Raw genomic sequence first — 129,917 nt, 5'->3', positions numbered from 1 at the left:
TATAGAGAGAGATATATATATATATATATATATATATATAGAGATATATATATATATATATATATATATATATATATATATATAGAGATATATATATATATATATATATATATATATAGAGATATATATATATATATATATATATAGAGATATATATATATATATATATATATATATAGATAGATATATATATATATATATATATATATATATATATATATAGATATATATATATATATATATATATATATATATATATATAGAGATATATATATATATATAGAGATATATATATATATATAGAGATATATATATATAGAGATATATATATATATATATAGAGATATATATATATAGAGATATATATATATATAGAGATATATATATATATATATATATATATATATATATATATATATATATATAGAAAAAACACATGGAACGATGCTTGATGCCAAAAAGTGTCCTTTTACTGAAAAGTTAATCCATTAATTGTTTCAAAATACAAGCAAGCCACTGTACAGTTCCGAGCACAACTCGCTCTTCGTCAGGCTTTTCAGGCTGTGTGTGAAAGGCTAAACCACACTGTGTTCCTTTATCCACACCCAGTCTGATACACACCTGTGTCACATAATTAATTATCCTATACAAAACACCTAAAACCATTCCAAATTTAACCCTATTAAATAAACTTACTACCCTAAAACCATCCTAAATTCCCCAATAGGGGATAATCTACAAGATAGGTTCATCATATTACATCTCAAATATCCTCATCATATCACTTATGAACCAATTATATTATCTCATTTAATTATCTCGGTGTTTGTAAATATTTCTCATGAATATACATATATTGCTATTTCTATACATGTCTCAAGTTTCTTCATGGATTCCAGTTGATATTCTGCTATCTAGTATTTCCAACGGGAGCCTTTTGTGATCAATCTAAAGAAAATATAACATATTCAAAAATAGTCATACCTCTAATCAATCTTATACTATAAATTTTTAAACAAACAGAAACAAATCATAGTCCCTGTTCATACCATCAGGGTACAGGGACTGTAATTTGTTGATCCACCAAACTTCACGTCTTTTTAGTTTCAAAATCCTATCACCCCCTCTTTTGTCATGGGGAATCTCTTCTAAAACCATAAAGCGTAGATCTGTGTCTTTATGGCCCATTTCTGAGAAGTGACGCGATACAGGTAAACTTGATTGAGGATGTCTAATTGTACTACGGTGTTGTGCGATACGGTCCTTTAATTTTTTGGGTGGTTTCCCCCACGTAAAGGAGATTACAGGGGCATGTGAGAATGTAAATTACATATGATGACTGACAGGTGTAAAAACCATTAATGATTATTTTCTTATTAGTCCTAGGATGAGAAAAGTTATTCCCTTTGATAACTAAATTGCATTGAATGCAATTGAGACAGGGGTAACAGCCTTTTCTTTTACTGCCAAGAAAGGTCATCTTTTTCTCATCCTGCCTCTCTGGTTTAAATTCGGATCGCACTAAAAAGTCACGCAAGGTTTTATTGCGCCGGTATGCCTTCATCGGAGTTAACTGAAACTCCTCTATATGAGGATAGGATCGTTTCAATATCGTCCAATGTTTTCTTAATACATTAAAGATCCTCTCGCTATAACTGTTAAACTGGAAGACAAATGGAATTCGAGGTTTGTCAACTGAGTATCTTTTCCTATTGGGAATTTCAATAGGATTCAAAATCTTATTTAATTCGTGTCGGATTATGTTTTCTGGGTAGCCCCGCTCCTTAAATTTGCAGCACATTTCATCTAATCTTTCATTTTTAACTGTAGTATCACTCACTATTCGCGTCACTCTGAGAAGCTGGCTTCTGATAATAGAACTAAAGACATGAGGGGGATGATAGCTGTCATATCTCAATAGCTGATTCCTATCTGTAGGTTTCGTGTATATGTCAGTTTCAATCCGTCCCTGTTTTATATATACCCGTATATCTAGAAAGGGGACCGAATCTCCACCAATATGAATCTTGAACTGGATCTCTGGTGAAATACTATTGATCATCTCATCAAACATTTTGAGTGATTCAATGTTGCCCCGCCATATGACAAAAATGTCATCTATATAACGCCACCAGGTGGCGCAATATTCCCGAAACAGATCATTCACAAAAATATGTTTTTGCTCAAAATCATGCATAAATGAACAAGCATATGGCGGGGGCAACATTAGAACCCATGGCTACCCCCGTCAATTGCACATAGTACCGGTCCCTTAAAGAGAAAATAGTTATTATACAAAATCAATTTAAACAATTTCTCAAAAAAAAATTATTTGAGCTTCTGAGTACTCCTGACATTTCCTAATCAGGCTTAGCGCTGCCTCAATGCCAGCCACATGAGGAATCGACGTATATAGACTTGTTACATCCCAAGTGACAAGGATATATTCATTCTGGATTTGTGGTAAGTCCCTGATTTTGGTCAGAAAGTCACCAGAGTCCTTGATGTAAGATGGGGTGGCCTTAACCAAGGGTGATAGTACTTTATCCAGTAACTTAGCCGTGGGTACAAAAATCGAATCCCTCCCCGATACAATCGGGCGTCCCGGTGGGGAATGTTTGTCCTTATGGATCTTGGGGAGTATGTACAAGACCGGAATGCGAGTATGTGTTGGTAACAAAAATTCGCATAAATCGTGTGAAATTAATCCTTCTTTAAATGCCGGTTTCACAATACTCTCCAAGATCTTTCTAATACTCCATGTGGGATCTGATTGTAGAGGTTTGTATACTGTGTCGTCATCCAATTGTCGCCTGATCTCATTCTCATAAGCCTGGGGGTCCATAATGACTACCGAACCCCCTTTATCAGCAGGTTTGCAAATAATATCATTCCGTTTGGTTAATTCCCGTAATGTCACTCTTTCATGAGGGGACAGATTGTTAGGTACATGATCTTTAAAGTCCACTTGTTTCAACAAACGTTTCACATCTCGGGTAACCTCCTGTACAAACATCTCAACAGGGACATAAGTGGTAGGGGGGACGGATTTAGATTTCATTACCAGTCCTAGATTTTTACTGCTTAGTCTCCCTTCAGGTATGTCATTATGAACAAATGGTTTGTGAAGAAAATGGACCTTCCATCTAATATTGCGAAATAGGCGATACAGATCTTGATCTAACTGAAATGGATCTAGGTGACTTTTAGGACAGTAAGATAAACCACGGTTAAAAAGTCCTACCTCATCCGGTGAAAGGACCCGCCTGGAGATATTATGAACTAGGTCTCCCTTGGTCGGCCGCGGTTGCCTCGTGTATTGCGATATCTGTCGTGGCTTTCTTCTCTGTTGTAGCGGGACCTGGTTTGCATCCGAGTGGTAGACCGTTCTCTGCGATCTGCTTGTAAAAAATTGGATGAGGAATCGGTATCTGTATTGGCTGAAGAGTTGTCAGATATCTCTCTCCTATGGCTTCCATAGTCGCTGCGACCTCGTCGGTTGTATGGACGTGGCCATCGGTACACCTGGTTCCTCTCATAATCCTCAATATCCCGATCAAATTTACTGCGTTTTCTGGTCTCCAATTCACAACGATACTTGTTAATACTTTCATCGGCCATCTCTTTACATTTATTGAACTCTTCCAGAGACATCGCAGTACGCAATTCTGATTCAATCTTGGTGAGTTGTTCCGACAATGAAGCCAATTCCTTATGTATGAATGAGATGGTCAAAGTCATTAAATCAAATGAACATTTGTTGAGAATTTGCATAAATGTACTCTTGAACTCATCATTATCGCTGAATAGGGTCGGGGCCAAACGTACCCTCAGACCTCTGGGGATTCGTTGTACTCGATGGTATTCGGCCAAGGTTAGCCCGTGCAATTCCAGAGAAGTATGTTTCCTTCTTAATTTCTCCCATGTACGAGAGTTGTAGACCGGGGTATTGCCCGTTAGAAAATTTCTGGATCCTGAGATCTGAGACATGATCTGTGTGGTCTCTTCTTGGGTGTATGAAAATGTAGCTCCATTAGTATCCATCACAACTGAAGGTAACTTACTCACTGGGAGTGTAATAAATGAACATCAGGTGGGTTACCCTCTTATCTTGAAGTCCTTGTTCAATCAAAGCACCGTCAAGGTGGACTCCCAAAACTCCACCATAAATGATAGAAAAAACACATGGAACGATGCTTGATGCCAAAAAGTGTCCTTTTACTGAAAAGTTAATCCATTAATTGTTTCAAAATACAAGCAAGCCACTGTACAGTTCCGAGCACAACTCGCTCTTCGTCAGGCTTTTCAGGCTGTGTGTGAAAGGCTAAACCACACTGTGTTCCTTTATCCACACCCAGTCTGATACACACCTGTGTCACATAATTAATTATCCTATACAAAACACCTAAAACCATTCCAAATTTAACCCTATTAAATAAACTTACTACCCTAAAACCATCCTAAATTCCCCAATAGGGGATAATCTACAAGATAGGTTCATCATATTACATCTCAAATATCCTCATCATATCACTTATGAACCAATTATATTATCTCATTTAATTATCTCGGTGTTTTGTAAATATTTCTCATGAATATACATATATTGCTATTTCTATACATGTCTCAAGTTTCTTCATGGATTCCAGTTGATATTCTGCTATCTAGTATTTCCAACGGGAGCCTTTTGTGATCAATCTAAAGAAAATATAACATATTCAAAAATAGTCATACCTCTAATCAATCTTATACTATAAATTTTTAAACAAACAGAAACAAATCATAGTCCCTGTTCATACCATCAGGGTACAGGGACTGTAATTTGTTGATCCACCAAACTTCACGTCTTTTTAGTTTCAAAATCCTATCACCCCCTCTTTTGTCATGGGGAATCTCTTCTAAAACCATAAAGCGTAGATCTGTGTCTTTATGGCCCATTTCTGAGAAGTGACGCGATACAGGTAAACTTGATTGAGGATGTCTAATTGTACTACGGTGTTGTGCGATACGGTCTTTAATTTTTTGGGTGGTTTCCCCCACGTAAAGGAGATTACAGGGCATGTGAGAATGTAAATTACATATGATGACTGACAGGTGTAAAAACCATTAATGATTATTTTCTTATTAGTCCTAGGATGAGAAAAGTTATTCCCTTTGATAACTAAATTGCATTGAATGCAATTGAGACAGGGGTAACAGCCTTTTCTTTTACTGCCAAGAAAGGTCATCTTTTTCTCATCCTGCCTCTCTGGTTTAAATTCGGATCGCACTAAAAAGTCGCGCAAGGTTTTATTGCGCCGGTATGCCTTCATCGGAGTTAACTGAAACTCCTCTATATGAGGATAGGATCGTTTCAATATCATCCAATGTTTTCTTAATACATTAAAGATCCTCTCGCTATAACTGTTAAACTGGAAGACAAATGGAATTCGAGGTTTGTCAACTGAGTATCTTTTCCTATTGGGAATTTCAATAGGATTTCAAAATCTTATTTAATTCGTGTCGGATTATGTTTTCTGGGTAGCCCCGCTCCTTAAATTTGCAGCACATTTCATCTAATCTTTCATTTTTAACTGTAGTATCACTCACTATTCGCGTCACTCTGAGAAGCTGGCTTCTGATAATAGAACTAAAGACATGAGGGGGATGATAGCTGTCATATCTCAATAGCTGATTCCTATCTGTAGGTTTCGTGTATATGTCAGTTTCAATCCGTCCCTGTTTTATATATACCCGTATATCTAGAAAGGGGACCGAATCTCCACCAATATGAATCTTGAACTGGATCTCTGGTGAAATACTATTGATCATCTCATCAAACATTTTGAGTGATTCAATGTTGCCCCGCCATATGACAAAAATGTCATCTATATAACGCCACCAGGTGGCGCAATATTCCCGAAACAGATCATTCACAAAAATATGTTTTTGCTCAAAATCATGCATAAATGAACAAGCATATGGCGGGGCAACATTAGAACCCATGGCTACCCCCGTCAATTGCACATAGTACCGGTCCTTAAAGAGAAAATAGTTATTATACAAAATCAATTTAAACAATTTCTCAAAAAAAATTATTTGAGCTTCTGAGTACTCCTGACATTTCCTAATCAGGCTTAGCGCTGCCTCAATGCCAGCCACATGAGGAATCGACGTATATACGTATAAAGGGGGGTTCGGTAGTCATTATGGACCCCCAGGCTTATGAGAATGAGATCAGGCGACAATTGGATGACGACACAGTATACAAACCTCTACAATCAGATCCCACATGGAGTATTAGAAAGATCTTGGAGAGTATTGTGAAACCGGCATTTAAAGAAGGATTAATTTCACACGATTTATGCGAATTTTTGTTACCAACACATACTCGCATTCCGGTCTTGTACATACTCCCCAAGATCCATAAGGACAAACATTCCCCACCGGGACGCCCGATTGTATCGGGGAGGGATTCGATTTTTGTACCCACGGCTAAGTTACTGGATAAAGTACTATCACCCTTGGTTAAGGCCACCCCATCTTACATCAAGGACTCTGGTGACTTTCTGACCAAAATCAGGGACTTACCACAAATCCAGAATGAATATATCCTTGTCACTTGGGATGTAACAAGTCTATATACGTCGATTCCTCATGTGGCTGGCATTGAGGCAGCGCTAAGCCTGATTAGGAAATGTCAGGAGTACTCAGAAGCTCAAATAATTTTTTTTGAGAAATTGTTTAAATTGATTTTGTATAATAACTATTTTCTCTTTAAGGACCGGTACTATGTGCAATTGACGGGGGTAGCCATGGGTTCTAATGTTGCCCCGCCATATGCTTGTTCATTTATGCATGATTTTGAGCAAAAACATATTTTTGTGAATGATCTGTTTCGGGAATATTGCGCCACCTGGTGGCGTTATATAGATGACATTTTTGTCATATGGCGGGGCAACATTGAATCACTCAAAATGTTTGATGAGATGATCAATAGTATTTCACCAGAGATCCAGTTCAAGATTCATATTGGTGGAGATTCGGTCCCCTTTCTAGATATACGGGTATATATAAAACAGGGACGGATTGAAACTGACATATACACGAAACCTACAGATAGGAATCAGCTATTGAGATATGACAGCTATCATCCCCCTCATGTCTTTAGTTCTATTATCAGAAGCCAGCTTCTCAGAGTGACGCGAATAGTGAGTGATACTACAGTTAAAAATGAAAGATTAGATGAAATGTGCTGCAAATTTAAGGAGCGGGGCTACCCAGAAAACATAATCCGACACGAATTAAATAAGATTTTGAATCCTATTGAAATTCCCAATAGGAAAAGATACTCAGTTGACAAACCTCGAATTCCATTTGTCTTCCAGTTTAACAGTTATAGCGAGAGGATCTTTAATGTATTAAGAAAACATTGGACGATATTGAAACGATCCTATCCTCATATAGAGGAGTTTCAGTTAACTCCGATGAAGGCATACCGGCGCAATAAAACCTTGCGCGACTTTTTAGTGCGATCCGAATTTAAACCAGAGAGGCAGGATGAGAAAAAGATGACCTTTCTTGGCAGTAAAAGAAAAGGCTGTTACCCCTGTCTCAATTGCATTCAATGCAATTTAGTTATCAAAGGGAATAACTTTTCTCATCCTAGGACTAATAAGAAAATAATCATTAATGGTTTTTACACCTGTCAGTCATCATATGTAATTTACATTCTCACATGCCCCTGTAATCTCCTTTACGTGGGGGAAACCACCCAAAAAATTAAAGACCGTATCGCACAACACCGTAGTACAATTAGACATCCTCAATCAAGTTTACCTGTATCGCGTCACTTCTCAGAAATGGGCCATAAAGACACAGATCTACGCTTTATGGTTTTAGAAGAGATTCCCCATGACAAAAGAGGGGGTGATAGGATTTTGAAACTAAAAAGACGTGAAGTTTGGTGGATCAACAAATTACAGTCCCTGTACCCTGATGGTATGAACAGGGACTATGATTTGTTTCTGTTTGTTTAAAAATTTATAGTATAAGATTGATTAGAGGTATGACTATTTTTGAATATGTTATATTTTCTTTAGATTGATCACAAAAGGCTCCCGTTGGAAATACTAGATAGCAGAATATCAACTGGAATCCATGAAGAAACTTGAGACATGTATAGAAATAGCAATATATGTATATTCATGAGAAATATTTACAAAACACCGAGATAATTAAATGAGATAATATAATTGGTTCATAAGTGATATGATGAGGATATTTGAGATGTAATATGATGAACCTATCTTGTAGATTATCCCCTATTGGGGAATTTAGGATGGTTTTAGGGTAGTAAGTTTATTTAATAGGGTTAAATTTGGAATGGTTTTAGGTGTTTTGTATAGGATAATTAATTATGTGACACAGGTGTGTATCAGACTGGGTGTGGATAAAGGAACACAGTGTGGTTTAGCCTTTCACACACAGCCTGAAAAGCCTGACGAAAAGCGAGTTGTGCTCGGAACTGTACAGTGGCTTGCTTGTATTTTGAAACAATTAATGGATTAACTTTTCAGTAAAAGGACACTTTTTGGCATCAAGCATCGTTCCATGTGTTTTTTCTATCATTTATGGTGGAGTTTTGGGAGTCCACCTTGACGGTGCTTTGATTGAACAAGGACTTCAAGATAAGAGGGTAACCCACCTGATGTTCATATATATATATATATATATATATATATATATATATATAGAGAGAGAGAGAGAGAGAGAGAGAGAGAGAGAGAGAGAGAGAGAGAGAGAGAGAGAGAGAGAGAGAGAGAGAGAGAGAGAGAGAGAGAGAGAGAGAGAGAGAGAGAGAGAGAGAGAGAGAGAGAGAGAGAGAGAGAGAGAGAGAGAGAGAGAGAGAGAGAGAGAGAGATATAGAGATATATATCTATATAGATATATATCCCCCCTCACCTTCCAGGACAGCTACTTGAGAGATGATTGGATCCGCCCTCTACAGGAAACACAAATCAGATACAATTTAAAAGGCCCCTCCCTTTCCTCTGACCCTCAGTTTTGTGTTCCCAGACCCTCCAGGAGCACCAACACGTTTTTTGTTTTCATAAGGTCTGGTAACTGTGGTTGGCGAACCCCCCTTCTCTGGTTTCATCCAGGACTAGTTGTGGCCGAAGTCCTGGACGATAGTCTGTACCAGAAGGGTTCCCTATTTCTAAGGGTTACTTGCCTAACTGGTGATGTGAGTAGTGGCAACTCCTTTCCATTTTTTCCCCCAGCTTTGCTGTGTGGAACTGTGTCCTCCTAAATGCTTCATTTTGGTGTACCAAGATGGCGTCAGGAGGACTTCCGGTGACGTGGCAAGATGGCGCCGGAACCGGAAGTCACATGACGCACTTCCAGACACCGATTTTTTTGTAAAGAAGCATGTCGTGGAGACACTGAGGACATGCTGCAGGGGAATAGTCTGCTAAAAACGCCAATCTGAGTGCAGTTTTTCAGTACAGCAGCAGTCTTCTCTACGGCCGATCTCCGCTTGCTGCATGGAGCTTGAGGACAGCTCGTATTGAACCAGCGGCAGCATCCGGGTCCCATACTGCCCCCAAGGTAAGCCCTTGTCTGTGGATAGCTCTACAACAAGGGACCTTTTTTGTATGGAACCTTTTTATTTATGGTCCTTGTTTCTGCTTTTTTCTAGGCCAAACCAGTGAAGAAGAAATGTGGGAACTGTAGGGCCAGGCTTTCTGATAGTTATAAGAAACTATTTTGTGAGGATTGTATTCCACCCAGAGCTAGTTCAGAGTCTTCCTCTTTTAAAGAGTTAATGACTTCTATGAAGGAGGTAGTAGACTCCTTTCGGTCACTTAATGACAGGGTTACTAGTCTAGGCTCTTCCTCATCTAGACCCATAGCTCATGACCCTTCAACCTCTGCCAGGTCCCTTCCCTTGTTAGTATCTGAGACTATTAGTTCAAGCGATACCTCTGATCTGGAAGAAGGTGAGAATCCAGTTTCTTCATCTGATGAAAAGTCTGCATCAGAGGAGGATGCAGGTAGCTCATCTAAGTATCTTTTTCCAGTTGAGGATATTGATGAACTACTAAAAGCAATATATACTTTAGAGCAGATTGAGATGCCACAACAAGCACAATCTGTACAGAATAAAATGTATAGGGGCCTACAGGGACGGAAATCAAAAACTTTTCTGGTACATCAGTCACTTAGAGACATGATTCTGTCTGAATGGAGAGAACCTGAAAAAAGGTTGTTCCAATCCAGGGAACACAAAAGAAGATTTTCTTTTCAGTCTGAATTTGAGGAGGTTTCTTTAAGTGTCCTAGATTGATTATATGCCCCTATGTCGCAGGTGTCCAAAAGATCAGATCTTTCTTTTGAAGATTCTGGGGTCCTTAAAGATCAAATGGATAGAAAGGCCGACTCATTGCTACGTAAGGCCTGGGATGCTTCAGCTTTTTCTTTAGGCCCGGCGGTAGCATCCACCTGTGTGGCTAGAAATTTAGATGTATGGGTTCAGCGTCTGGATGATCTTCTTGCATCTGACACCCTCAAAGAAGAGATTAGGGAGTCCCTCCCACTCATTGCCAAGTCAGTCGCCTTCTTAGCTGATGCAGCAGCAGATTCAGTGAAATCCGCAGCCAGAGCTTCTGCTCTCATTAATTCAGCTTGGCGAGCTATCTGGCTTAAAACTTGGGAAGGTGACCTTACATCCAAGAATAAGCTCTGTGACATTCCCTTCGAAGGCAAACTCTTGTTCGGTTCCTCCTTAGAAGAGGTCTTAGCTCGTTCCTCTGAGAAGAGTAAACGATTCCCTTCTTCCCAAAGGAATAAGCCCCAGAATAAGAAGCCTTTTCGTGGCTTCCAAAACAAGGCTAATTTTAAAGCCAACAGACTAAAACTAAATGGCCCTTTAACAAAGACAAACAAAAAGGGGGGGCTTCCTTTGCTCCTTCAGCCCTTTCCAGAAATACCCAGTGACGCCAGGTTAGGGGTAGGGGGAAGATTGTGCCATTTCATCAAGGAATGAGCAGAGATTTCCAACAATTCCTTTATCCTTCGAACATTGGAAAAGGGTTACAGGTTGGAATTCAAAAATCTTCCTCCCCAGACGTTTTTTCTTACCCACCTACCAAGAGACCAAGAGAGACGGCAAGCCATGATACATTTGATTTCTGTATGGGAAACAGAGGGAGTTATTTCTCCTGTCCCAGAAATTCAGAAGTTCCGGGGATTTTATTCTCACGTCTTTCTGGTCAAGAAAGCTTCTGGCGGCTTTCGTATGATCATAAATTTAAGCGTCCTGAACAAATACATAGTTTACAGACGTTTCCGAATGGAAAACATTTATTTGGTAAGTAATCTGTTATTGCTAAAGGTCTTCATGGTGACCCTGGACCTTCGGGACGCTTATCTTCATGTACCAATCTGCCAGAGCCACCGAAGGTTTGCAGTTCTCGTGGGAAACGAGCCATCTCACTGGCAGTTCAATGCCCTTCCTTTTAGTCTCTCGGCAGCACCGAAGATTTTTACAAAAATCATGGCTGAAGTCATGGCTTTTTTTCAGATTCAAAGTGTATTGATCGTCCCATATCTAGAAGATTTTTTGATTATTGCTCGGGACAAGGAGTCCCTTGTTCAAGACCTGCAGTTGGTTTTGCGGACCTTTCAAAAATTAGGGTGGAAGGTCAACCAGCAGAAGTCTTGCCTTGTACCCTCACAGAGCATACTTTTCCTGGGTTATCTAACAGACTCTGTTGCCCTAAAGATTTTTCTTCCTGAAGAGAAGATTTTGAAAATTCTTCTCTCTGTGCAGGCCTTCAAGCTGCTCCCTCAGACCTCCCTTCGGCGGATCATGCAGTTGCAGGGTCTGATGACTGCGGCCATTCCAGGGGTGCCTTGGGCCCAATTGCACTCCAGACCCCTTCAGGCTTTTCTTTTACTCCATTGGGATCACAGGAAGGATTCCTGTAAAACTACCAGAAGGGAATTTTCTCGATCTCGCCTGGTGGGAGCAGCGAGAACATCTGCAGGGCGGGAAGGATTGGACACAACATTCCCCGTCAAAATTACCACAGACGCCAGTCTGTGTGGTTGGGGTGCTCCCTCACAGGACTGGCAAGCACAGGGAGCCTGGTTGCCAGAGGAAATTTCAGAGAACTTCTGGCTGTGAGGAAAGCACTTATATCTCTTAAGAGAGGGTCTATTCAAAAGACCTATTAATTTTTTCAGACAATGCCACAACAGTGGCGTACCTGAACAAGCAAGGGGGCACTCGCTCAGAATCACTTCTGTCATTAACACAGCAAATTCTGTCCTGGGCGGAGATCTATGTCACTTCAGTAAGGTCAGTCCACATCAAGGGGTCAGAAAATGTGCTGGAGGACTATTTGAGCAGGGTGACCATCAGTTCCAACGGTTGTGAACTACATCAAGGCACATTCCAGGAGGTGGTGCTAAGATGGGGTCTCCCCACAGTGGATCTTTTTGCCTCCAGTCTCAACAGGAAACTGCCGGCATTCTCTCTGGAGAGAGAGACATAGTCCTTGGGGAAGGATGCTCTGTCCTTCCCGTGGGACTTCACTCTTATGCCTTCCCTCCTTTTCCCCTCTTACCCCTAGTGGTTTGGAAAATTATTCAGGACCGGGCAGAGGTTGTTCTGATTACCACCTGGTGGCCCAGGAGGAGTTGGTTCTCCTCTCTGAAGGCCCTATCTGTGTATCCTCCCTGGCCCCTACCAGTTTGGAAGGATCTGCTCCATCAGGGATCGGTGTTACACCCAAACCCTCAGACCTTCCATTTGACGGCCTGGAGGCTGAGCAGCGCATCCTACAGTTAAAGGGGTGTTCAGAGAGGGTTATTCAAACTATCCTGGACAGCCGTAAGTTGGTCAAGAGAAGAATCTATGGGAAAGTTTGGAAAACTTTTATTTCCTGGCAAAGGAAAGCTGGTTTAGATTCTTTTTCCACTCCCTGCATATTGGATTTTTTGCAGGGGGGAGTGGAAAAGGGGCTCTCTGTCAGCACCCTTAGGGTTCAGATTGCTGCCCTATCTTTGTTTACAGAGAGAAGATTAGCAGAAGATCCCCTAGTCAAGAGGTTCCTTTCAGCCAGATCTAGACATGCTCCCAGGGTTATCAAACATGTTCCTCCCTGGGATCTGTCGTTGGTATTAAATGCACTAACAAGGGCTCCTTTTGAGCCTTTGCATGAGGCTTCCCTGAAAATTATTTCTTTGAAGTTATCCTTGGCTATTACGTCAGGGAGAAGGATTTCTGGTCTCGAGTCTCTTTCCTGTAAAGATCCCTTCCTGAGGATTCTAGAGGACATGGTAGTGATTAGACCTGATCCTTTCTATTTACCCAAGGTTTCTTCCAACTTTCATAGGTCCCAGGAGATAGGCCTTCCTAGTTTCTGCACCTCTCCCAAAAATGCAGAAGAGGAAAGGTTTGGTCTTTTAGACGTAAGGAGATGTCTTCTGCTTTATCTAGAAAAGACCAGTGGTTTTAGGAGTTCCTCACAACTGTTGGTTTTGTTCAGTGGCCCCAAGAAAGGGTCCAAAGCATCTAAAAGTTCTATTGCTACGTGGATTAGGGGAGCTATCTGTGAGGCATATAAAGCGTCAGGTCGCACCCCTCCTGCTGGAATTAGGGCCCATTCAACGAGATCCATTGCCACATCATGGGCAGAAAGAGCGGGGGCTTCATGGGAAGAAATCTCTAAAGCTGCCGTCTGGTCCTCCTCTCATGCATTTGTCAAGCATTATAGAGTTCAGATGCTTTCCAGCCAGGATCTTTCCTTTGGTAGGAAAGTGCTTCAGGCTGTCGTCCCTCCCTAAGGTATAGAATCTTGCTTATCCTCTCAAGTAGCTGTCCTGGAAGGTGAGGGGGGAAAACCCCCGTTAGACTTACCGGCAACGGTATTTCCAGGAACCTTCCAGGACAGCGTCTATATTCCCACCCTATTCTATTTTTTCACTGGTCGACCATGTTTACCTGGTGGTGGTGTGTTTTATGGTTTCTGTTTTTTTCCTCTGCCGAGTGCACTTTTGGTGGAGATCTTCTAAACAACTGAGGGTCAGAGGAGAGGGAGGGGCCTTTTAAATTGTATCTGATTTCCTGTAGAGGGCAGAGCCAATCATCTCTCAAGTAGCTGTCCTGGAAGGTTCCTGGAAATACCATTACCGGTAAGTCTAACAGGGGTTTTATATATATATATATATATATATATATATATATATATATATATATATATATATATATGTGTGATTCTAGACTTTTGATTGCAGTGGGCGTGTGCGCACCCCCGATGGGCCGCTTCTGCTGTGATCATTTACAGCAGAAGCCAATCTGCGTGTGCCAGGCTCTCTATGTCGGCAATACACAGAGACCTGAAATATGTAAACAAGGCATATCTCAGTTGACAGGGGGAGGGGGTGGATCTTGTGTTCCTGCAAAGCAGGGACTAGAATCAATCTCTTCCTTTAGTAAAACAGTACTCTGTGTACACAAAAACACAGGCTAGGCACACAGTTAACCCATTAATCACCCTAGATATTAAACCCTTCCCAGCCAGTGTCTTTAGTAGAGTGACAGTGACATATTGTTAGCACTGATCACTGTATTAGTGTCAATGGTTCCCGCAAAATGTGTCAGATTGTCCGCCGCAATAACACAGGCCTGCTATAAGTTGCTGATTGCCCTCATTACGAGTATAAAAAAAAACAACATTTGCGTAAACCAATTAACATACCTGTATTGGGATTTTTTTGGTTTACCAAAAACATGTAGCAGAATATATATTGGTCTAAATTTATGAAGAAATTTGATTTTTTACTGGATGTGTTTTATAGCAGAAAGTAAAAAATATTGAGAAGCTTATCTGCTACTTCTCCTTTCACTCTCCAGTGACAGGGTGGGAGGAGGGAGGAGACTTTTAATGATTAATGAACTGCAGTGCAGAAAACTCGAGTCCCCTGCCCTGTCAAACTTGGACTGTGCTGTGCAAATTTTAGGAATGGACAGAAATATAAATCCTTTGGCAGACCTTATATGTATTACATCTGTGTATGTAGGCTTTTGCCTTAAGTTGAGCTTTATAGTACAGAGTTTTGGAAATAGATTAAAAAAACACATTTGGCCTCTGCCAATCATGTCCAAAGAAAGCAGCAATTGGTACTAAATGCCCAGAAATCTATTTTAGTATGTTTATCCAAGAAACAGCCAACATATGAGGCTTGTATAAACATACCATAATAGCAGAAAAAGTAAAAATAGAATCTAAAGTCTCAAACACTTAAGACTTCATACATGTACACGGGACGTTTTTACATCCTCTCCTGAACGATTTAACTTGACAGGAAGTAACCCACGCTTAAAAGTCCATTTTGCCACGTTTGCGTTTAGAAGCCTGTAAATGAAATGCGGCTAAACGCGAGTTACCGCATTTAGAAGCGTTTGGCGCTTGAAATGCCTCTAAACTCAGTTTCTGAACCCATTTTTTTGCATTACAAATAAAGCCCCTAAACTCAACTGCCTAGAAATGACTATAAAACGACCCTGTGTACATGTACAGATAAGATAACAGAGGAGAATTCAGAAGCAGTTGAAAAAAATGCCCAACTTCTCCTAAACGTCCGTTTACCAGCAGCAGTGTACATGAGGCCTAACTGTTACATACAATAAATACAAACACTGTATAAGGGTTACAACACAATGGGGGGTTATTTACTAAAGGCAAATCCACTGTGCACTTCCAAGCGCACTTGGTAGTGCAGTCGCTGTAGATCTCTGGGGGACATGCAAGGAAAATAAAAAACAGCATTTTTGCTTGTACATGATTGGATGATAAAATCAGCAGACCTTCCCCTCATTTCAGATCTACAGCGACTGCAATTCCGAGTGCATTTGTAGTGCAAAGTGGATTTGCCTTTAATAAATCAACCCTAATGTGTGTAACTACAAATAATAAAATGTCCAAATAACTTCTATAAAATTACAGATTATCTGGTCGCATTTCCATGTGAGCCAAATGTCTAATGAAACCACTCTTCCTTCTTAGACAACACTCCCACAGAGCAAAGCTCTATGATAAATAGAATGTAAACAATGGAAAGAAGTCAGTCTAGGTCCAGCAAAGTAGTTTTTTAGGCATAAACAAATTTAACTATTAACACTACTCTGAAGCTATTAGCATCTCACAGTGAAACTTTGCAATGTTGCCTAATGCTTATTAACCTTCCCCCATCAATGGTATATATGCGGCCTCTCGGCAGGTGGGCTTTAACGCTGAGAGGTCGTATATATATATATGCGGCCCTATGTAAACACTTTTCTGTGCCGAGATCCCCCCCCATAAAGACTGGTAAACTAAAATATTACATTTTTGTTCTTGGGCCTAAATACTCTTCAAAGTCAGATGTCCCAAATGGACAGGCATTCTACTGCTTTAAAAATGTACGACAAGTGTGTGAAACTGACCAATTGTGAATTATTTTTATATCTGGTGTATTTAGTAGATCTAATAAAGAATCATAACCAATGGCGAGTGCAAGACATCCATCTTTTTCTCTGGATACTTCCTTATTTAGGGTAAAGTAGTTCCTAAAGCACTTTTTCAAGCTAGACCGATGTAAAATGTAAATCCCAGTGTAATTTCATCTAAAAGCGATAAGGTAGAACTGCAACATTTAGACACCTTGCTGCAGAACCCCACAGATTGCTAGTGGGATTCTGGTACTACTTATCTAGATGTTTTACAGTCCATAAATCAACAGAAGAGTAAACAGATGAGTATGCTTTCTACCAACACTTTTATTAATTACCTTAACTCTTAACTTGAGTTGACAAAGAATTATGATAAAACTATTATACTTTATGTGTTCTGAAGATATTTGCATCCAATGATTTATTTATTTTTTTTTATAAAAAAAACAATAAAAAAAGTTGTTAATTAAAGAGACACTGATACTTCACCAGTTCAGAGCAAAGAAACATCCCAGTGGCCCACCACTTCCTTCCCTACACTACTTTGCTGCCTACCTGCTCTGTTGGTCTAATAGTGCGTTCCGGTACAGGGGGAACATGTGATCTCCCATTTGGCTGTGCTTCAGCCTGAGAAGCCAAATGCTAGGCACAAACACTATCACGTGGGTGGGGCAGTTATGTCATCCACCTGGGAAAGCACTGACGCAAGAGCTTATACAGGGTGAACTCCTGCACCGGAGATGTGGCAAAGGAATATAGATTGATAAGCTTACCTTACTGTGGGAGGGATTGGCTATAAGGAGGTACTGTCACTCTGCCCTAAACAGAAAGGTAACAGGGTCTCTTTAAAAGGATCATTATGCATAAGCCCAATTGCCCCCCCACCCCCCATAGCCAGCATCAGATGACCTCATCCAAGGATCGGCCATAGCTTCCATCCTCTACTGAGAAAATGGGAGGCAGTTGGGCTCAAGTAACATATAAGTGTAGTCATGTTTAGTATAACCTTCTTAAAACCTATCTTTTTACAGCCAGAATTGCATCTAAGAAGTTGCCAGTGTTCTTAACATGTACACTATTAAACCCATGACTTTCTAGAAGTTCCTTGTATTCTGTGCCACTTCTCTGCTTTCCTTCACTCATACTCAAAGACTGTAATAGTGCTCTGGGCTCCCTCTTTTCTTCATCCACAACAATTTCGGCAATAAGCAGAGCACCGTTTCCTAAAGAGAAAAAAATAAAAAGAGAAACATGAATATACCACAAAATGGTTTAAAAAATAAAATATTTTCCTAGGTATTTAAATTTTACCTGGGCTACAAGCTTCTGACACCTTCCTCAAAAGATGGTGTAATTTGTCTTCAGGTAGATGATGCAAGACTCTTGAAAAGATGTACAGATCGGCCTTTGGAAGAGCATCATCTAGAAAGTTACCTATGAGCAAAAGACATAGGCATAACATGAACATGAATACTAGAAGCCAACAAAAAAATTTAGCCAGGTGTCATGGAGAGTTGGGGAGGGTCACCCAGTGGTGCACTTGCACCCAGACTATGGAAATTAACTATTTACACATTCTTGGAAAGCAGTAAAAGAGCTTTAAAACAAGGCCTTACACACATTGCCCTAGCTGCTTGTAATGTGACATATTTTTTTCTTAAAGGATAACTCATCTTTTTGCAAAAAATGAAAAGGTGAACTAATTGACAACACCCTCCCCACGATACTGGTACACCCTCCCCACAATACTGGTACCTTATGTGAACTCCATTTTCCGATATCCTCTCCAGCCGGTAAAATGGTGTGGAACTTTAAAACTGCGCTAAAAAGCAATATGCTGTTGTACAGCCTCCAGCATATTGCTCAGAATCACGATTGCTCAGTCAGTCAGCACTGACCACATAATCAGGCTAATCAACAAGAACGTCTTTTTTGTTCTGGGACGTCATCCTGGAAGAAAGGAGACTCAAAAGAATTCTCACTGGTCACTGTAGTCATGTGGACAGCGTTGATCAATGAGCACTCGTCACTGGTTGAGCGTCCAGGATGGTGTAGTGATGTTTTAAAGTGCTGTATCATTATACCAGCTGGAGAGGGTGGCAGAAGATGGAGATCACATAAGGTACGTGCACTGAGAACTGGAGGGGTAGGAGGGTGTTGTGAGCTAGCAAATATTTTATTTTTTTTTGTGAGATGGCAAACTAACTCTTTAGCTCCTCAAATATCACAGCAAAAACTCTAAAGATGGATTTTAGTCAGTTTCTTACAACTTAGAACAAACCTGCTGGTTGTTTACATTAGAGGGTTGGCAGCCTGACAAAATCCACGCACATAGACCCATTCCACATAGGGCAGGCTCCATTGGAGTCCGCCTGCTCAGCAGGGAATCTGTCCACTGATCCTCGATGAGCAGGTAGATGGCTGGTCCATGTCTGCTCCGCTTATGCACAGTGGACTCAGACACAGCTTGCTGTCCTCTATGGGCGGTCAGATGTAAACAGAAGGTAGTCCGCTTACACCCGGCTGCGATCAAATCCAATCCGCCAGACGGTTGGAGAATGGATCCCCATCTGTCTGTTTTTAGCAGACAGGATCAGATTAGATGTCAGAGGGTGTCAACGGATCTGCCGCTGCATAGAGGAGGCAGGATTGGTGGATCGGGTCCACTTGAACAACTGACAGGCGGACCCGATCTGTCAGCCCAAGATAAAGGGCCCTTAGTCTGCATTAACAATACAGTAGTGTGTGAATGCGTTTGATTTTGTGTGCATTCACAAAACATGCAAAAAACGAATTTCATGCTTGTGGTGCCATTCAATGCTAAAAGAATTATGGATTTTTTTAAAACAAACATACATTATACTCACCTAGGTGAATGCAGCATTGATCTGATGCTGCATCTGTCACCTCTGTCTCTACAGTGAAAACTGAGCGACTGAGCAGAGAGCCATGACTGTCAGTCAGTGGCTCTCTGCTCTCCACTCTAGTGCTCTCTGGAGCGCTAGGCTGTGGTGGGACGAGAGGGGCTGACTCAGGCTCTTGGTGGATTGCTGAGTGGTTGAGCCAGGTGCCGGTCCAGGGTTCCAGGTGCTGGTCCAGGCTCTGAAAAAATCCCAACCCTATGGTTGGGATTTTTTCAGAGCCTGGGCTGGCTCTGTGACAACAGCCAACAGAGGGTTTTAGCCTGCGGTCAGCTGAAAATGGGTTGCAGGAGTGCAGATCAAACTGCACTCCTGTGATCTATAGAAGAATAGCCAAAACAGCTTCAGCTATACTTCTGCTTTAATGGTACCCAAACATGGCAAGCAAACATGCAAAACTCAAAAAGATACTTGAACATCTGTGCCACATTTGTGACGTGTAGGGCAGCCCATTGAAATTAATGGACTGACCTATGCATAAAAGCACAACCCACTACATAGCATGAATGGGGACTTGCATTGCTTTGCCTCTATTGTGAACTTTTGAAAATAAATTTCGCCGCAACGTATATAGCTGCAGAGGTGAAAAATTACTTAAAGTGCTTTTACTGGTTGTTCAAACTGTAAATACTTTAGTGTGCACAGTCTAAACATAGGTTCACTTTAGTGTCAGCACACAAACAGAATTTCATGTGAATTTTTGGAGTTACTCTGATCCCAACTCATGCTGCACTCAACACCTGTAGTGCTGGGTTCTAAGCCACAATGCAGGATTAAAGTTTACCTCTAGCCAAAATGTATTTTGTACCTAATTTTGCTAAGTGCTGGGAAGCTGTTTGTACCCAAATTTTAGCTTTAGACAATAATAATTGTAGTTCCCTAGAATATAAGACTTAAAAGGAACTTGTCAGAAAGAAAAAGGCCCGAGAAGCCTTAGATGGAAGCTGTATTTCACAAACTTTCACTGACAAGTGATACAACTTGCAGTAAAGCTGTATCAGTCACTTTCATAGCATATGCATAGAAAGTCACAGAATGGAAACTTCAATTTGAGTCTTCTTGCACCAGGAGTACCATTTGACAACTTTCCTTTAGGTGATTTCAATTAAAATTAATATACAGTAATTCCACTCTCCAACTCTTACACACAGTACTTCTGTGAAAATACAACACAGATTAAAGGATGGTTATAATTAGTACGCTATACTTGAACAGACATACAGTATATTTAGAGTAGATCCCAGAAACAGAAGTCATTTTGAGGATATGGATTAACCAGCTATGGTAGAAAACATCCCATACAGCAGATACAAAATTTACGGTAACTGATCCACAGATATTAGTTATAGTCATTAGCTTAGAGACATCACAAGTCTCTTAAGAATGTCCACTTTTTTATCAGAATGTTTGCAAAGTATAGACGAGTTACTCAACTTCCCTTTTCCAAGTAACAGACAGTTCTCATTATTATTTGGAATACACAACGCACGTGCAATATGGTGTTTGGCTATTTTCTCTTAAACTCCCTGACATGTTTTGTAAGTTCTTACAGCACATCGGCAATGCTGGACACAATGTTTGCTACAAAGATAGGTAGGGAAAGTAGGAAATGCCCTTATGTTTTCAGTTATAAAATATTTAAAAGCAAAACTCTAGGCTAGCAGCTAAATGTACAGTTGAAGTATGTGTACAGTTTTGTAAATGATATTTTAAATAGAAATAGTGGTGCTATAAATCACATCAATACAATGATACCAAAAAATGTATAAAAAAAAAGGATAAAAATAAAATTAAAGAAGAAAGTGGATGAAATGAATCACCCACTAGTGCTAATAAACTCAAACAATGCATAAATATAGTGTCTGTGATAGTTCTAATACAGTTCCCCCTCCAATGATGAACGGGAAATCATTAAACTAATAAACATAAATAAATAAGAAAGTGAATAGGTGATAAAACAATGTTGAATAATAATATTGATGATGATGACAAGTCCGTGCAAACTTATATGGAAATATGATGAAAAAAGTTCATGCAAAGTACTGCGTGTCAAAAGAGTGAATAAAGAAATCTTCCAATACAATAAAACTGTCTTCCACCACACCGACTGATTGTGATCCACTCTTATGGAGCCGCACTCACCAAAAAATATTGCCTTGCACTCTCATGCTCAGCATATAGGCAGTAACACAGCCCCCCCGAGGCTAATCAAGATAAGAGGAACTGTGATCAAGGCGAGTGAAGTTCTTCAATTTACAGCAATACTCATCGTGAGGAGATGTATCCACATGAAAAGAGACAATGCTTCCAATAGTGTGATACCGTAGAAAAGATTTTATTAAGGGTCGTGGCTGTACGGCAACCTATCATCTGCTTGTGACATGTGACGTGTTACGCTGTGTACCGGTCGACTAAGATCACCTCGCGCTGCTTAGGATCCAATGAAGGGAAGGGTGAAGTTTAAATACTGCATCCCAGGTCCGTCGTGACCATAGTACACTGCCACAGCTTGTTACATGGAGCTTTTCTGTACACCCTAAATTATTAGAAGAGTGTGAGTACAATGATTGAAGACCTTGTGTGTGTATTTTAATTAAATCTTTTCTACGGTATCACAGTGCAAGGCAATATTTTTTGGTGAGTGCGGCTCCATAAGAGTGGATCACAATCACAGTCGGTGTGGTGGAAGACAGTTTTATTGTATTGGAAGATTTCTTTATTCACTCTTTTGACACACAGTACTTTGCATGGACTTTTTTCACCATATTTCCATATAAGTTTGCACGGACTGTTGTCATCATCATCAATATTATTATTCAACATTGTTTTATCACCTGTTCATTTTCTTATTTATTTATGTTTATTAGTTTAATGATTTCCCGTTCATCATTGGAGGGGGAACTGTATTAACTATCACGAACACTATATTTATGCATTGTTTGAGTTTACTAGCACTAGTGGGTGATTCATTTCATCAACTTTCTTCTTTAATTTTATTTTTATCCTTTTTTATTTCTACATTTTTTGGTATCATTGTATTGATGTGATTTATAGCGCCACTATTTCTATTTGAAATATCATTTACATACCATTTTATATAAGTTGGCAGCTTTAGTTCATTTTTGGTTTTACAGCGGAGCGCAGTGGTGGATTTTCAAGTCTTGTTGCGCGGTACTTGAACACCAATTTTTTATGTGTACCGTTTTACCTACCAAAGGATTTAAGATTCTGGTCAGCCAGTCTTGTTGCACACAATTTTAAGATTTCACATACAGACAGGTGAAACACAGTTAACAAGCTCACATCTCTGCTTCCTGCAAGCCCAGTGGATAGGAAATGATCACCTGTGTCTTGGGTACAAGGAACTGACCCAGAAAGCAGCTTTAAACCAGGAAGTAGAAGATTTACCTTTCTGAATAAGAGAAGTGTGGATATCACAAGAATGGCCATCCAAAAATCACTTGGTTTTACAGTAATACAATACAGTAATAGCTTGGATTATGAGCATAATTTGTTCCTAAAGCATGCATCTAATCCAAAGCACTTGTATATCAAGGAAAATTTTCCCATAAGTAGTAATGGAAACTCAGATGATTCGTTTAACAACCACTGCTGGTGTATGCAGTACTGTATGTGGCCAGAGATGCAGGGCGCTGGTGACGCTCTGAGACACTCGGGAACTGTTGACACTTTCGGGCGCTCCAATGCACGCTACACCCACCTCACCCAGCTGGGAGTGTCTTGGAGTGTCTGAGTTCTCCAGTGCCCCTGGACCTCTGGCCACATACGGTAATACATACACCAGCGGCTTGAGTCCTGCTTGTCTTGCGAGACAGCAAGTCAGGATTTTAAAAAAAATATAGCTCTTCTTGTGAAACGCTCGTATACCGCGTTACTCACAAACCAAGGTATCACTGTACTGTGTAAATATACAAGATCAAATAACGACGTGGCACTGGATCCAAGATGACACTGGACTTCACAAAGAGCTGAGACACATGGCATTACTGTTCATCAATTTTCGTACTACTCAGGTTTTTATAAGATCACATTTTTTGCTAAATTTGCAAGAGTATGACCTCATGCACCCAGAGAGGGGATTTACTAAAACTGGTGCACACAGAATCTGGTACAGCTGTGCATAGTAACCAATCAGCTTTTAACTTCAGCTTGTTCAATTAACCACTTAAGGACCAGCCTCGTTTTGAAATTTAGGTGTTTACATGTTTAAAACAGGTTTTTTTGCTAGGAAACTATAGAACCCCCAAACATTATATATTGTTTTTTCTAACACCCTAGAGAATAAAATGGCGGTCATTGCAATACTTTTTTCACACCATATTACCGCAGCGGTCTTACATGCGTGCTTTTTTTGGAAAAAATTCACTTTTTTGAATAAAAAAATAAGACACCAGTAAAGTTAGCCCAATTTTTTTTATATTGTGAAAGATAATGTTACACCGAGTAAATTGATACCCAACATGTCACGCTTCAAAATTGCGCCCGCTCGTGGAATGGCGTCAAACTTTTACCCTCAAAAATCTCCATAGGCGACGTTTTAAAAAAAAAAAAAGTGTCACTTTTATTCCTATTATAAGGAATGTAAACATCCCTTGTAAAAGAAAAAGCATGACAGGACCTCTTAAATATGAGATCTGGGGTCAAAAAGACCCGAGATCTCATATTTACACTAAAATGCAATAAGAAAAAAAAAAAAAGTCATTTAAAAAAAATGACATTGAAAAAAAATGTGCCTTTAAGACATTTGGGCGGAAGTGACGTTTTGACGTCGCTTCCGCCCTGCAGTGTCATGGAGACGAGTGGGCGCCATCTTAGCCTCACTCATCTCCAGGCACAGCAAGGAGACAGACGCGATCACCTCCGCCGCTACCGAAAGGCTCCGGTAAGCGGCGGGAAGCAAAAAGCCATTTATTGAACACGTTTATGCGCAGTTGTGTGTAAATGCGCTCTACTGACCAGAAATATCAATTTATTCTGCCTGTTGGGAATGCAAGAACACTCAAACAGTATACACATCTAGCGTTTATTTGCGATCAGGTGTTTTTCTGCTAAAACGCTTCTCTCAAGAATGCTTTGGTGTTTTTTTTTGTCTTTCCGGAGAAGTCTGGCCAGAAGTGGTCTTCATGGAAGAATTTCGGCCAAAAGCCATACCTCTGATGTGGAAACAAGGCTAAGTGACTCAACTATGCATGGAAACATAGGAGTGGTGTGCAAACAAATGTCAGCAGGTGCTCTAGACTGATGAGGTAAAATTTAAAATATCTGGCTGTACCAGGAGGCAGTTTGTTTGCTGAAGGGCTGGGAAGTGGTACAATAATGAGTGTCTACAGGCAACAGAGAAGCATGATAGAGGTTTCTTGCAAGTTTGGGGCTGCATTTCTACAAATGGAGTTGGAGATTTGGTTAGGATCAATGGTGTCCTCAATACGGAGAAATATAGGCAGATAGTTATACATCATGCCATACTACTTTAGTGTAAAGAAGAACAAGCAGTCCTGGAAGTGATGGTTTGGCCCCCACAGAGCCCTGATCTCTACATCAAGGCTTTCTGTCTGGGATTACATGAAGACAGAAGTATTTGAGGCAGCCTACATCCACAGAAGATCTGTGGTTAGTTTTCCAGGATGTTTGGAACAACCTACCTGTCAAGTTCCTTTAAAAACTGTGTGCAAGCGTACCTAGAAGAATTGATGCTGTTGGCGCACACCAAATATTGGTTTGATTTGGATTTTTCTTCTGTTCATTTACTTTCCATTTTGTTAATTGATAAAAAAATAAACTATTAACACTTCTATTTCTGAAAGCATTCCTAATTTCCAGCATTTTTTCCATGCCTGCCTAAAACTTTTGCACAGTAGTGTACTTCTCTTGCCCTGGCTACCAAACTGCAAGAGGTGACATCACCATCCTTTTCAGCAAATTCCCAGGCATTGCTGAGTCCCCCAAATCTCACAAGAAGATACACCAACACAGTGCAGTAGTATGTTCTTTTGAGATTTTGGGTACTCTGCAATTCTTGGTATATCGCCAATAAGGAGACAGTGACAACATCTTTGCCTAGTCGCTGTGAGTAACTAGCAATTAACTAACTCCCCATATAGTTTTTTTCCCATTTTCTTCTAGTGTTTTTTTCTTTGGCTTTGAAGGTGCTGTGAAATAAAAAAAAAAAAAAATAGGACTTTGCATTTTTGGTGCAAAATCCACTTTAAAGTGGTGTTCCACCCAAAAAAAAAAAAATGAATGTGCCTAAAAAAAAAATAAAAAAAAAACATTTGGAAATTTCTTTTTTCTTTACTCACCTCTAAATGGCTGTTGCTAGGGGGTCCCTCGTAGTCTGCCTCTTTCAGTGTCTGGGCTGGTGACATCACTTCCCCTTGGCACAGGAAGGGCTCAGCTCTGCTCCCTTCCTCATGTCAATCATCTGGGACCCATTACAGGTCCCAGATGACTGAGCGGCCAATCACGGCGCGCGGCGTCGCTCACGCATGCGCAGTGGGTGCCCGGCTGTAAAGCCACAGCCCGGTGCCCACAGTTGCAATGCTGGCGCCGCCGAACGGAGGGGGAGACGAGCGGGGCTTCGATCCCCCGCATCGCTGGACCCTGGGACAGGTAAGTGTCCAATTAAAAGTCAACAGCTGCAGTATTTGTAGCTGCTGACTTTTAATTTTTTTTTTTTTTTTTTTTAAATGGGAACTCCTTTTTAAGTACTTGAGAACCTGTAGCGTTATATAAACATCGAGGAGACTTTGTTAAGCCTTTAGAACATTTGGAAAAAAAAAAATCAGTCTTCCCTCCCTTTTGCTTTAGAGATCCTACATGAGTGCATTAAATGGTGTTGATTGAGATAGCAGACTGCACAGTAACAAAGCAGAAAGATCACCTTATAAAATGTTAAAGAAAAAATAGCTAATCAGTCATCGATAGCATTTTTTAGATAAAAACATCAAATACCATTGTGAAATTTTCAATGAATGTTTGGAGGCCATTTTTTCTAATGTTGGTTAAATCATAAAAACGTCAACCATTTTTTTTTTTTTATTTCAAAAGAGTTTTTTTTTTTTTTTTTTTAATTCTGGCAGGTTTTGATTTCAGTCCATGAGCCTACTTTCAAAAGTTAACCTCACTTCCCGTCCTTGTGACACCCTGACAAAAACTGGAGAATTTGGTTGTCACTGGAACAAGAAGACACAGGCAGAAATTTAAAACACTGTCATACGTTCTGATCTATACCTATTCCACTAAATATGTTTTTTTTGGTTTTATCTGTGTCCCTATGAACAGTATGCAGATAAAAGGGAGTTGAGGGACCAAGAAGGAATAATCAAGTTCTGCAAGATATGGTCTGCTGCAGGCTACAATACTACATTTAAAAAAATACCATTCCATAGGAGAAACATTTCCAATTATGGGTATTCGTGAAACACCGTAAGCCAGCAATATCAAATGCTCTTGCTTTCAGTCCTCAACACAACCATTGTGGATGAAAACAAAAAAATAAGTTGGACATATTTACTACATGACCTGTAGTGATATCTTCAAAAAAAAAAAAATTACCTGAGATGAATATTATACGACTGGAGTCCAATTTTTCAGGCTGGAATTGAGTAACATTTTTAATAACTTCAGGAAGGTCTAAAACTTTGACTTTCATCTCTGGGTACGTCGAAGTCAGTTCATGAGCAAGGGCACCAGTGCAACCTTTATAAAAGAACAATACACAACTGCAATTAAGCACATACGGTTTATTGCCAGACACTATCATTTTCTTAATAAACCTAAACAGTAATTAACAACAAAACATAGGTTGCGAAGTCCAATTATTTCCATAACATATTCAAGAAAGTTTAAAATAGGATTCACATTCCAATGCTGCATATCTGGAAAACACAGCCTTGGCCCTGTATAGCATCCTGCGGCTAACCACAACTGTTGCACCCAGTGCCAAGGTGAGTGCCCGAGTAGGATCCAGTCCCCGAAGCACATTGTAGGCTGTTCCCACAGTGTGGGGTCTGGTTACAGTTTTCAAGGTATTACCGAGGTTACACCAATCCAGATGCACTGCTTCTAGTGTTATAAAAGAAACCAGTGAAGAATTGATTGAAGAACCCAAAATAAGGGCAAAATAAAGAAACCAGGTGAAGCATAGAAGACTTTTTCAAAGGGGAGAAGAGGTCCATCACCTAAACACACTAGTAAATAGGACTCACGGAGCGGTGTAGAGTTATAGGAGTATGCACAGGGGGCTTGCACAGCAAAGCTTTTGTCAGTGTCCAATCACCTAAATGTAGTAACCTATAACCCGGGGCCTATGAATAGCCTGTATCCTGTACTGTACATTTAGGATACACAGGTTTTGTTGGGCATTACCGCAATGCCAAAACTGCGGTGCATCATGGTGTAGTTAATTCTGACTGGCCTTCTCGTACCACCACATACAGATGGGAACCATCTGTGAGTTGTGTTCTGCACTGAAAAGAAAGGTACAGTGTCAGTGAATACCTGCACTGCCCCGCACTGGCAGTCTATTAAAAAAAAATTATTTAAAAAAAAATCCCTCCGAGATCCATTTGTACCTTTTGTAGACGTCAATGTGAATCCATACTACTTGTATGGCAAAGACATGGCAGATGTATATCAGATGCCCTTAGGCATGCACAACTCAACTTTTATTCAGCGCTTCAGTAGATCACAGTAAGTGGCACCGACTCTTTCAAAAGCTAGCCTTATTACAAATGTCATACACAAAAATAGCAGTGTTTAAAGAGCCACAAAAACAAATAAGTATAAAGCGTTTCACTCTCACAAGTCTTGGCCATTCTGAACCAGCAAACCTCCTGCACACAATTTTTTTATGGAGCTAGCCTTGCCCTCCCACACATTCCTGTTGGCCAGTGAGCCAGCCCATTATAGCAATGCACCAATAGAAAGATAATGGGAAGAGCTCTGACACTACCTGCTCAGAACATCCCAGCATTCGGCATGCAAGAAGCAATTAGTATTGCTGTAGGTGTGTGCAACTCAGGGTGCACGTTATATCTGTAAGCAGCATTATTCATTTTCCTAAAGTGACAGATTCACTGTCGCCATAATCTTCTGGTAGGGGTTGACAGGAGGAGGAAGACTTCACCCAAACCAGCAGACAACAGCACAAGGGACACATCACACTGATGGTAAGTACAGTGCCTTGTGCTGATTTTTTTTTTTAAACTAAACTAAGGTTTTAACATTACGGCTGACCTGCTTAGCTCATACAGAGGGTACAATCTAAAATCAGCATTTAAAAAAAACAAAACAAAACAAAAAAAACCTTAAACTTTAGAGCTGAAAACACAAGGCCAGTACTATAAACTATATACTATTATTGCAGGGTTTACCTTATTCTTTTTTGCAGGCAAACTGGGATAATATCTACGTTATACTTGTTACATGTTCTCATTCACATAGCATAACTTAAAGCGGAACTAATCCCATAGATTGAACAGTTTCAAAAAACAGCTACATTCCTGGAATGCTGGGAATGCTAACTGTCACATTAGTTGTGCTCTCAACCAAACTGTCAAACCATCAAATGGCTGGTGTCATAACTGATCACATGTGCAGTTGCTCATCAAACAGAGGCTAAGATGGCAGCTTCCCATGGCTGAAAAGAATAGGTGGGTTTAGTATAGTTTTAAAGCAGTATAGTCTATAGTCACGGTATACACATTCATTTTATAAAATCAAAAATGCAACAATACAAAAAATGGTTACGGTTGACAAACCAATATAAGCTTACTTGAAAAAATCTATCATGTTGTGAGTGCGGTCTTTCTGTTGGCCCTCACTTTTCACAACTTCCTGGATTCTTTCAATGCTTTGCAGCTTCTCCTCTACTCTTTACATTTTCTACTCTTTTCCATTTCTAAAGACTACATATCCTATGGTACCTTGCTGGCTGCAACCAGAAATTCCTGTACTGACTCCGCCTCCTGAATCTCCTCTCAGCACCTCTGTAGGTCAGAAGGCAGACTCTGTAAAATGCGTTACACAGCTGTGCCTACTCGCAGGGCATAGTGACTACAGAGTTCAAGGAAGTAAATGTGTGGGGATCTTACAAACATCAAGATTGCTCAGAATAATGGGAGTAGGCTACACATAATTGAAAAGCAATGTGGAAATAAATATATGATTTTACATTTTGACCATCGTTATGCTTTAAAAAAATAAATAAATTGCTGCGTAGATAGTAAAACGGATGTAAAGTCCGCTATAATTTTAATTTTTTTTTAAGGCCCCCCCGGTGGGTTATGCCCTAATGTACTAGTATGCACAGCATATTAGTACATTATGGCAGACTTACCTGTCAAATGGTGTCCTCCAGTGCAGCGCTGGGACCGTTCCGGAGGGCCAGTGTCGCTTCCACTGTCGCCCGGTCTTCGGTCAATTGATAGGCCAGGCTGTGATGATGCCACTCCCACCATGACGATGGGTGCATGGGCCCACAGGAGTCACATCACTGCAGCACGGATTCGGGCCGTAAATGTTCGCTGAGCTTCGCATCTCAGTGAGCATGACAGCTGACAGGCAGAAGGATGCATTTATGGCAGAAGAGACCAATAGGGTCTCTTCTGTCATAAATACCCTGCCAGTCAGTCATTTGATTAAAATACAAGTTTACTTCCACTTTAATTGCTCTTTTCTGAAAACTCTAAAACTGAAGTGGGCAGATCTAAATTATCGTTTGCAAACTATATTTGAATATCATCTGTTCTAACAAGTGGATAAAGGACTTTGTATCTGGGTTTTTTCATTGCATGTTAATGGAGGGAAAACTCAGAGTGTTTCACTTTTTAGCCGGCCATACAGGGATCGAAATTTGGCCAGGCACTGGCCAACAGTCAATCCATTAATGGGCAGGCTGATTGTATCCAAGTTGATCCATTGATCGACTTGGGTACAACCAGCCTGTTGGATTTTTTACATGTGATTACTGCCGGTGGCTATATTCGCTAGCAGTAATCATTGTGTACTGTTGGCTGGGAAGGCTCCCTGCACCCGCAAAACACAATAGCGCTGTGTGAGGCATTCCCCAACAAAACTGACTGTGTTGATGGGGGAATCAAGCAATTTTCTTTCCTTCCACACGTGATGAAAAAAAAAAAAAAAAAATCTATATGCTTCTTTTGTCCATGAGGACAGATTGCGTCTCCTCTCATTTCAAATTGTGCAGAGTAGCCTTAGGCCTGCACCAAAATCTAGAAAGGCGAAAAAAAAATAAAAATGTAATATATATACACAATGGGGGACGGAAAGTATTCATACCCCCTTAAATTTTTCACTCTTTGTTATATTGCAGCCATTTGCTAAAATCATTTAAGTTAATTTTTTTCCTCATTAATGTACACACAGCACCCCATATTGACAGAAAAACACTGAATTATTGACATTTTTGCAGATTTATTAAAAAAGAAAAACTGAAATATCACATGGTCCTAAGTATTCAGACCCTTTGCTGTGACACTCATATATTTAACTCAGGTGCTGTCAATTTCTTCTGATTATTTTTTAGATGGTTCTACACCTTCATTTGAGTCCAGCTGTGTTTGATTATACTGATTGGACTTGATTAGGAAAGCCACACACCTATCTATATAAGACCTTACAGCTCACAGTGCATGTCAGAGCAAATGAGAATCATGAGGTCAAAGGAACTGCCTGAAGAGCTCAGAGACAGAACTGTGGCAAGGCACAGATTTGATATTTCAGTTTTTCTTTTTTAATAAATCTGCAAAAATGTCAATAATTCTGTGTTTTTCTGTCAATATGGGGTGCTGTGTGTACATTAATGAGGAAAAAAATTAACTTAAATGATTTTAGCAAATGGCTGCAATATAACAAAGGGTGAAAAAAGGGGGTATGAATACTTTCCGTCCCCATTGTGTATATATATATTACATTTTTATTTTTTTTCGCCTTTCTAGATTTTGGTGCAGGCCTAAGGCTACTCTACACAATTTGAAATGAGAGGAGACGCAATCTGTCCTCATGGACAAAAGAAGCATATAGATTTTTTTTTTTTTTTTTTCATCACGTGTGGAAGGAAAGAAAATTGCTTGATTCCCCCATCAACACAGTCAGTTTTGTTGGGGAATGCCTCACACAGCGCTATTGTGTTTTGCGGGTGCAGGGAGCCTTCCCAGCCAACAGTACACAATGATTACTGCTAGCGAATATAGCCACCGGCAGTAATCACATGTAAAAAATCCAACAGGCTGGTTGTACCCAAGTCGATCAATGGATCAACTTGGATACAATCAGCCTGCCCATTAATGGTTTGACTGTTGGCCAGTGCCTGGCCAAATTTCGATCCATGTATGGCCGGCTAAAAAGTGAAACACTCTGAGTTTTCCCTCCATTAACATGCAATGAAGAAACCCAGATACAAAGTCCTTTATCCACTTGTTAGAACAGATGATATTCAAATATAGTTTGCAAACGATAATTTAGATCTGCCCACTTCAGTTTTAGAGTTTTCAGAAAAGAGCAATTAAAGTTGAAGTAAACTTGTACAACTACTCTACTAAATACTGAGCAAAGGGTCTGAATACTTAGGACCATGTGATATTTCAGTTTTTCTTTTTTAATAAATCTGCAAAAATGTCAATAATTCTGTGTTTTTCTGTCAATATGGGGTGCTGTGTGTACATTAATGAGGAAAAAAAAATGAACTTAAATGATTTTAGCAAATGGCTGCAATATAACAAAGAGTTAAAAATTTAAGGGGGTCTGAATACTTTTCGTCCCCACTGTATATACATACACACACACACACACACACACACACACACACACACATACATACATACAATACATACATACAACATAGTGTGGTTGTCTCAAATTTGATTGCAAATGTAAAAATCCAATTCAAAGGCATATTTTATGTTATTTTTGCATTTCTACATGTCCGATCTTCCACATTTTTTGTTATGGTATTTATTACAGGGATGTGTAGATTAGCCACTAGAGGAATCTTTATATTTTCAGCTGGTTGGTCAACCTATTAGGACATATTTATAAAGCAGTTAATCTCTTTAAAGCAAGTTAATCTCCTAAATGTATATCTAAAAAATAAAGAAAGAAATAAAAAAGCCAATTCTCAAGCAGATGAGAAAAAGTGACCCAATATTTTGCCTTCTTTACAGTTAACAGTTACATTTTTTAGCACCAACAGGTTTAATAAAAGCATGACTGCAATCATGTATATTATATATAGCCTGCTACATGAAAAACCGGAATGGTACAGAGACAGAACATAAAACATACCTCCTAAATCACATGCAGTACTGTACTTGGAAAGGTCAAAAGCTGTTGCTATATCTCTTGCTGTTATTTTAAGCATGCAGTGCATGGCCCTCATAAAACGTTCCTGGAATTCAGGTCCCTGGTAATAAACAAATTTTTTTTTTAAAATGGCATTATATAAGCATTCTAGCAGACACTTGGAATTTTTATCATAACATTTGATCATTATATATGTTAACTTTTGCATCAATTCATCAGAAGAAGGGTCAACACAAAAGATTTTAGCAGATTTGAATTGATGCAGAATTCCCGAAACCTCTTAGATGGAGCAGGGAAAGTTTAGAAGCTCTACTAGGTTTTAATTGCTATCTGTGTCCCTGCTGGAGATAACCATCTTTACGTTTTTGTCCTGGTAGCCACCGCTACCAGAAAGAGAGGGGAAATCTAGGAGAGAAAAGGGGTTGATTTACTAAACCTCTAGAGTGCACACTCTGGAGCAGCTCTGCTTAGAAACCAATCAGCTTCCAGGTTTGTTTGTTTTTTTGTCAATTGAACAAGCTGAAGTTAGAAGCCGATTGACCACCATGCAAAGCTGCACCAGATTTTGCACTCTCCAGTCATCAACTCCAAAGTGTCTTCCAAGGTGCACACCTCTTCCAGCGTCACGTCTCTGGGTCTAAAAATGACAGGGAAATCTAATTTATGTGGACACGGACAACATTGCAAACCTGTGTATACAATACATGTACACCATTCAAACTTAAAAGAAAAATGTTTTAGTAGAGTACAGTTTTAGGGTTGGCCAACAACAATTACATTTTTAAAAGTAAAAAAATAGACTATAGATTAACCACTTGCCTACAGGGCACTTTCACCCCCTTCCTACCCAGGCCAATTTTCACATAGTTACACTGGTTCAGCTTGGACTAATGTAACTATGCACATACCATTCCTGGCTGATCTCCCTGAAAGTTGGAAATCACTGTGATAGGCACAGTTACTACAGTAATCTCCAATAGCTTCCAGATTGCATGCCGAGCAGCTGCCCTGCTGCTTACTGAACACAGAAGGTCACCTGCTCAGCAAGGGCACCATGCAGAGAGCTCTTTGCATTCTCTCAATGAATGCAAATCATTATCTGACTGGACGAGGTGGTGACATCACAGAGATTGCTTTGTATTAATTTAGAAAATGCAAAAAGTTTTCCGGTGCTCATGTCAACCGGTTGACCTCTGTTTTCAGTAAGCAGCAGGGCATAGGACCTGGATGCTAGTGAAGATCACCGTAGTAGCAGTGCCTATTACAGTCATTTCCAGCTTCCAGGAGGAAGGAGTCTGGACCTGTGGGAGTCACCAGAGAACATCAGGGAGAGTGGGAGAGGTCCCCCCAAAAATGACCTACAAGCCTAGTTGACTTTTCTTGCTTCTAGTAAGAGAGTTACCAACATCTGGTGAGTGCGGAGTGAACACAACATTGCACGTGGTGGACACACAGGGCATACCCTAGGAACAAGGCACAAAGCACTCAATATTGCACAAAAGGACTTAGTTTGCACTGCCCCTTTTTTCTTATGAAAACCATTATAGAAATATTGTTTGTCATCACCATTATGCATTCACTACAATAATTTTTTTATAAATAATACATTTATGGTTAAGCAAGCGCTGCCTGAAATGTATTCATATTTGTTAACCTAGTTGAATAGTATGGACAGCAGCTGCTCATATCACCATCATTAATACTTTTTGGTTGTTCACCTTGGTGCAGGTGTCTTATTATTTTTAAAGCAGAAACTACTCCCCAAACAGCAGTAAACGTCTGACAGAGGTTCTAACCCCTGCCCAATCTATCCAAAAATTGAAACAATAAACATAAAGCCTTTTAAAATTGTATTCTTAGATATACACATATTAGCTTACAATAAATAATCTTATCAATGTGCACTGAGGTTATGTATAGTTTGTAAATAGAAACAATTGCTCATTACATACGAGTGCTTTAGGTAGTGCTTTGCAGAGTCATGCAGTAATTGAACCTTACTGCTCAATGTTTTCAAACCAAGATTTTAAACGCATTTGACTCAATAAAAACAATGTGTTGTCAGGAAGCATAAATCTCTGTAGTTGAGAGTCTAGGAGACCACAAAGACCTTTCTATAATGGCTAATCTCCAAATCTGTATATTTAAACACAATATTAGAAATACCGCAAAGCATGCATAGGATAAAATACAAGGAGGCACATCATAAAATTATTTAAACACTAAAAAAGAAACTACATTTTCTCAGTAAACATTAAGAGCCCCTTCATACCTGCCCATTTAGTTGTGATGAGTTAATGTATACTGTCTTAAACGATGATGGGTGTAGCATTAAGGCAGCCCTATCTATTAGACGCCTTTCACACAGGGGTGCTTTGCAGGCGCTACAGCGCTAAAAATAGTGCCTGCAAAGCGCTCTGCGCTGGCAGGACGCTAAAAAAAGTCCTGCAAGCAGCATCTTTTGGAGCGGTGAAGGAGCGGTGTGCATACCGCTCCTGCCCATTGAAATCAATGGGCAGCGCGGCTAAGCAGCGCTTAGTGGGTGGTTTTAACCCTTTCTCGGCTGCTAGCGGGGGGGGGGGGGGTCGAGTGCCCCGCTAGCGGCCGAATAGCACAGCGAAATTGACGGTAAAACGCCGCTAAAAAATAGCGCCGCTTTACCGCCGACGCACCCACCGCCCCAGTGTGAAAGGGGCCTTAGAATGGGCTTGCTAACACACAGCAATAGAACAAATCCCAGATTTGAACAATTTTTTTTTTAACCCAGTATATCAAAACGCAGGACAAGTGTGTGTGGTGCACTTCATAAATAAATGGCACCGCAAAAAAAACTGCACACAGAATGGTGCGTTATTGTACAGTGCCATGCAAAAGTATTCATCCCCCTTGGCATTTTTCGTGTTTTGTTGCCTCAAAACCTGGAATTAACATGGATTGTTTGAGGATTTGCATCATTTAATTTAAAGAACATGCCCACAACTTTAAAGATTTTTTTTTTCAATTGTGAGGCAAACAACAAATAGGACAAAATAACAGAAAAAGTCAATTTGTATAACTATTCACCCTCCTAAAGGCAATACTTTGTAGAGCCACCTTTTGCGGCTATCACAGCTCCAAGTGGCTTTGGATAAGTCTCTATGAGCTTGCCAGATCTTACCACTGGGATTTTTGCCCATTTCTCCTTGCAAAACTTCTCCAGCTCCTTCAAGTTGGATGGTTTGCACTTGTGAACAGCAATCTTTAAGTCTGACCACAGATTTTCTATTGGATTGAGGTCTGGGCTTTGACTAGGCCATTCCAACACATTTACAGGTTTCCCCTTAAACCACTCAAGTGTTGCTTTAGCGCTGTGTTTGGGGTCATTGTCCTGCTGGAAAGTGAACCTCCGTCCTAGCCTCATATCACACACAGAGTGGTACAGGTTTTGCTCAAGAATATCCCTGTATTTAGCACCATCCATCTTTCCCACAACTCTGACCATTTTCCCAGTCCCGACTGCTGAAAAACATCCCCGCAGCATGCTGCCACCACCATGTTTCACTGTGGGGATGGTGTTCTTTGGGTGATGTGATGTGTTGGGTTTGCGCCAGACATAGCTTTTTCTTTGATGGCCAAAAAGTTACATTTTAGTCTCATCAGACCAGAGCACCTTCCTCCATACATTTTGGGAGTCTCCCACATGCCATTTTGTTTTTTTCTGAAAGCAATGGCTTTCTTTTGGCCACTCTGCCATAAAGTCCAACTCTATGGAGCATACGGCTTATTGTCGTCCTATGTACAGATACTCCAGTCTCTCCTGTGGAACTCTGCAGCTCCTCCAGGGTTACCTTAGGTCTCTGTGCTGCCTCTCTGATTAATGCCCTCCTTGCCCGGTCCATGAGTTTTGGTAAGCAGCCGTCTCTTGGCAGGTTTGCTGTTGTGCCATGTTCTTTCCATTTGGTTATGATAGATTTGATGGTGCTCTAATGCCCCATACACACGATGAGATTATTGTGTGTATTATTGTATAGTGTATATAGTGTGTAGCATTATTGCATGCTAATCTCAGATCGATTGATCTGATGAGTTTACTAAAGTCACAAAAATCCCCGCACGACAGAAAAAAAAATTGGAAATGTCATGTATTGTATTGCATTTTCGAACTATAGCTGTACTGATTAAACAAAAATCGTACGATCTGGCATCGTACGAAAAATGTTTTCATGCATGTCCGCTAGAATAAAATCAGATGAACTGTCCTGATCGGCTCTCGAAAGCTCTGTACTAATGATCCGATCTTCGTACGATCGCTTCGAAAGCGTTATTTTCTATACGATTTTCTGATCGTGTGTACGGGGCTTTAGGGATCATCAAAAGATTTGGATATTTTTTTTATAACCCAACCCTGACTTGTACTTCTCAACAACATTGTCCCTTACTTGTTTGGAGAGTTCCTTGGTCTTCATGGCAGTGTTTGGTTAGTGGGGCCTCTTGTTTATGAGTTGCAACCTCTGGGGCCTTTCAAAAAGGTGTGTATATGTAATGACAGTTCATGTGACACTTAGATTGCACACAGGTGGACATCATTTCACTAATTATGTGACTTCTGAAGGCAATTGGTTGCACCAGAGCTTTTTATTGGCTTCATAACAAAGGGGGTGAATACATACGCACATGACAATTATCAGTTTTTTTATTTATGAAAAATAGTTTTATGTATATATTTTTCTAATTTTACTTCACCAAGACTATTGTGTTCTGATCCATCACATATAATTCAGATTAAAAAAAAAACATTGAACTAAAGGCTGTAATGTAACAAAACAGGTAAAAAGCCAAGGGGGTGAATACTTTTGCATGGCACTGTAATGAATAAAAGTCTCAAAAGGGACTAAACATTTCAAGGAAACAGGCACCCAAAAGGTACATACCTATATTTAAAGTGTTACTAAATTCAGGACCCTGCATTCACTATATGTGGTCTCAACATAGAAATGCAGCTACAGTATTTTAGTAAATATAAACTGCTAAATGCCTTTTCTAATCAGCAGTATATAGCAGTCTTGTATCAGTGTGTGGTTAAAGATTGCAGGAGGGGTTTTCATTCTCCCCCGATTGTCATAAGACTACAGGACCCCTGACCCTCTGTCTGGACAGTACTGATTGGCCCTGTGCTGATCACATGCATTCTTACAAAAAAAAACTCTCTAGCAATTCACACTAAACTGAACATCCCAACATAACATAAGAAATCTTTACAACTTGGATTTTCTTGCCCAATTTCTTTATTACATCACATATAAAAATTCACACAGATGTTAAACCGGTTAAGCAGTCTTGAATAATCCGGCCACATCAGAAAGGTTTTAAAAGAGTTACTAAAGCCAGGACCCTGCATTCACTATATCTGGTCTCCCACAGTACACAGAACATGGAAATGAAATTATTTTAGTAAATGCAAACTGCTAAATAATTTCTCATCAGCAGTATATAGCAGTCTTGTAACTTCTATCTGTGTCCGGCTCAGCACTAGTTAAAGCTTGTAGAAGGAGTTTTCCTTCTCCTCTGACTGTCCTATGAGGCTGTAAGACCCCTGACCCTCTGCCTGGACAGTGCCGATTGGCCCTGTGCTGATCACATGCACCCTCCCCCAAAAAAAAAAAAATAAAACTCTCTAGCAATACACGCCAAACTGAGCATGTGCAGAGTGGATCCTAGGGCAGCAGATGGATTGGGCACAGTAAAAGAAGGGATGGATCAGGGAAGAGAAGACGAGGTCAAACAGGACAGTGCAGAGGATTAACCCCTCAGGTTCCACAGCAAGTATAACAAGCATGCTTTACTGCATATACACATTGATTTTACTGTTGTGGGTCTAGTAAAACTTTAAGTGACAGATCTATTGTTCATTTAAATAACTGCCTTCGCATGTCCCCAACCCCCCCCCCCAAAAAACAAAACAAAACAAAAAAAAAAAAACACAAAACCTTGTGGGTCAGATGAACATATAGCCTTTAAGGCTAATGGTATCAACCTTTGATTGCTAATGGTATCATCACTTTGAAAACATTTAATGTATAAAGTAAGTTTTCAGAACTCAAAGTGAACTGTACAAAATCATTAGCAACACCCCTGAATGATGCAGCTCATTCCTGTAAATCAATGCCCAATTTAAATCAATTTGATATTTAAATACAGTGAGGGAAAAAAAGTATTTGATCCCCTGCTGATTTTGTACATTTGCCCACTCACAAAGAAATGATCAGTCTATAATTTTAATGGTAGGTTTATTTTAACAGTGAGAGACACAATAACAACAAAAATCCAGAAAAACACATTTCAAAAAAGTTATAAATTGATTAGCATTTAATGAGTGACATAAGTATTTGACCCCTTTGCAAAACATGACTTAGTACTTGGTGGCAAAACCCTTGTTGGCAATCACAGAGGTCAGACGTTTCTTGTAGTTGGCCACCAGATTTGCACACATCTCAGGAGGGATTTTTGGATCCCTCTTTTTTGGTTGGTACTGACAATTCAGCAAGCAAAAAAGGGTAGAGGGAAGGGTCCCGAGTCCTTTACTCCAAGAAACAGATTTTACAGGCAAGTCAAAACTAATTTTTTTATGATCGTACCTTACAAGAAACAGGCATAGATGAAGACAACTGGGATGCCCAAAAGAAATACATAAAATGAGGGGAGTGGGCAACAGAGCAAACAAATGCCCACAAAAATAAAACAAGAGACCAAGACCATAACTAGACAACTGCTTGAAACACCATAAAGTCAAAGCCGGCATCAGGTGAGGCTTGAACATTCACCTGGTAACATTTGCAAACATGAACAGGGAACCAGGTGGCAGCCTTAAAAATCTGTGAAATTCATGTTTGATTCTGAAAAACCCAAGAAACTCCCATAGCTCTATAATGAGGGAGGTAAAAAAATATGTGATCCCCTACTGATTTTGTACGTTTGCCCAATGACAAAGAAAGGATCAGTCTATAATTTTAATGGAAGGTTTATTTTAACAATGAGAGACAGAATAACATCAAAATCCAGAAAAACACACTTCAAAAAAGTTATAAATTGATTTGCATTTTAATGAGTGAAATAAGTATTTGATCCCTGGCTCCAAAGTGACTTCTATACAGCTAATGAGTTGAGATTAGGAGCACTCTCTAAAGGGAGTACTCCTAATCTCAGCTTGTTACCTGTTTAAAAGACACCTGTCCACAGAAGCAATGATCATTTGTCAGTGGGCAAATGTACAAAATCAGCAGGGGATCAAATACTTTTTCCCTCACTGTAGTAGAGTGCACATTAAGATGAAAGGGAGGAAATGGGATAAAATTATGACTTCTTAATTCCACCTAGAAATTGTAGATTTTGAAAGCAGGATGCCCTCTGCTAGACTCATCATAAAGAGCAATCAGAACTTGTAAGTCTAAAGGAGACGGTAGCAGACAGGTAAACACATACAGTATGAACCGCATCCAAACAGTGAAGAGAGATGTCCCTTGGAAACTTAGGAGCTGGACAGACAGAAGGTCTGCCTCCTTCTGGGCTGCGCAACTTCCTGTGCCTACTCAATGGTTGGTGTAAGCCATGGCTATGTGGCTGTGGCAGTCTGAGTGAACTGAACCTGCATTGGGAGCCCCTGAAGCGGAGATGCCCAGTTCTGAAGGAAGAGTCGAAAAGCCCCGAGTTCCAGAATATTTATGGGAAGTTTGGATTCCTCCTTTGACCAGATTCTCTGAACAGTTCTTATCCCAAGGACACCCCCCAGTCCAACAGACTGGCATCCAGTGTAAGAGTTTCAAATGGTAATGGAAAAACATTCCAACGCTCGATTGAAAATACACTGATTAAGCAGGAGGCTGACTGTGGGAAATATATGCAAGAGAAAGTGCAGCCACAAAGTCTGTTTGTCCTATGCAGATTAAATGCCGAGTTGCAGCAGTCTGAGGAGGAACTGTGCATAAGGTACTGGCTCAAATGAGGCTACTATCAGCATCAGTACTCTCATGCAAAAGTGCACCCAGGAACGATGTCTGGATAGCAGGATCCATGCTTGGGAGTGAAGAGACCTGATCTTTTCAGAGGAAAGACAGACTGCCTGGTTTGTGTCCAGGACCCACTCCTAATATTCCAGATGGTGAGAAGGGTCAAATGGCCACATGAGGATTGAATTTCCTCCCAAAGTTCAGCGTCTGCACAGTTTGCTGGCATTTATTTTTTTTTTTCCCAAAATAATTTATTGTATTTTTTAGCATTCTCGTTACAGTGAGCAAGATAAACACTGAACAGCCAAGCGAATTTCTTGAAGATCAGATTTTTTACATACTTGTTCTTTAACCCCTTTCTTGCCACCCTTTTTTTGAAAGATGGGAGGTGGTGTTCCTGATCATATGACCACCAATTGGCTGGTGCAGTGGTCACATGATCATGAGCCCTGCCCACCAGCTCCCACTTCGTGACAGGGAGATGTTGGCAACCGCTTGGTCACTGTGCTGACAGCATGCTCTGTATAGAACACTGGAGCATACAGCCAGCATTAATTAAGGTCCATCCACTGAGTGGATGCATTTGCTCATTACAGGGCTAAAGATAACATGTTGAAATTTACTGTAGGCTTTGTCTTGACATACTTTAGAGTTTTGTGCTGACTAACTGAAAGTGAACTGAGGAATATTTGTACTAGGAGGATTCTTCATGTTCGTTTAAGATTGAGATGACTACAACAGAAATACTCCAGTTTATCATCCATTTTCTTATTCGCCTGGAAAGACACCAAAGTGGGTCCCTTATCTGAACCAGGTAGAGGAACGAAGAGTCGAATGTGGATATAAGTGTCCACCTTGAAAAAGTAATTTGGTCCGGCAGCTTGAGTACTGACAAGGACTGCCTTAAATATCCCAGGGTTTGTCCCAGACAGCTTTGCATACTGTTCCTTCACCTCATCAAGGATGTCTTGGTCTTCTTCAGTAGGTACCCTGGGGAAAAACCTCTCCTCACTCATCTTTGCAAAGTTCCTAACAGATCGTTTGCTGGCATTTAAAGCCTAGATAGAGCGATCTTTCAACAGCAAATTGTCCAGGTAGCCCACAATGTGGACCCCCTGAGAACTAAGTACAGCCAGAACAGGGGCCAATATTTTGCAGCATTTTATGTAGACCTGAGGCGTAGTGGATAGGACAAATGGCTGAGCCAAAAAAAAATTAAAGTGACAGTCGCCCACCACAACATGGAAAATGTGCTGATGGGGAGGGAAAATGAGAATGTATAAGTAAGCATTCTGAACGTGATCCAATGCCGGATAACCCCGGTTAAAGAAAAGCAATGGCCCACCTGGCTGATTCCATTCAAAAGTTTTGAATTTCAAGGAATACATTTAGACACTTAAGGATCAGGATAAGATAACTGCCACCCTTGGGATCATAAACAGGTTGGAATAAACACTAATAAAACCTGTCCCCTGTAAGAACAGACTCATGAGGTGAGCAATTGCTGAAGAGTAGCATGCAGATTCTCCAACCTTTGTGAAGAAGGCGGCACCCTAGAAAGGACATTCCAGACCCAGAGGTCAAGAATGTTGAAAACCTAAATGGCCAAGGCGGCCTTCAGATGTCCCGTAACTTGAAGAAGTAGGGCACCACATTACCGCTAGGGGACTTTGGGCTGGACCTAGCTGGCTGGGGAGTCCAGGGCTTGCAACCAAATAAGAGTCCTGGGATTAGATTTGAAGAAAAAGGCCTGGGAGCGGCAAAAGGAACTTATTCTAAACCCAGAAGATGAGTATTTACTGTACTTAAGAACATTATTCGTCTTTTTTGCTAGGTTAAAGCATGCCTTTATCACAAGTGACTTCCTTAATTTAGTACAGGTGTTTGCCAAAGAGATGTCACCTGGCAAACGACATACATTCCAGGTGATTTTACAAGCCAGTTCAGCAGACCATTATTTACACCAGAGATTTTGAAACATTTCATTAGACAGAAGGCCTAACTTGGACATCTGCTGAAGAGAATCTCCAAGACCCTCAACACAATACCTCAAGGCAGTCAGAAAACGTTCCAAACTCTGGAGGACAGAAAGGTCCATGAGAATAACTCTAGGGTTAGGGCCATATTTTTTGATCATACCGCAAGGATCTCACACATTTCCATGGATTCATCTTCCATCTTTTTGTCAGAGTCCAAGTATAATCCCAGTGGTGTGGCTAGGGTACTGATCTGGATTTTGCAATTAGCCAGAAAGACTGGTGCTTAGCCGAGTTTGAGCAGGAATCCAGAAAGAAGAAACTTCCAGAAGAACCAGTAATCCCCCTCAATATAGAAAGACAACCAACACCTACACACTAGAAAAAAAAAAAAACTGAGGATTGCTGTGAAAGGGAGGGGGGTTCATGGCCTTTTTGTTCACCAATGTACAGTTACCTGGAGGCAGAAGCATACAACCCAGGTGTCTTCAACTATACTTGTGTCCTGTACTATCCGATCAAAAAAAAAAAAAAAAAGAAATCGTTTCAGCTGTCAACTTTGCGCATTTTGACTGATGAAGGTTTGCTACTACCTAACAATATGACAAATCGATCACAGCCCAGCTTTTTTACATGTGAACTACTGTCTTCTTTGTGGCAGGTTATGTTCCATCTGTAAAAATATACAATGGGTTCTGGGAGCAGTTTAACCTTGTTCTTGCTAGGTAACAAGTTGCTACCAACTTTTAATGCTTTGGTTTCAGTTAACCACTTTTTAACATTTTAAAAAGTAGTGCTGCAATCTTCCAGGCTCTGTGCGAGCCACTGCCCCTCTGCATACTGACCACAGGGGGATGCCAGCTTGGCATGTCCACCATTTATAGAACGCCATCCATTGAAAAATACAAGCCACTCTACGAATGGCAAAGAGGCTGATTGAGCAACCCCCTGTGGTCAATGGGCAGAGCGGAAGCTGCTCGCACAGGACCGGGAACATTGCGGTTCTCTCCGTTTGTAGCATGGACTACTACAGTGATTTACAGCATCCCCAGGGGCCCTTCAGATAACAGATATGCATACTTACATGAAGTCAGGCAATTTATAAATTCCTAGAGTTAAACTAAGAAAAGTATAATCATTATACAGGATAAAACACCCAACTTTTCTTTTAATTCCTGTGAACCTAAACGTAGCTAATATGATTCTCAAGATCATCCTCTGCTGCACTCTAGTGGTACAAGACATACTGTAATTCATTAATCCTCTCATTTATCACAATGCGTAGGCGAAAGAAAAACATATACAGAATGAAAGACCCATTTCAAAATGTTAGGGCAGTAGTTGTAAAATAATTGTTATTTTCTTTGTTGTGTGTGCAAAACCTGAATCATTCACAAGCACTACATAACTGAACCCCAGTAAGCTAGGTCTTTTTTTTTGTGTCACTGACAGAGAAAAATAGATATGGAATACAAAAGAGGATTATGAAAAAGGAGACACACTGGGAAAGATTATAAAATAGGCAACTACAGGTATATACTTACATGCACATGTTCAGCTGTGTGTCCATGGTCTTTATGGTGATAGTTTATTCCTTTTACTACTGCAGACTCCAGGTGGTTATAATGGGGCCACAAATAGTCATTAGAGTAAATGATATAACTATGAACTGAAAATTCCGCATCAGATACCAAGAAGGTATTAGCTAACTCCGTATTATTATATGCTAATATTAAGAAGAAAAAAAAGAAACAGGTTATATCTGTACAGCACCATCAAAGTCCTGGTTTTAGAAAATATTTTTGTTGTTTGACAGCAGCAGAAATGACATGTCAAATAATATACAAATATAAAGAGTAGGATTTACAGTATCTCACAAAAGTGAGTACACCCCTCAAATTTTTGTAACTATTTTATTATATCTTTTCATGTGACAACACTGAAAACATGATACTTTGCTACAATGTAAAGTAGTGAGTGTATAGCTTGTATAATTTGTTGTTCCCTCAAAATAACACAACACACAGTCTAGACCGCTGGCAACAATAGTGAGTACACGCATAAGTGAAAATGTCCATATTGGGCCCAATAAGCCATTTTCCCTCCCCAGTGTCATGTGAGCCATTAGTGTTACAAGGTCTCAGGTGTGAATGGGTAGCAGATGTATTAAATTTGGTGTTATCGTTCTCTCATACTGGTCACTGGAAGTTCAACATGCCACCTCATGGCAAAGAACTCTCTGAAAATCTGAAAAAAATAATTGTTGCTCTACATAAAGATGGCCTAGGCTATAAGAAGATTGTCAAGATCCTGAAACTGAGCTGCAGCATGGTGGCTAAGACCATACAGTGGTTTAACAGGACAGGTTCCACTCACAACAGGCCATGTCATGTTCGACCAAAGAGGTTGCTCAGCATCATATCCAGAGGTTGTCTTTGGGAAATAGACATATGAGTGCTGCCAGCATTGCTGCAGAGGTTGAAGGGGAGGGGGTCAGCCTGTCAGTGCACAGACTATACGTCACACACTGCCTCAAATTGGTCTGCATGTCTGTCGTCCCTGAAGGAAGCCTCTTCTAAAGATGACGCACAAGAAAGCCCGCAAACAGTTTGCTGAAGACAAGCAGACTAAGGACTGATGCAACCAAGATACACTTATTTGGTTCAGGTGGTGTCAAGCGTGTGTGGCGGCAACCAGGTGAGGAGTACAAAGACAAGTGTGTCTTGCCTACAGTCAAGCATGGTGGTAGGAGTGTCATGGTCTGGGGCTGCATGAGTGCTATTAGCACTGGGGAGTTCATTGAGGGAACCATGAATACCAACATGTACTGTGACATACTGAAGCAGGGCATGATTCCCTCCCTTTGGAGAGTGGGCCGCAGGGCAGAATTCCAACATGATAACAACCCCAAACACACCACCAAGACGACTACTGCCTTGCTAAAGAAGCTGAGGGTAAAGGTGATGGACTGGCCAAGCATGTCTCCAGACCTAAACCCTATTGTGCATCTGTGGGGCATCCTCAAACAGAAAGTGGAGGAGTGCAAGGTTTCTAACATCCACCAGCTCGGTGATGTCGTCATGGAGGAGTGGAAGAGGACTTCAGTGGAAACCTGTGAAGCTCTGGTGGACTCCATGCCCAAGAGGGTTAAGGCAGTGCTGGAAAATAATGGTGGCCACACAAAATAGTGACACTTTTGGCCCAATTTGTCCATTTTTCACTTAGGGGTGTGCTCACTTTTGTTGCCAACGGTTTAGACATTAATGGCTGTGTGTTGAATTATTTTGAGGGGACAGCAAATTTACACTGTTATACAAGCTGTACACTCACTACTTTACATTGTAGCAAAGTATCATTCTTTCAGTGTTGTCACATGAAAAGATATAATAAAATAGTTACAAAAATTTGAGGGGTGTACTCACTTTTGTGAGATACTGTACACAGATATCTGATAAGAAAAGTCACTATATAAGGCTAGGTTCACTCTGTGTGCGGCCGCAGGGCACAGCAGGGGGTCCAGTGCGGACCTGAAATGGAGCTAAAGACACACAGGACTCTTCTGCTGTGTGCTCCGCCGCTGCCCCGGAGATATGTGAACTGGCTCCATTGAGAGCCGGCCACACTCTCCTGTCATGCGAATTGGATGCAGAGAAACACGCATCCAATTCGCATCAGTGTGAACTCAGCCTAAAAGACAAAGACTGATTAGGTTACCTGCTATTAATACTAATTACATATTATCAGCTGCAATGACAAACTCCTAAACACCTAGGAAACCTGACATAGGTATAGTGTACACATTCTTTAGACTGTTTGGGTATAAGCAATAGCCATGTACAAACATTAAATAGTACTAATGATGCTTTTTCAGATACTGAGTCTATGTACTAGAAACATAGTACCAAAGATAATCGAACATCCAACATACAATTGTTACTAAGGCTCCATTCACACTTGTGCAACCTGCCATGATGATTTGGACATCAAAGTTGCATGACAATTCGTACCCCATGTTTTCCAATGATAACCATTTATATATGTGCGACTTAAAGTTGCAGCAACTTCAAAGTAATTCATGCACTACTTTGGTCCGCAAATTGAGGGCCATAAACTTCAATGTTAACCCTTAAAAGTTGCATGAAAGTTGTACCTGAATGTTATACAATGCAACAGTTTTCGATTATCAGTGGTCAAAACCAAAGTCATATCCAAGTCTTACCGATCCAAAATTGCAATAAAGTTGTGTCAAAGTTGCACTCCAAAATCGGCGCAACTTTGGAGTCACACAAATGCGAATGGAGCCTAATTGCTAGACATTTATAAGAGATGACACCCAGGCTTTCTAACTTGATGAGTCTAAGTCTAGATATAGTGTTTAACCACTTGACTTCTCGAAGATTTACCCCCCTTCATGACCAGGTCATTTTTTTGCTTTTCTGGCACTGCATTACTTTAACTGACAATTGTGCGGTCATGCAACACTGTAACCAAAAGAAATTTATATAATTTTTTCAAACAAATAGAGCTTTCTTTTGGTGGTATTTGATCACCACTGGGTTTTTTTATTCTTTGCACTACAAACAAAAAAAGACCAAATAAATCTGCTGCCGTACTCCTATGTGAGGCGGTTGGGCAAGCATAAGCCCTTACATTTACCCAGTGAAATGGCTGGCCTCGGGTGATACACAAAGATGAAAGAAATCCTCCTACATAAGTCGTATTCATTTATCTGCAGCCCTTTCTTTTCTACATCCGTTAAAAGTCCAGAATTATAAAGAATTCAGAAAAATGGGGGCAGAGAGCTGAATGCACACTAGGGAGAGCTCAGTGAGGAGAACACTGAAAGCTGATTGAAGGGAAGAGTCACACCCCCCTCCACACAGCAACAGAGCTGAGGCTGTCAATCAGCTGGAGGTCCCTCCCCTGTCACTATTTTTTTCTTGGTGTCAGGAAAACCTGTCAGAACTGATTCATGCTGATAGCAGAGGAACAACGCAGTAGACAAAAGTGACACTTAGTGCTTGTATTTGAGCCAAGTACACATTATAGAGGGATATGCTTCGTTCACATTTCTTGTCTGTGGTTTACAACCACTTAAATAAAGCTGAACTCCAGTATTAGATAAAGTTGACAGCATATAATTCGTCTGCAGCTTGCTGGACATGTAAGGCACCATTCACATTTGGTGTTTTGGGATCTTGAGCAGATTCACACAGCTCAGTGGGGGGGAGATCGCGGAACTAACATCGCATGGTTAGTACAGCGGCTCCCGACCGGACCTACTTTGCCGGGAGTCAGCCAATGACAGCTGATCATGTAATGTAAACAGAGCCGATATTTGGCTATTTTTTCTCCTCGCGCTGTTAGCGTGAGAAAAAAAAAAAAAAAAGCTGATCACCGGCGGGGGACGTCGGTCATAGCTCATCTATGCCACCTGCCAGTGCACAACAGTGCCGCCTACCAGTGCCCACCAGTGCCACCTACCAGTGCCCACAGTGCCACCCATCAGTGTCACCAATTAGTGCCTCATCAACAGTGCTGCCCATCAGTGTCACCTACTAGTGCCCATCAGTGTCACCTACCGGTGCCACCTACCAGGCCCATCAGTGCCACCCATCAGTGCCATCTTATCAGTGGCCATCAGTGCCACCTTATCTGTGCCCATCAGTACCGTCTTATCTGTCCCTATCAGTGCCGCCTTATCTGTGCCTATTAGTGCAGCCTATCAGTGCCCACCAGTGCTGCCTCATCAGCGCATATCAATGAAGGAGAAAAATTACCTGTTCGCAAAATGTTATAACAAACTATGAAACATGATTTTTTTTTTTTTTTTTCAAAATTTTCCATCTTTTTTGTTTAGCAAAAAATAAAAACCTCACTTGTGATTAAATACCACCAAAAGAAAGCTCTATTTGTGTGAAAATGATACAAATTTAATTTGGGTACAGTGTTGTATGACGGCGCAATTGTCAAAGTGCGTCAGCACTGAAAGCTGAAAACTGGTCTGGACAGGATAGGGGTTTAAGTGCCCAGTCAGCAAGTGGTTAATACACTGGCCAACAGTTGCAGCTATCGTTCAATTGAAAATATTCCTTCGACAAAAGTCAGTTGTACAGTTAACTTCTGTCCAGCTGGGGAACATACACACAGATCAAAATTTGTCCGATCCCTGCTAGTCCGGCGGAATTTTAATCAGTGCGTATGGCCAGCATAAGTATACAACTTATTCTTTTACAGGGTTAGCTATTAGAGATTTTTTTAATACTAGCTACGTGGTCGCTTTAATCAGTAAGTACTTAATTTTCCTTGTGTCCTTAATCTTCAAATTGGCAGGCTGCCGCCTAATATTTTTTTATTCCCTGAAACTTAGCAATTGCTATTTCACTTGTGGAAATCATCTGTACAAAGAAAAGCTACCACATTTCGATAGAATTTTTGCTCTCATTTTAAAGTTTTCAAGACTAAAACATTACACAGAAATAAATTACCACTAAGATTCACCTTGATGAGTTTTCTCTAGCAGGCCAAGGGCGACACAGGCATCAAGAAGCCTTTCAGTTCCATGTACAGAAGCATTAATCTTATCCGCAATATCCATGGCCTTCAGCGCACCTTTATCTTTCAACTTATCAAAGACCTTCAGTTTAGATGCTGCAAACAATGTCTGTAAACAGAAAGACAAACAGAGGAAATCGCAGTGCTGGACATTTATCTACATTGTGCACATGGACAAGGACTAGTCTGGGCTATACAGATTATACATGGAACAAATACTTTTTGTTAGAAAATTGTGTTTGCTTCCTTCTGTGTAAAGTCCCTCTATGAGCATCTTACTCTCAAAGCTGGTTATAAATTGGGGCAATTCCATTTAGAAAAAAAATACACATATTTGTGAATTATGCAAAACAAATTGTTACTAAAATAATTCTTTATGACACGTCGGTGAAAAAAAAAAGTATGCATAGTCAAAAATAAAAAATGACATATGTAATAGAGTACTCGCACAGAGTATGCTCAATGATTTATATGTGCTATGAATATAAAATAGATCAGTTAATTCTTCCAGTAACCCTGTCTAGATGTCACCTTGACTAGGGGAAATATGTCATTATTACACCAGTGATCTTTATTATAAAGTTCATATTTTTATGGGAGACATCACACCACAGTGCAAAATTTCAGGGCCCTTTAGGACCTTTTCGCCAGGCTGCACTTTCAGGTCCATTGCCACGGTGGCAGACAGGACTTCATTTGTTCACAGATCTCTGTGAATGAATGACATAGCCATGCTGGCAGAGTCCTGAACAGATGTGTCAAGTTCAAAAGTGACAGCTTCTGTGGTGGTGAAAGAACCTTAACGCCCCTTGCACATGGGGTGAGCTTTGTTTAGATCAGCAGGGGATGTGTCCGCTTACCCTTTGCTGATCAGAGCAGTTTATGTAGAGCGGACCCAGACCAAGCCTGCTCTGCTCTTTTGGCGGCCGGGTGTAAATTGACTCCGCTGTTCATTTACGCAGGACTGCCCTCCGATCCAAGCTTCCTAGATGAAGGAGGACTGATCCCCTTCAGGATTGGAGGTAGGTGGGTGTAAATGGACACAAGTCAAATTTACACCGCAGGTTCATAGGGGTAAATGGAGAATCTGATCAGATCCACCTGAAAAACTGACAGGCAGACCTGATCTGACACTTTGGGGTAGATCTACTAAAACTGGTGCACACAGAATCTGGAGCAGCTGTGCATGGTAGCCAATCTGCTTCTAACTTTAGCCTGTTCAATTAACCACATTCCGCCGCCCTATAGCAAAACAATGGCCGGGGAGGTGGCTCTCCTCTTCTGACTGGACGTCGTATGACATCCTTCTGAACAAGGCGCGCAGCGCGGCAGTCAGTAGTGCAGTGTGACGCTCCGACTCACCGCATCTCCAATCACGGTAAAGAGCCTATAACGTAGGCTCTTTACCATGTGATCAACTGTGTCCAATCACAGCTGACCACACAGTAACTAGGAAGTGCCGGTTATCGACATTCCTCTATTCACGCTGACAGGGTGTGAGTAGAGGAGAGCCAATAAGTATCTCTCCTGACAGGGGGTGATCTGCACTGATAAACAGTGGAGTGATTATCAGTGCAAACCCATCAGCGATGCCCCCTAGTGCCCTCAAGTGATGCCTTTCAGTGCCCATCAGTGATGCCTTTTAGTGCTCATCAGTGCCCATCATTGCCACCCATCAGTGACATCTATCAGTGCACATCAGAGCCGCATATCAGTGCACATCAGTGCCGCATATCAGTGCCCATAATGGCTGCCTATCAGTGTCACCTATCAGTGTCACCTATCAGTGCCCATCAGTGCTGTATATGTGCTGCATATCAGTGCCCATCAGTGAAGAAAAAACATTTCTTTTATAAAATTTTATAACAAAGAACTTTTTTTTTTCAAAATTTTCAGTCTTTTTTCATTTGTTTAGCAAAAAAAACACAGTGGTGATTAAATATTACCAAAAAAAAGCTCTGTCTCAAAAAACAAAAAAAACAAAAACAATAAAACCTGGACACCGATTGGTTTCCATGCAGAGCTGCACAATAACCCCTATTTGTAGTCAGAATCTTTAAGTGTGAAATGCGATTCTCCTAATAACCAAGGCCTGAGGTGTGCCTTGGCCTGACTGGTCAGTATACCTGAAAAGAGGGCAAAATACACCAAATTTAGGTAAAGAAGGGAAGGTAACAATCCATCAAGTGGAGTAGCATGCGCCCGGGTGGCAATGTGTGTATTCGGTAAGTATGCACTATGACAGGAGAAACCCACCGACTCCTGTCTAGGTGTTGAGAAGGAACCCCCATGGAACCTGCAAAGCTACCCAGAACCAAAGTAAACGTCCCGTGAAAGACTGGATGAGCCTGATGCCGAGACAACCCAGACATGAGAATGAACTGCTTGTGAATGAGAGGATATGCGGAGGAAAGGGAGCAAGGGCTGGCCCGAGGAGCCCCTGCAAAATGATGGCAGCGAAGAACGAAATACTTTACACGGACACCAGTGAAGTAGCTCAGTGAAATGCCCCCAACCCCTGGCCTACCCATACTTGGTATAGGGATGTGAGAGGGTGAGTGCAAAGAACAACTGGCAGGAGTTCAAATGCTGGATAAGTGATGGAGTAGGCAGATAAGGCCCAAGCGCTATGGCAATAAGCATCGTCAACATGGAGAAACCATGCCAGGCCCAGAACACTGGTCCCATCTGATTCAATTGGGTCATGCTTCCGCCTGTGACCTGACGACCGGGTCTGAATCCTGGACCGAGGAAGGAGGGCCAGACTCCATCCTGGGGAAATAAGTCCCATGGCATGATACAGTCATACCCAAAGTGATTGAAGCCCCCCTACCTGGAACAGGCTGGGGATTGGAAAAGATGACTGGACTGATGTCCCCGAGCAGTTCTCCCGGCAACATCCTAGACAAGAGATCAGAGCAGAGAGTGGAATCCAGAACCATGACGACGTTTGCCCAATCCTATCATTTAAGAACCGTCAAGGGGACGTGGCTCAGCACACACCCTGAGAGAGACTATAAATTCCTGGGCGGTAACCAGGGCCTCTATGCAACAGGACGTCAACTGAAAGAAAAATTGACTGCTTCCGACCCAAGGGTGCACCCAGTGGTGAAACGACATCTGCACCAAACAACTAGCCCTAACATTGGGCAGGACTGACGGAAGTGAGTGCAAGCATGGTTGATATCGGTATGGATGTCAATACAGCCCAACCTGAGAACACAAACTAGAGAAATGACAGACAAGACATGAGAACAACAAACCCCCTCTGTGCCTACCTGAGTATGAGAACATGAGCAGAAATGCGAAGATGACTGCGTGTAAATGAACCTGATGACGGACCCCCACCATCCTTGTGTGGTGAATGACATGCATCGTATGACGTATGGTATACAGGCGAGAAGGTTGTGGTCAACAATCATTAACAAAGGAAACCTCAGCCCGTATGGATCTGTAGACGTGACAGATCCCGACATGTGAGCCCTAGCTAACTGACCCAGGTTAAACATGAACAAAGATACGATGATACATGACAAACAACGAAGATGAAAACAGCTACCGGGGTATATGCCGTGACTGAACACCAATGACCCTCTGAGAAACGCTGAGGCTGAAACGCTATGACAGAAATGCTGATACTGAACGCTGAGGCAGAAACGCTATGACAGAAATCTTGGGGCAGAAACACAAGGACAGCAGCGCTATGACAGAAATGCTGAAACTGAATGCTGAGTCCGAAACGTAATGACAGAAATCCCTGGGCAGAAAGCTGAGGCAGAAATCCTGGGGCAGAAACGTTATGACAAAATGCTGAGGCAGAAATGCAATGACAGAAATCCTGGGGCAGAAATGCCTTGACAGAAATTCTGTGGAGAAACGCTATGACAGCACGCTGAGACTGAAATGCAGAGGCAGAAATGCAAAGAACAGAAATCCTGGGGCAGAAACGCTATGACAGAAATGCTGAGACTGAACGCCGATCCAGAAATGCTGGGGCAGAACACTATGACAGAAATGCTGTGACCGAAAACGCCATGACCGAAAACGCCATGACCAGAAAAACGCCATGACAGAAATCCTGGGGCAGAGACACTGTGACAGAAATCCTGGGGCAGAAATGCTATAACAGAAATGCAGAGACTGTACGCCAAGACAGAAATGCCAGGGCAGAACGCCATGACAGAAGTGCCGGGGCAGAACGCCATGACAGAAGTGCCGGGGCAGAACGCTATGACAGAAGTGCTGGGGCAGAACGCTATGACAGAAGTGCTGGGGCAGAACGCTATGACAGAAGTGCTGGGGCAGAACGCTATGACAGAAGTGCTGGGGCAGAACGCTATGACAGAAGTGCTGGGGCAGAATGCTATGACAGAAGTGCTGGGGCAGAACGCTATGACAGAAATCCTGGGGCAGAACGCTATGACAGAAATGCCGAGACTGAACGCTGAGACAGAAATGCTGGGGCAGAACGCTGACAGAAATGCTGGGGCAGAAACGCTATGACAGAAATGCTGGGGCAGAATCGCTATGACAGAGATGCTGGGACAGAAACGCTATGACAATGATGCTGGGGCAGAAACGTTATGACAGAGATGCTGGGGCAGAAAGCTATGACAGAGATGCTGGGGCAGAAAGCTACGACAGAGATGCTGGGGCAGAAAGCTATGACAGAGATGCTGGGGCAGAAAGCTATGACAGAGATGCTGGGGCAGAAAGCTATGACAGAGATGCTGGGGCAGAACTCCTGGGGCAGAAACGTTATGACAAAATGCTGAGGCAGAAATGCAATGACAGAAATCCTGGGGCAGAAATGCCTTGACAGAAATTCTGTGGAGAAACGCTATGACAGCACGCTGAGACTGAAATGCAGAGGCAGAAATGCAAAGAACAGAAATCCTGGGGCAGAAACGCTATGACAGAAATGCTGAGACTGAACGCCGATCCAGAAATGCTGGGGCAGAACACTATGACAGAAATGCTGTGACCGAAAACGCCATGACCGAAAACGCCATGACCAGAAAAACGCCATGACAGAAATCCTGGGGCAGAGACACTGTGACAGAAATCCTGGGGCAGAAATGCTATAACAGAAATGCAGAGACTGTACGCCAAGACAGAAATGCCAGGGCAGAACGCCATGACAGAAGTGCCGGGGCAGAACGCTATGACAGAAGTGCTGGGGCAGAACGCTATGACAGAAGTGCTGGGGCAGAACGCTATGACAGAAGTGCTGGGGCAGAACGCTATGACAGAAGTGCTGGGGCAGAACGCTATGACAGAAGTGCTGGGGCAGAACGCTATGACAGAAGTGCTGGGGCAGAACGCTATGACAGAAATCCTGGGGCAGAACGCTATGACAGAAATGCCGAGACTGAACGCTGAGACAGAAATGCTGGGGCAGAACGCTGACAGAAATGCTGGGGCAGAATCGCTATGACAGAGATGCTGGGACAGAAACGCTATGACAATGATGCTGGGGCAGAAACGTTATGACAGAGATGCTGGGGCAGAAAGCTATGACAGAGATGCTGGGGCAGAAAGCTATGACAGAGATGCTGGGGCAGAAAGCTATGACAGAGATGCTGGGGCAGAAAGCTATGACAGAGATGCTGGGGCAGAAAGCTATGACAGAGATGCTGGGGCAGAACGCTATGACAGAAATGTTGGGGCAGAACGCTATGATAGAAATGCTGGGGCAGAACGCTATGATAGAAATGCTGGGGCAGAAACGCTACGACAGAAATGCTGGGGCAGAATGCTATGACATAAAAGCTGGGGCAGAAATGCCATGAGAGAAACACTGGGGCCGAACACCATGACAGAAATGCTGGGGCAGAACACTACAACAGAAACGCTGATGCAGGAACGCTATGACAGAAAACCTGGGCCTAAACGCTGAGACAGAAATCCTGGGGCCAAAACGCCACGATATAACACTTGTGACTGAAGTGGTGGATGCCCGGGAGGCATACGGGGATCCCCCCCAATGATGCCCCAAGCGAGTACCGGGAGATGAGCAGGCGGATGAGCGCCCCCCCCATGAGAACTGGGAGGCATGCGGGCGTCCCCTCCATGCTTGGCGTAGTTTCAGGGAGGTAAACTGGCGGGTGAGTAGCAAGTGGGTGGGTGGAGGATGGATGGACGCCCCCCCATGAACGCCGGGAGAAGCGGGCAGGCGGCTCCCACGGCGCTGGCAGGAAACACAGGGATGAAAGGGAGAAGCGGGCGGCGCCCCCCCACCGTGTGAGATTGAGCCAAGCTAAGGTGACGGAAGGGCGGACAGTCCCCACCGCATGAACGCCGGGAGAAGCGGGCGGGCGGCACCCTGGCCAGATGGAGCCATGGAGAAAGTGGGTGGTTGGAGAATGGATGGACGAACGGCCCCCCACTCACCCCTGGCATGAGCGCCGGGAGAAGGGGGCAGCCGGTCCCTCCACGATGCTGGATTGAACATGGGCTAAAGGGGAGGATGGGAGGGCAGCTCCAACGGCGCTGGCAGAAACACAGGGATAAAGGGGAGAAGCAGGCGGCGGCGGGATTGAGCCCAACTAAAATGATGGATGGATGATGGACGCCCGCCCGCTCCCCCCCACATGAGCGCCGGGAGGAGCGCGCGGGCGGCACCTTGGCCAGATGGAGCCGAGGAGGAAGGAAGGATGGATGGACGGACGGACGCCCCTTCCCGACATGAGCGCCGGGAGAAGCGGGCGGGCGGCCCCTCTACGATGCTTGATGGAACATGGGCTGAAGGGGAGGATGGGCAGGGTGGCCCCCACAATGCTGGTGGACCCCAGGGATGACAGGCGGGCGGTCCCCTGGTGGTGTTCAAGAGAGGAAGCGACACCATAGCTGTGGCTGACTGCCGCTCTGTAAGGAGGCCGGAAGTAACGTGCGTCCACCCAGAAATGCCGACAACCCCGGCCCTGACAGAGGAGGCTTAAATAGCCCTCTCAGACTCCTCCCACAAATACAGGCTGGCCTCCGGCCAGCCTTACACATTTCAGAGGGCCCTAAATACCGATTTAACATGTAACAAGCTGCAAAAGCTAGCCTTTAAATACTCTTTGGTTGGGCCTTCACATTTGCATGTTTTTTGAACAAAACACTCCTTCACTAGATGTAGGCTGGCCTCTATTTGTTCATAGTCTCCCTCCCCCTTCACTCTTCCTTTACATCTACCCCCTCTTTTTACCTCTCTCTTGCCTGACTTGCTGACATTATACTTTCCTTTGCACCCAAAAATCTTCTGTGTGACAAATGCTGTAGAAATGATTAGTCCTCTATATATACAGAATAGTGAAAATACAACCATTTGGCTATTCACTTAAAATAAACTTAGCAAAAAAACTAAGAAAAGTGCAGTGCGTCTAGAAGTATTGGCAGATGAACAGGGAAACTGAAATCAATGGAAGCAGCTGACTTTGGCAAGTGGTCGAGAAAAAAGTGTGTCCCGGCTGAAAAGTTTGTATAGCAGGAATCACCAGTCCACTTCCAAGAGGTCTTCAACAACACATCCAAGATTTGGTGTACAATGCTTAACAGCAATGCTGTTGGGCATTCTGAGTCCACAGGGTGCAGAGTAAGGAGGCAGATCACAATAACAATAGGTCCTGAAGATGAGCATGGGAGGAGGAGATGAGGGAGCTACAGAGCAGAAGGTCTTGGGAGGAGAGGAGAGGATGGTTCGGGTGATATTTGGAGATAAGATTGGTGATGTAGCTCGGTGCAGAATTGTAAATGTCTTTGTATGTTATTGTTTTGAATTTTATTTGATGGGCAATGGGAAGACAGTGGAGGGATTGGCAGAGAGGGGGGGGGGGGGTGGACACTGAACGGTTGGATGAGTTTGGCAGTGGCATTTATGACAGACTGAAGAGGGCATAGACTAAGGTTCATGTATGAGGGATTAGATGTGCTTGGGGAAAGGGGGGGGGGGGGGGGGGGTATAGTATGATGCAAAGTAGCTGGCTTATAACTTTTTCTGCCTGGCTACCAAAGTTTTATTTTACTAGTGCTAGCAGTAAACGCAGAAACTGTACTTAAGTCAATTAATTTAACAATCATTATGTGCAATGCCCTTCAGAAACACACACCTCTACACAGTGTTATAGGATGGTAAAAATATACTTACTGAAGCCTGTATTGTAACTTCTCTTTCTACTTACAGAATCACTAGTCACATCCAATCTTTCAAAGCAGGATTAAATCAGAATGGTGGCTATAAGCCCTTCATATTAGCATTTTTTATCATGCTGTATGAGAGGCTCAGCAAGAAGCTTGCAGTGTGTTTTAGCAACACAAGCTAGTGCACTCCAAGATCAATCGCCTGGTGGATGAAAAGCTAATGCACTGAGCTAGTAGGCTCCCTTCAGGCGTACGTATTTCAAGACTTTGCTTTCAACTTTGTCAGAAGTCTACTTTAAAGTTAAAACACTGCAGGAGGCCGTCGTCATCTGAATGAGATTATAAGTAGGCACCTGTTTTGGGAAGGGGTTCATTTAGAGTGCTTGGTAGTTCTTATTATGAAGTGAGTCCTTCAAAGTAGACTTAAACTCAAATGTTAACAAAAAGTAATGTTACTGGTATTTATTTAAATTATTAAAAAAGGAGTTTCGTAGAGAAAATTCTGCTTCAGGTTTGGTAAACCCAGGGAGAAATTGCTGATCTTCCTCTTCAGCAGATATTATGTGAATAAAAGTTAAGACTTTTGGCCAGGTTAACAACGTTGCAAGAAGCCCAGGGCAGCATTAAGTACAGGGAGGTAAGTACTCCAGCCATTATGCTACCCTTTATTTACTTGTACTAGGAAAACTGGTAGGAAACCTTTAAAGTGATATTAAAGCCTTGGCTTTTTTCTTTGTTTATTATTTTTTTTTTGCATGGATATAATCATTTTAAAGATAATTCTCAATATTGGTTAAGTTTTACTTTAAATGTAATTGTAATGCCTTATATTACCTCCAGTCTATCAACCTCCAGCTTCTCTGGGTTCAGATGCTGATCTTCCTGCACAGAACCCTTAAAGCGATTGTAAACTTTGGATTTTTTGTTATACTTATCTGCCCTGTGCAATGGTTTTGCACAGAGCAGCCCTGATACTCCTCTTCTGGGGTCCCCCGCAAACGCTTCTTGCTCCTCCTGCCTTCAGAGTGCCCCTATAGCAAGCTGCAAAGTAGAGTATGGAGTGCCCTTTAGCAAGGTAAAAAACCACTGCCTTTAAAATCACTTTAAATCACTTATTTCTTCTGCTCAGGACTACATGTCCCATGGGGTATTGCACCTCACACATTCACAAGTTCTCAGGCACTTACTGACATGTATAGGTGGTGTACTGAGCTGTATGTGTGCTGAACTGTGTATACTGACATGTACAAACAGTGTACTGAGCTGTATGTTTGCTGCACTATACTTCCTGATATGTAAACAAATTATTTATTTATTCTGGAAGCAGGCTAACTAATCAGCTGACCAATTAATCGATTATGAAAATAGTTGACAACTATTTTTATAATCGATTTTGTTGATTAGTTGTTTCAGCCATACATTCCACATTAATAATTATGCTACCAAAATTAGTGTAAACTGCCTTCAGCATTGCTCCTGTTAATTCTTGCTGGAGGCAGCCATTTTGTTGACGTCCAGAGCAGCCACTTCCTTATGGAGAACACACCCTTTCTCATTGTTCTCAAAAACTATAGGGTTTATTTACTAAAGCTGTAGAGTGCAAAATCAGGCTCACTTCTGCATTGAAACCAATCCTTCCAGGTTTTATTGCCAAAAGTTTAATTGAACAAGCTGAGGTTAGAAGCCGATTGGTTTCCATGCAAAAATTAGTCTTATTTTTCACTCTCCAGCTTTAATAAATAAACCAGTGTGCCACTTTATTCAATTAAAATAATAGGATTTTTATAACAGCTTACCTGTAAAATCCTTTTCTTGGAGTACATCATGGGACACAGAGCCTTAAGTAATTACTTAATGGCTTATAGACCAACTTCAGGTAATGGACACTGGTATACTCCCTATATAACCCCTCCTCCTTCCACGAGCACATCAGTTTTTGTAGCAAATCAATATACTTAAATCCAAAAAAAGAGGGGAGGGACCTCTCTGTGTCCCATGATGTACTCCAAGAAAAGGATTTTACAGGTAAGCTGTTATAAAAATCCTATTTTCTTTATCGTACATCATGGGACACAGAGCCTTAAGTAATTGCTTAATGGGATGTCCCATAGCAATGCTACTTGAGGGGAGGGAGACACAACCCGGAGGGTACCCCCAGACTTGAGGACCTATACTGCTGCCTGCAGCAGACTGCGCCCAAAGGCAATATCCTCATACTTCCTTACATCCAGCTGATAAAATTATGTGAATGTATGCACTGAAGGCCAAGTTGACGCACTGCCCAAGAAGCACTAACCGCCCTGGTAGAGTGCGCCTTAACTTGAAAAGGGGGGATCTTAACCCTTAAATTATAAGTTTGAATCCACTTAGCGACAGTGGATTTCAACGCTGCCTGTCCTTTCTTAGGACCCACTGGCAGAATAAATAAGACATCAGTCTTACGAATCTGAGCAGTTGCCTTTAAATAGATTTTCACTGCTCTCACCACATCAAGACAATGTAGTGACTTTTCTTCCCTGGAACATGGTTTTGGAAAAAACAATGGCAGGACAATATCTTGGTTCAGGTGAAAACTCTGTCCTCATGAAAAATCAAATATGGCTCTTTACAAGAAAGAGCAGCCAATTCCGAAACCCTCCTTGCTGAGGATATAGCAACCAAAAATACCAACATCCTTGTTAGAAGGACTAGGGAAATATGTTTTATCGGTTCAAATGGTTGTTTTTGTAATACAAACAAAACTATGTTCAAGTCCCAAGGGTTCAAGGGAGGTTTGATTGGCGGATTAAGCCGCATCACCCCTTGCTTAAAACCCCGGACTAAAGAATGTTTAGGAAGTGGTCTTTGAAATAAGACAGATAAAGCTAAAACTTGGCCTTTATTAGTACTCAAGGCCAATTTCATTTCTACCCCTAAATGTAGAAAGAATTCTGCCTATGATATATCTCCGAGGGTGCCAACCCTTGGATTCACACCAGGAAACATAAGCCCTCCAGACCCTATAATATATAGTTCTGGAAGCTGGCTTCCTTGCATTAATCAGGGTAGAGATAACTGACCCGGAAAGCCCACGTTTCTTCAGAATGTGGGTTTCAATAGCCAAGCCGTTAAATTTAGAGACCGTGAGGAAGGATAGAATATCGGTCCCTGTGAGAGCAGATCTGGCTGTAGTGGGAGGGACCATGGACCCTTCACTGCCATCTTTACGATTTCTGCATACCATGACCTTCTGGGCCATGCTAGTGCTACCAGAATTACCGGCTTTCTTTCCAGCTTGATCCTGAAAAGAAGTCGAGGCAGCAACTGAATAGGGGGAAATGCATAGATCAGTGAGAACTGATCCCACGGGGTCACCAACACATCCGTTCCACATGCGAATGGATCCCTTGTTCTGGCCACAAAGTTGACTAAGTTCATGTTGAACCTGGACACTAGAAGATCTACATCCGGAGTCCCCCATCTTTGGCAAACAGCACGAAATATGTCGGGGTGAAGAGACCATTCCCTTGGGAATAACTGCTGGCGACTCAAATTGTCCGCCTGCCAATTCTCTACTCCCAGAATGAAGACTGCCGATAGGCACGGAACATTCCTTTCTGCCCAAGTTAGAATATGGTTCATCTCTTTCTGCGCTGAGAGACTCTTGGTGCCCCCTTGGTGATTGATATAGGCCACAGCTGTAGCATTGTTTGATTAGATCCTGACAGGACAATCCCGTAACCTGAAAGTCCAGGCCTTTAGAGCCAGACGCACTGCCCGAAACTCTAGGATATTGATGGGCAAGGTTCTTTCAGCTCTTGACCACTGTCCATGGACAGTTGTCTTTTCTAGTACTGCTCCCCAGCCTGAAAGGCTGGCATCTGTCGTTACCACTTTCCAGATAACTGGTCTGAAGGAGTTTCCTTTCAGCAGATTCTGAGTTAGTAACCACCAACTGAGGCTTTGAGACATCCTTGGGGACAGCCGCATTGGCAAGTTTAAAGCTTGAATCGTTTTGAATCACGACTGGTCTATTAGCAATAGATCGTCTAGGTACGCTCCGACTGTTATGCCCTGTGCCCTTAACCTAGCTAGAGGTGGGGCCAGCACTTTTGTGAACACCTGGGGTGCTGTGGCTAGCCCAAAGGGCAGGGCTACACACTGGAAATTCTGCTGTTCTAACTCGAACCGCAAAAACTTTTGGTGAGCGGGAAATATAGGAACATGCAGATATGCATCCCTGATGTCGATTGATGCCAGAAGTTCTCCTCCTAGAAGGGTAGAGACTACTGACCTGATCATCTCCATGCGAAAGGAGCGGATCTTCAGGAACTGATTTAGATTTTTTAGATCCAGAATGGGTCTGACATCTCCATTTGGTTTTGGTACCATAAAAAGATTTGAATAAAACCCCAAACCTTGCTCTTTTGTGGGATCTGTGTGATCACCACTTGAGATATTAATCGGTCTAGTGTCTGAAACAGAGATTGTCTTTTCTCTGGATCTTTGGGAACGCTTCACCTCAGGAAAACGAGACGGTGGAAAGTCCCAAAATTCCAGCATGTACCCCAGCGTTACTGTGGAGATGACCCATCTGTCCTGAATTTCCTCTTGCCAGACTTCTGAAATCTGCAGAAGTCTTCCCCTCACCTTGGTGAGGGGGGTTGCCTCTTCATGATGAGGCTTTAGGATTCTTCTTTGCAGGTTTCCGACCCCAGGACTTCTTTTGAGCCTGGGTCTGACCCTGAGGATTTCCTCTAGAGTCTGACGGCGGAGGCCGATACCACTGGCGAGAGGCGGAAGCCCCTGGCGCAGGGGAAAGAGCCTGTTTAAATGAAGGGTGTTTATACTTTCTTTTGACTGGCAAAAGAGTACTTTTCCCGCTAGAAATCGTTTGGACATATTTGTCCAAATCTTCTCCAAAAAGCTGCTCCCCATGAAAAGGGAACCCAGTTAGAAGGTTTTTACATGGTGTTTTTTAACCACAGGATTCTACGCATATGTACAAGCATAAGCGTAAGGCGGGACGCCTGGTGAATAGAATCTTTAATGGCATCTATGGCAAAGCATTCTAATGCCTTTGGTAGTTCAGCCAATTCCCGGGCTTGTTGTGCAGGAACCTCTTTAAAGGCCTGTCTAAATTGGTTCTTTAGGGATTGACAGACACCTATTGCAGCGACTGCAGGCTAAGTAACGGCACCTGCCATGGAAAAAATAGATCTTAAGAGGGATTCCAACTTTTTATCTGTTGGATCCTTAAGCATTTGTGCATTGTCTACAGGACAAGTTAGGCTTTTATTAATACTGGAAATCGCAGCGTCAACTGCTGGTACTTTTCATTTTTTGGTGAACTTCTCCTCTAGGGGATACAGAACTGAAAATCTCTTAGGAGGGAAAAAATGCTTATCCAGGTGATCCCATTCAGCAAAAATAAGCTGTTCTAGTAATGCATGTGCAGGAAACACATGCAAAGGCGGAGCAGGTTTTAAAGGAACCCAAAGGAAGAAACCGAGCTTTCAGCAGACTCCGTTAGGGGTAGCATGAAAGTAGAACAAACCGTCTCCGTAAGAGATTGTATCAGCAATATCTCAGATTGTGAGGCTGAAAAAAGTTAATCTACCATTGTTTCCTCCACAGAGGTATCATCGGTTTGTTTTTCCTCCTGATCGCCTGAGGGTAACATCTCATCCTGTGCCCACCGATCCCCTTATAAGGAGTCTAAAGTGAGGGAGAATCCCTATCCATTTGAATGGAGAATGCCATTAAAGCTGCTAATCTTCCTTCCAGACCCTGCAGGGTGGAGGAAAGAACATCTTCAGAAGCAGCTGCACCATCAATTTGTTCCATATCTCACCCTGGCTTGCCATAATTGGTAATTCAGGTGAGGATGACAGCGTGGAAATGCGACTCGAGATCCTAGCGCCTGGGGGTGAAACCTTTAGTACCTTTTTGGTCTTTGTGGTGTCTTTTAGCAGGCATAGTCCCAAGCATAAAAACAGAGGCACTATACAATTGCACTTAATTGATGAATATAGTCATGACCTTAAAAAGCCACTATAAAGTTCAGCCTAGTGCTGGGAAAAAAGTGTCTTTCCTGTATCAAGAAGGCCAGTTTGCAACCCTCACGTGTCCCACAGCTCCTGAGTTCCTGCGTGCAGACTGTTTGTTTCCTCCTTGTCAGCCGAGGAGAGACTGTCCCAGCTGAGGTTTTAATGTCTTTGCCTGCAGAGCCCTGTCAGCAGCAAACATAGAAAAAACAATATACCAGTAACAGAAAACAGTAATCGCGGGACCTCCGCACCCCCGCGTGCGGGGGGGGTGTTTGTAATGTAAGGGGGGTACACCTCTAATGCTCCCCTGACCCTCCGATCCCTTCAGGGGGGAGAAAGAAAGCATTTGGCAGATTTCTTTACCTGAGAAAAATCCCCCTGCACACGCTGCTGCTGCCACACAGAGACTGACTGAGCTTTACAGTGAAGACAACATATTAAGGTATGTGCATAGACTCCCTCTAGTGGAGAATTAAGGCATGACAAAATTGTTTCCCTAATAGAAGAATACATAGCTGGACTTTTCAGTTCCTAAGTTTCTTCTCTTACCTTATCCCCGCCGCAGGATTTGCTGAATTAACAGACAATCCAACCTTCACCCATCACGGCGGGCTGCAATTAGCAAACCTTCAAGGACCGGGTCACTTTGAATATCGGAGTTCCACTGCCTTGGACCTGTAAAAGCACCCTACCAGGAAAGCTTTAGGTAATGTAGCAAGACCTAAGCCCTGGGTTTCCGGGGTCCAGCCCTACAAAGAGAGGCGTTACAGGCAAAAACCTTGTGCTTTGCATATGAGGCCCCAGGTACCATCCACTTAGGCCTCACTTTGGATGGATCTGGTCTATGCAGGCTATTTAAATCCAGCATGGATTCCCTCCTGGAGCTCCTCAGAGCACATCTTCACTCGTGACCAACACCTTAGACACTGGCGAAAAAACTGATGTGCTCCTGGAAGGAGAAGGGGTTTTATAGGGAGTGAACTTCCTGGATTGGGTATACCAGTGTCCATCACCTGAAGGTGGCCTATAACCCATTAAGTAATTACTTAAGGCTCTGTGTCCCATGATGTACGATAAAGAAATGTACATTTCTAGACTTGACTGTAGGTCTTGGCTTAGCTAGAGAGACAGGCTGACAGAAGCTTTAAAGGGGTTGTAAAGGGGGGTACCTTCTATGCATTAAGATAAAAAGCCTGTGTGAAGCAGCTCCCCTCAGCCCCCCACCCCCAATACTTACCTGGGCCCCATCTCCACGAGTGTCTCAGCCATATGGGACTCTCCCTCCCGATTGGCTGAGACACAGCAGCGCCGCCATTGGCACCTGCTGCTGTCAAAGTCAGTTAGCCAATCAGGAGAGGGGGCGGGGCTGAACCACAGCTGTTACCTGAATGGACACAGAGAGCTGTGGCTCGGCTTGGGTGTCCCCATAACAAGCTGCTTGCTGCGGGGGCACTGACCAGAGGCATGGGCCAGGATCAGTGAAGAGGGAGGAGAACTGAGGCTGTGCAGAACAGGGATTACTGGCACTTATTTTTAAAACATTAAAGCTTAATTTTTTTTAAAAATTAAAATAAACATTTTGTATTTACTTGCTCTGTGCAATGGTTTTGCACAGAGCAGCCCTGATCCTCTTCTTCTGGGTTATCTCCTCCTTTTTGGCAAGTGCCCCATGGAAAGCTGCTTTCCATGGGGGCACCCATGCATGCTCACTCCCGAGCCACCCTGTCTTTGTCCATTGACACAGAGCAGGTGGCTCGGCCCCGTCCCCCCCACTTACTCGGCACAGCATTAGATTGACAGAAGGAGCCTAAGATTCCCACTGCTATCAATCTGCCCTGGGAGGAGGGAGACAGCGGTGAGAGCCGCTGCTTTCGTGCACGTCGCTGAATCTGATTGGGCTCAGGTAAGTAGAAGGAGGGGCTTTGGGGGGGGGAGGATTTTTCAGCACAGAAGGTTTTTCACCTTAATGCATAGAATGTTTTACATAGCTATACCTGCAAAAGGGACAGTATAAAGAGATCTATCAGGACTTAATATTCTGACTACGGTTCCACTTTAAAGCGGACCTTCAGTCATTTTTTCAACTTTCCATCTATTACCATATATACTCGAGTATAAGCAGACCCGAATATAAGCTGTGGCACCTAATTTTACCACAAAAAACTGGGAAAACTTATTGACTCGAGTATAAGCCCAGGGTGAAAAATGTGCAGCTACTGTAAGTGGAAAAGAGGGTCAACGATACCCATTTGCAGCCTCACTATGCCCATTTGCATGCCTCACTGTGCTCATTTGCAGCCATAGGTCCCCCAACCTTGGTAGTTAAGGGTTCCTAGATGCCCCCTAGCTGCAGCCAAAGTTTGGGGTCTCTGGACCCAAAGGGTCCCGAAATGACATTCTTGCAGATGGACACAGTTGACCGACTTTGGTGCCCCGTATCTCAGGGCCACTTGGTGCTAGGAACCCCAAATTTGGTGTGCAAACCCAGTGGAACTAGCACTACTACATATACAACAATACTACATATAGCTGGGGTTCCTAACATCAAGTGGCCCCGAGATACGGGGCCCCAAAGTCGGTTAGGAAAATGTCACTTTTCTGCAGCAGAGAATGACATTTTCCAAACTGACTTTGCGGCCCCATATCTCGGGGCCACTTGGTGCTAGGAACCAGGGATATGTTGTAGTGTTCCACTGGGTTGGCACACCAAATTTGGGGTTCCTAGCACTAAGTGACTCCGAGAGGCAGACTAATTTCCATTTGTATCATTAATTTGCTTGATAAATGTCCCTTGGTGAGCAGCGGAATGTTCTTGGAGTCCTACAGCTCCTCCATTGTCCAGTCACCAAGGTAGGGGTGTGACCTTAAAAATCTGAGCTGACATGCAGGAGTTCCAGGATGAGAAGACCAGCTATACAGAATTACAACACACACTCAGCTTGGAACATTTATCAATTTTGTCTCATTGCAAGGCAATGCTCAACAGGAGCAGTGAGGCAGATCATCCAAGGTTACAAGATTAGAGCTTGAGTCATAAATTCCTCCTTTGGCTGTTCTAAAATCACACTGCAGCAGAATGAAACTCAACCCTGACTACTTCTTAATTATGTGTCTGTTTAGAGTAAAAGGCTCATTTTCAGTAACAAATCTGTCTAAGTTGGCTGCCCAGAAATTCAGAAGCACGTGTTGCAAATACACTGTAAACTTGTCGCAGAGACTTTGCTAAGTGATAGGCAGCCTTTGTCGCTAATTTGCTTAGGTCCTGTTCACACAACACTGCGTTGACCTGTGTTGCATTAACGCAAGTGAACACATGTAAAATGCATGTCAACGTAGCACAAGTAAAGGATGAAAAAAAGTTTGCTTTATTACTTATTTTCCCTCACAAGCCTAAACCTAACCTGACCCTGACCCGACTGACCCTTACGGTTACCTCACCCTGACCTTAACCTGGTCTTGACCCCAACACTAAATTCACCCTGATCTTAATTCCAACCTGACTCTGACCCTAACTCTTACCTCACCCTAACCTCGACCCTAACCTGATCTTGACCCCAACACTACAATCCAAAGATATGCCGGTAGGTTAATTGGCTTCTGTCCAAAACTGCCCCTAGTATATGAATAGGAGTTGGGGACCTTGGATTGTGGGCTCCTTAAGGATAGGGACCGATGTGAATGTGTGCGATGTATGTGTGGAGTGCTGCGTAAATTGACGGCGTTATATGGGTACCTTAAATAAATAATAATATAATAGATGAGCATCTTAATGAGACACAATGTACAGGGATAGGGACAATTGTAGACACGCACACTCACTCAGGTTGAACTGGATGGACTTTTTTCAACCTTACTATGTAACTAAACTCACCCTGATCTTAATCCCAACCTGACTCTGACCCCAACTCTAACCTCACCCTGACCAAAAAACTAAACTCACCCTGACTAACCTGACCTTGACCATAACCTCACCCTAAACTTGCCCTGACCAGCTAGCACGATCACAATGATTAGGGGGTGCTGTAGTAGACACACTGTTTACACAAAAATGGAGAAAAATCTACACAAAAATTTTCCAAATATGTCTTCCCTACACACAGGATGTGATCTCAAAGGAAATCGCATGTCAAAATACACATTAACAGACACCATTGTGCATTAAAGTGCGACTTAAAATGGTTGTAAAAGCTAAAGTTTTTTTTGTTTGCAGACAATATATATATATATATATATATATATATATATATACACACCGTATTTATCGGCGTATAACACGCACTTTTTTCCCCCTTAAAATCAGGGGTAAATCGCAGGTGCGTGTTATACGCCGATCCCCTGTGATCCCCCACTGTCAGATCTAAAAAATCGCCGACCGCGATTTGAAAATGGCGCCGCCAGCGCCGAAATACACAGTGCCGGTCCTCGGCTCTTCTCGGCCACTTTCGGCTTCACTCGAGCGCCGCCCGAATCTAGCCGAGTGTACTCGGCTAGGTTCGGATAGCTCCGCTCACCGTCACGCCCATCCCGAGTGGAGCCGAAAGTGAACGAGAGCCGCCGAGAAGAGCCGAGGACCGGCTCTGTGTATTTCGGCGCCGGCGGCGCCATTTTCAAATCACGGTCGGCGATTTTGAAGCTCAGCGAGCTGCAAGGCTGGACTGGGGCAAGGCTGGACTGGGGCAAGCTGCGCTGACAAGGCTGCGCTGACAAGGCTGCGCTGACAAGGCTGCACTGACAAGGCTGCACTGACAAGGCTGCACTGACAAGGCTGCACTGACAAGGCTGCACTGGGGCAAGGCTGCACTGGGGCAAGGCTGCAATGATGGGCATTTAAATGTAAGTTTTTTTCCCTTCAACTTCCCTCCTAAAAGTTTTTTTTTCCTTAAAATTCCCTCCTAAATTAGGGTGCGTGTTATACGCCGATAAATACGGTATATATATATATGTGTGTGTGGTTTTTTTTTTTTGTTTTAAATCACATACCTTTGATGCTTTAAAGCCATCCAGCAGTTCGGTAATTTTTGAGGGGAGCTGAACAGCGGTTTTTGGCTTTTCTTCAACTCCATTTAGAATAATTGATGTAGGTTGTAAAGAGGGCCCAGAATTACAAGTGTTACTACTACAATCCTTCCTTGCCTTCTTTATGTCAGTATTCTTACTGGGAGAGGAGCAGTCTTTCTCCACATCACTGAGGTTCTCAAAGCTCTCTACATATGGAATGGAGTCATGCTTTATCCTATGTATGGATTGTTTGGAGGGTGGATAGTAAATCTCTGCAAGCTTTTTGCAGAAGTGGTTCAGTGGAAAACCAACTACATTCAAAAAGTCTCCATGTACACTTTCTACTAACATTCCTCCAAGAGACTGAATTCCATAGCCGCCTGCTTTATCCCTGGAAAAAAAAAAAAAAATTGCTAAACAATTTTCTAAAGTAACATGGAATAGTAACATTTGTAGCAGAAATTATTACTGTAGTTCTGTAAACTGATTAGCAACGCTTAAAGTGATTGTAAAGTCTTGTTTTTTTTTTTTCTCTAAAAATAACAAACATGTTATACTTACCTGCCCTGTGTAGTGGATTTGCACAGAGCAGCCCAGATCCTCCTCTTCTCAGGTCCCACACTGCCCCTCCCTCCTGTTGAGTGCTATGGGGGCACCCAAGCCGAGTCACAGCTCCGTGTGACCATTCATGGGGCTCCGGAGCCCTGGTTCGGTCCTACCCCCTCTCTCTCCTGACTGGCCAGCTGACTTTGATTGACAGTAGTGGGAGCCAATGGAGCCGTTGCTGTGTCTATGCCAAACAGGAGGAGAACCCCAGAAGGCCGAGTCACTTGTGGACATCGGTGGAGAGAGATGGGGCTCAGGTAACGTACAGCGATACCTCGGTTCACGAACGCTTCTGTTCACAATCAACTCGGTTCGCAAACAGAAGAGTTCACAAAAATTTGCTTTGGTTCACGAACTCCGATTCGGTTTACGAACACGAGGCACGGCCATCTTCCCTGCTCTGACACGTTTATACTGAGAAGAGCAGTGCAAGATGAGAGTCTTAGGAGAACCAATCCACTCAGATAGGGGTTTCTGCCCCTGACTACCATGAGGGTGAGCTCACTTGATTGGGAATCATGGAAAAAACAGTTCACAATTCTACAACTTTATCATGCCTTCAGATGATCTTTTTCTGGATGCACGGTGCGGTTTTCTGGCCCCTAGATTAATCATTTCAATTGGGGTTTGGGATTGTTTAAAACAAGGATTAAAGAGGAGCTATATTTTTTTTCTTTCTTTTTAGATATATATACATATTCATATACATATGAAAGAGGTCCGCTTAATGTAAAAGACTGTATGTAATGTATGTTTAAAATCCTTTTTTTTTGCAAAGTTCAGAACAGATTAACCTGATTTACATTGAACCCTATGGGAAAATTTGCCTCGGTTCACAACCAATTTGATTCGCGACCGGAGTCGTTTCAGGAATTAAGTAACCGAGGTACCACTGTATTAGGGGGTGTTGCTGCGCACAGAAGGTTTTTTTATCTTAATGCATATAATATATATATTAAGATAAAAAAAATCTTCTGACTTTACAAACACTTTAAAATGCAGACATTACCTACTACCTTTTTATACAGTACCAAGAATTCTTCACATCAGTTTCTGAAAGTACTTTGGTCAAATCATAATTGTGCAGAAACACACCAACGCTGGTGGCATCCAGTAAGTCTCTGCTATAGGTTTAAGAACTGTAGGAACTAAGTACTCCCAGCCCTGGCCAATTCTGCCTCCTACATGCAAAAATCATCTTTTTTTTGCTAAAAAATTACTCAAAACCCCCAAACATCATATATATTTTTAATAGAGGCCCTAGTGGTGGGTGTTACAATTTTATGTCACATGGTATTTGCACAGTGCTATTTCAAATGCAATTATTGGGGAAAAAAGTTACTTTAATGAATTTTAATACTAAAAAAACAAAAGCATAATATATAACCAGCTTTTTTTGTAAAATCTTAAAGATGATGGCATGGTGAGTAAACAAATACCTAACATGTCACGCTTTAACATTGCTCGCACTAGTGGAAAAGCGACAAACTCTGATACTTAAAAATCTCCATAAAGTTTTTTACAGGTTACCAGTTTAGAGTTACAGAGGAGGTCCAGCACCAGAATTATTGTTCTCGCTATAACGTTTGCAGCAACACCTCACCTGTGTGGTGCAGACACCGTTTACATATGTGCGTGCGAGTTACATATACAGGAGAGCTTTAAAAAAAAAATTATTATAGTAAAACCTTGGATTGCGAGCATAATTCGTTCCAGAAACATGCTTGTAATCCAAAGCACTTGTATATCAAAGTGAAGTTTCCTATAAGAAATAATTAAAACTTAAATGATTTGTTCCACAACCATTCATTTATAAGTCCTTCAGTTTATAGTCCATATAAAAATATTATAGCAATGTGATAGGTTGTGTAACCATAAAATGTCCATCCACAAATGGAAGCCTCCACAAGGGGATTGGAAGCAAAATCCAGCAGGAGCTACAGAGTATAAAAGAGAAGAGAGGAGCCTCTAAGTGTAGCAATATGGTAACATTTAATAAAAATACAACATTTAGCAACTCGCATGGTTGATGATTAAAACAGGCACATCTAAGTATGCAGGCCTTCCAGGGGAAAAGCTGTCCACATAGACCATCCTCCACACCACTGTCTCTCACCGCTGTCAGACTGGAATCTTGACCAGGAAGACTACCCTGCAGTAGAACGATTTGAAAGTGAGGTTTGAAGCGCTCATGGAGTACAGAGTGGAAGGGATGACAATGATGGCGGTGCAGAGGATGGTCTATGTATACAGCTTTACCCCGTATGCCTACATACTTAGATGTGCCTGTTTAATCATCAACTATGTGAGTTGCTAAATGTTGTACCTTCATTAAAGGTAACCATATTGCTACACTTCGAGGCGCCTCTCTTCTCTTTTATACTCAGTTGTGACATGATGCTACTTGTATATCAAGTCAAAATTTATTTAAAAATTTTGCTTGTCTTACAAAACGCTCTCAAACCATATAAATGCTCTCAAACTGTATACATTTTTTTTTTTGTTCACACAGTCCCTTTTTTTTTTTTTTAATCACTTTTATTCCTAGAAATACACAAGAAATGTAAATATCCCTTGTGATAGAAATAATGCATGACAGGTCCTCTTTTTGGCGACATCTGGGGTCTATAAGAAAGCATGTTTAAAAAGAAAACTAAAAACATTGATCTCATACTTTTCAGAACAAAGAATGACAGTGTTTACCTCCATCTGTGCATATTCCCAACCACATAGCATAACTTAGGAAAAAAAAAAAATGTAATTGCTGCTAACCTTTTTACATGCTGAAAATTTTTTGTTATAGGGGTTGTAAACCCTGATATTTTTTCACCTTATTGCATTCTATGAATTAAGCTGAAAAACCATCTGTGGTGCTCTGGCCCCCCAGCTCCCCCATTTTAATTACCTGAACGTTGTCATTCTTCGGCCAGGAACGAGCATACCAGCTCTAGCTGGTGTCTCGTGTCCTGACTGGATAGATTGACAGCAGGACAGCCATTGGCTCCCGCTGCTGTCAATCAAATCCAATGAAACGGCGCCGGGGGCGGGGCCAAGTCCTGCATTCTGTGTGAATGGACACAGATGCAGGCCTTGGGAGCGCGCCTGCACGGGTGTCCACCAAGGAGAGCGCTTCTCCAATGTGGACAGTTGATGCAGTGAGGAGCCAGGATTGCCGCTGAGGGACCCTAGACGAGGAGGATTGGGGTCACTCTGTGCAAAACGAACTGCACAGTGGAGGTAAGTATGACATGTTTGTTATTTTAAACAATGTTAAGGAGGGGACTGGGGAGTTAGGTTTACTATAATTAACGCTGCTTTTACTGATCTCAAGGCTTGGGAGGTACATTGTATGTTGTGTATGTGCTTTAAAAATAAAACTGTCCCTCAGTCTGTCCCTCAACTGCACATTGCAAGCTATTCTGAACAATACAAGCTGCTATAGAGTCCTATGTATAAACCTGCTCCAAAGAAACAACTAGAAAAAGGTAAGAAATATTTTGAAAATCAAGCTTAAAGTGTTTGTAAACTCCATTCATGAAATTTGACCTAGGCACATATATCTGTAGTGTTTACTTATCTCCCTCCAAAGCACTATGTCCCATGTCTTTCTGCTGCTCTGTTCCTCCCTCTGTTATCAGCAGTGTCACATCTAACAAGTTCTCTGAGATAACAGCAGCTGAAAATGTGTCAGGGAGGGTGCATAGAGGTAGATAAGCAGAGAGCTTGTCTCTTCATAATACAGCTCTGCGTGTTCCTTTCTTCCTCTGCCTATGTGGACGAGAGGTGGGTGCCTTTCCTCCAATCAGCTAAAGTCCAGACTCTACACTCACTACTGAATGAGGAAGAAAGATTTGTAACATGTGAACTTTCTAAAGAATGTAGAAAGCTGAAGACAGCAGATACACATGTAAAACTTATGTAGGGAGATTTGTTTAATCTCTGTGTATCATCTGAGGCTGTTCACTTCACTGGGTATATGTGAGGGTTTACATCCACTTTAACCACTTGCTGAATGCAATACATACATACATATAATGTTGCGGTTTACAAGTGCTTTATCCGGATAATGGCTGAAGATATCAGCCATAACACCGTTAATGTTCTTTTCAGCCGGCGGCTGGCTCTCTATTTAAAGCTCTCTTTAATCGCATCTATGGCCTTGGAGGACGTCACTTCCGGTCCAGGGTATTAATATTATACATGATTTATATAGCGCCAACAGTTTACGCAGCGCTTTACAATATAAAAGGGAGACAATACAGTTATAAAACAATAAAATACAAGATGATTAAGAGGGCCCTGCTCAGAAGAGCTTAAAATCTAATAGGGTGGGGCAGGTGGTACAAAAGGTTGTAACTGTGGGGAATGAGCTGATGGAAGTGGTAAAAGATTATTTGGAGATGTGATAGGCTTTCCTGAAGAGTTTTCGGGGATCGCCTAAGGGTAGCAAGAGTAGGGGCTAGCCAGACAGGTGGAGGTAGCGAGTTCCAGAGGATGGGAGAGGCTCTGGAGAAATCCTGGAGACGAGCATGAGAGGAGGAGATGAGAGAGCTTGAGAGTAGGAGGTCTTGAGAAGAGCGGAGCGGAGGATTTGTGTGATATTTGGAGACAAGATTGGTGATGTAACTCGGGGCAGAGTTACAAATGGTTTTGTATGTAGTGGTTAGTATTTTGAATTTAATTCGCTGGGTGATTGGGAGCCAGTGTAGGGATTGGAGGAGAGGGTTGACAGACACTGAGCGGTTGGTAAGGTGGATAAGTCTGGCAGCAGCATTCATGATAGACTGAAGAGGGGATAGCCTATGGAGAGGCAGGCCAATGAGAAGGGAGTTGCAATAGTCAAGGTGAGAGATAACAAGGGAGTGAATGAGGAGCTTGGTGGTTTCATTTGTTAAAAAGGGGCAAATTTTAGAGATGTTATGGAGGTGAATTCTACAAACTTTTAACAACGATTGGATTTGAGGCTGAAATGAAAAGTCAGAGTCTAGATTACACCTAGTACCCTGGCATGAGGGAAGGGACTGATGGTTGCATTGTTGATTTTGATGGAAAAGTAATGGAGGGGGGCACGGGGGGGGGGGGGGGATATTAATAGATTTCGTTTAAGTTTAAGGAAGTGGTGCGACATCCATGCTGATATGTCAGTTAGTAATGCGAGAGGAGACTGAAGGAGTGAGGCGAGGAGTAGACAGATAGATTTGGGTGTCATCGGCGTATAAGAGGTATTGGAAGCCGTGGGCAGTTATCAAGTGACCAAGGGAGGAGGTGTAGATAGAGAAGAGAAGGGGTCCAAGAACAGAGCCTTGGGGGACCCCCACAGAAAGGTGCAATGGAGAAGAGGAGACAGAGTTGTTTGTGACACTGAAGGAGCGCTGTGATAGATAGACAGAGAACCAGGATAGAGCAGACAGAGGGTAGAAGTAAACTTTTTTTTTTTTACAGCAAAAAGTTCAATTTTTCTTTTTTATTGCTAAAAAAAAAAAAAAATTAAAAAGAAAAGGTAAAAAAAGGAGAGGTTTGGGGTCTTTTTGACCCCAGATCTCTCCATAAAGAGGACCTGTCATGTCATCCTACTTCTATTACAGGGGATGTTTATAGTCTTTGTAATAGGAATAAAAGTAATAAAAAAAATTGAAAAATTAAAAAGGGAGAGTTTAAAAAATAAATAAATAAGAGAAAAAAAAAAAGTAAAGCGTCTCCATCGCGCCATGCTCGCGTGCAGAAGCAAACGCATATGCAAGTCGCACATGAATATGTAAATGGTGCTCGCACAACACATGTCGCACAATCGCCGCAAGCGGTAAAGTGAGAGCAATAATTCTAGCACAAGATGACCTCTGTTTGGGGTATATATTGTGTTTTTTATTTCATTAAAATTTATTTTTTCCCAAAAAATTGCATTTGAAAAACTGCTGCGCAAATACCATATGACATAAAAAATTGCAACAATTGCCATTTTATTTCCTAGGGCAGTGATGGCAAACATTGGCACCCCAGCTGTTTTGGAACTACATTTCCCATGATGCTCAACTAAACTGCATGAGCATAATGGGATAATGGGAAATGTAGTTCCAAAACATCTGGGGTGCCAAGGTTTGCCATCACTGCCCTAGGGTCTCTGCTAAATGAGATATATATATATATATATATATATATATATATATATATATATACATATACATATACACACATATACATATATACATATATATACATATATATATATATATATATATCTATATCCACACACACACACACACATATATATATATATATATATATATATATACATATACATATACATATATATATAAAAATAAAGTGTTTGAAGGTAATAAGTAGTTTTCTAGCAAAATACACTGATTTAACCTTCTAAACAAAAAGTGCCGGAAAAGCCTTGAACTTCAAGTGGTTAAAGTGGAAGTAAGCCCTCCTATCATTTTCAGCCAAGGAAGCTGCCATCTTGCAATTTGTTTAACCGCTTCCGGACCGCCCCACGTACATTTACTGCGGCAGGGGGACCCGGGTGCGCATAACCACGTACTTGTATGTGATTTTGTGCACGTGGTTTAGGGGGGTGCGCAAGTGCTGCCAGCGCGTTGCTCCCGCTGTGAATGGACACAGCAGGAGCCAATCAGCGGGTCCGGCGGCCACCGATTGCTCACAGGAGAGACGGATCAGCGGCGTGCCGATGTAAACAAAGCACACCACTGATCTGTCAGGGAGGAAAAGTGAAAGATTGTGTTTCAGCTAAGCTGAATCACGATCTCATTTTCATCAGCGAATCCACTACCCCCAGTTAGAAACACCTCCCAGGGAACAAATTTAACCCCTTGATCCTAGTGTTAACCACCCCTTCCCTGCCAGTGTCATTTATACAAGGATCAGTGCATTTTTTAGCACTGATCACTGTACTGGTGTCACTGGTCCACAAAAATTGTCAGATTTGTCCGCCGCAATGTCGCAGTCCCACTAAAAATCATAGATCGCCGCCATTACCAGTAAAAAAAAAAATAAAAGTCTCTAAATCTATCCCTTAGTTTGTAGACGCAATAACTTTTGCACAAACCAATCAATATACACTTATTGGGTTTTTTTTTTTACCATAAATATGTAGCAGAATATATATAGCCCTAAATTGATGAAGAAGTTTGTTTTTTTACATTTTTTTTTTTTTTTAGATATGCATTATAGCAGAAAGTACGTTTTTTTTTTTTTTTTTAATTGTCGGTCTTTTCTGTTTATAGCGCAAAAAATAAAAACCGAAGAGGTGATCAAATACCACCAAAAGAAAGCTCTATCTGTGGGAAAAAAAGGACATCAATTTTATTTGAGAACAGAGTCGCACGACCGTACAATTGTCAGTTATAGCGATGCAGTGCCGCATCGCATAAAATGGCCTGGTCAGGAAGTGGGTTAAACCTTCCGGGGCTGAAGTGGTTAATCTTCGACTGCCACGATGCTGCACATGTGATCAGTTATGACAGCAGCCATTGGATGGTTTGAAAGCACAACTAATGTGATAGGTACATTGCCGGCATGGGCGGGGAATGCAACTGTTTTTTGAAATTGTTAAATCTAAGGGTTTACTTCCGCTTTAAAGACTGTGAGAATAAAAAATGTATCACCTCGTGAAACCTTTGTTATAGGTTTGAGGATTGTGGGAACAAAATGATATCACCCTGTGTGAAATCCATAAAAAAACATGACGAGAAGGTTGGATAATTGCTATCCACGTTATTAATCCTAGTTTGCCAAGTCTTATTCATAATGCCTACATATTAGCCGACAAAAGGTAAAAAAAAATTATTAGGACATACAGTTCCACCTGCTGGCTGTGAGGAAGCTCTACATCACATCCCAGCAGTGCAAGTACAGAAAACATATTTGCAAAGACACAATGACAAGTCTCTGGATTTTTCGTGTTTTATTTATATATTTTTATAGATATTGATCACGTCTTATTAAGTAACTGAATAATGTATATGATAACTAGGTTTATCTTTAGATCTAAAGTCATCAATGCCTTAATGAATGAAATTAAAAAGGTACCATTCCCATGGTTCACTTTTTTTTTTAAGTGGGCACAAAAGTGAAGGGCATACTTACAAAGAACTGAACTTGATTTCAATAAAGGGCACATATTTAGGCTCTTGTAGGCCTAAAAAGTAATGCTAATAGTTATTCTTTCTGTGTCAGGAAATAGGTCCCCCTGATAGTGGAAGAATGTGTAAATATTTTATGTCAAGGACTGTTCTGTGGGAAGGCAATGGAATGTGTCCAGGCTTATCTTGTACCCAAAGCTCCAGCCTATCTTTGGTGGTGCCATTCCGTCCCTAACAAATTGTTCTGACTATATGAGCTGACAAACTGTCCTAACAAACTAAACATTTTGAAATTTGACTATGGTCACCAGGGCAAAATGGGAGCGAGAAACTCTTCACCACTGTATTCTAAAAATAAATATTTTGTTGGCTTTAGCAACAACCTAGCTTACTAAACATCAAATACTTAGGCCTCATGCACACTGGACGTTTTTGTACGTTTTTTTACAGAGGCTGTTTTTGGCTTCAGATGTTTTTTTCTACAGTCAATAAACTCCCTATCATGTTATCCAATGTGTCCCTGTACACATAGGCTGTTATCAATCGTTAACATGGAAAAACGCTAAAAAAATTGATATTAATATATTATATTAATATTGAAAAACTCATTGCAAAGCTACTGGCGTTTTTATACAGTTATTTTAACATCCAGTGTGCATGAGGCCTTAAAGTAATTATAAAGTCTTGTTTTTTTATTAAAATAATAAACATGTGCTACTTACCTGCTCTGTGCAAGGGGGCATCTGAACTGAGCTGCAGCTCTGTGTATCCATTTAGACACAGAGCCGTGGTTTGACACCCCCCCCCCCCCCCCTTGATTGGCTGAGTTTGATGACAGGAGCGGGAGCCAATGGCGCAGCTGCTGTGTCTCAGCCAATCAGGAGGGAGAGTCCTGGATGGCCGAAGTACTTGTGGACATCGCTGGATAGAGACGAGGCTGAGGTAAGTATTAGGGGGGTTGCTGCACACAGAAGGCTTTTTATTTTAATGCATAAAATGCATTAAGATAAAAAAACAAAAAAAAAAAACAAAAAAAAAAAAACTTCTGCCTTTACAACCACTTTAAAAAATAAATAAATCATTTGACAAATGCGCTGGACATAAACAAGAACCTACATTGGCTCTCCACTGTCAATGTACTCCCACAGAAGATCTTCTGACAAGTCAGCAAATTTGACTTTGGTTTCTTCATAAAAATCAATAATATCAGTGTCCAGCTGGTTATCTGAAAAAAACAATTGTGGGTAGATTAATACACTGATTAAACAGTTGAGGACCCTGGACATGCTTCATAATGCCCAAAAAACTTCATCAAAGTACACAGGACGCGTGTAGCACGTCCTGTCCTGTGATGCTTCCTGCTCTCAATTGCCAGCAATTCCCAGCTCTTAAAATGAAATCCAAGAGTTTGTGTGTAAATATAGGAGCTCTGACAGCTGCTGTCAAAAAAAGGTTGTCTGACACAGTGTTTATCAACATCATTCACATGCAAAATAAGTGCCGGTTCCCACAGGGGCGACTTGTCAGGCAACCTAGCCGCTTGACAACTCGCCTCCCGATCTGTAGTACGGAACTGTTCTAATAGGAGCGACGCAAGTCGCTCCGACTTAGAAAAAGGTTCCTGTAGTATTTTTGGGGCGACTTCAGGCGAATTGCATTGACTTCTATACAGAAGTCGTTTTGCAAGTCGCCGCTGAAGTCGTGTGCAGGTCGCCTCGGTGAGGCGACCTGCAAGTCGTGCCGCCCCTGTGTGAACCGGCACTAAAGGAGGTACAAAGTAACATTGTATCTACTGTTTCATTCAAAAAAGAAAGAAACAAAAAAGTAGCAGCTGGTGTGAGGTGTGGTCTGGCAGGATCGCCACAATGCCGATGTTCTCCTTCTCTTCTTTATTTAAATTAACTTTAATGAAATATCCTTGTGACATTTCAATAAAGCGGAGTTCCACCCATTTAAATGTCAGCAGCTACAAAAATACTCAAACTCTTACCTGTCCCACAGTCCAGCTACCCTGTTTCCCCGAAAATAAGACCTAGCGTGATTGTCGGTGATGGCTGCAGTATAAGCCCTACCCTGTTTCCCCAAAAATAAGCCCTACCCTGAAAATAAGACCTACAAGGACTTTAACTAGGGCTTATTTGGTGGGTAGGGCTTATATTGCAGCCATCACTGACCATCACGCTAGGTCTTATTTTCGAGGAAACAGGGTATGAGTGCACATGAAGCCTCGCTCCTCTCCACCTCCTCTCCGCGGCGCCGGCATTCTAACTGTGGGAGCCCGGCTGGTGCTTTAAAGCCGGGCGCGCACTGCGTGAGCCACATGCTGTGAATGGCTGGGAAATCTTCTGGGACCTGTGACGTGTCCCAGAAGATTGCAGGGAGGGAGGGGGGAGAGATGATCTTCCTTCCGGTGCCAGGGGAGGAAGTGGGAGCTGGGTGCCTCTAAAAAACAGGTTACCCCCCCTCTCCAAAAAAAAGATGACATGCCAAATGTGGTCACAGACACTTAAAACGGAAGTTCCATTTTTGGGTGGAACTCTGCTATAAGTTCAATTGCTAGCCACATTGCGCGAGGCAGTGGAATGCCTCGCACTGGACTACCCTGGAAAAAAGTACTGCGCGCAGTACTTTTTTTTCAGTGCACACTACCACAACTAAGCACACTGGAGACAAGGCATTATGCCTTTTCATGTGGTGGGACTGCGCTGGAAAAGCCACCGAATGCAGTCCCACCATATCTAGTGTGAATGTACCCTAATGATTACAAACAGAACTCAAGCGGACAAGGACAGGTACACTTCCATGCCAAATTCTATATCCTTAGGGCTTCTGTTGCTTAGCCATTCCCTCCTATCTAATGCTGAAGCAACACAAAATGCACTGCCTTTGTTAGCTTTCTTTAGATTAAGAAATAAGCAGTGTACCTATGGCATGAATTGACTGCTCAGCACTCTTAAGTGCAGCATCAATGTAACCTGTAAGAGTGTTGTGGCCACTGGATGCCACTCCCAAGGAAACAATTGTCACTGAAAATCAACAACCACTTTAGACGTGACTTTAAAGTGACACTAAATCCACATGATAAAAAACTAATCAATACATGATGTATTACATGCTGTTCAAACTCAGTCACTATAAGATTAGTTTTCTGTATTCTGCAAAAAAAAACTGGTTGATCCTGCTGTCTATCTTCTCCTTCTGTTCATGTCCCCAATTCAGCTAGGGATTTTGCAGCTGTAGTGGCAACTCTGCACATGCTCAGTTTTCAGTGAATTTCTATGCTGAGCATTTCCTCCCTATCACATCTGAGCAGCCCATATGACTATAAAGTCACACATGTGGGTGTATACACAGTTGTAAATGACAACCCACACCCTCCTTCCTTCTCCATACCCACTAACAAGCTAAACACAATGGTGACGGGATATTACATGTAGATTAATGGAGGCTGGAGGGGCATGACACAGCCTGTGACTGACAGAAATCCACCCACACCATGTTACTGCCCAAAAAAATTAATAAAGATTTGATTTAAGATATATATTTGTATGACAATTTTAAACAGTTTATTGATATTAAATTATTTTTTACTCTGTATTCCAAAGGCTGTTTTTTTTTTTTTTTTTATTATGAACATGTGGCCATCTTCCACATACAGAAAGAGAAGAAATAATGTAAATTAAACAGTGTGTGTTTAGGATGACCTTAACACAAACCACATACTTTCTATCCTACTGTTCATGTGATTTCAGCTGCAGTGGTATGGGGGAGTGGTGTTCGCACATAGCTGGCCAGTCAGTGGCTTACCTAATTTCTAATCCCCCTTTAAGGTCCCTTTTACACAGGCAGTCCGTGTTTTCCTTTTTTGAACTGTGATAACATGGATCAAAAAAATTGACAGCAATGGACAGCAATAGAGCCCCACGAGTGGGCTGATGTAAGCAGTTTTGCATCCGCCTATATCTGTACACCACCAGGTCTGTTCAGGTTCATTGGACCAAATAGAAAAGCTTGCATCCAGGTCTAAAATTTTATGGACCAGAGGTGGGTGCATATACAGTAGGTCCGCATAAATTCACCCACCTATAGGGATAACATGAGTCGATTTTTTCTGTGAAGGAAAAAATCAGAACACAGACTTCATAAATGTACCATTCTGATCTGACTCAGCAGGGAATCCCTTTAGAATCTCCTGCTGAAACCAAATAGCTCCTGTGTAAAAGAGGCCCAACTCACATCACCTAATCAGGCATTGTGAGCGCTTGGAGCAGCCTCTTCGTTGTCTCTTATGAAAATATGACACAGAATGCTTAGGATGGAGAAGAATTTTTTGTTATAGCTCACTTTAACATCAACAGTTTAAAAGAAAAAATAATTACTTTCTTCGCTTTTGCAGTGAACAATTGCTACACCTGTAAAGACGCTGTGTTCTTTGCCACTCAACCTACAAGAAATTGGAAAAACAACTGTCAGTGTTCCTTTTATCATTATCATTCAAATTAGACAAAAGATTTTTAGGAACGCATTTTCAGTTTAAATATTTGCATAAATGTCATCAACCTGACACACAAGAATTTACAATATATTCTGAATCAGAAATCACATTTGAACTCAGCCATTTACTAGAAGAGTTGCCAACCTTGATAACATATTATACGCGTCTTGTTTGTCAAGAGGCTTTTCAAGGATCACATCTTCTAGTGTCTGTAGAAAAAGCAGCATGTCATTATAATGTATTGCAAATACATTTAAAAAAATGCACATGTCAGGGTTGGTTCACGCTTTTGTATGTCTGGTGTGGTTAAATGCATGAGGAACAGCACATAATATGTAGGATGAGATATGTGCCATTATATTTATTCCATATGTTTTCATCATTTCGTCACGCAAACAGCAGATTTGACATCCCACAACAAATCTAACACATAAAATGTGTGCAAAAAATACTAGTCATGCATTTTGTGCAGAATACCTAAGGTACCCTCCTTACAAAAACTTCTAGGGTAGAATGTGTGTAAAATATATAAATGAAAAAAAAAAGAAAAAAAAAAAGAAGAGTTAGATATCTGATTTATTTTCTGGGAATCTTCCAGGGCAGCATCTGACAGCACCATTATTGAAAAAGAAGTGACACATACTTGTGCCTCGGTATTACAAAAGTACAGATGGAACAACAGGTAAAAATCTGACATGAAAGCATATAACTTAGAAATGACCAAATACCAACCACATGGACGACTTAGGGCAGTGTAGCTGTGCTGCCCTGAAAGATACCCAGAAAAAAAAGGGGGGTTACCAGGTAATTAACTCTTTTTTTCTCAAGTAATCTTTTAGGACAGCATCTGAAAGAATTAGGGGGGGCATAACCTAAAAGGTCCTTTCTACTGAAAGATTGGTTGTGGCTGCATATGGGGGTCTAACCTGCAATGCCTCACGAAAATTTTAAAACTTGACCATGTTGCAGCCCTGCAGATCTGGTCAGGTGTTACTCCTGCTTTTTCTGCATATGAAGATGTCCAAGCTCTGGTGGAATAGATTGTTTTTTTGTTTTCATAAAAGGAATAGATTGTGACCCCCTTGGGAGGTACCGGGTTTGATAAGCATGTGTTATGACTTCTTTGATCCATCTAGCAATAGTACTTTTGGAGACCTTGTGGCCTTTGCTGGGTCAGGAAAAGACGACAAACATCACTGATGGCTTTTTCCAGTCTTTTGTTTTCTCCAAGTAAACTATGATACATCTCCTAATAGCCAGCTTATAGTATCATTTCTTTTTTGTTGCCAATTGGAATTTCCACAGAATTTCCACAAGGATTTTAACAAACTTTGTTTCGGAGTCCTACCTTTTGTTATTCTGAGGAAATCCCTGTGTATTTGTCTGTATCCATGTGGTAAGAGAGTCTGTATGGGAGTGGTTCCATAATTATCAATCAGCTGCTGCACCTGCAGGGCTCTAATTAAGGAAAATTGCAAGGTCTGCATTCCTTTAGACGTGATTTCCTATTGGGAGTATCTCACCTAAATTGACATTTTTATTGCAAGGGATGCCAAAAATCTGATTTGTATCTTAGTGCAGACTTCTGGGAAAATCAGTAAGCCAATTACAAATGCAGGAAATTATGTTTCTGGGGGGTGTTCTGTACACGTTCTGTGATGTTGCACGAGAGACGGCTGTCCAGGACTCTCCGTTCTCATTGGGTGAGACAGCAGCAAACTGCCATTGGCTCCCACTGTTGTCAAAATCAGTGAGCCAAGGTGGAGAGAGAGGGGGCCGGGCCATGGCTCCATGTCTGAATGGACAGAGAGCTGCGGCTCGGCTGGGGTGCCCCCATAGCAAGCTGCTTGCTATGGGGGCACTCAACTGGAGGGAGGGGCCAGGAGCACCGAAGAGGGACCCGAGAAGAGGAGGATCTGGGCTGCTCTGTGCAAAACCACTGCACTAAGCAGGTAAGTATAATATGTTTGTTATTTAAAAAAAACAAAAACACACAAGACTTTAGTATCACTTTAAAGCTCATAAATGCACAAAAATATAGATTTTTTTTCCATTTGTTATGCTGCAGCACAGAGATATGCACTAGTACTTGGTACTGAGTGGGGTTTCTATTTGAGACAAGTGTAAATAAGTCAAAAATTACATCACACATTATCATACAAATTGCACATACAATATATGCGCCAAAAATACAAACATGTGAACCAGTCCTTAAATTAGAAAATAACTGTAATTTGACTATGACACCATATGTTATAATACAGTCAGGAAAACAGCATAGAACAAAAAACTGTGCAGGTTATGCCCTGTACACATGGTCGGATTTTCCGACGGAAAATGTGTGATAGGACCTTGTTGTCAGAAATTCCGACCGTGTGTGGGCTCCATCACACATTTTCCATCGGAAATTTCCGACACACAAAGTTTGAGAGCTTGCTATAAAATTTTCCGACAACAAAATCCGTTGTCAGAAATTCCGATCGTGTGTACACAAATCCGACGCACAAAGTGCCACGCATGCTCAGAATAAATTAAGAGACGAAAGCTATTGGCTACTGCCCTGTTTATAGACCCAACGTACGTGTTTTACGTCACCGCGTTTAGAACAATTGGATTTTCCGACAACTTTGTGTGACCGTGTGTATGCAAGACAAGTTTGAGCCAACATCCGTCGGAAAAAATCCATGGATTTTGTTGTCGGAATGTCCGATCAATGTCCGACCGTGTGTACGGGGCATTAGAGATGGGAGAAAAGTATGGAAAACTGTGAATCCCTGCAGTCAATTGATAAATTTAAAGAACAATGAGGCTGTGCAGGGTAAATTATATTATATGGCACTTGGTAAAAACTAAAGTCCCACAATATGCAAAACGTATTTCTTTTCTTTTTGATAGAGTGGGTAGAAATCAGAACCTCTCTCGGGATTTCATTGCTGTCTGTGACTCCACTGAAGAGATTTCACATCTTTGGAAATCACCAGGACAGGCAGAGAGGACAATCTCTTCAATATGAACACAGACAGTAGTAGAACTCTACTCTAGCAGGATTGATAAAAGCCCTTTGGTTTAGCAGGGTTGATAAAAGTTAGAACGTCTGTCAGTTTTTATACTGGTGCCTGTGAACCTATTCAGCTGGCCATATACGCATAGACTTCTTTCATTCAACACGGGGATGATCACAAGAAATCCAACAGCTTCCTCCATCCACACTAAACCGTGTGGAAGGACAACCTCCCTTGCCGTCTACTGTATGTTAACAGTCGACACCCACGGTTGTCAGAATTCCCAAACTTCACCTGCATTTGATTGGACGCAGCAACTGTTTAGCCAACAATTTTCCACCCAGGTTCTACAACAAACATCAACTGAAGTATAGACTTTTGTTGAGCTTGGTGGTGCCAATAGGGCCACGCATGTCTTAAATTTCAACTAATTCAGCAGGAAATAGATAAAATTAGGGATGCGTATGGCAGCTTTTAGTTGGATTCACCTTACATCCTGTGTGGTCACCAGGAATAAAAGTAAAGAAAAATATCCCAATGAATATACAGACTGCAATAAAAACTCTTTCCAACTTAAGAGTAAAGATGTCTGGCACTCACATTTCCCCACTGAATTAAGATTTTTTTAGTAAATATAATGTATACCAATAACCTCTCTGCTCAGCAAAACAGACCTCCTATTGAGTACAACAATTTGAAAAAATAAAGATTTTTAATTTAATGGCCAACTCACCACAATAGTATCTGCTCCGATGACAATATCTGGGGTTTTGCGGTGCTTCTAAAAATAAATAAGATACAAAAAATGTAATGACAGTAAAATATAAATCTTTATGGTGTGTTTAGTGACAGCAATGCTACCTTAAAAAATGACAATGTGTTGCCTTTTTCTTTTAGGAAAAAGCATTTTAAAGTTATTCTAGTTAATAGTAAAGAACAGGAAACATAAAATAGAAATCATTTCAAAGTTGAACACGATCCCGCGATGAGTTCACCCTAGGCCCTTTATTTACCTCTTGTCCTCTGTCCCCGACATCTTAACTATAGTCACCCGGCTGTGACAGCTTGCGGCGTCACAGCAGAGTACCTGCTGCGCATTGTGAATGGTCCTGCAGTCTTCTAGGACCTGTCACATGTCCCAAAAGACTGCAGGGATGGAACTGTCAAAACCTAGTACCCGCTCTCCCCCCCAAAAAAAAGTGCCATTCCCTATAGAGGAGTGGAGGAGGAGAACTGCCGATTCCGATCGCCTAAGCAGTCAGGGCTGGAGTGGGTACTTGTCAAAATCAGGTACAACTCCCACACCCCCCCCAATAGTGTAATTTCACAAACTGGTGGGGGGGCTTAAAGCGTAGCTTCCCCTTTTGGATGGAGCTCCGCTTTAAAGGAGTATTCCAGTCAAATCCTAACCATACTTAAACTACTTAAACCTGTTCCCACTCCCATTCCAAGGATATTCAAACTACCCTGTGAAAGAAAAGATGTCTATACTTTCCTATTCTGAGGTTATGATTTTTACTGGTCTTCCAGAAAGAGAATCCAGCGCGGATTAATGCTAACTGTTTCCAGGAGTTGGCAATGCAGCCTTAGCTGCGCCAAGAGCCATGCTGAAGTGCTTCCTTTAACCACTTGCTTACTGGGCACTTAAACCCCCCTCCTATCCAGACCAATTTTCAGTTTTCAGTGCTGACGCACTTTGAATGACACTTGCGCGGTCATACAACACTGTCCTCAAATTAAATTTTTATAATTTTTTCCCCACAAATAGAGCTTTCTTTTGGTGGTATTTGATCACCTCTGCGGTTTTTATTTTGTATGTAAATGTAAAAAAAATATATATATATATATTTTTTTATATTTTGTTATAAAAAATTTAAAACAGGTAATTTTTCACCTTCATTGATGTACGCTGATGAGGTGGCACTGATAGGCGGCAGTGATAGGCACTGATGGGTGGCAATAATGGGCACTGATCAGTTACACTGATAGTGGCACTACTGGTGGGCATTGATAGCTGGCACTTGTGGGCATGGATAGCTGGCACTTGTGGGCACGGATAGCTGGCACTTGTGGGCACGGATAGCTGGCACTTGTGGGCACGGATAGCTGGCACTTGTGGGCACGGATAGCTGGCACTTGTGGGCACGGATAGCTGGCACTTGTGGGCACGGATAGCTGGCACTTGTGGGCACGGATAGCTGGCACTTGTGGGCACGGATAGCTGGCACTTGTGGGCACGGATAGCTGGCACTTGTGGGCACGGATAGGTGGCACTGTTAGGTAGCACAGATGAGGCAGATGTCCGATGTCCATCGCATCTGAGCCGGTGATCGGCTTTTTTTTCTACTGACGCTGTCAGCGTCAGTAGAAAAGAAAAAGGATTACCGATCTTTTGTTTACATTATGTGATCAGCTGTCATTGGCTGACAGCTGATCACATGGTAAGGGGCCGAGACCAGCCCCTTACTTGGATCGGTGATCACCCGAGTCTTAGTTATTCGGTGATCACAGCGCGCTTGGCGCGTGCCCTGCAGGGTTCGCGCACAGGGGAGGCTGTCATATGACAGCCTCCCGGGAATTCAGGTCCGCTCTGTGGCTGTCATTCGGCAATAGCGCGGATGTCAAGTGGTTAAACTATTACATTCTACCCGAGTACAAAATAATAAAAAACACCAAACCAACCATGTGCATTCTCCTTGCAACTTCCAGTGCCTTTTGCTTGGCAGTTTCAACAGCATATTCTTGTGGAGCAGAAAACAAAGACTTATCAAGAGTTTCTTTGAACCATGATGGAACCACTTCAAACCGAAGACCCTGTGTATAGCAGAAATGGGAAGGGAAAAATAATGTGTATTTTAAAACCAACATATGTCATTCCGTTACAAGACAAAACATTTAATCCACAAAATCATTAATGTAAACCATTCCTATGGAAAATATTAACCACTTGCCAACCAGCTCACGAAGATATACTGCGGCAAATCGGCTCTCCTGCGCGAACCGACGCACCTGTACATCGGTCCGTGCAAGGAGGATAACGGGTGCGCAAGCACGCTCCGCGGCTCCCGCGGACTCAGTGTTCGCCGGCGACCCACGATCGCGGTGAGGAGAGGCAGAACGGGGAACTGCCTATGTAAACAAAGCGATTCCCCATTCTGCCAGATGACATGACAGAGATATACTGTTCAGTGATCAGGAACAGTGATCTGTCATGTTCCAGTAAGCCCATCCCCCCAACAGTTAGAACACACCCAGGGAACACACTTAACCCCTTGATTGCCCCCTAGTGTTAACCCCTCTCCTTCCAGTGTCATTTTTATAGCACTGAACAATGTAATAATGTTACTGGTCCCCATTTGGGGTCATTTGGGGTCAGATTTGCCCGCTGCAGTCCCGCTAAAAATCGCAGATCGCTGCCATTACCAGAAAAAACAATAAAAATAAATAAAAGTCCCTAAATCTATCCCGATAGTTTGTAGATGCAATAACCTTTGCGCAAACCAATCAATATATGCATATTGCGATTTTTTTGTACCAAAAATATGTAGAAGAATATATATCAGCCTAAACTGATGCATAATATATAAATATATATATATATATATATATATATATATTTTTTTTTTTTTATATGTATTATAGCAGAAAGTAAAAAAATATATATATATTTTTTTAAATTGTTGGTCTTTTTTTGTATATAGCGCAAAAAGTAAGAACCGCAGAGGTGATCAAATACCACCAAGACAAAGCTTTATTTGTGGGTACAAAAAGGACGTTAATTTTGTTTCGGTACAGCATCTCACGGCCGTGCAATTGTCAGTTAAAGAGATGCAGTGCTGTATCGCAAAAAATGGCCTGGTCAATAGGGGGCAAATCCTTCCAGGGCTAAGGTGGTTAAAGCATTATTAAAAAAGAATACCAGGCATGGATGTTTTTACATAGTCCACCTAGGACCAATGTAACTAAGCATATACTATAATCTATATGTTCCCTCTGGATTCTGGAAATCACTATAACATGATACAATAGTGATCTGAAATAGCCTCTGAGTCCCCTGTCGAGTGGCTGCCCTGCTGCATTGTAAATACAGGAGGTTGCCTGCTTGACATAGGCACCATTTAGAAAATGCTTTGCATTGTCTCAATGAATACAAAGCATTCTCTAACTGAAAGGGGTGGAGAGCGTGACATCAATGTGCCTGGAGGGTGACCTGGAATTCTTCCTTAAGCTCTCAGTGTATTGCCTCTAGCGCCACATAACTAGTTATATACTTCTCTTTTAGAAGATCTCCAAATTGTATCCCTCTTCATTGTACTTCCTTGAACTTCCGATCAGGGAGTGCACCATATACAAGTGGATTGAATCTGATGCTTCAAACTACATGTCCCATGATTTCTTGTGTATTGTCTAAAAAGCACATGTGTGCCCTGAGCATAGCATGGAGTGGTCTTACCAGAGCCTGGGTCTCCAGGGAGAACCTGCAAGGAAGTGTAGCCACTCCATAGGTGGAAATGAAATACAGTTAATCTTCAAAGGCTCGTTATGTTGTTATTAATGGGGTTACAGCAGAGAAATAAGCAAAACAGGTCAGGCTTTTTTATTCCTGATGATGTCTAGATGACGAAACGCGTAGAGCGGGCTCTTTGGTTAAGTTTTTGTCACTTCTGCCGACTGGAACGCACGCTGGCTCCAGAACCCACGGAGCAGCAGCCGTGCTTATACACCATACAGCTGGCAGATCTTTCCTAGTGATAGGACACAGTGCAATAATATGTGAGTGACATTCCATTTGTTTTTAATAAATGGGATGTCCGCTTTGTGATGGTTTCCCTTACATGGTCTGGAGTACATGAGAGGATTCCCATGTCATCGGGTAAACGAAAATTACCCCACGTCTTTGTCAATTTACGAAAAATATTACAAAAATCAATTCCAAATTTCGCCAACGAACAAAAACAGGAACGAATATGTGAGGGAGGGATGTTTACCCATGTGAACTTCTGGTTTCCTTGGAGCTCTACCTGTAAAGCCTGTGAGAGTGTTTCCCCTCCCAGCAAGCAAGGTAGTGACCATAAGGGTTTATTTACTAAAGGCAAATCCACTTTGCACTACAACTACTTGGAAGTGCAGCATTTTTGCTTGTACAGGATTGGATGATAAAATCAGCAGAGCTTCCCCATATTTTAGATCTTCCCCTCAGATTTACAGTGACTGCACTTCCAAGTGCACTTGCAGTGCAGAGTGGATTTGCCTTTAGTAAATCAACCCCATAGTGTGCTTAGTAGTGTGGTATGCTTAGCACTGTGCAGCATTTACAGGCCTTCTCAAATGATCATCTAGAGCACTGTGTGCATTACGGGCCTCCTCATACCACCGTCCAGAGGATTGTGCAGCATTTACGGGCCTCCCGGGCTGTTCAGAGCATGGTGTGCATTACAGGCCTCCTCAGACGATCTAGAGCACTATGTGCATTACACTGTGTGCATAGGAAGCCTCCTTAGACCACCTTCCAGAGCACTGTGCAGCATTTACAGTCCTCCTCAGACCACCAGAGTACTGTGCAATGCATTACAGGCCACCTCAGACCACTGTCCAGAGAACTGTGTATTACAGGCCCTCCTCAGACCACCGTCCAGAGCACTGTGCAGCATTACTGGCACCTCAGATCTTCCAGAGTTTGTTCAAACCTTAATACCATAAATAACAACATATTCGATTTTTTTTTTTACTCCAGGAGTATACGAGTTTGGAAATTCTTTAGAAATACTTAAATAATGCATTATAATTTAATTAAATTTTAGTCGACTAAAGTGTACTGCAGATTTTAGTCGACCAAATACTACTAAAACAATTCAGATGAACAAAAAATGACTAAAACTAAAATAGCATGGTCAACGAATGAAAACAGCATGAAAATGTGAGGGAGGGATGTTTACCCATGTGAACTTCTGGTTTCCTCAGAGTCCCGCCTGTAAAGCCTATGAGAGCGTGCTTAGCACCGTGCAGCATTACAGGTCTCTTAAGATGACTGTCCATAGCACTGTGCGCATTACAGGCCTCTTCAGACCACTGTCCAAACCCATTAGATTTTAGTCAACTAAAAATGTACTGCAAATTTTAGTCCACTAAATGTGAGTAAAACAATTCAGATGAATAAAATACAACTAAAATTAAATGAATTTTTAGTCAAAAGACTATGACTAAAACAACATCCAAATTTGAGGCCCAAATTAACACTGATATCAGGTCAATGTAATATTTATTCAAATCACATTACAGAGAAAAATTACTGCAAAGTTGTCAGATTTGGTATGGTGCATTTTACTGTGTAGTTAAATATCAATCACAGTTCACATACCACATTGGAAAGTATATCTTGTCTCCGTGGAGATGCACTGGCCAGTACTACCCTCTTCCCTGCCAACTTTGAAATGACTGGATTCAGCAACATTTCTCTTCTGTAAATAGCACTTTAGCCTCTTAAGCTGGTAAAAAAAAAAAAAGTAAAAAACATATAATCAGATGAAAATCAACTGCAAGCACATTTGTTTTAGAGTAAAGTAGCAAGTTTTCCCATGTAGTGGGGCTGCTCATTTTTGTCTAGGGGAGAGGAGATAGGAGATTTACTTACCAAATCCTCCGATTTTCCCGACACAAGGCATGTCCAGCACACCCCTCCACTTGAGCGGTCTTGAGTTGTGGACTGTTCCTGACGTCATCAAGCCCAGAGCAGGCTCCACAGACCAGGAACAGTCCACTGCGGAGCGGAGCACCGTTCTTCGGTGGAATGAAGGATTGGGTGGGTATAAGCTTTCTCCTCTCTCCTAGATGAGCAGTTGACCCGTGTAGTGTGGGCACAGCCTCATGGCATGTGAAAACTTTTTTTTTTACCCAGAGTTGGGCTTTAAGGTCCACTTTATGTACTCCTTAACCACTTGCCTACTGAGCACTTAAACCCCTGCCCAGGCCAATTTTCAGCGTTGTTGCACTTTGAATGACAATTGCGCGGTCATGCAACACTGTACCCAAACAAAATTTTTATAATTTTTTTCACACAAATAGAGCTTTCTTTTGGTGGGATTTAATCACTGCTGGGTTTTTCATATTTTGCTAAATTAAAAAAAATTCTTTCATAGTTACCAAATTTTGCAAACAGGTAATTTTTCTCCTTCACTGATGTGCGCTGGTGAGGCTACACTGATGGGCACTGATGAGGTGGCAATGATGAGGCGGCACTGGTGGGCATCACTGGTAGGTGACACTAATGATGAGGCACTGATTGGTGGCACTGATAGATGGCACTCATGGGCACTGATTAGCAACACAGATCGAGACTGATGTCCCTGTAACAGAAGCCGGTTACCGGCTTTATTCTTTCTCCTTACGCTGATCATGAGGAGAAAAAAAAAAACGGTGACCGGCTTCTGTTTACTTCCTGATCAGCTGTCATTGAATGACAGCTGATCATGTGGTAAAGGACTCGCTGTGATTGGCTCTTTAGCCTGTTCTGTGATCAGCCGTGTCCTGAGGACTTACACCCCCTGAGCAGCGTGATCAGGGGAGGACGTCTATTGACATCCTCCCGGCACTAGAAGCCCGCGCTGAAGCCGTCATTTGGCTATAGCGTGGGCGGAAAGTGGTTAAAGCCCAATTGAAGTTTAACCAAAAAGTACGCAGAAACATTTAATACCGAGCAAAAAGCAAAGCTAATCTAAGTCCACCTCCCTCTCTCATTTCCCCAACAGGTGTTCTTTATTTTACATAGGACAGGGCTGATAACACTGCTTGAGACTTCAGTGCAGCAGAGTGGTACTGCATGGGAAATGCATGAAGTAATCTATCAGGACCTAAAGAGCTTCACCCAAAAGGAAAAAGTTCTGCTTTAAGGCCCCCCCTTGTTGCTCTATTGGAAATGGCATTTGGAGGGGGAGCGGGTACCTGGTTTTAACAGTTCTCCTCCCCCTTCCCTCCCTGCAGTCTTCTGGGACACGTCACAGATCCCAGATGACTGATGGACCATCCAAAATGTGCTTCACGCCTTGCGCATGTGAGGTGGGCACCTAGCTGTGAAGCTGCAAGCTGTCACAGCCGGGTGCCCACAGTTAAAGGGGTTGTAAACCCTCAAGGTTTTTCACTCTAAAGCATTCTATGCATTAAGGTGAAAAACCTTCTGTTGTGCAGCAGCCCCCCAGAGCCCCCCTTTTACTTACCTGAACCCGATTGTTCCAGCGATGGGGAAGAGCACAGCAGCTCCAGCCGCTGTCTCGGGTCCTCACTGGACAGACTGATAGCAGCAGGAACCATTGGCTCCCGCTGCTGTCAATCAAATACAGTGACATGGGATCCAAAAACCCTTGCACAGAGGGTTTTAATTTTCAACTATCACTGGAGCTTTTTTTCCTTCTTTCACAAGTGTAGTTGTGCAAAGAGAACTGTAATGCTTTCACACAACATTGCAAAATACTGGATGCCAAGTTCTTCGATATATTGGTGATGGAGGTCAGCCGGTGACTGAAGGTGAAACATGACTGTTCTACAGTTTGCTAATCAAGTTCAGACTTTGGTCAGCACTTTTCAGAGTTTTGATTTCTTAACCTGTCAAGCATTATCTAGCTACAATTCAAACATTACATATTAACTATCGTATTATGTGGACATCACTGTATAATCTGTGAAACACGGATTTCAAGGTTCTTGTCAAACAGAAAACTGCAGAATAATGGACACCACTTCACTTAAAAACATATTTACTTGATCTTACCCCAGATTCTCTGAACTGCTAACTAACTAACTAACTCACTGCTCGTTGGTTACAACATCAAAGTGGAACTTTAGCCAAAACTTTTTTCCTGTTTTGGATGGTGGGTTAAGGTTTATATTGATGTCCCCCAATTTCTTCTAATATACTGTCCTGAAGCAACAACAGGAAGCGAGAATAAAAACCTCCTTCAACTGCTGCCTATCACCAGAATAGGTGTCTCCATTGGGAGATTTCCCCTTTAATCCTGTTCTGGTGACAGCTGTACATTAGTACATTTCCTTTCACTTCTTGTTCTAGTGACAATGATCATCAGGAGGGAAGAGGAAAGGGAACCTGTCAAGCAGAAACACAGGCAGCTAAAAAACAGACAGAGGTTTTAACATTCCTTCATTCTGTCTCCTATTAGAATAAAGGTTTTTGGCCATTTCATTTGGCCCTTGCACCTCTCCTGCAGCACCCCCTTCATCTCCGTTCCCACCCTGCCTCAGCAGTGATAAGGACAGAACTCCTTCGCTTCTCTGTGCGGTCGCGGAGAGGCTCATCTCTGATGCCCCCCACCCCGTCTCAGCAGCAGAGAGGACGACTGAACTCCCCCTACAGATTCTGCACCTCCCTGTACAGTTGCAGCACCCCCTCTTCTCTGTGGATAATAAAATATAGCGCTCACAAAACACAATATAAGTGACAAAAAAGTTCAAATAAAAATCCAAATAAATGCAACTGAAGTGTTAGTCCACAATGAAGTAGGTCCAAAAAAATGCTTCAAAAACTTGCAGGAGTACAGTGACACCCCCTTTTGCATCCCCACTCACCAGAACAGGACGACCCCCAGCTTTGCAGTCCAGGGGTCACTTCAGGCTTGTAAATTGTAGATTCCAATAGGAGGCTCTCAACAGGATACACAGGCACCCAGAAATGAAAAGAGGATGGACTAATAGTGAAATATTGTTATAAAAAAGTTGATTTAATACGCATAGGGATTGGTACGTACAAAAAAAACGGTTAAAAGCAGGCATGGATATAGAGCTGTAGATACTTGGACAGTTTCTTGTAGCCGTTGGCTCAGAGTTGCCCTGCATATCTTAACCACTTCAGCCCCGGAAGGATTTACCCCCTTCCTGACCAGAGCACTTTTTACAATTTGGCACTGCGTCGCTTTAACTGCTAATTGCGCGGTCATGCAATGCTGTACCCAAACAAAATTTGCGTCCTTTTCTTCCCACAAATAGAGCTTTCTTTTGATGGTATTTGATCACCTCTGCTGTTTTTATTTTTTGCGCTATAAACAGAAAAAGACCGAAAATTTTGAAAAAAAATGATATTTTCTACTTTTTGTTATAAAAAAAATCCAATAAACTCAATTTTAGTCATACATTTAGGCCAAAATGTATTCGGCCACATGTCTTTGGTAAAAAAAAAATGTCAATAAGCTTATATTTATTGGTTTGCGCAAAAGTTATAGCGTATACAAACTAGGGTACATTTTCTGGAATTTACACAGCTTTTAGTTTATGACTGCCTATGTCATTTCTTGAGGTGCTAAAATGGCAGGGCGGTACAAAACCCCCCCAAATGACCCGATTTTGGAAAGTAGACACCCCAAGGAAATTGCTGAGAGGCATGTTGAGCCCATTGAATATTAATTTTTTTTGTCCCAAGTGATTGAATGACAAAAAAAAAAAAAAAAATTACAAAAAGTTGTCACTAAATGATATATTGCTCACACAGGCCATGGGCATATGTGGAATTGCACCCCAAAATATATTCAGCTGCTTCTCCTGAGTATGGGGATACCACATGTGTGGGACTTTTTGGGAGCCTAGCTGCGTACGGGGCCCCGAAAACCAATCACCGCCTTCAGGATTTCTAAGGGCATAAATTTTTGATTTTACTCTTCACTACCTATCACAGTTTTGAAGGCCATAAAATGCCCAGATGGCACAAAACCCCCCAAATGACCCCATTTTGGAAAGTAGGCACCCCAAGCTATTTGCTTTGAGGCATGTTGAGTCCATGGAATATTTTATATTTTGACACAAGTTGCGGGAAAGTGACAAATTTGTTTTTTTTTTTTTGCACAAAGTTGCCACTAAATGATATATTGCTCACACAGGCCATAGGCATATGTGGAATTGCACCCCAAAATATGTTTAGCTGCTTCTCCCGAGTACGGGGATACCAAATGTGTGGGACTTTTTGGGAGCCTAGCCGCGTACGGGGCCCCGAAAACCAATCACCGCCTTCAGGATTTCTAAGGGTGTAAATTTTTGATTTCACTCTTCACTGCCTATCACAGTTTCAGAGGCCACGGAATGCCAAGGTGGCACAACCCCCCCCCCAAATGACCCCATTTTGTAAAGTAGACACACCAAGCTATTTGCTGAGAGGCATGGTGAGTATTTTGCAGCTCTCATTTGTTTTTGAAAATGAAGAAAGACAAGAAAAAAAAAATTTTTTTTTTCTTTTTTCAATTTTCAAAACTTTGTGACAAAAAGTGAGGTCTGCAAAATACTCACTATACCTCTCAGCAAATAGCTTGGGGTGTCTAATTTCCAAAATGGGGTCATTTGGGGGGGGGGGGGTTGTGCCACCTGGGCATTCCATGGCCTCCGAAACTGTGATAGGCAGTGAAGAGTGAAATCAAAAATTTACGCCCTTAGAAAGCCTGAAGGCGGTGCTTGGTTTTCGGGGTCCTGTACACGGCTAGGCTCCCAAAAAGTCTCACACGTGGTATCCCCGTACTCAGGAGAAGCAACAGAATGTATTTTGGGGTGTAATTTCACATATTCCCATGGCATGTTTGAGCAATATATCATCTAGTGACAACTTTGTGCAAAAAAAAAAAAAAAAAAAATGGTCTCTTTTTCCCGCAACTCGTGTCACAATATAAAATATTCCATGGACTCGACATGCCTCTCAGCAAATAGCTTGGGGTGTCTACTTTCCAAAATGGGGTCATTTGGGGGGGTTTGAACTGTCCTGGCATTTTATGCACAACATTTAGAAGCTTATGTCACACATTACCCACTCTTCTAACCACTTGAAGACAAAGCCCTTTCTGACACTTTTTGTTTACATGAAAAAATTATTTTTTTTGCAAGAAAATTACTTTGAACCCCCAAACAATATATATTTTTTTTAAAGCAAATGCCCTACAGATTAAAATGGTGGGCAATTCATTTTTTTTTTTCACACAGTATTTGCGCAGCAATTTTTCAAACGCATTTTTTGGGGAAAAAACACACTTTTTTAAATTGTAATGCACTAAAACACACTATATTGCCCAAATGTTTGATGAAGTAAAAAAGATGATCTTAGGCCGAGTACATGGATACCAAATATGACATGCTTTAAAATTGCACACAAACGTGCAGTGGCAGCAAAATAAATACATTTTTAAAAGCCTTTACAGGTTACCATTTTAGATTTACAGAGGAGGTCTACTGCTAAAATTACTGGCCTCGATCTGACCTTCGCGGTGATACCTCACATGCATGGTGCAATTGCTGTTTACATTTGATGCCAGACCGACGCTTGCGTTCGCCTTAGCGCGAGAGCAGGGGGGGACAGAGGTGTTTTTTTTTTTTTTTTTATATTATATTTTTGCTTTTTTATCTTATTTTTAAACGGTTCCTTTCATTTTTTTTTTTATAAATCATTTTTATTGTTATCTCAGGGAATGTAAATATCCCCTATAATAGCAATAGGTAGTGACAGGTACTCTTTTTTGAAAAAATTGGGGTCTATTAGACCCTAGATCTCTCCTCTGCCCTCAAAGCATCTGACCACACCAAGATCGGTGTAATAAAATGCTTTCCCAATTTCCCAATGGCGCTGTTTACATCCGGCGAAATCTAAGTCATGAAATGCTCGTAGCTTAGAGGCTAATTAGAGGCTAATTACCCACTAGGATTGCTTTTACATGAAAGCCGACCGCTGGCTGAAAAGAATGATACCAAGATGATACCTAAACCTGCAGGCATCATTCTGGTATAGGAAAAAGTGATTTTAGCCCGGATCAACCTCCAGATTAAATTAGTTAATTGGGTATAGGCAGATATTCATCCAAAAAAAAAAAAAAAATTGTAATAATGGGTGCAGTTTGGGTCGCCTTATAAGGCATACAAAAAATAACAAGGAAAAAGAGATTCCCCAAAGAAAGGCAGAAACCCAAACACAATCTGTCAAAAAACAATATATTTATTAAGCTATAAACACCACACAAAGAATACAAAAATAGGCAATTATGGGCAAATCAGGGAGGATATCAATTGACTAATTAAAATTGATAACGTTATCATTAAAAACAGCGGAGCCGCGGCCAAACATACCCCATACACACACCAATCACAGCAACAGATTCTAACTAGGTCAGCTAGTAATTGGATAATGTAAGACCTCAGATAAGTCCAAGTACAGGCGGTGTGGCGGTGTGGGGGTGGGGTGGATGAATGTGGATTAATTTGGTAATATTGCAGGGAAGTTCAGTGGTTTGAACACAATTGAAAATTTAGTGCCAGACCGGGAGCTGAACAGTGGTATATACAGGCTGACCACAATGACCGGTAAAACCTATTAATGGCAGTGATAACTCAGGACTTTCAAGCAAAGCAGTTCATCCGGACAGCAGGCAGTAGGGGGAGCATGTACGGTAAGGCTGCACTGATATCATAAATTGGAGTAATACATCTCTCACCAGGTAAATCAGCAGCTCACAGAATCGCAGGCTCTACCCCGAGTGGTCACTTGTAAACAAAGACTGTTGCGTTTGCTTGCGCCGTCAGGTGGAGAAAGTCCCGCTGTGTTAGTGCCTTGTATCAGATGGTATAGGTCGGTCGTCAGCTGTTGGTTCCCGGCAAAGCATTCAAACACCCTGTGTTCGCGGCTCCGAGATGACGTGCTGACGTCACGTGCTGACGCGTTTCACCAGCCAATCACCGCTGGTTTCGAAACCAGCGGTGATTGGCTGGTGAAACGCGTCAGCACGTGACGTCAGCACGTCATCTCGGAGCCGCGAACACAGGGTGTTTGAATGCTTTGCCGGGAACCAACAGCTGACGACCGACCTATACCATCTGATACAAGGCACTAACACAGCAGGACTTTCTCCACCTGACGGCGCAAGCAAACGCAACAGTCTTTGTTTACAAGTGACCACTCGGGGTAGAGCCTGCGATTCTGTGAGCTGCTGATTTACCTGGTGAGAGATGTATTACTCCAATTTATGATATCAGTGCAGCCTTACCGTACATGCTCCCCCTACTGCCTGCTGTTCGGATGAACTGCTTTGCTTGAAAGTCCTGAGTTATCACTGCCATTAATAGGTTTTACCGGTCATTGTGGTCAGCCTGTATATACCACTGTTCAGCTCCCGGTCTGGCACTAAATTTTCAATTGTGTTCAAACCACTGAACTTCCCTGCAATATTACCAAATTAATCCACATTCATCCACCCCACCCCCACACCGCCACACCGCCTGTACTTGGACTTATCTGAGGTCTTACATTATCCAATTACTAGCTGACCTAGTTAGAATCTGTTGCTGTGATTGGTGTGTGTATGGGGTATGTTTGGCCGCGGCTCCGCTGTTTTTAATGATAACGTTATCAATTTTAATTAGTCAATTGATATCCTCCCTGATTTGCCCATAATTGCCTATTTTTGTATTCTTTGTGTGGTGTTTATAGCTTAATAAATATATTGTTTTTTGACAGATTGTGTTTGGGTTTCTGCCTTTCTTTGGGGAATCTCTTTTTCCTTGTTATTTTTTTTTATCATTCTGGTATAACCACTCAAAGTCGTGAATGGCGTACCTGAAGACAAAAAAATGGTTAACAATAAAGCACAGTAAACAGTAAAGTATAAAAAATTGCATACCTGAAAAGGAAACATGATAAAACATAATAACAATAAAACATTGCAGAATAGAATACAGTAAAAAGAGCAGAACAATAGAGAGAGAATATAGAGAGAGAGAACAATAAAACAACTATTCTTTTTTTTTTTTTTGTGTTTTTTTTTTTTTAACAATGTTTTTGTAACTGTAACCTTTATAACTGTAACCGGTTGCAGGTTCGGGTCTCTCAAAATGCGATGGCATTTTGGGAGACCCTGTGAAAGTGTGCCTAGTCTGTGCAATGCTGTACCCTACGCTAATACGCAACTAGTGAATGGTAGCGTTCAAAACATTCACCAATGCAAAGACCAGGATTGTCAGGACAGGAGGGACAATAATAGCGGGTATCAGGCCTATATCCGCGCTTTCTGCAGACACAACATCTTTTTTGGGGGGGTTCGTTGGGTAGGGGTACTCGGGAGGACATAAAGAAAATGCCTCTCATGCAGCTGACTGCATTTGGTTGGGGATGTGAATGGGGGAAATACGGGCGCTGCAGAAGTGGTGGGTTTCCAATTAGGATTGGCGAGTGCAGCAGGAAGGGCATTATGGGCACGACGGGCCTGTGTTTGTCTTCTTCATGGTGGCAGCGGGACACTACTTGTGCTTGCCACCTCACCAGCTTGAACTGCATTTATGGGACTCGCTACGTCACCAAGTGTTACTGCAGTGCTGGTTTGACTACGACCGGGGTGTACTAGGCCGCTGGTGCTTGCCAGTTCACCAAAAAATCAGCTACCAAAAAAACTGTTATGGGGCGTACACACGGTCGGACTTTTCATCTACAAAAGTCCGACAGCCTGTCCGACAGACTTCCGGCGGACTTGCAGCAGACTTTCTAACGAACGGACTTGCCTACACACGACCACACAAAAGTCCGACGGATTCGTACGTGATGACGTACACCGGACTAAAATAAGGAAGTTCATAGCCAGTAGCCAATAGCTGCCCTAGCGTGGGTTTTTGTCCGTCGGACTAGCACACAGACGAGCGGATTTCGGGGTCCGTCGTAGTTACGACGTAAAGATTTGAAGCATGTTTCAAATCTAAAGTCCGTCGGATTTGAGGCTGAAAAAGTCTGCTGAAAGTCCGGAGAAGCCCACACACGATCAGATTACCAGCCAGCTTTAGTCCGTCGGCGTCCGTTGGACTTTTGTAGACGAAAAGTCCGACCGTGTGTACGCCCCATTAGCGATCGCAGGGATCAGGCCTGACTCTGCGAACGCTGCAGTTATGCGTTTAGTGTTTTGTAAGTGTCAGTGATCGATCGATACTGCACTTGGGTGGGCTGGGCTGGGCGGAGGGGCAAAACGCAGGTGCTAGCAGGTATTTGGGCTGATCCCGTTAACACTGCGTTTTTGGGAACCCTAAACTGCTGGGGACGCTAGTATAGATCTGATCGGATCAGATATTGATCCGTTCAGATACTATACCACTAAGGGAGGCGTATGCTGCGTGCGTGGGTGTTTGCGGTACTGGCGCTAACCTGACGCTACTTGGGGCTGGTGCTTGCCAGTTCACCAAAATGCTACCAAAAAAACTGTTAGCGATCGCAGGGATCAGGCCTGACTCTGCGAACGCTGCAGTTATGCGTTTAGTGTTTTGTAAGTGATAGTGATCGATCGATACTGCACTTGGGTGGGCTGGGCCGGGCGAAGGGGCAAAACGCAGGTGCTATGAGGTATCTGGGCTGATCCCGCTAACACTGCGTTTTTGGGAACCCTAAACTGCTGGGGACGCTAGTATAGATCTGATCGGATCAGATATTGATCCGTTCAGATACTATACCACTAAGGGAGGCGTATGCTGCGTGCGTGGGTTCTAGCGGTACTGGCGCTAATCTGACGCTGCCTGGGGCGACGCATATCACCGCCGGGTGATCAGGGGGCTAAACCTTTATTCGGTAATAAACGGCGGGTGCCCTGACACTATAAGAAAAAAACGAACTAACCGTCGTTACCCGTAACAGTTATACGGTGATCACTGGTGAAAGGGTTAACCAGGGGGCAATCAAGGGGTTAAAACATTTATTCGGTAGTATATGGGGGTCCCTGTCGCTATAAGACGCTGACGGCGAACCTATATATTTACCTCGCTAACTAGCGTCACCAGTGACACTAATACAGCGATCAGAAAAATTATCGCTTAGTGACACTGGCGACGGGTGGTGATCAAGGGGTTAAAACTTTATTAGGGGGGGTATCCTAGACCTAAAGGGGGCTAACCCTAACTGCCCTACCACACTAACTGTCACAAACTGACACCATGCAGTAATCAGAAAAAATAAAATAAAATAAAAAAAACTGCTTGGTGTCAGTGTGACGGGGGGATTGGGGGGTTATGTGTGCCTGGCATGTTCTACTGGGATGTGTAGTGTTGTGCACTCACAGTGAAGTCTTCTCTCCTCTGCGCCGGAACGGAAAATACCGAGCTGAGGAGAGATGACTTCACATCCCCTGCCTCTGTGTACTATACAGAGGCAGGGGAGGATTCTGATTGGCTGGGAGCGATTGCGAGGGGGGGCACGAATGGATGGCCTTCCCCTCATCACTGAACGCTCCCAGACCAAAGCCGACCGCCTCGGGCATCGGGGTGGGGGTCCGATTGGACCCCCCACCCCCGGGAAGGCAATCACGTACCAGGTACGTGATTTTGCCTGCCCGTGCCATTCTGCCAACGTATATCGTCGTTAGGCGGTCGGCAAGTGGTTAGAGATAGTAGGAACCTCATGGAATTGTTACAACAAGTAGAGGTTAATAAAGGTGACATACTGGCCAGCATTGATGTCAATTCTCTATATACCAATATCCAACAGAAACATGTTGTTGAAGCTGTGGTATGGGCCCTAAATAGTACGAAGATGAAAAACAAACAAAAAGATTTTTTGGTTCATGCTTTAGATTTGGCCATGAGTCATAACTTTTTCTGACATGACAAGCAGTTTTATAGGCAAAAGAGAGGGGTAGCAATGGGGGCCAAGTAAGCCCCCTCAGTTGCCAACTTGTTCATGAGTTACTGGGAAAAAGATGCCATCTTTAGTAGTAATTTCCCTCAGCTTAAGTTTTACAAGCGTTATATTGATTACATCATTATTGTTTAGGCAAGATCAAATGAGTCATTTTTACGTTTTTTTGTCAAAAATTGGTGAGAATAGATTTGGTATCTACTTCTCAACAACTTCTGACAATCAAAGCATTAATTTTTTGGATTAAGTCATCTTCAAAGAGAACCATCAACTGTCCACTAAAACCTATTTTAAGGAAGTGGACAGAAATGGCTACATTCCACTAGGAAGCTGTCACCACCCCCGATGGCTTTGCACAATTCCTAAAAGCCAATTCCTGTTCTGGTGAGTGGGGATGCAAAAGGGGGTGTCACTGTACTCCTGCAAGTTTGTGAAGCATTTTTTTGCACCTACTTCATTGTGGACTAACACTTCAGTTGCATTTATTTGGATTTTTATTTGGACTTTTTTGTTGTTTTCACTTATATTGTGTGTTGCGAGCGCTGTATTTTTTTATCCACATTTATCCAAGTGATTAGCACCTTGTCTACAGCAGCTGCATTTCATTATCACCTAGTTGTTTCCATCAGCGCAAGTTTATATTTAGTAATATATTTTCACATTTTACCCCCTCTTCTCTGCCTCCCCTGGTCTCGGCATTTAGCAGATTCCGGCAGCTGATTCCAACCCTCTTCTGGTCCTCCTCCAGACTCTGCATTTTCTGCTTCCCAGCTCCACCCCCAGCTTCTACCAGACAGCAGCACAAGCTAAGGGGGGTGGCACTGTGATGTGGGGGACTCTTGAATTCTATTGGGGGGCTCTTGAGATCTGGTGTAAGAGGGGTGGGGTGGTGCTCTGGACATCTGCTTATAATTATTATGAGAATACTACAATTTTATGGCAGTTGAAAAGGATCGCATACTACTGGCATCATTCACAGGAAACTTTATTGGAGACTGCTCAGACAGAACCATGTTCTGTCTGAGCCATTTCCAATTACTAAAACCAGCAATAATCAAATGCAGAAGCAATTATTTAAAGTATAATTAAAGGCAAAAAAATGTTGGGTTTTGGATGGAGTGGATAAGAATTAGAACACCTGTCAGTTTTAACCCTCCCCGATGCTATCCAAAATGAAAAAAAAAAAAAAAAAAAGTTTTGTCTTTAGTTCTACTTTAATATGATAAAGAGTAGATAAATCTATATAGTCTTACAGATAAAACCAGACCTTTGAGGGCAACCATAATGCTGATGTGGCGATGAAAAAGGAATACATTAAGATAAAAAACCTTCTGCCTTTACAATCACTTATATTTAAAAAATTGCGGTCTGTGATAAAGGTGATAAACCAAAAAAAAAAAAAAATTCATAATCAATATGGTGACCAAACACTACATAATTCAACAATTTAGACATTAATCAAGTGTCCATATCAAAAGATGTGTGTTCATGTCGTACCCCAACAAAATAAACACAGTGCTCCCAGTGACAAAATAAAGATGAAGATAAATCCGTTCCACCAGTGAAGTCATTAAATGTGCCTCTTACCAGATCCGCTTGATCTCTGAGGTATAGATGATGATAAGCCTGAGGTAAGAAGGTGAGCCTGAGGTATCCCTGTGTGTAGCTTCATCCGGTGGATATGCCGACCTCCATTGCAGATGGATAGGAAGCCTGAAGATTCACATCCGATTATACAGACACGCTATATACTTCACACTCGATCTGTGTCAAAGATTAAGCCAAAAGGAAGCCTCGTCGCATAATATTTAAAAACTAAGGGGTTATTTGAGCTAAATATTGCACTTACAACAAAGTATGAGCAAGTAAGCAGTAGAAAGAGGATAATCTGACCACATAATTAACTGTAGACACAGATAAGGGTTACATGACAGCTTCTTACTCCTCCCAACGCGTTTCCCCATAAAAGGCTACGTAGTATTTAGCTCAAATAAACCCCAAGTTATTACATATTATAATATTATATATATTATTCCTTTTGCTTGATCTTTGACACAGATCAAGTGTGAGGTGTATAGCGTGTCTGTATAAATCGAATGTGAAGCGGGGACGCCAATCTTCAGGCTTCCGATCCATCTGCAACAGAGGTCGGCATATCCACTGGACGAAGCTGCACACGGGATACTTCAGACTCACCTTTTTTACCGCAGGCTAATCATCTCCTATAACTTAGAGATCATGCGGATCTGGTAAGAGGCACATTTAATTATTTACAATGACTGGATTGGTAGAATGTCATCAAATTTTTATTGCCACCTAAAGGAACCCCCTTACAACAAAGTATAAAAGAAGGTTCTGCAATGAAACAATCTTATGCTTACCTGTCCTACCACCAAACTTCAAGAGCTATGGTGCCCAGGAAATCTTCTGTAGCCAACACATTTCTAGGTATGATGGATATCTGATCCTCGATCAAGAGGTTCCATCTGCTAGTCAACGCATTACACATTAGTTACATAGGGGCTGGTGTAAGGAACCCAGCATGTTGCAGGGGTTCAGGAATACAAACACTCCAAGAGGTGTGTCAAATGATCAAGATTCTCCAGGAAATAAAGCTACTAAGAGCAAAGATCAATGGTGGGACAGGTAGGTATATCATCTCTTCGTGAAAAGGTAACCTTCTTTTCTAATATTGAGACAGGATTGCTTTAAAGAGGTTGTAAACCTCCGGAAAAAAAAAAAAGAAAAAAATCCTGCAAGACAAAGGCATAATGAGCTAGTATGCATCACATACTAGCTCATTATGAAATACTTACCTCAGAACGATACCCTGAAGCGTTGGCACTCCGAGCACATCTTCCATAGGAGTTACTGCTGGGTTTGTTGCTCCGGCGCTGCGATTGGCCAGAGCCACGATGACGTCAGTTCTGCACATGCATGCGGGAGCCGCCGGTCACGGCACAAGTCCTGAAGAAATGGCCCCTGCAGCCCGTTTCTTCAGTGCGCATGCGCCGATGACGTCAGCAGCAGCGCATATACTGAATATCTCCTAAACTGTGCAAGTTGAGGAGATATTCACGGTACCTACAGGCAAGCCTTATTATAGGCTTACCTGTAGGTAAAAGTAGTGTAACAGAGTTTACAAGCAATTCAGGGCCTCATTAACCTCTATACACAAGTTTTGTAGGGCTTGTGGTAACCTACACATGTGGGTGTGAATGGACCATTCTATTTTCCCTTTAAAAACTCATTAAACTGCAATGCATAAATATGAACAGACAGATAGGAAAGAATCGGAAGCGTAACTTGCTGATATGCGTTCCAAAAGTTTTTACGACAATACGGAGCAGTGAAACCGTGAGATAATGTCACAGAAGTGACGTTACAGGCAAGCTCTTCTTCTGCATAATTATTCATTTTAAGACACCACTTTGCAACAGGTCCCCTTTGCGGGCTCGCTTCGCTTGCCACGCTTCGGGCACGGCCTCGCTTCGCTTGGCATAATTATATTCAAACTCTATGTCCACTTGGATGGTGGGGCTTGAACCTGGACTTAGGGGTGGAGCCACATAATAACTGCGCAAGCATAGTTCAATGTCAGTTCCGTCACACTGACGGTTTTAGTGTGCTGTTTTGTCGTAAAAGTGTTGGAACGCAAATGGCGGCGTTGTGCATGCGCACTCCAGCGGGTAGCCAAATGTGATGGGTCACCATATGTGACGCTACACCCCGTATTTGGCTCCATCCATCTTCTCATCAACTATGACCAGCTTCCCTGTCCCTGTTGAAGAAAAGCGTCCCTACAACATGATGCTGCCACCACCAAGTTTCGCAGTGGGTATGGTGTGTTCAGGGTGATGTGCAGTGTTCGTTTTCCACCACACATAGCCTTTTGCTTTTAGGCCAAAAAGTTCAATTTTGGTCTCATCTGACCAGAGCACCTTCTTCCACATGTTTTCTGTGTCCTCCACATGGCTTCTCGCAAACTTCAAATGGGACTTCTTCAATAATGGCTTTCTTCTTGCCACTCTTCCATAAAGGCCAGATTTGTGGAGTGCAAGACTAATAGTTGTCCTGTGGACAGATTCACCCATCCAAACTGTGGATCTCTGCAGCTCCTCCAGATTTACCATGGGCCTCTTGGCTGCTTCTCTGATTAATGCTCTCCTTGCCTGGCCTGTCAGTTTAGGTGGACAGCCATGTCTTGGTAGGGTTGCAGTTGTGCCATACTCTTTCCATTTTCAGATGATGGATTGAACAGTGCTCCATGAGATGCTCAAAGCTTGGGATATTTTTTTATAACCTAACCCTGCTTTAACCCTTTCATGCCTAAGCCTATTTCTGACATTTGTTCATATTTTTTGATAGAAAATTACTTAGAACCCCCAAACATTATATATATATATATATATATATATATATATATATATATATTTAGCAGAGACCCTAGAGAATAAAATGGTGATCGTTGCATTTTTTTTTATGTCACACGGTATTTGCACGGCGGTCTTTCAAACGCAATTTTTTGGGAAAAAAGACACTTTCATGAATTAAAAAAAATAAACAGTAAAGTGTGCCCAATTTTTTTTTTTTGAAATGGGAAATATGATGTTACGCCAAGTAAATAGATACCTAACATGTCATGCTTTGAAATTGCGTACACTCATAGAATGGAGACAAACTACTGTACCTAAAAATCTGCATAGGCGATGCTTTAAAAAAAATTAACGCTTACCAGGTTAGAGTTACAGAGGAGGTCTTTTGCTAGAATTATTGCTCTCACTCTGATGATCGCCGAGATACCTCACATGTGTGATTTGAACACGTTTGCATTTGCTTGTCTTAATTTTATTTATTTTTTTTAACATTGTCTCCTTAAAAAAATAAAAATAAATCACATTACATTCCTTGTGACAGAAATAATAGTGAACATCCCTTGTGACAGTAATAGGCGGTGACAGGTACTCTTTATGAAGGGATCGGGGGTCTAAAACACCCCAAATGCCTCCTGTGCACTTAAAAGTATTCAGATCGCCAAAATCAGTGTGTCTGAATACTGTAATTTTTTTTTAAATCGGCGCCATTGGGATTTTACAACGGAGACGCGATCGAAGCCGAATCCGGCTTTGTGCAGATCTCAGCCTAGCCGGCGGACACGGCGCATGGTGGCTCGGGTCTCCTGGTGGGACAGGAGGCCCGGAAAGAGCAGCAGAAGGGGGACGTCCCCTCCCACTCCTTTAGGATAACAGACGAGCAGCTTTTAGCTTTAAAGCTTTAGCTTTAGCCATGAAGGCATATGTGCGTACTATCGGCATAAAGGGGTTAAACTTCTCCACAACTTTATCCCTGACCTGTCTGGTGTGTTCCTTGGCCTTCATGATGCTGTTTGTTCACTAAGGTTCTCTAACAAACCTCTGAGGGCTTCACAGAACAGCTGTATTTATACTGAGATTAAATTACACACACAGGTAGACTCCATTTACTGATTAGGTGACTTCTGGGGGCAATTGGTTCCACTAGATTTTAGTTAGGGGGATCAAAGTAAAGGGGGCTGAATACAAATGCACACCACACTTTTCACATATTTATTTGTAAAAAAAAAAAAAAAATTGAGAACCATTTATCATTTTCCTTCCACTTCGCAATTCTGTGCCATTTTGTGTTGGTCTATCATAAAAAACCCCCAATAAAAACCATTTATGTTTTTGGTTGTAACATGACAAAATATGGAAAATGTCAAGGGGTATGAATACTTTTTCAAGGCACTGTAATAATGTCACTGGTGATGTCAGTGGCAGTTAGTTCCCACAGAGTGTCAGTCAGTGTCAGATTGTCCACCGTCCCATGATAGGTTGCTGATCACTGCTTATACTACTAGTATAAATAAATAAACAAAACACAACTTCCAGTATAACTTTCACGCAAACCAAACAATATACACTTATTGGGATTTTGGCCAAAAGAGTGAAGAGATTTGAATTTTTTTTTTAATAGGATGTTTTATAGCAGAAAGTAAAAAATATTGTTTGTTTATTCAAAATTGTCTGTCTTTTTTCCTTTATATAATAAAAAATGAAAAACCCAGAGGTGATCAAATACCACCAAAAGAAAGCTATATTTGTGTGAAAAAAAAATGATGTTTGGGTACAGCTCTACATGACTGTGCAATTGTCAGTTAAAATAGTGCAGTGCCGTATCGCAAAAAAATGGGCTGGTCATGAAGGGGGTAAAAATCTTCAATTGCCTCCAAAAAAACAAAAAAAAAAAAAACCCTCCAAAAATGCTCAAATTACCACCAAAGGAAATCAGATGCACGTAAAGTCGATCTCAAGCTTTTAATGATATTTTAATAGTTTGTTTGGACCAAGCAGGTCCAAACTATTACCTTCACTATCAGATGTACCAGCTGTGCGCACTGTATAACCTGTATGTAGTCTCAGCTACATCCAGTATACAGTGCTGGGTTCCGCCGGGGGGGGGGGGTTGGAACTTCCTGTTTCGCTCCTGGATGTCGGGTGAGAGCTGCTCAGCCATTTACGGTGAGCTTTGTATTCTCTGAATGAATACAAAGCTTCCTCTGAATGGCTCAGTCGGGGATTGTGACGTCATCTGTTCGCTTCAGCCAATCAAAGGAAGTCTTGTGCTCATTCGCAGAATACAAAGCTCCCTGTGAATGGCACGTCTCCTACTGAAGGTAATCATTTGTTTGGACCAGCTTGGTCCAAACTAACTATTTAAAATTCATAAAAGCCGGAGATCAACTTTAAGCAAAGCTAGATTGATGCATATGGGCTTCTTTGAAATGAAAACAGGACGTTAACATTTAATGGGCTTTCGTCTGATTAATTTTTGTTAACATTTTATTATTTCACACCTGTTTGAAGTGTATGTGTAGCCAAAACTTTTTTTTTTGTATTGGGTAGGGGAGGGTTAAAATTCCTGCCAGTTTATTTAGTACTTGCTGTCTGTGTACAACTGGGAAAACTTCACTTCCTGTCCCAAAGATAACAGGAAGTTGGTCAAATTAAGGGGAATCCCCCAGAAAAAGAGCTACCACTGGAAGATTTCCGCTTACCTCTTGTTCTGAAGACAGCTCTAAGGGCACTATCACACTGGGGTGGGCGGGCATGGCGGTAAAGAGACGCCTTTTTTAGTTGTTTCTGCGAAGCTTTTCAGCCACTAGTGGGGAGCTTTTAACCACCACTACTGGCTGAAAAAAGGGTTAAAAGTGTTCGCAAATTGCCGCTTCGGCGGTGCTGCCTATTGATTTCAATGGGCAGGGGCGCTTTAGGAGCGGTGTCCTATAGCGCCTTAAAGATGCTGTTTGCAGGACTTATTTTGGTGTCCTCCCAGCGCACCGCTCCAGTGTGAAAGCACTCGGGCTTTCACACTAGAGTGACAGCAGAGGCGCTTTGCAGGCGCTATTTTTAGCGCTATAGCACTTCTAAAGCGCTTCAGTGTGAAAGTAGCCTAAAGGTTTGAAATTTTCCCCCACTTTCATTCTTAGTTACAAAAGGTCCCTAGTACAAATAATTTCCCCCAATGGGGACAAAACAGCAATACAAACTTGACAGAGGGTCAAACCCTTCTCTGCTCTATTCCAGGTTTTGGATTTCGTCTAAAGCTACCCTTGAGGCTGGGTTCACACTAGTGCGAATTGGATGCAGATTTCTCCACATCCAATTCGTACAACAGGAGACTGTGACCGGCTCTCTATGGAGCCGGTTCACATATTTCTGCAGCGGCTCCGGTGCGATTTGCACAGGAGGGCCTGTGCGTCTTTTGGTCCATTTCAGGTCTAAATTTAGCCAAAAATTTGTGCTAAAATCGGACCTGAAACGGTGAATGAGGACACGCTGGACTCCTGCGTGCTCAAATGTGAACCCTGCCCTAATATTAAAGTTGTATGTTGTACATTCTCCCTTGCCCACAAATCCTCACATGAGCAGTGAGCTCTTCCTCCTCCATAAAATCCACACATGTGAAGTGCACTCTTCCTCATCCACCAATACACACAAGCGCAGCATACTCCCTTGACCACCAATGCGCACTCACACACGCACGCTCCCTCGTCTACCAATTCACATATAGTACATGCGATGCGTTCTCCCATATTCGCCAATCCACATACACTTGGTGTGCTCCCTTCACCCACCAATCCACATACACGCAGTGCGCTCTCTCTCGTCCACCAATCCACATACACGCAGTGCATTTTTCCATCAATCCACATACACACAGTACGCTCTCCCTCGTCCACCAATCCACATACACGCAGTGCGCTCTCCCTCGTCCACCAATCCACATACACGCAGTGCGCTCTCCCTCGTCCACCAATCCACATACACGCAGTGCGCTCTCCCTCGTCCATCAATCCAAATACACGCAGTGCGCTCTCCCTCGTCCACCAATCCACATACACGCAGTGCGCTCTCCCTCGCCCACTAATCCACATACACGCAGTGCGCTCTCTCTCGCCCACCAATCCACATACACGCAGTGTGCTCTCCCTCGTCCACCAATCCAAATACACGCAGTGCGCTCTCCCTCGCCCACATACACGCAGTGCGCTCTCCCTCGCCCACATACACGCAGTGCGCTCTCCCTCGCCCACATACACGCAGTGCGCTCTCCCTCGTCCACATACACGCAGTGCGCTCTCCCTCGTCCACATACACGCAGTGCGCTCTCCCTCGTCCACATACACGCAGTGCGCTCTCCCTCGTCCACATACACGCAGTGCGCTCTCCCTCGTCCACATACACGCAGTGCGCTCTCCCTCGTCCACATACACGCAGTGCGCTCTCCCTCGTCCACATACACGCAGTGCGCTCTCCCTCGTCCACATACACGCAGTGCGCTCTCCCTCGTCCACATACACGCAGTGCGCTCTCCCTCGTCCACATACACGCAGTGCGCTCTCCCTCGTCCACATACACGCAGTGCGCTCTCCCTCGTCCACCAATCCACATACACGCAGTGTGCTCTCCCTCATCCACATACATGCAGTGCGCTCTCCCTTGTCCACCAATCCACATACACGCAGTGCGCTCTCCCTCGTCCACCAATCCACATACACACAGTGCGCTCTCCCTGGTCCACATACACGCAGTGCGCTCTCCCTGGTCCACATACACGCAGTGCGCTCTCCCTTGACCACTAATCCACATACACGCAGTGCGCTCTCCCTCGTCCACCAATCCACATTCACGCAGTATGCTCTCCCTCGCCCACCAATCCACATACACGCAGTGCACTCTCCCTCATCCACATACATGCAATGCGCTCTCTCTCATCCACATACATGCAGTGCGCTCTCCCTCATCCACCAATCCACATACACGCAGTGCGCTCTCCCTCGTCCACCAATCCACATACACGCAGTGCGCTCTCCCTCGTCCACCAATCCACATACACGCAGTGCGCTCTCCCTCGTCCACCAATCCACATACACGCAGTGCGCTCTCCCTCGTCCACCAATCCACATACACGCAGTGCGCTCTCCCTCGTCCACCAATCCACATACACGCAGTGCGCTCTCCCTTGTCCACATACACGTAGTGCACTCTCCCTCATCCACATACACGCAGTGCACTCTCCCTCATCCACATACACGCAGTGCACTCTCCCTCATCCACATACACGCAGTGCACTCTCCCTCATCCACATACACGCAGTGCACTCTCCCTCATCCACATACACGCAGTGCACTCTCCCTCATCCACATACACGCAGTGCGCTCTCTCTCATCCACATACACGCAGTGCGCTCTCTCTCATCCACATACACGCAGTGCGCTCTCCCTCATCCACAAATCCACATACACGCAGTGCACTCTCCCTCGTCCACCAATCCACATACAGGCAGTGCGCTCTCCCTCGTCCACCAATCCACATACACGCAGTGCGCTCTCCCTTGTCCACATACACGCAGTGCTCTCTCCCACGTACACCAATCCACATACATGCAGTGCGCTCTCCCTCGTCCACATACACGTAGTGCGCTCTCCCTCATCCACATACACGCAGTGCGCTCTCCATCATCCACATACACGCAGTGCGCTCTCCCTCATCCACATACACGCAGTGCGCTCTCCCTCGTCCACCAATCCACATACACGCAGTGCGCTCTCCCTCGTCCACCAATCCACACACACGCAGTGCGCTCTCCCTCATCCACCAATCCACATACACGCAGTGCCCTCTTCCACTAATCCATATACACACAGTGCGCACTCCCTCGTTCACCAATCCATATACACACAGTGCACTCTTCCACCAATCTACATATACACAGTGCACTCTTCTACAAATCCACATATACGAAGTGCGCTCTCCCTAGCCCACAAATCCACATACAGGCAGTGCACTCACCCTCGCCCACCAATCCACATTCACGCAGTATGCTCTCCCTCGCCCACCAATCCACATACACGCAGTGCGCTCTCTCTCTCTGCCACCAATCCACATAACACAGTGCCCTCTTGCTTGTCCACCAATCCACATATACGCTGTGCATTTTTCCATCATCCACATACACACAGTGCACTCTCCATTGTCCACCAATCCACATACATGCAGTGCGCTCTCCCTCACCCACCAATCCACATACACGCAGTTGGCTCTCCCTTGCCCACTAATCCACATTCACGTAGTATGCTCGCCCACCAATACACACAGTGCGCTCTCCCTCGTCCATCAATCCACATGCATGCAGTGCCCTCTTCCACATGCACGCAGTGCGCTCCCCCTCGACCATCAATCCACATACACGCAGTTCGCTCTCCCTCGACCACCAATCCACATGCACGCAGTTCACTCTCCCTTCCCCCTCCAATCCACATGCACGCAGTACCCTCTCCCTCACGCACGCAGTGCGCTCTCCCTTATCCACATGCACGCAGTGCGCACTCCCTCGCCCACCAATCCACATGCACGCAGTTTGCTCTCCCTCGCCCACCAATCCACATGCACGCAGTGCACTTTCCCTCACCCACATGCACGCAGTGCGCTCTTCTTCGCCCACCAAATCACATACACGCAGTTCGCTCTCCCTCCCCCACCAATCCACATGCACGCAGTGCGCTCTCCCTCGCCCCCCAATCCACATGCACGCAGTGCGCTCTCCCTCACCCACATGCACGCAGCGCGCTCTCCCTTACCCACATGCACGCAGAACGCTCTCCCTCGCCTCCCAATCCACATGCACGCAGTGCTCTCTCCCTCGCCCCCCAATCCACATGCACGCAGTGCGCTCTCCCTCGCCCACCAATCCACATGCACGCAGTTCGCTCTCCCTCGCCCACCAATCCACATGCACGCAGTGCGCTCTCCCTCACCCACATGTACGCAGTGCGCTCTCCCTCACCCCCCCATTCCACATGCACGCAGCGCGCTCTCCCTCACCCACATGCACGCAGTGCGCTCCCCCTCGCCCCGCAATCCACATGCACGCAGTGCGCTCTCCCTCGCCCCGCAATCCACATGCACGCAGTGCGCTCTCCCTTGCCCCCCAATTTACATGCACGCAGTGCACTCTCCCTCACCCACATGCACACAGTGCGCTCTCCCTCGCCCACCAATCCACATACACGCAGTGCGCTCTCCCTCGTCCACCAATCCACATACACGCAGTGCGCTCTCCCTCGTCCACCAATCCACATACACGCAGTGCGCTCTCCCTCGTCCACCAATCCACATACACGCAGTGCGCTCTCCCTTGTCCACATACACGTAGTGCACTCTCCCTCATCCACATACACGCAGTGCACTCTCCCTCATCCACATACACGCAGTGCACTCTCCCTCATCCACATACACGCAGTGCACTCTCCCTCATCCACATACACGCAGTGCACTCTCCCTCATCCACATACACGCAGTGCACTCTCCCTCATCCACATACACGCAGTGCGCTCTCTCTCATCCACATACACGCAGTGCGCTCTCCCTCATCCACAAATCCACATACACGCAGTGCACTCTCCCTCGTCCACCAATCCACATACAGGCAGTGCGCTCTCCCTCGTCCACCAATCCACATACACGCAGTGCGCTCTCCCTTGTCCACATACACGCAGTGCTCTCTCCCTCGTACACCAATCCACATACATGCAGTGCGCTCTCCCTCGTCCACATACACGTAGTGCGCTCTCCCTCATCCACATACACGCAGTGCGCTCTCCCTCATCCACAAACACGCAGTGCGCTCTCCCTCATCCACATACACGCAGTGCGCTCTCCCTCATCCACATACACGCAGTGCGCTCTCCCTCATCCACATACACGCAGTGCGCTCTCCCTCGTCCACCAATCCACATACACGCAGTGCGCTCTCCCTCGTCCACCAATCCACACACACGCAGTGCGCTCTCCCTCATCCACCAATCCACATACACGCAGTGCCCTCTTCCACTAATCCATATACACACAGTGCGCACTCCCTCGTTCACCAATCCATATACACACAGTGCACTCTTCCACCAATCTACATATACACAGTGCACTCTTCTACAAATCCACATATACGAAGTGCGCTCTCCCTAGCCCACAAATCCACATACAGGCAGTGCACTCACCCTCGCCCACCAATCCACATTCACGCAGTATGCTCTCCCTCGCCCACCAATCCACATACACGCAGTGCGCTCTCTCTCTCTGCCACCAATCCACATAACACAGTGCCCTCTTGCTTGTCCACCAATCCACATATACGCTGTGCATTTTTCCATCATCCACATACACACAGTGCACTCTCCATTGTCCACCAATCCACATACATGCAGTGCGCTCTCCCTCACCCACCAATCCACATACACGCAGTTGGCTCTCCCTTGCCCACTAATCCACATTCACGTAGTATGCTCGCCCACCAATACACACAGTGCGCTCTCCCTCGTCCATCAATCCACATGCATGCAGTGCCCTCTTCCACATGCACGCAGTGCGCTCCCCCTCGACCATCAATCCACATACACGCAGTTCGCTCTCCCTCGACCACCAATCCACATGCACGCAGTTCACTCTCCCTTCCCCCTCCAATCCACATGCACGCAGTACCCTCTCCCTCACGCACGCAGTGCGCTCTCCCTTATCCACATGCACACAGTGCGCACTCCCTCGCCCACCAATCCACATGCACGCAGTTTGCTCTCCCTCGCCCACCAATCCACATGCACGCAGTGCACTTTCCCTCACCCACATGCACGCAGTGCGCTCTTCTTCGCCCACCAAATCACATACACGCAGTTCGCTCTCCCTCCCCCACCAATCCACATGCACGCAGTGCGCTCTCCCTCGCCCCCCAATCCACATGCACGCAGTGCGCTCTCCCTCACCCACATGCACGCAGCGCGCTCTCCCTTACCCACATGCACGCAGAACACTCTCCCTCGCCTCCCAATCCACATGCACGCAGTGCTCTCTCCCTCGCCCCCCAATCCACATGCACGCAGTGCGCTCTCCCTCGCCCACCAATCCACATGCACGCAGTTCGCTCTCCCTCGCCCACCAATCCACATGCACGCAGTGCGCTCTCCCTCACCCACATGTACGCAGTGCGCTCTCCCTCACCCCCCCATTCCACATGCACGCAGCGCGCTCTCCCTCACCCACATGCACGCAGTGCGCTCCCCCTCGCCCCGCAATCCACATGCACGCAGTGCGCTCTCCCTCGCCCCGCAATCCACATGCACGCAGTGCGCTCTCCCTTGCCCCCCAATTTACATGCACGCAGTGCACTCTCCCTCACCCACATGCACACAGTGCGCTCTCCCTCGCCCCCCAATCCACATGCACGCAGTGCGCTCTCCCTCACCCACATGCACGCAGTGCGCTCTCCCTCGCCCCCCAATCCACATGCACGCAGTGTGCTCTCCCTCGCCCCCCAATCCACATGCACGCAGTGTGCTCTCCCTCGCCCCCCAATCCACATGCACGGAGCGCGCTCTCCCTCACCCACATGCACGCAGTGCGCTCTCCCTCGCCCCCCAATCCACATGCACGCAGTGCGCTCTCCCTCGCCCCCCAATCCACATGCATGCAGTGCGCTCTCCCTCGCCCCCCAATCCATATACACGCAGTGTGCTCTCCCTCGCCCCCCAATCCACATACACGCAGTGCGCTCTCCCTCATCCACATGCACGCAGTGCGCTCTTCCTCACCCACATGCACGCAGTGCGCTCTCCCTCGCCCCCCAATCCACATGCACGCAGTGCGCTCTCCCTCGCCCCCCAATCCACATGCACGCAGTGCGCTCTCCCTCGCCCCCCAATCCACATGCACTCAGTGAACTCTCCCTCATCCACAAATCCACATACACGCAGTGCGCTCTCCCTCGTCCACCAATCCACATACACGCAGTGCGCTCTCCCTCATCCACCAATCCACATACACGCAGTGCACTCTCCCTCGTCCACCAATCCACATACACGCAGTGCCCTCTTCCACTAATCCATATATACACAGTGCGCACTCCCTCGTTCACCAATCCATATACACACAGTGCACACTTCCACCAATCTACATATACACAGTGCACTCTTCTACAAATCCACATATACGAAGTGCGCTCTCCCTCGCCCACAAATCCACATACAGGCAGTGCACTCACCCTCGCCCACCAATCCACATTCACGCAGTATGCTCTCCCTCGCCCGCCAATCCACATACACGCAGTGCGCTCTCTCTCTGCCACCAATCCACATACACACAGTGCCCTCTTGCTTGTCCACCAATCCACATATACGCTGTGCATTTTTCCATCATCCACATACACGGAGTGCATTCTCCATTGTCCACCAATCCACATGCACGCAATGCGCTCTCCCTCGCCCCCCAATCCACATGCACGCAGTGCGCTCTCCCTCGCCCCCCAATCCACATGCACGCAGTGCGCTCTCCCTCGCCCCCCAATCCACATGCATGCAGTGCGCTCTCCCTCGCCCCCCAATCCATATACACGCAGTGCGCTCTCCCTCGCCCCCCAATCCACATACACGCAGTGCGCTCTCCCTCATCCACATGCACGCAGTGCGCTCTCCCTCACCCACATGCACGCAGTGCGCTCTCCCTCGCCCCCCAATCCACATGCACGCAGTGCGCTCTCCCTCACCCACATGCACGCAGTGCGCTCTCCCTCGCCCCCCAATCCACATGCACGCAGTGTGCTCTCCCTCGCCCCCCAATCCACATGCACGGAGCGCGCTCTCCCTCACCCACATGCACGCAGTGCGCTCTCCCTCGCCCCCCAATCCACATGCACGCAGTGCGCTCTCCCTCGCCCCCCAATCCACATGCATGCAGTGCGCTCTCCCTCGCCCCCCAATCCATATACACGCAGTGTGCTCTCCCTCGCCCCCCAATCCACATACACGCAGTGCGCTCTCCCTCATCCACATGCACGCAGTGTGCTCTCCCTCGCCCCCCAATCCACATGCACGGAGCGCGCTCTCCCTCACCCACATGCACGCAGTGCGCTCTCCCTCGCCCCCCAATCCACATGCACGCAGTGCGCTCTCCCTCGCCCCCCAATCCACATGCATGCAGTGCGCTCTCCCTCGCCCCCCAATCCATATACACGCAGTGTGCTCTCCCTCGCCCCCCAATCCACATACACGCAGTGCGCTCTCCCTCATCCACATGCACGCAGTGCGCTCTTCCTCACCCACATGCACGCAGTGCGCTCTCCCTCGCCCCCCAATCCACATGCACGCAGTGCGCTCTCCCTCGCCCCCCAATCCACATGCACGCAGTGCGCTCTCCCTCGCCCCCCAATCCACATGCACTCAGTGAACTCTCCCTCATCCACAAATCCACATACACGCAGTGCGCTCTCCCTCGTCCACCAATCCACATACACGCAGTGCGCTCTCCCTCATCCACCAATCCACATACACGCAGTGCACTCTCCCTCGTCCACCAATCCACATACACGCAGTGCCCTCTTCCACTAATCCATATATACACAGTGCGCACTCCCTCGTTCACCAATCCATATACACACAGTGCACACTTCCACCAATCTACATATACACAGTGCACTCTTCTACAAATCCACATATACGAAGTGCGCTCTCCCTCGCCCACAAATCCACATACAGGCAGTGCACTCACCCTCGCCCACCAATCCACATTCACGCAGTATGCTCTCCCTCGCCCGCCAATCCACATACACGCAGTGCGCTCTCTCTCTGCCACCAATCCACATACACACAGTGCCCTCTTGCTTGTCCACCAATCCACATATACGCTGTGCATTTTTCCATCATCCACATACACGGAGTGCATTCTCCATTGTCCACCAATCCACATGCACGCAATGCGCTCTCCCTCGCCCCCCAATCCACATGCACGCAGTGCGCTCTCCCTCGCCCCCCAATCCACATGCACGCAGTGCGCTCTCCCTCGCCCCCCAATCCACATGCATGCAGTGCGCTCTCCCTCGCCCCCCAATCCATATACACGCAGTGCGCTCTCCCTCGCCCCCCAATCCACATACACGCAGTGCGCTCTCCCTCATCCACATGCACGCAGTGCGCTCTCCCTCACCCACATGCACGCAGTGCGCTCTCCCTCGCCCCCCAATCCACATGCACGCAGTGCGCTCTCCCTCACCCACATGCACGCAGTGCGCTCTCCCTCGCCCCCCAATCCACATGCACGCAGTGTGCTCTCCCTCGCCCCCCAATCCACATGCACGGAGCGCGCTCTCCCTCACCCACATGCACGCAGTGCGCTCTCCCTCGCCCCCCAATCCACATGCACGCAGTGCGCTCTCCCTCGCCCCCCAATCCACATGCATGCAGTGCGCTCTCCCTCGCCCCCCAATCCATATACACGCAGTGTGCTCTCCCTCGCCCCCCAATCCACATACACGCAGTGCGCTCTCCCTCATCCACATGCACGCAGTGCGCTCTTCCTCACCCACATGCACGCAGTGCGCTCTCCCTCGCCCCCCAATCCACATGCACGCAGTGCGCTCTCCCTCGCCCCCCAATCCACATGCACGCAGTGCGCTCTCCCTCGCCCCCCAATCCACATGCACTCAGTGCACTCTCCCTCATCCACAAATCCACATACACGCAGTGCGCTCTCCCTCGTCCACCAATCCACATACACGCAGTGCGCTCTCCCTCATCCACCAATCCACATACACGCAGTGCACTCTCCCTCGTCCACCAATCCACATACACGCAGTGCCCTCTTTCACTAATCCATATACACACAGTGCGCACTCCCTCGTTCACCAATCCATATACACACAGTGCACACTTCCACCAATCTACATATACACAGTGCACTCTTCTACAAATCCACATATACGAAGTGCGCTCTCCCTCGCCCACAAATCCACATACAGGCAGTGCACTCACCCTCGCCCACCAATCCACATTCACGCAGTATGCTCTCCCTCGCCCACCAATCCACATACACGCAGTGCGCTCTCTCTCTGCCACCAATCCACATACACACAGTGCCCTCTTGCTTGTCCACCAATCCACATATACGCTGTGCATTTTTCCATCATCCACATACACGGAGTGCATTCTCCATTGTCCACCAATCCACATACACGCAATGCGCTCTCCCTCGCCCCCCAATCCACATGCACGCAGTGCGCTCTCCCTCGCCCCCCAATCCACATGCACGCAGTGCGCTCTCCCTCGCCCCCCAATCCACATGCATGCAGTGCGCTCTCCCTCGCCCCCCAATCCACATGCATGCAGTGCGCTCTCCCTCGCCCCCCAATCCATATACACGCAGTGCGCTCTCCCTCGCCCCCCAATCCACATACACGCAGTGCGCTCTCCCTCATCCACATGCATGCAGTGCGCTCTCCCTCACCCACATGCACGCAGTGCGCTCTCCCTCGCCCCCCAATCCACATGCACGCAGTGCGCTCTCCCTCATCCACAAATCCACATACACGCAGTGCGCTCTCCCTCGTCCACCAATCCACATACACGCAGTGCGCTCTCCCTCATCCACCAATCCACATACACGCAGTGCACTCTCCCTCGTCCACCAATCCACATACACGCAGTGCCCTCTTCCACTAATCCATATACACACAGTGCGCACTCCCTCGTTCACCAATCCATATACACACAGTGCACTCTTCCACCAATCTACATATACACAGTGCACTCTTCTACAAATCCACATATACGAAGTGCGCTCTCCCTCGCCCACAAATCCACATACAGGCAGTGCACTCACCCTCGCCCACCAATCCACATTCACGCAGTATGCTCTCCCATTGCCCACCAATCCACATACACGCAGTGCGCTCTCTCTCTGCCACCAATCCACATACACACAGTGCCCTCTTGCTTGTCCACCAATCCACATATACGCTGTGCATTTTTCCATCATCCACATACACGGAGTGCATTCTCCATTGTCCACCAATCCACATACACGCAATGCGCTCTCCCTCGCCCCCCAATCCACATGCACGCAGTGCGCTCTCCCTCGCCCCCCAATCCACATGCATGCAGTGCGCTCTCCCTCGCCCCCCAATCCATATACACGCAGTGCGCTCTCCCTCGCCCCCCAATCCACATACACGCAGTGCGCTCTCCCTCATCCACATGCACGCAGTGCGCTCTCCCTCACCCACATGCACGCAGTGCGCTCTCCCTCATCCACAAATCCACATACACGCCGTGCGCTCTCCCTCGTCCACCAATCCACATACACGCAGTGCGCTCTCCCTCATCCACCAATCCACATACACGCAGTGCACTCTCCCTCGTCCACCAATCCACATACACGCAGTGCCCTCTTCCACTAATCCATATACACACAGTGCGCACTCCCTCGTTCACCAATCCATATACACACAGTGCACTCTTCCACCAATCTACATATACACAGTGCGCTCTCCCTCGTCCACATACACGCAGTGCGCTCTCCCTCGTCCACATACACGCAGTGCGCTCTCCCTCGTCCACATACACGCAGTGCGCTCTCCCTCGTCCACATACACGCAGTGCGCTCTCCCTCGTCCACCAATCCACATACACGCAGTGCGCTCTCCCTCATCCACCAATCCACATACACGCAGTGCACTCTCCCTCGTCCACCAATCCACATACACGCAGTGCCCTCTTCCACTAATCCATATACACACAGTGCGCACTCCCTCGTTCACCAATCCATATACACACAGTGCACTCTTCCACCAATCTACATATACACAGTGCACTCTTCTACAAATCCACATATACGAAGTGCGCTCTCCCTCGCCCACAAATCCACATACAGGCAGTGCACTCACCCTCTCCCACCAATCCACATTCACGCAGTATGCTCTCCCTCGCCCACCAATCCACATACACGCAGTGCGCTCTCTCTCTGCCACCAATCCACATACACACAGTGCCCTCTTGCTTGTCCACCAATCCACATATACGCTGTGCATTTTTCCATCATCCACATACACGGAGTGCATTCTCCATTGTCCACCAATCCACATACACGCAGTGCGCTCTCCCTCATCCACCAATCCACATACACGCAGTTGGCTCTCCCTCGCCCACTAATCCACATTCACGTAGTATGCTCGCCCACCAATACACACAGTGCGCTCTCCCTCGTCCATCAATCCACATACATGCAGTGCCCTCTTCCACATGCATGCAGTGCGCTCCCCCTCGACCACCAATCCACATACACGCAGTGCGCTCCCCCTCGACCACCAATCCACATACACGCAGTTCGCTCTCCCTCGCCCACCAATCCACATGCACGCAGTGCGCTCTCCCTCGCCCACCAATCCACATGCATGCAGTTCACTCTCCCTTGCCCACCAATCCACATGCACGCAGTGCCCTCTCCCTCACCCACATGCACGCAGTGCGCTCTTCCTCATCCACATGCACGCAGTGCGCTCTCCCTCGCCCACCAATCCACATGCACGCAGTTTGCTCTCCCTCGCCCACCAATCCACATGCACGCAGTGCGCTTTCCCTCACCCACATGCACGCAGTGCGCTCTTCTTCACCCACCAATCCACATACACGCAGTTCGCTCTCCCTCGCCCACCAATCCACATGCACGCAGTGCGCTCTCCCTCGCCCACAGTGCGCTCTCCCTCGCCCACATGCACGCAGTGCGCTCTCCCTCGCCCCCCAATCCACATGCACGCAGTGCGCTCTCCCTCACCCACATGCACGCAGCGCGCTCTCCCTCACCCCCCAATCCACATGCACGCAGTGCTCTCTCCCTCGTCCCCCAATCCACATGCACGCAGTGCGCTCTCCCTCGCCCCCCAATCCACATGAATGCAGTTCGCTCTCCCTCGCCCACCAATCCACATGCATGCAGTTCGCTCTCCCTCGCCCACCAATCCACATGCACGCAGTGCGCTCTCCCTCACCCACATGCACGCAGTGCGCTCTCCCTCACCCCCCAATCCACATGCACGCAGCGCGCTCTCCCTCGCCCCCCAATCCACATGCACGCAGCGCGCTCTCCCTCGCCCCCCAATCCACATGCACGCAGTGCGCTTTCCCTCGCCCCCCAATTCACAGACGCAGTGCGCTCTCCCTCACCCACATGCACACAGTGCGCTCTCCCTCGCCCCCCAATCCACATGCACGCAGTGCGCTCTCCCTCGCCCCCCAATCCACATGCACGCAGTGCGCTCTCCCTCGCCCCCCAATCCACATGCACGCAGTGCGCTCTCCCTCACCCACATGCACGCAGCGCGCTCTCCCTCACCCCCCAATCCACATGCACGCAGTGCTCTCTCCCTCGCCCCCCAATCCACATGCACGCAGTGCGCTCTCCCTCGCCCCCCAATCCACATGCATGCAGTTCGCTCTCCCTCGCCCACCAATCCACATGCACGCAGTGCGCTCTCCCTCACCCACATGCACGCAGTGCGCTCTCCCTCACCCCCCAATCCACATGCACGCAGCGCGCTCTCCCTCGCCCCCCAATCCACATGCACGCAGTGCGCTCTCCCTCGCCCCCCAATTCACAGGCGCAGTGCGCTCTCCCTCACCCACATGCACACAGTGCGCTCTACCTCGCCCCGAATCCACATGCACGCAGTGCGCTCACCCTCGCCCACATGCACGGAGCGCGCTCTCCCTCGCCCACATGAACGCAGTGCGCTCTCCCTCGCCCCCCAATCCACATGCACGCAGTGCGCTCTCCCTCACCCACATGAACGCAGTGCGCTCTCCCTCGCCCCCCAATTCACATACACACAGTGCGCTCTCCCTCATCCACATGCACGCAGTGTGCTCTCCCTCGCCCCCCAATCCACATACACGCAGTGCGCTCTCCCTCACCCACATGCACGCAGTGCGCTCTCCCTTGCCCCCCAATCCACATGTACGCAGTACGCTCTCCCTCATCCACATGCACGCAGTGCGCTCTTCCTCATCCACATGCACGCAGTGCGCTCTCCCTCACCCACATGCACGCAGTGCGCTCTCCCTCACCCCCCAATCCACATGCATGCAGTGCGCTCTCCCTCGCCCCCCAATCCACATGCATGCAGTGCGCTCTCCCTCGCCCCCCAATCCACATGCATGCAGTGCGCTCTCCCTCGCCCCCCAATCCACATGCATGCAGTGCGCTCTTCCTCATCCACATGCACGCAGTGCGCTCTCCCTCACCCCCCAATCCACATGCATGCAGTGCGCTCTCCCTCACCCACATGCACGCAGTGCACTCTCCCTCACCCCCCAATCCACATGCATGCAGTGCGCTCTCCCTCGCCCCCCAATCCACATGCACGCAGTGCGCTCTCCCTCCCTCACACAGCATCTATTCTATCTTTTACTCAGAACAGCGCTGATCACCCAAAAGGCCACTTTTTTTGGACAGGCTTTGTGGAAGCACCAGGATATGTAAACTACTGGGGACCCTTGAATGCACTGAAAATGTATTATAAATGTAAACGAATCCTTTAAAGACAACCTCCTCTATACAGAGCTGGACTTTACATTTCCCTAATTCTCATCCCTGAAAGTCATATAAACTTCTCTCACATACCTATTTAGTACTTCTGAGGTTATGCCATCCATTGCATAACCGTATCACCAATAAAAAACACTGAGGAAGATTTACTGAAATGGGAGAGTGCAAAATCTGGTGCAACTCTCCACAGAAACCAATCAGCTTCCAAGGTTTATTGTCAAAGCTTAACTGAACAAGCTGAAGTTAGAAGCTGATTGGCTACCATACACAGCTGCACCAGATTCTGTGTGCTCCAGTTTTAGTAAATCCACCCCATTATTTATATAGGAATACATTCCATGCAGCACTTACTGACTCTCCAGCTCTTCATAAACCTGGACATGGAAGCAGCAGCAAAATGACATGTGACCTAACCAAGGCAGACCCCTGTTCTCTGATTGGCTGAGAGCAGCTGACGATAGCATATTGAGCCTACAATCCTTTCCAAGACATACATCAAAGCCATAATTAGGTTAGTCTACTCAGAAGATGGTGTCCTATAATAGAGCTTATTGTGTAGCTCGTATACTTCCCCCATAGACATCTCTGCAAAATCCTCGAGTGCCAGAACTGCCAAATCCTAACATGGCCACCAGATAACTTGCTAAATAATGAGCATGCTCAGCATAGTCATGTGACATCGTCGACCATTTTCTCGTAGTCTGAGTCTGCTCACAGCTCTTTAGGCTGTGTAACTGCTAACATGTAAAATGAAAGGAAGGAAAAAAAAAATATTCAGCACAGTTTTGCAGTGAATGCACATTTGCCATGTTTTATCACTTGAGAGAGAGACCCTACAAGTACAGAGACAGCTACATTTGTGACAGGCTTCCACTTAGCAAACTTTGAAAGTTTTAATAGCTGCCAAAAGCTGCAAAAATATAAGAAAACCTGAAGCAATGCAAAAGTTCCTGAAATATAAGTATGAAGTATGAACTGGATCTTTGGCTGACTATGGTCATATCTCCCAATTGTCCCTTATTTCAAGGGACTGTCCCTGATTTGGAACAATGTCCCTCTGTCCCTCGGTACTCCTAATTTGTCCCTCATTTTGAACTGATCTATATAGATGTATATAACATGCACTTTTTATCTATCAAAAAGTGTTTTCCAGTGCTAAACCTTTCATCTGATTTCTAAATTGCTGCATTTGTAAATTCCAAAAGCCAATATAAAGGAATAGTAGTGGTAAAAAAACACTTGTGTGTTAAACCAATTTTTTTTGTACAATTCTCCTTTAAGATGGCGTGGCAAGGGGTGTGTCCTATGTCTGCATACTTTTGCTGATTGGTGTCCCTCATTCCCATCTCAAAAAGTTGGGAGGTATACTATGGGGAACAAAGCTGTGTAAAGCTCGTTGAACTTGCACTGCATTTAGATCCAGGAGAAGTACAGCTAAAGCTTGTTTGTGGATTACAGGAGTGCAGATCGTTTTGCACTCCTGTCACCCGTTTTCCACAAACAGCCGGCTGCAGCTAGCTGTTGGTTGATGTCACAGAGCTAGCCAGGCTAGGCTATGGCAAAAGCCGTCCAGGCTATGGCAAAATCGGGACCATATACCCAGGATCCTGTTTACTGTTATCACCAAAAGTGAAAGAAATTCCCAAATTTGCGGTTTTATCAGAACAGGAATAGAGGGCAAATTTGCCATTGGGGACACTTGTTCTGGTGATTTCCTCTCACTTCCTGTTTTAGCTATGAGACGGGAAGTGAAATTTCCCTAATAGGACATACATGACAAAAAAAAAAAAGATGGGTTATAACCATCATTGGTTCCCACACATGATGGAGGTACGCATTGGGCACAACTGGAGTCTTCCAGCTGGTGAAGTAAGTGATGTTACTATGAACTTTGTATTCTGTGCATGAGACACACACGTTGTGAATGGCATTTGTAGCGAACCTGCAAAAAAGAGTGAAAAGTGCTCCAATTTTGCCAAAACTGTCAGTGTTGATCTGAGCTATCACAGTTGGGAAGCTCTGAGTGCCAGGAAAAAGAGAGAAGGTGCCAAAGAGTGGATATAATCTGCGATCCGGTTGCCCAAAGAAACACGTGTAAAATCACTCCAGCTAACTGCTATTGCACGAAACACATTGGATGGAGCTTACGTGCTGATGTCACACCGCCGTATCAAGCTCATACAGTGGCCATTTATATGAGTGTCAGTTTACTTCTTGATTTTATATTAGAAAATTTTAAGGCCCCTTACACACATATGGACCATTTGTCCATCCATCCATAATCCATCCGATCACAGATGAAAAACGGATATCAGTGCATTTCTATGGAAAAATGGATGTAAACAGATGATCATACATTTACATCCACATCCGTCAACATCTGTTTTTTGAAAGGGATCAAAGTTCTATTCCTGGGGGTAATCATGTCAGCCTACGAATGGGTCAGCTTCACCCCTCTGACCCTACAGGACAACCCCCTGCTGAAATAAAAGGAGGGATTCCCCCATACCCCAGTATTCCTTTTTTTTTGTCCTCGCTCCAGGACAGCTCTCCTGCTACTGAAAGAATGAGTGAAAGAAGAATAATGAATTCCTGCCTGCTCCAGCCTCTCCAGGTGGAGGGCTCCTGGTTTATGGTAAATCTTCTGCTGATCCATGATGCCTGGGCAGATGTATGCAGCCTAAATGGTGCAATTGGTGGTCCATGGTGAGCGGCAGCATTGTTCCCCCCCCCCCCTAACTCGGGGGGTAGGTCATTCTACCTGATTGTATTACCTTTTTATTATCTGTGATGTATCTCACTTCATTCAGTGATGTTTCTCTAGACTGAACTGATCTCCATATGGCAGCTGGGATGCTTTTGAGTTTTACAGCTTTACAGCAGCTTGGGGTGGAATGAAGGCACCTGCGTGTATGCATGTTGGCTATTTGAAGTGTGACTCTACTTTTGTTAAAAAAATAAACATTATTTCTTTAATTGAGATAGGTGATTTGTGTACATTGCAGTATATTATTGTAATCCTACCTTTTTGTTTCTGTCCTAAACATGCTTTTTTATCATGTTCTGCTTTCTGGCATGGCTGCAGGTCCAGTACAGAGCAGGGGGGGGGGGGGGTCACTTGCCCTTGGGAGAGTCTTTTCAGGCTGGAGGGGCGCCAGATTGCAAATCCCCGCTGTCACAGTTCCCAGACTCCGCATCTGCTAATAACAGCATATAGTTAATTATTCCATTTACAAATGCCTGTTCGGTATCTCTGCTACAGCCACAATCCTCAGCAAAAGCGCCCATGTCTGTGAAAATTTGCTGTCTGTCAGCTTCCAACTCTTTCACCGCTGCCCACCCTCTCAGTGTTTATGACTGATTGGTAGGACCGCCGGCATCCCAGCAACCAATCAGGTGCTTGCCCTGGCCTTCAGAGTAGGAGAAGAACTAAAATTTCTGCCTGGCTCAGTGCCAGGTCTCAGAGCCTCCATGTGTATGTCCTGTAACTCCACTAACATACCTACCAACTGTCCCTGATTTCGAGGGACTGTCCCTCATTTGGAACAAAATCCCTCTGTCCCTCTTTTCTCCTAATTTTTCCGTCATTTTGGTCTGATTTACAGTGGGGACGGAAATTATTCAGACCCTCTTAAATTTTTCACTTGTTATATTGCAGCCATTTGCTAAAATCATTTAAGTTCATTTTTTTTCCTCATTAATGTACACACAGCACCCCATATTGACAGAAAAACACAGAATTGTTGACATTTTTGCAGATTTATTAAAAAAGAAAGACTGAAATATCACATGGTCCTAAGTATTTAGACCCTTTGCTGTGACACTCATATATTTCACTCAGGTGCTGTCCATTTCTTCTCATCATCCTTGAGATGGTTCTACACCTTCATTTGAGTCCAGCTGTGTTTGATTATACTGATTGGACTTGATTAGGAAAGCCACACACCTGTCTATATAAGACCTTATAGCTCACAGTGCATGTCAGAGCAAATGAGAATCATGAGGTCAAAGGAACTGCCTGAAGAGCTCAGAGACAGAATTGTGGCAAGGCACAGATCTGGCCAAGGTTACAAAAAATGTCTGCTGCACTTAAGGTTCCTTAAATGGAAGACGTTTGGGACGACCAGAACCCTTCCTACAGCTGGCCGTCCGGCCAAACTTAGCTATCGGGGGAGAAGAGCCTTGGTGAGAGAGGTAAAGAAGAACCCAAAGATCACTGTGGCTGAGCTCCGGAGATGCAGTCAGGAGATGGGAGAAAGTTGTAGAAAGTCAATCATCACTGCAGCCCCCCACCAGTCGGGGCTTTATTGCAGAGTGTGAAGTAGAATAGTAAAGTATCGAACCAGGCAGAACTTCAGCAATGCAGGTTTATTAACAGCTGATAACATACAGGTTTATGTTCAAAGTATTACAAAATACAGATCTAATTTATACAGTTTCTTACAATGCAAGCATATTAGATATAAATATTCTTATCCTCTAACCAAATTTAAACAATTGTGAATTGTTCTCACCTTGAACCAGAATGGGTCTTTTCTGCCAATTCTTGGGAACCTCTCACCTGATAGGGACCAGCCGATCTGCCGGTGGTCTGGTCCCCTCACAGAGTTCTGGGTTCCAGCTCGACCAAGTTCTTGAGGGAAATTCACCTGAGACCACATTCTGGAACAAGTTAAGAAGTCTTCTCTGACTCGTACGAGGAGACAAGTTATGGACAGATACTTGCCCATTGGTTCTGACCTCTATGACCCGTGCAATAGGGCAGCATACACAGAGTTCAGCCTTATGAGCTCCTATCTGACTTGTCCGAGGGGACAAGTTAGGACAGATACTTGCCCATTGGTTCTGACCTCTATGACCCGTGCAATAGGGCAGCATACATAGAGTTCAGCCTTATGAGCTCCTATCTGACTTGTCTGTCTAACAATTGCAGAGCTTGCATTTATATACTCTTTTACAAGTCTTATCTCAACTATCTGTCTTACATATGATTGGTCACTAAGATCTACGTCAAAGTAACCAACCATAAATCTGACACTTGTTCTACAACCAGATAAACTTAATTATTCCCAAAATTCCTATATGTTCATTAAAGTGATTTATAACTGTTTTTGTCCAATTGAAAACACCTGTATAGAGACAGTCTGGCACCCATCTGTGTTATCAAACTCTCTTTATCTTGATAAGATTTAACTAGCTTCAAGGATGACAGATTTATGACATTTGGGAAAATGAACTTTCAATAACCCCACCAGATGTGTTATATGTCTCACTATATGTATGTATTTTAACAGTTTTAATGAGGGCACAAGCAGACCTTTGTTTGACCTTGTCAAACTTAATTTAATGTACTGTACATAACTTTAATTATTTCTAAACCACCTGTTTTCATATCTTTATCTGTCTGATTTATATGCATTTCAGACTTGAGACAATTCTATATTACTTGAATCTATCCTAATGAACTTTCACCCAGTAAACTATCTTAATACATTTTCGAGAACACCTGTGTACAAGTACTTGTCATAAAGCAGAGGTCATTTAAAGTTCAACACTTATAAATGAAGACTTTCTAAATCTATGGAAAACACAGTATACATTATTAAAGATTAATAATTGTTGCTTTACTTATTGAATAATAATATTGATAAAACCACTACTATATAATAATATGAATAATAATAATAATAATAATAATAATTATCAATAAAATATATGCAAAATCAATATATATAT

The 129,917-nt window shown here is 43.8% G+C and overlaps 1 protein-coding gene across 3 annotated transcripts; it reads right to left on the bottom strand.

Annotated features, from left to right (window-relative positions):
* Positions 1–16,790: 16,790 nt before the first annotated feature.
* ASMTL (acetylserotonin O-methyltransferase like) lies at positions 16,791–124,690 on the bottom strand. 3 transcript variants are annotated; one of them, XM_073616415.1, is made up of 14 exons: positions 124,533–124,690; positions 90,979–91,105; positions 87,303–87,434; positions 85,354–85,401; positions 81,763–81,827; positions 81,503–81,567; positions 78,240–78,348; positions 68,395–68,803; positions 49,208–49,370; positions 44,251–44,432; positions 32,731–32,848; positions 26,980–27,123; positions 17,795–17,917; positions 16,791–17,706 (listed from the first exon to the last, which is right to left on the bottom strand). In XM_073616415.1, exons 2-14 carry the CDS (start codon positions 91,069–91,071, stop codon positions 17,501–17,503), a joined length of 1,857 nt encoding a protein of 618 aa, XP_073472516.1. In that variant the 5' UTR covers positions 91,072–91,105; positions 124,533–124,690; the 3' UTR covers positions 16,791–17,500. The 3 variants fall into 3 exon arrangements, with proteins under 3 accessions (XP_073472516.1, XP_073472517.1, XP_073472518.1); XM_073616416.1 differs by lacking the exon at positions 124,533–124,690 and adding an exon at positions 94,194–94,312; XM_073616417.1 differs by lacking the exon at positions 90,979–91,105 and having other exon boundaries at positions 124,533–124,631.
* Between the last annotated feature and the right edge of the window lie 5,227 nt (positions 124,691–129,917).

This window comes from Aquarana catesbeiana, linkage group LG02, assembly GCF_042186555.1.
Source record: "Aquarana catesbeiana isolate 2022-GZ linkage group LG02, ASM4218655v1, whole genome shotgun sequence".
Lineage (NCBI taxonomy): Eukaryota > Metazoa > Chordata > Amphibia > Anura > Ranidae > Aquarana > Aquarana catesbeiana.
This window is presented reverse-complemented; position numbering and strand designations above follow the sequence as displayed.

Bases quoted from the DNA above. Each gene is read 5' to 3' on its own strand.
- ASMTL (XM_073616415.1), bottom strand. From the start codon at position 91,071: ATGTTGCTGAATCCAGTCATTTCAAAGTTGGCAGGGAAGAGGGTAGTA. The intron at 78,349-81,502 runs GTAATTATTTTT...TGTTTTTTTCAG, and splicing joins TCACTGCAAAAGCGAAGAAA to ATAACCAGCTGGACACTGAT. The intron at 32,849-44,250 runs GTAAGTATATAC...GTTTATTACCAG, and splicing joins ACACAGCTGAACATGTGCAT to GGACCTGAATTCCAGGAACG.